At 48.9% G+C, this 104,199-nt stretch overlaps 1 protein-coding gene across 5 annotated transcripts; it reads left to right on the top strand.

Annotated features, from left to right (window-relative positions):
* The first annotated feature begins 324 nt into the window (after positions 1-324).
* Positions 325-100,539, top strand: LOC118221097 (C-terminal-binding protein 2). 5 transcript variants are annotated; one of them, XM_035405799.1, is made up of 11 exons: positions 325-887; positions 42,296-42,479; positions 81,564-81,718; positions 85,586-85,730; positions 86,915-87,121; positions 91,653-91,867; positions 94,832-94,962; positions 95,781-95,908; positions 96,453-96,570; positions 97,068-97,142; positions 98,271-98,405. In XM_035405799.1, the coding sequence occupies exons 2-10, from the start codon at positions 42,422-42,424 to the stop codon at positions 97,129-97,131; spliced, it is 1,221 nt and encodes a 406-aa protein (XP_035261690.1). In that variant the 5' UTR covers positions 325-887; positions 42,296-42,421; the 3' UTR covers positions 97,132-97,142; positions 98,271-98,405. The 5 variants fall into 5 exon arrangements, with proteins under 5 accessions (XP_035261690.1, XP_035261686.1, XP_035261687.1 ...); XM_035405795.1 differs by lacking the exon at positions 97,068-97,142 and having other exon boundaries at positions 326-887; positions 98,271-100,539; XM_035405796.1 differs by lacking the exons at positions 325-887; positions 97,068-97,142 and adding an exon at positions 34,165-34,289 and having other exon boundaries at positions 98,271-100,539.
* Positions 100,540-104,199: the final 3,660 nt, after the last annotated feature.

Here is a 104,199-nt window from a genome sequence, read left to right as displayed (position 1 = left end):
AGTATTGACCATGACCATTAATGGCAATTGCCACGAGGAAAATGTATGCCAGCTTCCGCAAGCTTTTTCAGGTCTCCGTTCAAGCTACCTTCACATCATGAGAAACAGACCACGGCAACGAGGTCATACAGATATTGTAATGCATTTGTAATAATTTTTTTTTTTTGCATTCACTATTTTTGACACAACGGCGCAGAAAAACACATTTCCAGTGTTGCACCTTTTTGTCTTCAGTGTATTTTTCTTGAAATCTAAAATACAAATCGTTTTAACGATTTCAAAATATTTTTCTTTCCAGGAAAAAGTGGCATCGTGTTCGTGCGGCAGGAGTGCAGCCAATGTCGAGTTTATTCCTAGTTGTTCGCTCATACAGCTCCGCTGCCGCTAATCCCAGGAGAATGGCTGTTTCTGAATAAAAGACTGGATATGTCTAGGGGGCGAGGCGGGCTCATGTGGGTTTGTGTCATTGGTTTGTACGACCCAAGACCCCGCCTTGCTAAAAAAGAGAGGAAAAAAAAGAAAAAAGAAAACACACACATACACGCATAACCTGACTCAATCGGCAAAGGATTGAAGAGCATATCTCAAACCCAGCCACTCTCCAGTCATCGGGGACGTATATCACTTAAAAAATAGACCAGCTATTTTCCAGCTGCACATAGTAAAACGTTCTGCTCGATTCAATTGTTTCTGTGCCGGAAATTGTTCTCTAGACTAATAGTTACTCAGTTAGCACTCGGAGGATTAAGTTTTTTGTCATTTTAATTTAAGGTGGATCAATTGTCTTAAATACAAGATTGGTAGGAAGCGATCTTAAAACATCGGATGATGGTGTTCTTGGGTGCATAAGTCGCTTTTTGAGCTTGCGATAAACATCCTATATTGAGGTAAGATCTTATTTTAAATATTTTATAAAGCTGTGATCTTCATGTGGCGAGCTAATGGTTGTATAATTTATTTCGTGTCCGCTCATGTCCATGTGTGTTCGCCTCACTGCGCCAAGAAGAAAAGGAAGGGGCGATGAGTGAATTGTATTCCGAAGACATCTTTGGTCACATATAGCCGAATAGCTAACCTTAGTTCACTGTAAAAAGAAATAAGATTTCTCAAACGGTTTTTCTCACATTTGGGTCAACCCCGCGTCTTCGCAAGTAAACTGAACTGATTACAACAGAGATAGGTAGCTAAAAATGCAAATATCTGAGCAAATATGAAATTAAAACCAATCGCACTGTTTTTGAACCGGCTATACGAGTGTTGGCACGCTGAATTATGCCCCTGTTGGAATCTATTAGCAATTAAATATTGTCATCAGATTATTTGTTTATTTTTATTACATTAATATGAGATTTATTGGGCTAACCACAACCACAGCCTCCTGGCCACGATTGATATGCGAAGTGTTAGCTGTGCCGCGTATATTGTTGCTTGTTATCGAAATAGAATGTATAAAAAATAATGTGTTAGGAGGAAGCCTGTGTGAATAGTTTTGGGCTGGATCGTGGGGGAAAATATTTTGAAAAACAAAACTTAGTTTGATAGACAACCTATATGCGCTCAAAGGAAGCAAGAGGAGTTGAAATTCTGCTTCTGCGTTGTTTACATAAGTGATGGCTATGGGAATACTATGAGTAGCTAAAAGTCGAGTAGTTTAACCACGGGCAGTCTTTTTGCGCTTCCGTTCCCTGAAATTCTGCTTAACCTAGGCTATAAAAGGTAGGCTACTGTAAAATCTAATTAATATCAAAATATATTTTTTAGCTATAGCCTATGGCTGCGCGTTATATAATGACGACTTGCTACAGCAACCTATTTCGATATTTAGCTTATGTTTGCATGCATGCTATCGCAAGGTAAACAATAAACTTTTTTGTAATATGTATCGATATAGTCAACCCTCCGAATTATTTATGTAGCATAGCCTATATAACCTACACTATTTAATCAAGTAACGTTTTTTTGTATTTAAGGACTTCTTTGTGAACTTGTGCAGGAAAAAGTTCGTTCCGTTGTGTACGAGGGCAAAGAATGGGGTATTGCAAATCAGCGGTTTATTGGCCTGAATTGTTCAACCTTGCCCGTGTAATCCTGCTTGGCCTTCCGTTGCTCCTTCAGTGACTTAACAAAATGAATTCAGAGAACAATACGATCGGTTGAACCCCCCACCCCGCGGTTTTTTGGCGGCACTGACAGTCACAACCGACGGCTCTCAATGGGGTACACCACCCCATTACACTCATCTCTATCTCTCTCCCTCTCCCTCTCTGCGTAAATGACAAAGATTACGTTTTTACTTGAACTGCAGTCGAACCTTTTATCCTTTCGGGATGCATTCTCGTGACACAGAATTATAACCGCAGAGAGAGAGAGAGAATGCTTGGCTACATTCAGAATTCTTTTAAGGAATAACTTATTTTAGGTTTTCATGCAATGCAGCCTAATTTATCTGGCTTTATATATAGCCTGTATTACAAAGTTCAATGGGAAATGATCACTACCTTATTCCAATGGTCTGTAATACAATATACTTTGTTTCAATGCGTATTACTCTGCTGGGTACAGTAGGGATGTGCATGAAAAGGGACCTTTGAATTTTGATTGATTGATGTTTGAAAGCTGAATAGAGGACGACCTTGGAAAGAACCCATTGTGTATGAGGGAGAAAGGGCGGGAGTGCTCGCCCGGAGGAATAGGGACTCTACAGATGTGGTCTGCCTGGACATCTGCGCTCTCCTCGGGCATTGTCAAGGAAATATTTAAGATGGTTCACAGCTCAATACAACAAAGACCCCTATCAGAAAACTCAATTAAGCTGGTTCTAGTCAGAAGTGCATGGAAAAAAAAAAAAAAAATCTTGAATTCAAAGGGAGGTCCCCCCCCCCCACCTCCAATTTACCCATGGCTCTTTGCCCTTCGAGTATTTACCTTCTTTCTCTAAGTCAGATTCAGAGGCAGGGTGGTTTCCACATTGTTTGAAGCATGATCAGTGTATCTTTATAAACTGTGTCACTCAACCCGAATGACAAACTTCTGTGAGTGTGTGCATACATTTGCACACTTTTTAAGGTTGTCAGTTAAGTCACACACAGAGGTGTGTCAAAATATCATTCAAGCCAATTGGAATATTTCAGAAGGGACCTCTGTTAGCTTCTTAAATATTTATTGAGATCCATCTTTCTGAAGCTCTCACTCAACCAGCGAATGCCTGCTGCCACCATGTCCACATTTCAAAAGTTCACTCACTGATGATCATTTGGGCAAATTTATTGTGGCTCCTCGGCAAGTGTGAGGGAGATGCTGGCGGTCATGGAGCCCATGAAAACCTTCAGGCCTGTTTGAATCTGGATGTAAATCCTGGAGAGAGGGAGATGTTCTGAAAAACAAGTGCCTTCTCCTCTTTTCTCCCTGTGGGGGGGGGGAGGGGTTCAGCTTGCCTCTCACATTGGCCGGTGTTTTGTATTCATATATGAAAGAAGCATCCCCCCCTCTTCCCGAGGTCGAATGGATGGCCTTCAAAGCTGTGCCAGTTTGTATTAGCAGTTTTGATGCATCATAGGCGGCGTGTAAATGTGAACCAACAGTTTAATATTTATGACACCTCCACACTGCAGGTGTGCTTGCTTGACGATAGACGGAGATCCGTGTCTGTCAGGGAACCCGGGGGCGGGACCTATTCCCCTGCCTGGACAATGGCGGGCCTAACGGTGGTCTGGGTGAACCAGCCTGGACCCAGCGCTCTACCTGAGCGAGCTGACTGAGAATGAGAGAGGCGGAGCTTGCCGAAGAATGGGGCACAGTGACCTGAGAGGCGATCTGTGGCCTTCACGTGAGGGGTCTATTTAAATACAGGTTTTTTTAATTGGTCTCTCTAGACCCGGGCCTCTTTGTTTACTGTTGCTTTAGCTGCTGATGTTCGCTCCAGTGTCCGGCTTTTGCGGACGAGCGATGTGTTGGGGCTCGTTCAAGGCTGGTCGTGAGGGCAGGTTTAATTAAGCTGAGAAGAACAAAGCTAATCTGTGTCGATGCATCTACTAAACAGAGCAACGTGGAACTGTGATCAGCGAAGATATTTGCCCTCAGGTCACGCTTGCTCAGATTGTGCCGCATGCAAAACTGGTAGCAAAGATGGATAGTAGCTAGTCTCTTACCCACCTGAGAAACCTCCTCTCCATGTGTAGTATAGACTTTAATCAGGGCTTAGACACACAGGGGTCTCTTGAAGGGCACACTGCTGTTAGCCTTTAGGAGTAAAAAAAAAAAAAAAAAACTTGTTTGGGAATGAAAATACATTTTCTGTAATTAATTATGCAATAAAAATTATGAAACAAAACTGTCAATAGATGTGGACCAGGTAGCTGAGTTTCAATTTACACCAAGCAGGATATGAGCTGTACAGGTGAACAAACCTAACAAACTGGTTCGGTTTCTTCTGGCTATCCACAACATATCTGACATATCTGGATTTGTAAATTATTTACTCTGGGGATTTGAGACTTCTCTGACAAATGACGTGTGAGTTTTTTGGCAGGTGCTGAATTAACCAATGAATGCTCTTCTCCATGATCCCTTAATACATCCACCGCTCCTCAGCCATAGAGAGTCTGCACTGCTTCTGCTCCTTCAGTGATCGTTTTTTTTCCCTCACTTCTTTTCCCCTGGCGCAGTTTTTTGTTCGCTGTGAAGCGATATGGGGGAAAGGCGTAATTGCCTAGATGTCTCCTTTAGCAGCGAGAGCGAGGAGCATGTAATCAGCCCAAAGAAAAGATTGCTAATCCAAGCCTCTGAGCCGCACAGAGAGAGACAATACCTGGTCCTCATCAGGGTGATTGAGCTGCCTACACACCTATGAAGTTTGCCGCACAATGCGTCTATACATAGGCTCTTTTTTCCGTCGGAGCTAATGCTAGGTGGTCCATGTCTTTTGAGCGACTGTCTTCATACAGTGCTGGGGGGAGTGGAGCCTTAGCGTGCTACCATGCCCCCGTTCCTGCGGTGTGAAGCGGCAAGGCTGGCCTGGCGCAGCGTTGGTCACAAACCCCGTGGGAGGCCGCTAACTTAAAAAGGGTGTCAAATTGATTTTCAAAAAAGGTCAGTTTTTTTTAAAAATGTTTCAAAAGCCAAAGCATGTGCCAGGAAAAAGAGAATATCTCTCATTGTCTTCTGGCGCCAAGGACAATTCTTTTTGCGCGAATGTAGAAACCCTCGAGCTCGCGGCCTGTCATTCATAAGACGAGGTGCGCTTCTTGTATGTTTTAAATCGCTCAGTACAGTCACTTAGCGGCAGCAGATTGTGAGCAGTGTTGCATCGCGACCCATATTAGCGCATGTCAAGCTGGGCCGTGCTTGAACAGAGAATAATGCCGAGTTTATTTGAAGTCAAGCGGTGGAGCAGTGTAGCAATTACAGTTATTAATTATTTTCTTACGCGTTAATACTCCCTTTATTTAATGCATATTAATTGATGTTTTTCTGAATCTGCTCGCGTAATCCGCCAAGTATTTCTGAAAGGCAGACCTCAAAAGCCTTTCTTATCAGAAAGAGGGCGCCTTTTGAAGCTTATGAGGGTCTACTCCATTGTGTCTGGCATTATGTAGAAGACAGAAGTGATATGAAATTGCAACATATCATCTTCCCAGGAAGCGAGTGTATTAAATAATTACATCACCCATGCTTTGGTGATATTGGAGAGTGTCAGAGGGTTTTTATTGGTCTCCTGTTTAAGGAGAAATAAGTCTGAAGTTTAAACGTATGAAACCCAAGCATTTGAGGAGAGATTGCGATATTTAATTTCCTGTTATTTATTTAAATTTTAACAAGGTTTCGAGGATTCTCCTGGGTTGGCGTGGGGTGGGGGGAGGGGGCTGCGATGGATATTCAATCTTAATACTTAATTTCTGAGTGTATAGCAAAAAAAGAAAAAAAAAAAATTTACAGGCGTTGTCCGTGCTTTCAAATCATCGGTTCTAGCGGGGACTTATGTGTGCGGAATACAGATCCGCTGGTTAGCGCACGGGTGCGGCGGCGTAACCTAGCACGCGTCACGTGATAGGTGTGCGCAGTGGTTCTGGAGCGAGGGGGTGGGGGGGTGGGGGGGAAATCATCATTAATTCCGATCCCCCTTCGCCCCTGGGTGCACGGTAATGTATGCTGCAAGGCGGAGGGAGGACCACCTAGTAGCGGTGAGCCTCTGTTTTATTTGTCAGCGCGGGGCTCCGAGCCCCGCCCAGACCCCGGGCCCCCTCTTCCACGCCTCCTCTTGCCAGTTCATCATTTTAATACCCATGTATTTCCATGTATTTATTCCGGAGCGCCTCGTGGAACGCTGCGCGTGCAAGACTCCCCCAGTAATGGAACTGTTTGTTTTCCTGCGTTTTTTTTAAGATTTACCATATTCGCGGAATATTTAATGCGTGAACGAAGGCTACTTGAGGAATACCGTTAAATATTTATGAGCCCGCGCGGGATGCTTGGGAGGAGAGAGAGAGAGAGAGAGAGGCAAAGTCGGAGGCAATATGACGTTGTGTTTAAGGCGATAAGGGAAGGGGGTTGTGCGGAGTTGTGAGTTGGGTTGAGGGTTTGATTGTGCGCCGTTTACTCCTGGGAAGGAAAGGTCATCTCTCCTCTCGGAGAGCGATGATGAAAAGGGAGGCGGGGGGGTGGGGGGGGGGCACCATTGCACACGTCCCGTTCCGCGCGGGAACTTTGGTCCCGTTTCAGAGAATGAATGTGGAGCGAATTTACAGCATGCAAATGAGTCTGCGGGTATCAGTGATGTCATGCCTTCCAGTGCAATCGCACTGGGAGATTTAATGCATGTCGCGCATCACTGATAACACACGCCTATGTGCCGCACCTGGGTGTTTGTGTGCGCTGCAGTCCGCAGTGTTTTTCTTTGCCCGTTGTAACATTCTTGCGCTCAGATTCCCTTTGGTTTATATGGTGGTCTGATTGACAGAGGTGTCTCTGGGCTGTCTTGACTATTTAATGAATTTTGGTCCTCTAAAGCCCATCTTGGCTCCTCCCTCCAGTAACCCTCCCCTTCCCCCCAACACACACACACACACACACACACACACACAGAGCATCCACCCCCAACCAACCACCTCCATCAGCTCGCCATCTCTCAGCGCGAACGGCAGTGCAAACACATACCAGGCTGCAGCCATTCCAGTTTCCATTGGAATCTGGGCCAATCAACAGTAGTAGATTGGGCGGCGTGAGGTTGGGGGGGTGCTGTGGGAGGGGCCTTCCTTACGCTGCTGTTGAGGGCTGGCCCCTCAGGATCGCGCTTTAGAGGTGGGTCCTCCGTCTGCTCCTCTTCCAGCGCCCCCGCCCCGGAGCCGCCGCGCGTCGCGTTAAAAAGCGTTTGCGCGGGATTAGGGGAAGTCGGGCGCGTCGAAGCCGTGCAAAACATCCCCCCGCGCCTCCGCCGGAGAAGGGACAGATGGCGGCCCTCGTTTCCACGCTTGTAAACCGCGCTGAAGGAGCATCGGTCACAGTCGCGACCCAAGCTGTGCAGTCCGGGGCTGCGCAGTCTGCCTGCAGCTCTGGGCATCGCGCGCAGTTTGACGCAGGCGGTCGTCGGGTATCCGAGTATGCTGGCTTTATTTGTGCCTGTGTTTTTTTCTTCACTCTAGAAAACCATTTTTCAAGCCTTAGATGAGTGAGGTTGAGTTTAGTTGAGAGCCACAAGATTGTTGTGAAAATTCAATGACCCTATTTTTTTGCCATCTCACAACAAGCCAAAACGATTACCAGCTGAAAGGTTTAATGCTTCAATGCTTAACTTGAATTGCAGTCCTTGTTAAAAGAAATAGCTGGATGATTGAAGGATCATAATCTCACAGGAGACCAGGCTTATCAACTGAGTTATACGGGTTTCAGCCATCGGCGAAGAGGAGTCCCTTCAAATAGACCGTGAACTGGCTGTCACTGCCGCAGCTGAACAGGTGACGCGGAGCGCACCTGCGTCGTTGTTTTCGTTATTAATCTCCGGCGCGGGGATTCGCTGAATTTCGTGCGACGCCCCCCGGTGGCAGGCGGGAGTTTCATGACCGGCTGAACATTAAGCAGAACATAAAGGAAATAAATGAAGATGGCTGTAGAAAAGCCCAGAGGTGAAATCAGATGGCACAAGACTAATTATGAGAGATGTTTATGGGCCCCGTCTCCATTAAAAGGAGTCTCTCCCCGCTGACGCTTAATGAAAGCCTACCTGGCGGAATGGGTGTACTGTAGATTTAGCTTCCGCTAAATTACAGGTCATTTTCATCAGAAATGAGCGCTAATTGTTCTCTGCGGCGATGGGGGCAGGGCTGGCTGCGGCAGGGACTTTGTTTTGGGGAATTTGGAAAGGTGACTCGAGCGTGTTTGCTCAGGAGTATCCTAAACTGCCGCGTCTGCCGTTCTCCGCGTGTTTGTTCTGAGTCCCTCCTCGCTCAAGTATTTCCACCGCCAACCCTCCCCTCAGTTATCTTCTGCGGAGTGTAGAAAATGTGTCGGCTGGTAGGTATCCGTGTAAACTGAGTATTTTCCCCCCTTCTTCATAAGACAATTAATTTCACGTGCTGTATATTTTACTCACATTTTAACGACGGATCCTCTCGAATTGAAGGTTGAGTTGAGAGAGCTGAGCACCAGCAGCCCCAGAGTGAGGCAGTCTGGATGCAAATGCTTTTTTTGGGGAGGCACAGACAATGTGCCATCTGCACACGGCGGGGGCGCTTGACTGATACTCAGCTACTGCTGGGAGAAACTATTGCATTGTTATTAAATAGCTGCTGCCACGCCGGCAACCATATTAAAACCAAAATGCTGAGAGAATGAGAGAGAGAGAGAATGGGGGAGAGAGAGTGAGAGAGCAGAGAGAGAGAGATAATGTAAAAGAGAGAGAGTGAGAGAGCAGAGAGATAATGAGAGAGAAAGAGAGAATGAGAGAGAGTTGAGCGAACAAGTGAGAGAGAATGTAAGAGAGAGAGTGAGAGCAGAGAGATAATGAGAGAGAGAGTTGAGAGAACAAGTGAGAGAGAATGCAAGTACGTCCTTCTGGTTGTGCTGACGCAGTGTGCAGACGCGATGGAGCAGATCAGATGGTGACACTTAAACTTCTTTCCGAATGAAAAGGAAAAGAGCTCTCTCCTTCCCTCCCTTCCTCCCTCCCTCCCTCCCTCCCCACCCTCTCTACCATTGACTCAGCACCCAAAGAGGAGGAGGCGCTGGAAAGGCAGCTCTTCACCCTCTTTTTTTTTTCTTTTCTCTTTTTTTCTCTCCGTCTTAAGAAAGCCAGATTTCACGGCAATTGATACAAAGCCTGTTGGATCAATTTTACAGAAGAGGCTCAACTGCTTGCTGATGCTAGGAATAATTACCTGAGGGGAGATAAAAGCGTCGTTTTTTTTTTTTCAGAGTTGTTTTTTGAGGCGAAGGTAATGCCTGTAATACCTCCTCAGCAGTGCTATCTTCCAGATCACTCGCTGTGATTGCTCATTTTTGAGAAAAGGGGGAGAGAAAAAAAGAAATCCTAGCTATCAATGCCTTTTTTTATCTGGGGAAAATGGTCTTATTCATTACACTGCAAAGTGCAGTTTTCCTTGTGTTTTTTCTTTTTTGTTTTTTCAATCAAAAGCTTACAACTCTGGAGGGATTGAAGTATCTTGAAGATTTTGTAGAAAATAGCCCACGTACACAAGCACTGCATGAAAAGGAGTCGTTCGTGAATTGATCACCAGAAGTAGCTTGCTTTGCCATGCATTTTTATGCCTATTATTTTAATGAAGCGTTTGAACTATTCTCTTTCAAATTTCGCAGAGTGCTAGGAAGTGGAGCAGAAAGCATGTTTGCTTTGAGCCACGTCGCTGTAGACATGGGTTTTACCGCGCCGTTTGAGGGTCCGGACATATGTGTTTTTAACAGGGTAATTCATGCTGCCATAACTTCCAGTGCGCTGAGCAATCCCAGCATGCCTTCCTGCCCTTCCTCCCTCCCCGCTCGCTCGCGTCTCAGTGGAGACTTCCTCTCGCCGCCTCTGACAGCTGCCCCCCCGCGGCTCTGCCCCTTCCAGCCTGGCCAGAGGCTCGTGGTTGCCGGAGAGAGCGCGGTGGGCGGGGGCTGTGTACGCGTTAGTCTTTCAGCTTCCCGCCGCGGCGCCAGCCTCTCGTGGCGGTGGTTACCGGGGCGGGGTGAAGGGTGTGATGCGGTGTCATACCCGCTGTGGCATATTACCCAGTGGGGCTGTCCAGCGTAGGGGACGAATGATTCATTTTCTGTGCTTCTTTAGTACCTGGGCTGTCTTAAATTAGTTTCACATTCATTTGTTTGCCCATAATATTTGATTTTTTTTCTCTTGACTCTTCATAAGCTACTGAAACTACAAATGAAATGTTTGCATTAGTATTTTCTAAAGATTGGCATTTTATTTGTTCTTGGAATTGATACTGTGCACTGCAATGGTCTCCCATGTTTCTCTATGTCAGAAGCACTGACATAGAGAAACCTAGGCCAGGAGGCCAAAAGATGGCTGTTCTGCAGGTTTATCACCTGATAAAGTGTAACTGTAATTTGTAGTTAGCTTTTCAATTCCTATAATGGCTTTCACTAGAGGTGCTTGTCCATAGGAACAAACAGGCCTATATAAATAGGCTGTATGATTTCCTGTGTGATTAGCACTGGAGGCCTGCGTGAAGAACGAACAGACCACCGCCAGTCGCTGTACAGGGGAACAACGCCCTTTTGCGACACTTAGTCAGGGTTTAGGCACTGTACAACTTAGCCTTTCTTTGGGGTTCCTAGGGAAGAAAGAAGGCTGTCGTAATTGCCTAAAATGGAGTCAAGGTCATGTTTCTGTGTACTTTTGCACCACCCGGCTTTGCTGTGCTAGAGATGTCACTCTGTGGTTTGGCACCCCTCTCAGCCCAACCTCTCGAAAACAAAAGTTGAACAAATTCTCAGTGCTTGAAGTCAGGAGTGAAATGTCATGTTGATATATGGCATCATGCATGATGGACTCCCTCGGTATTTTGAACAAGTTTAAGTAGACCTGCATGGAGGAAACTAGCGAGACAGATCCTGACGTGAGAAAAGTTTTGCGGGATGTTTTCTTGCAAGAGCTATACTTCAAATTATGACAAAAGCAAGGGGAAGAGGGTTGTGAAAAAGGATTGATTGCTGCCTAATAAAAAAACTACTTCAGTAAGGTCAGTAAGCCAACATTTCCTTTTTGAAGACATTAACACGCTAATTTAGACAGCAAATATGTATTTTCCATCAATTCAGTTGTACACAGGGACTAATAAAAGACGACTGAGAGATTTTTGGATAGTTGCCGGTCTCATGAGATCACTTTGTGTTCAGACTGCACTTGAGTAAACTGTGAGAAACCAAGACAAGGCAAGCTAACTGCCCTGCTCTCTGGGTTTGGAAAGCTTTGATGTCTAAAAGTCACTGTGTTTTTTTGTGTGTATGTGTCCCACCCTCCTCTTTACCCAGAAGGAATGCCATCAATATTCAGGAGCTATAGGCCGTCACTGGCTCTTTGTGTATAGCCTGGACCCACCTCTCCCTCTTCAAAGAGCAAATGCTTAAAATAGAATCCAGTGTGTGGCCAGGAATGTGTTTATGTGTGTGTGTGTGTGTGTGTGTAGGGGGGGTGTTATTTATACATAAAGTGTAACAAACTGATGAGCACAATGTTTTTGGAAACCGTCTTTGGTGATTTACTTATCTACCGATAACATTTTCAGCAAAACATGCTTTTTCCTGTCGGCTCTGAAGTATTTTATTTTTTATTACCCATCCTGTCAGGACCTTAGGAGACTAAGGTGTAGGAGGCTGAAAGTGTAAACGAGCTTTTTCTTAGCACTTACACGCTAGCTGTCATTCTTTTCCCGGGGTGCAGAATGCATTCTGCTTTAGTCCGTGTTACGCTCCCCACTGCCGTGTTTGTGGCTACGTGGCTTTCTTTCATTTTGAAAGATCGCCCCCTTCTCGGTGTGATTTCAGTCATTTGCCACGTTCAGCCCTTACGGGGTAAATGGCTCGTCTTGTGGCCCGGCGCTCTTGGCTGAGAACTGCACGAGCCGCGCGATTCAGGTGCAGAAGGACAGTGCAGCTGCCGCAAATTCTTGCGGGTTCTGTCGACCGTTTTACTGTCAGTGACATGTTGGTCCCTAGCTAAGCCATGGAAAATGCATGTTTACTGGAGTGGTCTAAATTAAGCGTTGAATAATGTGAAATAATGAGACCACCACTTCTGTTTTTTTTTTCCTCCAACACTCCCCCTCTTTAAGTTTGTCCACTTTTTATGATCTTTTTTTCCCTGATAAGTCATAATGAGGCGTGTTGTCTCCTCTGGAGAAACGGGCAGGAGTCTAATCCAGGAATAGGCCTAACTGCTGTGAAATGAAGAAAGAGAAGACATCACAGAGCAGATCTGTGTTCCACAGTAAGAGCCTGAGCGTACTCCTTACGCAGCAAGGGAAGAGGCTTTGATTATCCACCCCTGACATTGCGATGACTCGAAGGGGAAGGGAAGGCCATTTATCAGCGGGCCGGTTACGCAACCGTTGAAGCTGCTGAGGTTGGCGGTTGTGGTGACGGAACGTTTGGTTTCACGGTGCTCGGGCAGTGAGTCCGTGTGCGGAACCAAGTTTGGACAGCCAGAAATATCTGCGATGTCGAGTGTCATATTTATCAGAATATACTGGATATGTTCAGTTAGCCTTTTGCTAATTCTAGTAGATGTTTTCTTTTGCTTACTCTTGTAAGGTTAAGACACTTGCTAATGGAAGACACTTTACGATGTCAATCATAACATCTCATGATTTTATCTGTGATCCTGTTCTGCTATTTTATTTTCCTGCTTCTATTTCTCTAATCTTATTTCTTATTTTATTATATCATTATTCTTTTTCGTATTTCTTGGACCTGTATAGCCGGATGTGCCTTTGTCTGTCTGTCGTTGCATTTTGAAGAATGCGAACTAGGCCAAAAGGCATTTAACCCTGCTGTGTATACAACACCTTTTTAAATTCTTTTTCGAATGATTGTTGCGCCTACTTTCTTCAGTTCAGATCCTGATTCCGTTTTTTCCCCAGCCGTGGCGGTTGATGTTGATGTATTTCGGGAAGTCTGTTTCTTATGTAATGGTGGGTAAATAGTTTTCCTGATTGCTCCGCCTCATGGGTTACTCAACAACATGACCATTTAGCCTAAGTGAGAACAGCGAACGGAATCAATTCAGTGCTGGATAGATATTGCGGAGTATAAAATCTTTCATTTAGAGGTGTAAAATCTTTAATACCGTTCAAATGAACAGTTTATAGTAAGATTTGAAACAAAAGGTTTTGCGTAATCTTTGCCTGCAGCACTCTTGTTATTTTATAAACCTGTTCATTACATTAAAGTAGATCAGTGGGCTTAGCAGGAAAAGCAGACATCAAATATTTAACAAAACAACACTATCTGAGTGTATTGTATACTAAAATGTCAAACTGTACGGTAAAGGGTGCATAATCATAGAATCCTTTTTTCGTCGTGAAATTTATCTGGATAATTTTTTTAAATGAATTTTTGCAGAAAAGGCCTGCATGAGATCCATAGACTTATTTTTTTTTTGTTTCAGACCGGTCAGACATTGAGAGATTTGTATGTTTGAAATGTGACTCAAAATGACCTCACTCCCATGCGGTCCAATCACAGAACTATATGGAGCCCAATGAACCAATGGGCATGTACTGTAAATCTACCTTTTATGTTACAAAACTTATGTCAATCCACTGTGCCGTTAAACTGACATGAATATAGGTCACCTGTCCGAGCACCAAATCCGAAAGCTTTGTCTCGTAAAACTCACTGCTGAAATGTAATGAATTCCTACTTTCTGAGAACACTGTAATGATCGTTTCACAGGGAGCGTTCGGTTTAGATTTTTCTGCGGATAACTGAGCTTGCCGGCACAGTCGTGCAGTGGGTAGCGCCGTCACCTCACAGCAAGAAGGCCCTGGGTTTGAATCCGGCATGGGTGTTTCTGTGTGGAGCTTACATGTTCTCCTCAGGTTTTCTGTAACACCACTGAAACACACACACCATTGAAGTGCCCCGGTATAGCTAATTCTCACGTCCATGCTGTTTATATAGCTATATATATATATATATATATATATATATATATATAAATATATATATATATTTTTTTTAAAGCCTAATATCAGAAATAAATAAACGGCATTGGCGTACAGTGCCTCATGACCCATTGCAGTCCGATTCTTGACTGATGCATCCCCGCAGTGCTAGTTCCGAACGCTGATGTCGGTGAATTATTCAAGGGGAGAAATATCACTCACTGGGACACGAGCGAGTCCTCTGGTTTGATGAACCAGTTTGCCGGGGGAGAGATGTTGCCCGTGGCATATTAGCAGACGCACGTGCTCCATTCCCGTATACGGTGCGTTTGAAGATGAGGGCCCTTAGCCTGAGTATTACGCTCCGTGTGCGGCTGTCACATGTCAAATTATGAATGGTGACTTAAGCGCGTTCTCACGGAGCGCGTTGAATAAAGTCTGTTTTGGTAAACATCGCGTTCATTTCAGCAAAGGCATTTTCCGTAATTAAGCAAATATGGCAGAGTATTCCCAAGCAGTTCTTCTGATTAATGGTGCAATTACATAATCCATTACACTAAAATATGAATGTGGTGATAATGAGCTCGTGTTGTGCAGTGATTCTGTGTAGTGCTTGACAGATATTAAGCAAAGTGTGGTTTTACATGACTAGCAAGTTTGAATATTTGTGCTTCTCTGTTTTAAAAGTGCAGCCCTTGCCCTGAGCTGATTCCTGTTCCTCCGGGAAGGCCGTCAGCCGTGTTTTTGCAAACGCGTGTTAACCTTGGGTGCGCTCCTGTTTTCAAATTAAGAGTTGCTATAATCATCTACGCCGGGTTTTGACTGGACATATTTGTATTGTATTTTAATGGCCTTGTTACTCAGAGTGGGGTTTACATGTTTTTCCTCATTGAATAATTATACTGAACAATTGCTTGGAGGGAAAATCAAATTCTGTGTAATCTTGAGTAGATTTTTACTAGATTAATGACTTTTTTTTATTAAGGAAGTGTTACATTGCTTTGAAAAGAGCTTCTCTGTGAAAGGGAAGTGGTCACCACCAAAATGGAAAGGGCATCAAACCACACAGGCAAGACAGGTTGATTCTGTTCTAACTTTAGGCAACACTGTATGGGGCTGCAAGTTCATGTGACCATTGTCAACATATGTATTCTGTGTGGGAATGAGATGATACGTACAGTAGGTCTGATGTAGCACCTGCAGTTCAGCCCTGCTTTTAGCTGATTGGTTCCATGTTTAACTTCCTGCAGCAACAGGGCGGCGTGGACGACTCTGGTTTGCTGCAGCTAAGATGGACCAAGATAAAATAAGCAAAGAAGTAGTGCGGACATCTCTGATATAACTGGCTTGAAAAGAGGACCGCATAGGATGTTTTTGGGAGGCTACATTTATGAAACGATAGCGGTGTGAATTGTTAACAGCTCTGCTTCCCTGGCTGTTCTGAACGATGTGTGTAGGTGCATGCGTGACCTTTTATGTAGGCCTATCTGAAAGTGTTTAAATTTCAGCTGCGGTCACATTTAGAAAATGAGATGACATTGTCTGTGCTATTGGAAGCCATTGGAATGTGACTTAAATGCATGGCTCTCTCCACTGCACGATGCAATCAAAGTCCTCCCACTCAATTGACTATCTGGCTTATGTGGTGTAGTTTAGTGAGTAGATGTGTCCCTGAAGGAGACATGTCAGCGTAGAGGTGATGTTAGTCACTAAATGTCTCCAGCCACTGGCATTTGCTGCTGAGAAAATGCTTTAGATTGCATCTCACTGCGCCTGACTGAGTGCCTTGGTGTGGATTTTCTAACATTTTACCTCATGCAGGTGTCCCTGCCCCCCCCCCCCCACTCCAATGCTTCAATTACTCATTACATTAATAAAATGTTAAAATAATTACCATATTCTGCTACTTTTTATTATTTATAAAGGCATCCATTATATTCTTGTATGCATATGGATATTTACTGTTAAAATATTGTTGTACTCAGTCATGTTGTTATTATTATTATTATTATTATTATTATTATTATGAAATATGTGGTACTATAGAGCACAACTAGCCTATTTGTACTCAGTGTGCTTGGAATACTTAAGACAAACGTGGGAATGTTGCCTAAAATTCATCCAGGTGCCACGCGTTATTCAGAGGTTACGCATCTGTTTTATCCATATTTAGCGCAACTGTTGACTGTGTGTTGTGTTGACCACTTTGGATTACAAAAGTTATTTTGATATGTTTTTATTTTAATTTTCCTGACTTCCAGAGTTTATGATGCCTTATTTCAGCTGTTTGTAGGAGCAACTTGCTTGACTGCGCCTCTGCTGACCGTCATTTGTTTGAGCGCCATTTCTTGTGATGGCTCTTGTGGTTGTTGCTTTTTAGAAAGCACATTCGGCTAATTGATGTTGAACGCTACAGTGTGTTTCCAGTGCACAATGGATTCAGCCCACAGGCGGGTGCCCCTCCCACGCCCCTTCAGACTGACCACTGTAGTGCCCTGCATCAGCCCCCCCCTCCCCCCACCCCCCATGTCAGATGAATGTCAGAGACACAGACACTCCCTACCCCCCCCCCCCCCCCCCCCCCCACTGTCTGTTTGGAGTGATTGCCTCAGGTATAACTGTTGAGTGAGCAGAATGCATGACTGCATGACTGCATCATCATTGCACTATGCACCACAGGAAGTCTGGACAATACACCCATCAGAAACGCGTCAAGAATACCATGTTAACCATTCTGAAACTGATCGTATTCTTCTGCAGTAATAATGTAAATATATATCTGTTGTGACAAAAACACTTCTCTTCTGGGAATTTCTTGAACTGAGATGATTCTTTTTCAACCAAAGAGCTTTGGACAAACCTGTCAGACTTCGACACCTGAAGTTTCTGGGTCTCTGAAGTCTCTGGGTTTCTTCAACTCTGTGCAATAACAAGAAAAAACATTTTGAACAAGTTTTTGCTTTCAGGGATTCCAAAAAAAACTTTTTTTGCAGTTAACACCCTGAGGCACAAGTAAAGCTTTGGATGCATTTCTTATTTTTTTCCAGATCAGAATAGGTCAGAGTTCAGCTGAATGGTTGTGATTCTAAAGGAGACTGAGGTGTTTGTTCGCACCATGGACCCTCTTTATTTTTAGTACTTCAGTATTTTTATTTTTGAACAAGCAGCAACTGCATGAAGTACTGAAGGAGGGTGTTATATAAACAGGATTAATCCAGATTTGTTCCAAAAGTGACTCGAACTATTGTACCTGATGACTGTGACTTGGCTGTGCTTTCAGTTTTTACACGTGGCTTCCAGTGGTGTCCTTTTATGGATAATTTACTTCATTTTAATTTTATTTTTTTTGGCACGCCCATACTGTCTGTGTTGACTGCCCTGCTGAAAATTCCAGCTAAGACCAGTTGGGATTTTAAGCCTGTTGAAGGTACTTTAAGCTGTGTTTTTGACACTTTTGACTGGTGAAATGTGCTCTGCAGCTGGTCAAAGCTGGTCTCTAGCTGGACAAATCTAGTCAAAGCTGGTTAAGCTGGTAGAGTAAGCTGGTGGTCAAATTGGTGGACTAGCTGACTATAGGCCTATAGGCTGGTCAATCAGCTAAAAGTGTCAAAACACAGCTTAAACCAGATTGACCTGCTTAAGAAAAAAATAGCTTTGAATATGTTCAAAGCAATGACTGCATGAGCGCTTTTCAAAGGATTTGTGGCATTTTCCAAAATAAATTAAATCATGAGACTACTTTGCTACATTTTGGAACATTTGTCATGTAGCTAAGCATTGGCAATATCATTGTAATAAATCGGCAACCTGTATTTTTTTACTTGTATATCTGATATGAGATATGAACTTATGTATTATTTACTATTTCTTTTGTACTGTTCATAATGTGCAGACTGTGGCCTTTTTTTAGCAGTTTGAGTGCACTGTGTATTGTTTCAGCTGTGCAGGAATACCATTTACATTTACAACTCCACCTGGCAGACAACATGCTCAGATATATGGATTACAATATGGATTTATGCGAACAGAAGGATGATAGCTTAATGCTTCAAGGGCCCGGATTTTGTAATGTGTCCAAAACAATCTAGTTGTCCTGTGTAAATGATGAATTAAAATAAATTTAATTGGACTGCTTTTCATATAAAGCGTGGCCGAACGTATCATATTAACTGGATAAATATTGCAAGGATAACAGTTTACACATGTTCTTACGCGCTAAAGCCTGCATAGTGTAATTTAGTTGTGTGTGTGCTCCCATGGGTCTGGCAGGCATTACAGCGAGCTCAGGGTTTTAGAGGGGCCTCTGGATTTTGGCTGGCCTGCACTGTTTTGAAATGTGATCAGTCTGCTCCATTAGAGCCAGGATCGGGTGTTGCGGTTCGACCCAGAGGCCAATGCTCTGGAATGGGAGAGATGGTGTAGAGGGAGTTCAGCTGTCCGCAGGTGTATCTCATTCACCAGCCAGTACTCGCCGCACTTACTGTCCTACCGCTTGCTGTACTCACAAACTGGCATAAACTGTGCCAGCCATTCCACTACTTACTGTTACTACTCACCAGCCATATCATTACTCACTTTACCTACTCATTGGCCCTGCAACTACTGTAGCCTTTCACCATTCATTACACTACTCCCTGGACAGCTGCTTGCTGTATCCACTTCACTGCTCCCTGTACTTACCGCTCATTGTATGTACCCACTAGTCACGATACCTATGAACCTCCTTTACCAACTCACCGCAAATATACTGCTCACTGTAGCCATTTAGCTCTCTGACACCCCTGGCCATTCGTTTTAGTGTCCCTTTGCTCAGTATACTTCATTGTACTGTACTCAGCCAGCTCTTAGCCCTCTACTGGCAGTACCATGTTACTGCAGCCTGTATTCCTTCACTAGACCACAACAGTGTTTCATGGGTCCAGTTTCTGCTTACTGCACCTTCATACCATCCAGATTGAGTGCTCTGGAAGCCCACCCGGAAATTTTCTGTTCCCACTTAGAGCTCTGTACTCCCATGCCCACCTCCCAGAAACCCCAGCTGCACATTGTGCGATGGAATCTAATTTAGTTTTGTTGTCAAAGGGGAGCTCTACTGACTGCCATGGTGTATTAAAGAGATGCCTGACCAGAATACTCTCCGATTTTCGTTTCAGTGCCCACTCGCGAGCCGCAATGCAAACCTCGCACACACATGACTTTTAACCACCGCTGGCTGAAATAATCGATTTCCAGCTCTGAACTTCAGAGACGTCAGGCTCTCCGCAGTAGGGAAATGCTTGTGGGGGTATCCGTTCTGACTGTGAAGTAGTCCGCTAACACGGAAGAACGTTAAAGTGCAGCATAGGCCTAGTGAAATAATATTTATCCGTTCACTGTTAAATTGTAGGGAATGGTAAAGCAAAAAAAAAACTGTCTCTGAACAATTGTTTTCCCCCACACATTGTCATGGAGATACCCCCCTCCTAAAAAGGGAACGACTCCAGTAGTGACCAACAGAATTGGTCAGTTTTTACGGATTGGAATGGAGTGTGGGATATTTGGCGCGCTTTTAGTCCTTTATCACTCGCAACACTTTTGACCTCTGAGGGGATTTTTGGCAGCAGTGAATAATTGTTCCCATTTTATATTGTGTGTGTTCATTTTAGAATCTTTGAAACCAGGAGCAGAGATTTGGGCCAAGTTTGTTGCTTCAGTGTAGGCTATGCACGACCCATCTCTCTCAATGTGTCTCTCCTTGATTTGGGGGGGTCTGTGAGGCGCAGAGTAAGTCACAGAGCTATAGGCAGAACGTGGCTCTGCTGTGACCTTTTCAGAGGTCTGCTTTTTGGATTCCTCATTTCAGAGAGCGTGGTTGAAGGCCGGTCCTCGGCATGACTTCCACATTCTCCCCGTATCAGGATTTGGTGACGTAATCGTTCATAAAATGCTTTTTTACCTTTGAATGTTTTTGTTCATTCAGTATTTTCATAACCTTTTTTTTCGTAGCGTTATCCTTACTACGCATTTAAGTCCAGCCTGCAAAAGCTGAATATGTTGTTTAGAGTTGCTGCTAGCTCGGTCTGACCCAGAGGCAGGTACTCCAACTGCAATTAATTCTCACAGCTTCTGAGCCCCATCCCACAGGTCATTATTGTTTCTCTTAAGCAATCTACTGCTGGGAAATTGATTTGTTTGTTCGGTTGTGCTTACAGAAATCACTTCATGAAATATGGATAAATGTCACTGAGTTGGTCCCCTGCAACGAGCAGAACAAAATAAGGAATTGGGGAGTGGGGGTGGGGGTGGTGGTTGTTGGGAGTGGGTGGTGGTGGTGGGGGATGGTGGTGTATGCGAACAGGGGCTTTGCAATCCATATCCGTGCCTGCAAAATGTCCTCATCTCTCACCGTGGACTGTCGGTGCCCTCATCTCTTACTGTGAACTGTCGGTGCCCTCATCTCTTACTGTGGACTGTCAGTGCCCTCATCTCTTACTGTGAACTGTCAGTGCCCTCATCTCTTACCGTGGACTGTCGGTGCCCTCATCTCTTACTGTGGACTGTCAGTGCCCTCATCTCTTACTGTGGACTGTCGGTGCCCTCATCTCTTACTGTGAACTGTCAGTGCCCTCATCTCTTACTGTGGACTGTCAGTGCCCTCATCTCTTACTGTGGACTGTCAGTGCCCTCATCTCTTACTGTGAACTGTCGGTGCCCTCATCTCTTACTGTGAACTGTCGGTGCCCTCATCTCTTACTGTGGACTGTCAGTGCCCTCATCTCTTACTGTGGACTGTCAGTGCCCTCATCTCTTACCGTGGACTGTCGGTGCCCTTATCTCTTACTGTGGACTGTCGGTACCCTCATCTCTTACTGTGGACTGTCGGTACCCTCATCTCTTACTGTGGACTGTCAGTGCCCTCATCTCTTACTGTGAACTGTCGGTGCCCTCATCTCTTACCGTGGACTGTCGGTGCCCTCATCTCTTACTGTGGACTGTCAGTGCCCTCATCTCTTACTGTGGACTGTCAGTGCCCTCATCTCTTACCGTGGACTGTCGGTGCCCTCATCTCTTACTGTGGACTGTCAGTGCCCTCATCTCTTACTGTGGACTGTCAGTGCCCTCATCTCTTACTGTGGACTGTCAGTGCCCTCATCTCTTACTGTGGACTGTCGGTGCCCTCATCTCTTACTGTGGACTGTCGGTGCCCTCATCTCTTACTGTGAACTGTCGGTGCCCTCATCACTCACCGTGGACTGTCGGTGCCCTTATCTCTTACTGTGGACTGTCGGTGCCCTCATCTCTTACTGTGGACTGTCAGTGCCCTCATCTCTTACTGTGAACTGTCAGTGCCCTCATCTCTTACTGTGAACTGTCGGGTGGATCGGTCAGTCCAGCCGCCAGTCTTTGTAAATGACTGCGGTCCCCTTAATGCACCGGCGGTGTAACTATTTTCGGTAATAATGCCCGCTTGTGGAACGGGCAGTGCCACCGCCGAGCGCTCTGATCTCGGTCCACGCCGCGTTTCCGTAGAACCCGCTCACCTGTCAGCCAGGGTGTGCCGTGGTAATTAACCTCGCCGTGCCAAAACGAACGTCCGCGGAGAGCGCCAGAGAGAGGCCTCGACACTGAGCTGACCCACCGACCGGCTGGAGGAAAGAGCGTGTGTGTGTGTGTTTGAGTGTGCATGCGTTTGTGTAGCCTATATAGGCCTATTTATTTCTCTCTCCTGTTTTCAGTACTTTGTACACCCTCCCTTTGCAAACGATGACACTGTTAGGTCATTTTTTATTGTGGTTTGTGACATTGGGCAACATTCAGTACTGGTGGCCATCCAATAAAATTATTTATTTATTTATTCGAAGTAGGCTAATTGTAACACTGTGAAAGAATAGTTTATAATTTCTCTTTTTGTGCATTATCTGTATTGTTTATTATTTTTTTACAGCCTTCTTTGCTCACCGTTATCAAGATTTGCAGAATTTTGGAGAGCACCGTATATACACTTATACACAAGTAATGTGTATATGTGAACTATGATTATAATTACATATGCGCACTTGCATTTACATAGCCTACATAGATGTATTATGCCACCATATTTGAAGAACATGATTAGAAAATTGCAGCGTGATCACAAAATAGAATTTTCTTTTTCGTTGTTGAATTCAGAAACTGGCATATCATCAAAATATAGCAAAGATATTTACATTCACTATGGTCAGCTATACCCCCCACTTCTGACGGTGCAAATGAAAATTTTAATGTAGATTTAATGAAAATGTGAAATACCTGGAGTGGAAGAAACGGACGATCTGTCTTATACACAGTAGCGGCTCATCGGAAGTCTGTCTGTAGTACGACTGCTAATTCTGCCGTGGCCCACTTTTCTTCCATTATACTGACTTTAAGTCAGGGGAGTATTCACTTCTGTGGCGCAGGGGTTCTTGAAGGGATGGGGAGAAAAGCTCTCATTTACACAACCCAACCCCCCCGCCCTCGAGGGGCCCCCTCCCCTGTAGACACCCCCACCCCCCCACAGCTTGGCCTGCTGACAATGAAGGCCTCCACCTCACTGGGCCAATCCCGCGCTCGCGAGTTTCTCACAGCCCACGCAAACCTGGCAGATGGAATCGCTTGACGGACAGGAAGTGGGGGAAAATGGCTCAGATCCTGAAGTCTAGGTACTAATGTAGGTCGAAGAGTGTTCCGCTGAACTTCACCACCATGGTCACCCCCCCCCCTCGTCTTGGACTCGGGCATTTCGGCAAACATCTGAAGGGCGTGTGTGTGTGATTTTCATGATAATTCTGCTGTGGAAAGAAAAACAAAGAGGGCATATGGCACTGCATTCCACTAATCACGCTTGGCACTGGAGGAAAAAAACATAGGTAGTCTGGGCCGTGTTGATATCGCACTCGTATTTCTTGTTTAACGTCCTGCCTCTGACATTAGCATTACGTAGCGACGGACATGTGCATTTTTTTCCCCCTTTGCCAAGTTGGACTGACCTAAGCATGCGTGATGAAATGTAAGCATTTGTCATTTAAGCACGTGCAACACGATGCCACTTTGTAATGAAGAGGAGAGCTCGTTTTGTGGCATCGAGCTTCATGTGTTGCATGCCCTCAGACTCAAGTAAAACCGAATGACATATCGTTGCCAAGAACCTGATGAATGGTGAATCCAGCAACAATGGAGCTGAAATGCAAGGGGTGTTTCTTCTTTGTCACGTAAGTTGTCATTACCAGGGTATTGTATTTGTAGCGCGTCGTTACTAGGTGACGGTTGCCAATCAAGGATATTCGGTTAAAGCTCCACTTCTGCCGCCTTCCTACATACAGTAGCCTAAGTGGCATGAGCCGGTTTGGCTGTGAGAAGATGCCACAGCGAATTGCGGTGGTTTGGTTTAGCTCAGTTGTCGGACAAGAGGTGTGACTGTGCCCTTTGAACGGGATGCCAGGTGGTTCTCTGAATCATTCTTTTATCTTTATCTGTGCCTTAAACTGCTGTCCTGCTGTTGACTTTGGACACCTGGCAATCCCATCTGTACTTGTGTAAGCAGGTGCCAGGTGCTTTCATGTTCTTGTGCTGTTTGAAGAAGACCTGTTTAGCTTTCATTTTGCTCACCCAAATGTGGGTCTGCAAGGGCACTTTTTGTATTCTTAGGCACTTTTGACAATTCTAAGCAATTTTTGGACATTTCACTCTGTACAAAGAAAATGCTTGAAGACCAAGGCTGCTTGTTTTTTGTTCTGTTAGCTTCAATAAAATAAAATTGTAAATACATTTAAAATGGGAAAATATTGAATAGTGAAAGGTTTCTTTCCTGTTATAGTTGTGAGTTTAAAAAAAAAATGTTTACAGTCTGAATGCAGAAACAAATGGGTTTGGACGGCTTAGACAAATGCATGTCATTGGTGCAAGGACAAGCATACAGTTCTAAGAATTGCATTTTTTTGGCCTTATCATTTTCCCAGATAAATAAACTAAATAAACTCAGTTGGCTTAAATGCATTTTTAATCACTTCATATTCTATGATTTTCTACTCTGTGGGCCTTGAGTCTTAAAGGAGTACCATGGTGGTTGAACGTGACACTTCCCAGTTGTCTTCAGGCAACAACAAAACAAATGTGCATAATTTTTTAATTCTTCAGTCATTTCAATGCACTTTAAAACGTATTTTTCTAAGCCTAAATTTCCCACGATAAAAATTCACCCGAACCGTCTGGGCGTGGTAATGAGAACTGTCCGTTAGCTATGATTGACAGACCGTGTCCCGTTTCCATAGCTACCCCCATGATATGCGCTCTCTTTGGGAGACTGAATTTTCACAAGCTAGCTAGCTTAGTAGGGCTAGTATATCAAGTATCGGTAGATAGCTAAGGTAAGGACGTTGACTTATATCCAATTATAATTTTTGATATCTAGCTAGCCAAGTTATGATAAAAGCACAACTATAACGTCCTCATAAAAGCAAACTAGCAAGCTAACGTTATCGATAACATTGTCTTATGAAAGCAAACCTCCTAGCTAGCTAACGTTAGCTAGCTAGCTAAATGAATATAACCAGAAATAATCTAAAGCCACTCTAATATAAGTGAACCTAACGTTAGTCAAATATTTGCATTGTCTGAACAGCAGGACGGTGTGTGCTGTCAGATTTCTTTACGGGGCGTGGAAATGGGAGTAGTTACTGTATTAGTGACGTAGCAAAATGACAACTTTCTCAACCGGTTGAAAATAGGACGATGAATTTAAAATGCATATTTCTCCAAAAATACAGAACGGACATATTTAATACTTTGCTCATTGTGTTTCTTCAATGCCTCTTGTGCAAATAGCACATAAAACCGAGAAAGTGTGAAAATCACCATGGTACTCCTTTAAAATCTAGGCCTATTATTGACACAAATGCTACCAGATGTGTGGCATTAACTGTATGCTGAGGCAGAAGACTATAATAGGAAACTATGCATCTGCACTGAAGAGAAAACTGAATATTTGTTTCCTGGATTATAAGAGTTAGGTAGGCTTTTTAAAAGAATATTTAAACACGATTTAGGTATTTGTTTAAGGCCCTAGTTTTTGTATGATGTTCTTGGATGGCTATATACAGTATCTTTAGGATCTCCAAAGGTTTCGAAGGCAATTACATTTGAGTGATAGGTTCTTTTAATATTCAAATGCATGCACATTAAACACTGTGTGGCTGTGTGGGTACCACGGCACGCTTCTGCCTGTATTGTAGCCTGTGGAAGGTCAATACACGCTCTCTGGCCCTTCCCTACCCATCTGACCACAAGCTTATAGCCTATCCTCGGTGTGTCAAAATGGCGCAAAAGAATGGTGCGAAAACGCACGGCGATCGGTTTTTAAATAAATGATTAGTCAAACACGCCTCGCCCGTCCATTTTCAAAGGGGCCGGCGAGCTTTGATCTGCCGCTCCCTTTGAAATGATCTGAAGCGGGGGAGCGGGAGGCCGGGGCGATGGGCGGGACGCGTAGCGCGGCGGAGGGGAAAGCGCGCAGGTACGCCGGAAGGAAAACGCGGGGCGCTCTTCGTCGTCGTCGTCGTCGTCTTCGGAAGGGGAGAGCAAAGGGGGACGCACGCGACGCCCCCCTGGAAGCGAAGCGATCGGCGGAGCGGCAGGGCCCGACGCCGCGGGCCAGATTAGTCGCATTAACCCCGGAGATCAATAAAAGCGGCAGATGTCTTCTCTTGGAGGAGGAATCTCTCAGCGCGCCGGGCGGAATGGCCGGCTGTAAATCTCACATCTGCCCCCGCGCTCTCCTTTGTGCGGCGGGAGAGCGGCAACAGAACGACCGCGTGTCATTGGGCAGGGAAGGGTGAGCGGTCCCGAAGAGAACAGCTGTTCCTCTCTCAAAATGTCACCCGTGTAGCCGGACGGATATTTTTCTGTTTTCGCTCTGCTACGCCGCTACCTTGCATGTACTTTTTTTTGCTTCCGACATTAGTCCTTTTCAAAAGTGTGAAGTTGGACATTGCGTTTGCATGTATTCTTGCAGTCTCATTAATATGGTGTGTGTGTAGGTGGGCGGGTGGATGGGTGGGTTTGTTTTTGAAGATTTAGTTTCTCTGTAAAGATTTTGAATAAAAAGTAACTTGTGGTTCAGACAGGAACTCTGAATGGGTGAGGTCATGTGGTAGTAATGTATTTTCTTTCCTTGTGAAATAAAAACAGAAATATAAAGCAAATATTCCCAGAGTCTCTGTTCCTCAGCTCTAATGAGTCCCAGTAGCAATGGTTTTATTTTCGCTCCTAATTTGACATGCATCACTTCAGCTGCACCACCCCCACCCCCCTTTACCCTGTAGACCCAAAATCCACACACAACGCCCTAATAAACCAGCAGAAGCGGCCAACGAAGCTTTGTTTGCCTCATGCTTTCTGAGGGGAAATCTTATGTGAGAGGCATCAGTCAGTCATCAAGGCTTGCAGGGAACATCTGCACAGAGACAGCAGTTGGAAACGTGGGTTTCCTGAAGTGGGATGAATTGTGCGCATGCAGGTCTTATGAGGTTTAAGAAATGGCTCCCGCCACAACGCAGTCAGTACAGCATGTGGAGATGTGAACAGGCTATGGGACCAATGGGCACAGCATCCCTAGTGACATCACACCCCCCCCCCCCCCCCCCGACTCTTTTCCTTACCTGACGCCTGGAGCAGTCTCAGAAGTTGGAATGTAGTGTAACTTCAGGTTTCTCGGAACAGGAGAGGCAGCGTCACGCTTTGTTCATTCTCTTCGGTGACTCAGACCGTTGCGGCCATTGTTCCGCACGTAAGCGTGTCACCGGCGCTAACCGCCATTCAGTAAGCTCACCCTTCTGCTTAAAGGGGTGGGGTGGGGGTGGGGCAGATTGATACGAAAAATTTTCCGTTTCTTCCGCTCGTCCTGAGAATGCTTTCCCGCTCTCTCCTGCGAGACGGACGGGCTGGGAAGGACCGGGTTCAAACGGACCCGCTGTAGGGGCCTTTTAATGAGGCGCTGTTAACCGTGCCTGACAGGCCTTACCGCCGCACCGCGCGCCTATCACAGCGCGCTGTTACTCAGATTAAATTGGGTGTGTTTTCCCCTCGTCTCGCTGAAGACTTGCCACGGAGTAAATTGTCTGGGATGGTTTATAAGGGTGATAAAGGCCTTGCGGACCCCTACCTGGCAGCTGCGTTTGAGCAGGGCCGGGGCGTCCGTTTTACCGCCAGAGCAAATCCACACCTGGGCCCTCGTGCTTGGCCGTGAGGGGCCTCTCTCTCTCCCTCTCTCCGATAACAGAACAAACTCTGCTTTCTGAGGGATGAGTAATAAGCAAGAGCACAATTTATGGGGTGTGTAATTCTTTTCTTTCTTTCTTTCTTTCCTTTCTTTTTTTTTTTGTAAGCCCCGCTGCACCTCCAATCTGCAGATTGCCCTCAGAAGGTTATAAACATACACTAATTAAAACTCCACTCAATTAACCTATATCTTTGACCTTTGTTGGCGGTTAAAGGCATTCTTTCTGAACTGGAATGCAATTACCGCCGGCGCGACTCCTATCGGCCTCCTCCATCTATAGTCGTTGGCTGTGGTCACTGTATAGCAAATACACCGCAGCATTTCCCGCTAGGCTTAATTCCTAAGCAAAGTTAAAAAAAAATTAAAAATTATTAGTATTATTTATTTCTTTCTTTTTTACTAAATAACTTTTATTCGGTAATATTGAAAAGCTGTTCTCTCAGGAAAGTTCAGGTAAGCTTTCGTCAGCAGTTAGCTTAAGTGGCGTTCAAGGATTCAGCATAGTACTGGCATTAATTAATATACATTGTGGATGTCTTTGCACGCCTATTCCCTGTCTTCTAAGTGCCGTGAGGCAAGATTATGTGAAATCTGGTGTGATTAATTATATTAATAACGTTAGTGACACAACAGGCTTTATTCAATATAGCCTCATTAACTATGGGGTTTTTTTGTTGTTGGGATATTTTATTTTATTTTATTATTTTTCCACATTTGAGGCCAGCATTTGTATTATCTGAGAATTGCGCATTAGCCGGAGTCAGCAGTTTTGAGTGCCGCAATCTCATTACATTTACAGAGGAGGGATGGAGAGCAACAAAAAAAAAATTAATTGGAGGCATGCAATAGTTAGGACAGGAGCTAGGCAAGGGCGGTATAAATCACTGGCTGGGATGACAGCTTTATGTGCCCGGAGAGGGATAAGTGGTTAACTTTAATGAGAGGAGATAGAAATGTTGAGTTACTTTTTTTTTTTCCTCCTCCCTCCCCCCCCCCCCCACCTCCTCGGCCTCTTGCCTTACGCACGCTAGCGGTACACCCCCCCCCCCTCCCCCCCCCCCATTTCAGCAGACCCAGAAACCCTGAACTATTTAGACTCCGCTTGATATATAGAGTTAATTCCACTCGCCCAGCCGCCGTAATTCATGTGTTTCGCGCATTTAATGTCTGGCGGACAAAGTGCGCCGCGTGGAACTGTTAATTTTCCGCCCGGAGATTGCGGGTCCCCGTCCCTTCCCATCACCTTCCGCTCCCTACCCCCAACTCCCAACCCCCACCCTCCCCTCCACCCGCTCTCCACCCCCCCTCCCCACTCCTGACCCGCCTGCCATATTTTTTTCCATTACTTTGCCAGTTAATTTGGCTAAAAGAAGATGTTTTATGCCATATCGGGTTCCCTGCTTCCTATAAAAAACACCCCGCTTCCCTGGCTCCACCACAATAAACCTTCGTAAGGTTCAGCTCCTTCTCTTCAGGAGGCATGTACCGCCTACACCCCTGTCTTGACAATGGCTTGTAAGACATCCTCACACCCCCTTATGCCTGCCCCCCCCCCACCCCCCACCACATTCCCTCCACCACCATCCCCCTCCTTGCTCTGAAGTTCACCGGGGTCACTTGTGCATTTTTTATTTATTTTTGAAACGGGGAGATAATTTTCTTTTGCAGTGGGCTGGCAAACAGTGTTTTTTTAATTGGTAAGTGCTGCATAATGAAGTCACGTCTCTGTGGAATTTTCCTTTTTTCCCCCCTTTTTTAAAAAAAAAAAGAGAAAAAAAAAGCGTGTTTGATTTCCAAGAGGGGCCCCCAGCGTGCAGTTGCGCAGAGAGGGAAGTGAATGACCTCCAGACACGGGGCAGGGGGAAATCATGTGTTTGCGGGATGACAGGGGGGCGCGGGGAGGGAGGGGGAGGGAGGGGAAGGGGGGGGGGGGGGGGGGGAGGATTTGGAGTGTGTTGCGGAAGGTTTCCAGTTGACTACGGGGGCACGGGCTTTCTGAAGCGTGATGGGTCTCGCACAGTGGGTCAGGACTGGCTAATAAGCAGCTCCACACAGGAGGTGGACCGATCATGCGTTCCGATAAAGGCCGCGACGAACGACGGAGGAGGAGGAGGAGGAGGAGGAGGCCGTCCCTCCAACATGTGCGTTTCACGCAACGAGCTCCCTCGCATTCGCCGCCCGGGGTAAAAAAAAAATAAATAAATAAAATAGGATGTAGAGTAAATATGTGATTAATTAATTGTGAAAACAACAAATTAGCACGAGGCTAAGCGGCCAGGCTAGTCATTATTTCAGTCATGGCCTTTGCAGAAACTAATTGTTGTTCTTGGGTAATCTGAGGAGGAGGTGGGGGGGGGGGTGGGGGGGAGACAACCACAACTAACACACATGGCAGTGCGTTTGAATGCTATTATGAATGTCTGTCAATTTTGCCTTCGGGTCACCGAGAGCGATACAGACCGAGGTGTACTGACGTCCCTGGTGGCACAAGAGTCCTGCAGACTTGTGTTCGGCCAAGCGGCTTAGACAAGCAAGAAAGGGAGCGAAACACCGCAAACGTTCCCCCTCGGGCTTCGAGAACGGCTTTAGATTAGAATGGACTCAGTCACCTAAGCTCCACGCAGATCGCATTTTTGCTGGACTGAGCGAAAAATAGCTTTTGCCGCCTTTGTCTGGCCACATTACTAAGAACGTTATTTCGATTTGCAGCCTAGAGGTGATTTTGGGATTCGTTATGAATGGTGTGTGTTCGGAAAGTGTCGTGGGAGTGGCCTGTTTGTGAAGGCTTTCTGTCAGAGGTCGTAAAACCTGAAAAGCCAAGACAAGGCTTTCGTATTGAGGGGGGGGGGGGGAGACACATGACCTTTTGACCTTACAAGGTGAAATGGGGGTCACTGTCTAGTTCTGTTAATTACTAAAGCAAAAAAAAAAATAATAATTTTAAACTTAAAAAAAAAAAAGAAGCCCAGTGGACAAAGCCAAAATATATATTCTTGTTGTATAGGTCATGGGTCAAAATGAAGTGAAAAGTATCTTTTAAATGCACAGAAATCAGAATTCACTCAAGCCCTTCAGGCAGTCTTGTTTATAACAGCGATACAATCCCATGAGTCATTTCTCTTTCCATTGTTCACCCCCAAGGGACCAAGGCTTGTCAGGTGGTGTCAGTTGGGCATTCTGTGGTTTCCTGAACAAATTTTTGTGTCAAGAGTTAATGGAATTTTTTGTAATTATATATAATATACATATTTTTTAAAGAATATATATATAAATTGATACTATATATATATATATATATATATTATTATTACATATAATTACTATAGTACAATAGAAGCTTTGAAACCTTTTATGGTACACTGTGGGAGTAACACATGTGCGCGCAAACACGCACACACACACACACACACACAAACAAACCATTTCCTTCTGGTCTCCTCCCCACTTGTAAGAGTGCACTGCCAGCAGAATAAATGTTAGTGGTCAAGACGAGCATTCCAGCTCGTACCTCTTTGCGTTCTCTGTTGTGCATTTAATCATGTTCGGAAGGGTGTTCTGCAAGAATGAAAATATATTGCGGTTGCGCGGGGTAAAAATTACCTTTTTTGAAAGGGACAAACAAAAGAGAGAAAAAAAATTTCCCCGGACATAAGTGTTGCTCTTATCTGTTTATCATGTTGCGGTACTCCTGAGCCTTATCCCTTACTAATCAATTTACGGAGGCAGCGGTATCAATATAAGTGCCACCAGCGCCCGACGCCACAATAACTCAAGTTACGCGTTTGAGCCGCGCCTGAGTTTGATCCCGCGCCAGAGTGATGAATAGCGGTCCCCCCCCCCCCCCCCCTTTCCGTTGGTGATCAGCACTTTTATTCCACTGCTAATCCGCGAGGCCATATACAGCAACGCCGCTGTAATTCTTCACCTTGTTTCGGCCGCACTGTAAAAGGGAACGGTGACGGATTCTAAAGCTGTCTCCCGCCCACCGATAAGTGGGGGGTGGGGGGGGGGGGGTGATTTAGTGGTCGCCGTGCCAACCCTCGGCGGTGGCGCGGGGCGACATCCCGTGAAAAGTTGGACGGGGACGGGCGCCGTATTTTACCTGTCACGAGCGTCGGAGGGAGAGTACCGTTAACGGGGGGGGGGGGGGGGGGGTCTGTCAGGTGTTAAAAGGGTTGTCATGTTGCCGGAGATACGGCGCGCCCCCCGCGCATGTTATTTACTGCGCTAACGGCCTGGCGCTGCTCCGGCGACGTTCCCGCCTTGTTATTGTGCTCCGCCCGCTTTTTATTGGGAGTGAGTGGCGAGCGCGCGGCGGCGGCTTCGACGTCGGAGTCCGGCGCGGGGTGCTGACATACGAGGGGGCGCCACCCCAGTGTGATTAGAGGGGAGGGCCGCTGAAATTGCCGGGGTGGGTAAGATGGGCGTGGTCCCGTCGCCGGTGAGGTAATGTGATGGAGCTGACAGGGTGTGGTTTAGTCCCAGTGTGTTAGGGAGGGGGAGAGCAACTCACAGGAAAGTATTTTGAGAGGAATGCTCACTGAAAATTTGTAGGTTTTTCTCTCCCCCTCCCTTTCTCTCGCTCTCTCTTTCCACTATATCAGCCTGGATAAGATGTACTAGGAAACTGTTTTCAGGGGTATCACCCTCTCCCTCTCTCGCCCCCTCCCTCTCCCTCTCTCCCCTGCCCTCTCTCTCTCTCTCTCTCTCTCTCCCTCTCTCACCCCCTCCCTCTCCCTCTCCCCTGCCCTCTCTCTCTCTCTCTCTCTCCCTCTCTCGCCCCCTCCCTCTCCCTCTCCCCTGCCCTCTCTCTCTCTCTCTCTCTCCCTCTCTCGCCCCCTCCCTCTCCTTCTCTCCCCTGCCCTCTCTCTCTTTCCCTCTCTTCCCCCCCCACTCTCTCTCTCTCTCTCTCTCTTCTCCTCTCTCTCTCTCTCCCCTCCTCTCTCTCTCTCTCTCCCTGTTTCTCCCCTTCCTTCTCTCTCTCTCTCTCTCTCTCTCTCTCTTTCTCTCTCCCCCTCTCTTTCTCTCTCTCTCTCTTTCTCTCTCTCTCTCTCCTCCTCTCTCTCCTCTCCCTCTCTCTCTCTCCCTGGGCCGGATCAGAGAGGCCCTCGGCCGGGTCGAGCGAGCACACGTGCGGTATCGGCGGTCTCCGAGCGAGCGGCTCTCCGGGTCGCCCGCGGCGGCGCGCGGGGGGACTCGTAACCGCCCGGCCGCGCGCAGCTCCGGGGCCTCCTGAGATGCGTGCTACATTCGGGGGGTGATGGATGCGCTAATAAAGCGGTACGCTAACGCTCTCCTCCGTTTACGCCGTGGCGGCGCGCCCCTCACCTGGCTAATTAGCCGCGCGCTACCGGCGGTGCCCCGGAGCACCGGGCATTAGTCTCGCTGATGGGGGCGGGGCATGCAGGCCGGGGAGGGGGGTTGCGGACACCCCTCTTCTCTCTAAAGTGCGATGATAGTGTTTCGTTGCTCTTTGGGCCAAGCCCCGCCCCTCCCCTCCCACCTTGGTCTCGACTATTTAACTCCACTTTGGGTCACACTCGCTTAAACTGCTAAGCTGTTCCGTCACAATGAGCTGATGCAATTTGAAAGAGTTCGGTCAGTTACCTCGCCTCAAACTATTAACTAAACCGTTAGAAAGTACCCTCGTCACATGACGTCTGTGAGAGAGTGCGAGCTCCCTGGCTTAACGTCGCGGCGCTCCCCCTGGTGGTCATTTCTATAACGGGTAATCGTGGCAGGCGTAATTGGGTGGGTGCGTGCCTGCTCTGGGTACAGCGGGGGGCTGAGGGCAGGTGGGGGCTTGGGGCCAGCGGTGGAGGCAGTGTTTCCATGACGCTCCTCTGGGCAGTAAACCGCTGCAGCGCCGTGCCATGCGCCAAGCCTCTGAACGTTGGCTTGGTTGCGCTCGAATGTTTTTCCTGTCGGCTTGAAAAGCGAGGCGTAGCTGAGAAACTTCACCGCTGAGCAGCCGTTGGCAAGCAGCGTCTCTACAAGGAATAAAACAAACTTGGCCTCAGCGAAAACTCAGGCAGATAGCTGACCTTCATACTTGGAACGGCTCCGTTCTGCGTTTCTCTTCAAAATAAATATTTTCTTTAGGAGGCTTTGCATCTTGTGTATTTTTTTTCTCGCAGCTGTCATTTTTTAAGTTCGTACGATTGTTTTTATTCTGTAAGCAGTAGGGGTCGGGAGGAGATCGACCTCCCTCTGTTTGTGATGTGTGGATGGTGTGTGGTGTGGATTTGTGTGTGTGTGCGTGCATGTCTGTCTGTCTGTCTGTGTGTTTGTGTGTTTGTGTGTGTGTGTGTGTGTGCGTGCATGTCTGTCTGTCTGTCTGTCTGTCTGTGTGTTTGTGTGTTCAACGTTCCCCAAACATCATATCGCTCAGTTCAAAGTTGAGACCCATTCCATCAGTTGAATTATTGGCAAGGCGGTGAGCACATCTGTGACATGACAGGGTTTGGACATTTGGCCTTTGTGCCAAAACAAACCGCTTTGCCTAAAACAAGAGCTGTGGCTGTGTGACTGTGTGTGTGTGTGTGTGTGTGTGATTGCGTGTGTGCGTGATCGCGTGTGTGTGTGTGTGTTTTCCTGCAGCATGATACACTTGTGTGCTTCCTTTGTGTTACAATCCCTGTCTGTTCTTCTGGACTTTATCAATTCATTGTTTTGCTTGGCCTGCTCTCAGTGTAAACCAAAATACGTAGGGAAGCTGGCTTTCTGAGGCTGGGTCCTGTGGGGGGAGGGGGAGGGGGCGGCGGTGTGGGCATGGCGGGAATGGAGCCACCTTTTACACAGACCAGGAAGCTCTGAATCATATGGGCCTTCCTGTGAGGACCCTCAGGAAGCTGTCTCTGGGCCTCTGGCTGCGGAGTTTGGCCGTTCCCTGGGATCAGGTGGGTGAGCAGATCTTGGACCTCCCAGCCTGCACTGAGCGTGTGTGTGTGCGTGTGCCTGAGTGTATGTGTGTGTGTGTGTGTGTGTGTGTGTGTGTGTGTGTGTGTGTGTGTGTGTGCGCGCGCGCGTGCGTGTGTGCCCGAGTGTATGCGTGTGTGTATGTGTGCCTGTGTGTGGGTGGAATAAGCTCAAAGTACTAAAGTGTTTGAAAACTTGGACATTTTATTTAAGAGCTGGTGTCCAGTAGGACCTGCGGTGGTCTCTTTAACTAACCTATAATTAATAGTACTAGTCCTCCCTACTGGGGTCCCCTAACTCTAACTTTAACCCTGGGGTCCCCTAACCCTAATGTGTGTAATGTATGGTCTTTATTTCAAATATTGCTTCTTAACTAAATGTAGTTAACTGTCGAGTCGTTTCAGTATAAAGCTGTAATCACCGATGTCAAAACAAACGGTTCAATGTGTCGAACAGTACAGCGATGTTTGGATACACGATTAAAAGCCTGACCTGTGCTATTCGATCAAAGGTCAGGGTTGTTATTCACACAGAAAAGTTCTAACCGGACTCCCGGCCTTCCTCTGGGGTTGTGATATGGACTCAGGCGCTGGTCTGTAATGTGATATTTTTAGTACAGTAGCCCCGTTTCGCCTGCTACCTTGACCTTCCTGTTTTCCCTCCCTCTCGGACCTCTTGTTTTGGTTCCGCACTGAAAGATTTACCTGAGGTTAAACAAAAGACAAAAGCTCGGAGGAAAATGTGCCTCGCTGTGCTGTAGGAAAAACATCCATTTTGGTAGTTTGTGGGGGGGGAGGGGAGGGGAGGGGGGGGGGGACATTAAGATACAGGCTGAAATAAAAACAACAGAAACTTTAGGAAAAAAAGGAGGCTTGGAGCTGTAAAGCTTTCGACTGAAAAGGACACTGCCCCGTGCGGCGCAGCTGCGGAGACATCGGCACGGCCTTGCCGACGGGCCAGGAGAGAGACGGGCTAGGGGAGAGAGACGGGCTAGGGGAGAGAGACGGGCTAGGGGAGAGAGACGGGCTAGGGGAGAGAGACGGGCTAGGGGAGAGAGACGGGCTAGGGGAGAGAGACGGGCTAGTGGAGAGAGTCGGGCTAGGGGAGAGAGACGGGCTAGGGGAGAGAGACGGGCTAGCGGAGAGAGACGGGCTAGGGGAGAGAGACGGGCTAGGGGAGAGAGACGGGCTAGGGGAGAGGCTAGGGGAGAGAGACGGGCTAGGGTAGAGAGACGGGCTAGGGGAGAGAGACGGGCTAGGGGAGAGAGACGGGCTAGGGGAGAGAGTCGGGCTAGGGGAGAGAGTCGGGCTAGGGGAGAGAGACGGGCTAGGGGAGAGAGTCGGGCTAGCGGAGAGAGACGGGCTAGGGGAGAGAGACGGGCTAGGGGAGAGAGACGGGCTAGGGGAGAGAGTCGGGCTAGGGGAGAGAGACGGGCTAGGGGAGAGAGACGGGCTAGGGGAGAGAGACGGGCTAGGGGAGAGAGACGGGCTAGGGGAGAGAGACGGGCTAGGGGAGAGAGTCGGGCTAGGGGAGAGAGACGGGCTAGGGGAGAGAGTCGGGCTAGGGGAGAGAGTCGGGCTAGCGGAGAGAGACGGGCTAGGGGAGAGAGACGGGCTAGGGGAGAGAGTCGGGCTAGCGGAGAGAGACGGGCTAGGGGAGAGAGACGGGCTAGGGGAGAGAGTCGGGCTAGGGGAGAGAGACGGGCTAGCGGAGAGAGACGGGCTAGGGGAGAGAGACGGGCTAGCGGAGAGAGACGGGCTAGGGGAGAGAGACGGGCTAGGGGAGAGAGACGGGCTAGGGGAGAGAGTCGGGCTAGGGGAGAGAGACGGGCTAGCGGAGAGAGACGGGCTAGGGGAGAGAGACGGGCTAGGGGAGAGAGTCGGGCTAGCGGAGAGAGACGGGCTAGGGGAGAGAGACGGGCTAGGGGAGAGAGTCGGGCTAGGGGAGAGAGACGGGCTAGCGGAGAGAGACGGGCTAGGGGAGAGAGACGGGCTAGGGGAGAGAGACGGGCTAGGGGAGAGAGACGGGCTAGCGGAGAGAGACGGGCTAGGGGAGAGAGACGGGCTAGGGGAGAGAGTCGGGCTAGGGGAGAGAGTCGGGCTAGGGGAGAGAGACGGGCTAGGGGAGAGAGTCGGGCTAGGGGAGAGAGTCGGGCTAGCGGAGAGAGACGGGCTAGCGGAGAGAGACGGGCTAGGGGAGAGAGACGGGCTAGGGGAGAGAGACGGGCTAGGGGAGAGAGTCGGGCTAGCGGAGAGAGACGGGCTAGGGGAGAGAGACGGGCTAGGGGAGAGAGTCGGGCTAGGGGAGAGAGACGGGCTAGCGGAGAGAGACGGGCTAGCGGAGAGAGACGGGCTAGGGGAGAGAGACGGGCTAGCGGAGAGAGACGGGCTAGGGGAGAGAGACGGGCTAGGGGAGAGACGGGCTAGGGGAGAGAGTCGGGCTAGCGGAGAGAGACGGGCTAGGGGAGAGAGTCGGGCTAGGGGAGAGAGACGGGCTAGGGGAGAGACGGGCTAGGGGAGAGAGACGGGCTAGGGGAGAGAGACGGGCTAGCGGAGAGAGACGGGCTAGCGGAGAGAGACGGGCTAGCGGACGTTGAGCGGAGGCTCTCCGTGTGGTGTGGTCCCGGGGGACTGAAAGCCCGTTAAAGGCTGAGTGTCTTGTGCAGAGGAAAGTCGAGTTAACCTTGAGGCCCATCAATCAGTACAAAGGGGCAGGGAGGTTATGGACTTCAAAACAAAAGTAAACAATGGGGGAAGATAACAGCCATCGGTCTGAATGTCAGTTGGAATTCAGCTGGAATGGCGGACAACAACGACACCCTGGCAAATGTCCAGCACCTGAGCGCTTTGCTGGTTTTTCTTGCGATATGTCACTGAAAATTGTTTTTTTTTTTCTGTCCTTCTTTTAACCTTTTGTGTTGAATTCAGTGGTTTTTCTCCCTCTTAAAAACCCACTTGTATACAAATAGATAAGCACCCACTTCATTCATTTCCTTGCTGCTGGTTGTACTGACGCTTGTATTGCGAGGAGCGGACATTTCGTGCCTACACTGCTCATTGGTTTTTACAATTCCCCGTGTGTACGGTAGCGTCTGCTTTATGGTCTGTTCTTTTAAAGGGCTGCACGGGCGGCAGGCACTCTGACCTTTTAAAGCGAATGAATAATTCAGCCGCATAAACTATTAAATTGACATATTAATCTAACCGAGAACATGGTTTTAATTTTCCGATTCGAAGCCACTTTGTACCGTAGCTTGTACGAAACGCGATAGTGTTTCCTTTGTTGTAAAACTTAATCCGGTGATTAAAGACTCTCACAAACAAAAGTGGGAGTGCGTTGGCCGTCAAAACATTTCCGTAACGTGCAGCTGGTCCCCTCCCCCCGCAGTACATTTCAGGTAGTGCGGAGTTGGAAAGGTTAGTCAAGCCCTTTCGGGTTTATTGCAAATAGCCGAGTCATAATTAGAGCCTACCCCTGGCAGCCAGTTGATGGCTTCGCGAGGCAAGTAATCAGTCCATACCAATTAACTTCTGGGGGAAGATGTCTCTATACCTACTTACGTACCGAACTGCTCCTTCTGTGTTAGCTCAACAAGTTATTAATCACGTCTCCCGCTGCCCAATTTTTTCTTTCTCCTTCGATGGAAATTGATGTTTTTTTTTTGAGATTTATTGTGACATCTTTCGGTACGTAACATGCTTTGCCATTTCAACTCAATTTGAGATTTCAGTAAGAACATTTCAGAGTTGCAGAAGTAAGAGTGAGGTCAGTTATTTCTCTAGGGCAGATCCGCCTTTCACTGTTAAGTAGCTGCAGGCAGTATTTTTTTTACTGAGCTCCTTTATGCGGATAAAATATTGGGATGTGTGTCAGCCTTGTGTTTGTGTTGAGGTTTGTATGGGGGCTCCAGCTACAAAATGGCCTCTGATCCTTTTTCACTGAAGGACCCCAAGGCCGCTCTTCAATTCTGTAAATGAACATGAAGTTTGATTTGACTTTGAAATAATACTAGATTTAATTTTTTTAGGGCCTTTCATCTCATGATCTCCAAGGGCTTCACATTGTTGGGGGAGACTTACCTCAACCACCAGAAATTGTCTGTGGTGGCAGAGAAAGTTCTCTCTTGGTGTTTTTGGTCTTTCTCGCACCCCCCCTTCCTCCCTCCCTCCCTTTCTCTCCCAACCCTGCCACCCTCCCTCCTGTCCATGTGTGGCCCACACAAGGAGATGTTGTTTTGCTGGGACTGGAGCCTGTGTCCTCCTGGCGATCCATCTCTGCCTGCCTCGAAGGCGAGGGGAGCCTGGGGGGCGGAGCGTCCGAGGCCTTGAGGTTTGGGTGTGGAATGGTTGGCGCCCCCGGTGTTTTCCCGCACGCACGTCTCCCGGGACAGCGGCGGCGTTCGGGTCGTGATTGATGCGCCGTTTGGGGTGGACGTTGGCGTGCGAGTGGGCATGCGTCCAGCAGGAGTCTGGGGGGCTGGGCGAGGGGGTGGGAGGATGGGGTGTGACTGAAAGGGTTGTTTACTTCAGCATCAGAGCCAAGGAGACAGGGGCTCCAAAAAAGGACCTCCCCAAATGGGTACTCTTACAAGGGACTGGTCTAAAGTTGCTCTGAAGCACGGTGAGGCTGTTTTCAAAAGCTCTTCTCTTCCAAAAGTGGCATCTCTGTTAGAGAGCAGGGAGGGCTCATTCCAAAGAAGTAAGACCTGTTCTCTCTCCAAATAACTATTATCTACTATTTTTCACTTCAACTTGTGTAATCCCAGTAGGAAAGAAGGTTTTTTTTCTGCAAAATAATTAATGCTTTATGAGTGTTTGACTAATTGGACTGCAATTGTTTAAAAATAAACATGGGGTGTGGGGGGGTCAGTTCTAACAGGCCCTCATAAAATTAGTGACCTGCCAGAGCACATCTCCAGACACGCGGTCCGTCCAGCCTCGCACTTTCCCTGGATTTATGTTCCTCTCAGAAGCACCTAATGGAGTGTACGGGTCAGAGCGGGCCCACGGTCGAGCGTCTCTCTCTCCCTCTCTCTCTCTCTCTCTCTCTCTCTCTCTCTCTCTCTCTCTCTCTCTCTGTCTCTATCTCTCTCTGTCTCTCTCTCTCTCTCTCTCTCTCTCTCTCTCTATCTCTCTCTCCCTCCCTCTCTCCCTCTCTCCCACTCTCTCTCTCTCTCTCTCTCTCTCTCTCTCTCTCCCTCCCTCTCCCTTTCTCTCTCTCTCTCTCTCTCTCTCTCCCCCTCCCTCCCTCCCTCCCTCCCTCCCTCCCTCTCTCTCTCTCTCCAGGACGTTTCCCCGGCCCTCCGTGGTTACCGTGTGCGGAGCCTCGCGTGTGGGGGCGGCGGGGTAGGGTCACGCCTTCCCTCCGCGGGAACAGATTTGTCTCTAGACCGCGGGAGACGCACGCACACGCAAACGCCGCTCGTTACTCACCTCCATCTGTGGGGTGGGGTGGGGTAGGGTGGGGGGACGGGGGGGAGCGCCAGCCAGTAAACAGGTGTAAGTGCTTTTCGGGGGCCGAGGTCAGCCGCCCCGGAGAGAGTGGCCTGCTCCGATACAGTCTGCTGTGAGCTCAGATAAGCGCGTGGGTTCAGGGAGGCCGTTCGCTCTTGATAAATCACCCCGATGAGGAGGGTCATTGTCGGGAGGGGAAATTAATCAGAGCTAATAAACCAAGCTCGGGACCGAGCCATGTTTCTTCCTTTCTTGTTGTTTTTTCCGGCAACCGCACGGACCCCGGCGATCCCCAAACAATTTTGCATTAATGATTTTGCAAAAAAAAAAAAAATGAAAATGACTTTTTTTTTCTTTTCTTTTTTTTTAAATTGAAGATAACGCTGCCACTTTTTGTGGTGTGTTATTGCCATGGTAACACTTCAGGGGGAAGGTTACCCCGTGTCCGGTCTGTTTGGCACTGTCCGGGTGAATGCATTTATTTTAACGATCCAGCCATGCGCTAACGAGCGTTTGAGTCCTGCGCTTTTATCAGGCCCGTTTCTCATCTCACTCTGTTGTGGAAATGCGTCGCCTTTACCGGCTGCTGAGCGCAGGTCTATCGGCCATCCGTTAGCCAGGCTTGACAATGTGGCGGGCTGAAGTATCTCAAAGTGGTGGATTGGACTCCAGTGAATTCTTCAACAGTGGAGTGCTGGGAGTCTCCACTGTCTCCACCCCCCTCCTCCTTCCCTTTAGCTGATTGGCTGCGCATCATAAATGCCTGGTTTCAGAACGGCGTAGGGCACTGTCGACAGGGAGAAAACTGCAGGAGTACGTGTGAGTGGTCATGTGTGGGTTTGTGTTTTGTAGACTGTGTGTGTGTGTGTATATGTGTACGTACTTTACTAGTTGATTGATGGGACAGTACAAGAAAAAATTCAGTCCTTTACAAATAACCGTAAAGGTCCCATTCTAAACCATTGAAAATAATAGTGAAGGTCCGATTGCACCATTGGTTCAGTTAAGAGAGAGACTCATGTTTTATTTTATTGGCCTATATCACTGGTATACGATCCTGTATTAGTAAGTGGTCACTAACCGCTGCACTGTGTGGGAAGTTTTTTTTTTTGTAAGATGCATGCAAAAAACGTTTGACCCCTACTATCTCCACTTCCTCCTCTCTTCTGTGCCAGTGTCAGTTCTTGTACATCTTTATCCCTCAATCACCCACCCACCCTCCCATATGTTCTAGAATGTATTCACAGCTCCTCCTGCATGTGCATTTTACTGCCATTTCCTGTACGCACACATACAGAATGTCCTTCCTGTTTTTTCTTGCCTTTAGCACTTTTTATGTTGCCCCCTGCCTAGAACCCAGCAAACGAGAATCAACTTCCTTGTTCACAATGTTTATGATTGTCAATGAATCCATCACTTTTTTGCTTTCTGAGAAGGTCCTACTTCCCTCTATTGGCGAGAGGTTGTCATTGCAATTTTATTTCCAGCCCACTGGAAATTTCATATAGCCTAATGCCGATTCTTCCCTGTCGCTGGGAGGGTTTTTTCCTATAAGGACCCCTTTATAAATATTTCCCTGACATTTATGAAATGCCATTTATTTCAGTCACTTAAATGCATCTATATAGCCTACTACTTTGAGTGTTACTGGGAGAAATGAAAAAACCCATTCTAGTTTAAATTATTGTGCAGTGGCTCATAAAATTGTTCTCACAAATGCATTGTTTCCTGGAGGAAATGCCATTTGACCTGTGATTAAGTGAAAGTAAATGTTGATTTGTGAACTGAGGTCAGTGATGTGGTGCTGAGCATTGCCCTTTGGAGTCAATGGCTCAACCTGTTGTGGGTGTTTTTCTCTCACTTTGTGACTGTCAAGTCAAGGCATGTTTTTACTGACCACGTGACCTGTTAACTTCACAAATTGCATGAAATGCAAGCCCATGCAATTTGTTGTTGTTGAGGTGAAGCAAGCAGCAAAGATAAACAGAATATATGTGAAAGTGCAAGACTGTGTTTCTTAAGAAATAGCCTACTGCCACGCACCAGGACTGAGATTCTGAAGGTTTTTACTATTATTTTTTAGATTTTTATTTTTCAATCCAGCTTTGTTACTGCTTTGGAAGGTGTTACACCAGAAGGCGCAGAGGGCAGCTGGAGGTTCCTGGATGAATGGGCGAGTTGATCTCCGTCCTGAGTTTTGATGTTCTTTTGGCATAGGGGGAGAGAGAGTCTAGAACAGCCTGGAGCCCTCCTGCACCTTTGCCTAGTGCAGGCCAGAATATTTTGGATTTAATCCCGCATAGAGCGGTCAGTCCCACTGAAAGCTGTCAAGGCCTTTAACAGTTTATCAGAATGTATCATAGAAAATTCTGGCAGCTAGCTATTTAAGTCAGTGGTAATAGGAGATGAATCGGGTGTAGTGTTGATGGGGGTTCTGGTTCTGGTTAAATGCTGCTGTTGGCGCATCTCTTGGCTGGGCCAGGGCACTTGGATGTGCGCGACTCTGACCGGACGCTCTCTGTGCCCCTGTGCAGGTGCGTGGAGGCGTTATGCGCTGGGGCGGACCCCGCGAAGGGCGTTAGGTTACCGAGAATACGCGTTCGTCTCTGGAGGAGGAGGAGGAGGAGGAGGAGAGGAGGAGGAGGGCTTCGGGCGCAAGCATGGCTCTGACCGACAAACACAAAGTGAAGCGGCAGCGACTGGACAGGATCTGCGAAGGTAAGGCCCCTCCCCCCCTGCCCCTCCTTTTAAGGAAATGACCTCACCCACTGACCCCTTCTGAAGGAGGCCCTGCTTCACTGTTCATTTTGCAGTTTTAAACTGTAATGATGTGTGTAGTTCATGTCACAGGGCTGGTCTCCTGGTCCTCTGGTCCTCAGTGTTTAGGTAAGAAATCAGAACTGCGTTAGTCATGTAAGCCGTCTTTGGATATAGTCGGGGAATTGAAGATGATAATGTCTCAATCTTCAGTGTTTGGTGACCCAAAACCACCAGAGAGATATCCTCCAAGGACTTCTGATATCCAGATCTGATGAAAGCGTTTTGAAATGAGCAAGAAAAGCATGAAAAAAAAAAAGTGTCTACCCATAGGTGCTTAAAAATGAGGAGATGAAGCATCCCAAGTGGCCAGCGAGTGTTGGAATTATTGGGGCGGAGCTTGTCCCGGCCTTTAACATTAGCTTTGCGGAGTTGAGTGAATTCCAGGTCTCTGGTGTATGTGTCACAGTCAGCGTCCAACCGCAGTGCGTCTCCGTCCCCTCCCGCTCTGTCTTGGCCAATCGGGTGCCGTGTTGAGTTGGCGCAGAGCCGAACGGGCACGCTGTCCCTCTCAGTGTGTCGGGGGGCGCTGGTGGTGAGTCCTGTGGCCAGCGGAACAGGCCCACAGATGGCAAACCTGGGCTTCTCTGGCTTAACCCAGGTCAGTGGACCCACCGCCACAGGAGCGGGAAACTATCCCAAAACTGGGGCAGCATTGCTGTTGGACAGTCTTTAAAAAAATATTAAAGAAGCCTTCATTGCTTTCTGCCTCCTTCACTTTCAAATATTTCTCATGTAACATTTAAAAAAAATGTTTTTATCAAATAGATGTAATCATGCAATGAGAATGGGAAATCCAATGCTGTGGTAAAACATGTTTCTTTCTTATCATAAGAAATGCTTAAGAAATGAATTTGAGACATTTTTAATTGGAGACAAACATTCTCCAAATGAGACCATCGGGAGAGCAGGAGCAGCTCGCTTTTTAAAATAGAACTGAAACGGTGACGTGGGATTTGTCTCGTTAGTGTGATGTGCTCTGAGAGGAAGACACGCTCTTAAGTTTTCGAGACCGGGGGGGAAAGTTTCTTACGTGGTAAAGTTTGAGTCTGACTGGCTGTTTTGACTTGTCCTTTGGCCCGCCTGCTGTCACGTTGGGTAGGATTATTTCAGGAAGCCTTATGGAATCTCTGGAAGGAGCCGGCGCTCCGCGCGTTCGGGAGCGGACGTCAGCTCGGTGCCGTGTCACACGCCGTGGGTGAGGCTCGTTCCCTAGTCATCGTGCCGGCGGTGTGGGGGGGCGCGTGCTTCCCGGAGAGGAATTTGGGCTTTCGGGGACAGAATTTCGGGAGGCTCTCGAGGAGCTGTGCCCGGCATCCTCTCAGCGGAAGTGGTGCCGTCCATCCGGCCGGCTCGTGAGTCGTCGCGGTGCGATGAAGAGGAGGAGGAGGACGGCTCGCTCTGCGCGGGGTGTCTGAACTGAGACAGGAAGGGTCCACCGGAGTGTGCAAACAGCTTGTCCTAATTATCATACGTGAGCGCTGAAGCTCTCTCGGCTGCCTGGGCTGCTTCCGCAGTGTGGGAGCACAGGAAGTGTCGGAGACACTGCGAGATGTCTGTATCAGCAAGGTGAAGGTGGGACAGGAAAGAGGAGGGGAAGAGGAAAAGAACGATGCTTTATGGTTAATAAACTTTAAATTAACCAGTTTATTATTATTATTATTATTATTATTATTATTACTACAGTTGTTGTAGTCATAATGTTTACCTGCTAATACATTAATATATTGCTGTTACTATATCAATTTTTGTTGTTGTGAATGGGAACCTTTGATCTATGATGCTAATCTAATGGGCCTAGTGATGGTGGCCCTTGTTCAGTATAAAGAGGAGGGAGGCCTGGGTGCTGTGATTACGATGTTTCGCATCCGTTGATGCTGATTTGAGCATGTACTGTGCTCTGTTAGGAAACTACATGCTTGCACGCACACACACACACACACACACGCACACAGGTTAAGAGCTACTAGAATAGCAGTCACGCAAAATATAAAAGTAAAACTCCAAATCCCACTTCTCTCTGAAACCCCTCCCCTCTCTGACCCCTCGCCCCTCTCTGACCACTCCCCCCATCTCTGACCCCACCCCCCCTCCCCTCCCCTCTCTGACCCCACTCCCCCACCCCTCTAGCCCCGCCTCTTACACGCACACACACGCACACGCACACAGGAGCCCCGTGGTTCGCATGCCGTGCCCGTCAGACCCCCCAGTCCCCCCGGTCCCGCCGCACAGACCCGGAGCGTCGGGCATCCAGCCAGCGGTGCTCTCCTACAGCCCTTTAATTGCGTTTGCGCGGGAGCCGTGTGATCACAGGAGCCCTGTTCTGCTGTAGCTCCAAAGCGCCGCTTTGATGGGGGGGGGGGGGGGTGGGGGGGGTGGGGGGGGGGGGGAGCTGGCAGAACCCTGGACAGGAAGGGGATGGGGTGGGGGGGGGAAGCGGGGGGGGCGAGGTGGTCGTGGCTATGGGAGGGTGTTGGGGTGTGCTTGAAAGACTTTAAAAACGGTTTGATGTTTGGGGCAGATTGCGGGGTAGCTCGTCAGAGAGAGAGGAATTCTGGGAGTCTGTAATGAGGTAGAACGCTTTCCCGGCCCTGTGGCTGGTCACGTGGTGGGGGCCTTCCTTTAATCTCTGCACGCTCTTTCTGGGATGGGGGGGGGTGGGTGGTTCAACCCTCTGCGTGGCGGTATTTTTGGGTTAGCTGTGTGGCTGAGGAGAGAGAGAGACGGATAGACTGTGAGAGATGGAGCGAGAGAGAGAGAGAGTGAGAGAGGCACTGGGATGCAGAGTACAGAGTGAACGGCGCATGATGTCACAGAGCGGAGGTGTTTTGGTCGTGACGGCCCATCGCCCAAGCAGCCCGTCGGCTTCAGGGCGGAGAGACTCTGTATGGGCCGTGCTGGGAGGGGGGTGTGTGGAAGGGGGCTGGGGGGGGGGACGGGCGGAGGTGTTCTGGGAATAAGATGCTCCATCCTCTTCGCTGACCTCTAGGGAACCAGGTTAATATGCGCCCCCCCCCCTCGCGCAGTGCTGGGAGAAGCGGACATGACTGCAGTCCTGGAAAATGGGCCATGATGTGGCGGCGCGCCGCGACGCACCGTCGCCCCCGACAGCGTGTTTGCTTTGCCCGGCGATGCGCGTCTTTCGCAGCGCGGCGGCTGGGAAGCGAAGCGAGACGCGCGTGCGGCGGTCGCCCCGGAGACGCACGCGGTTGCCGTGAAACCCGCGACCGCCACGCACACGTCCGGAGACCCGATCCTTACGGACGCTCAGATGGTCTTAAGACAATGATACAGTCTGAAACTGGATATGAGGCACAATTTCAGAAAGGTGCTTACAGTGGCCCGTCATAGAAAACTTGCTAACAAGAATTGGTGTCAATCCATTTTTAATGAAGTTAATTGAGTACGGTAATCGAAATTCAGTGCATTCATTGAAAAATCATTCTTTGCCATTTCTATTTGTTGATATGAACGATTTGAATTTAAACATAATTTAAATTTAAAAGAATTTCCTTCATTGAATGAATTTTGGTGGAATTCACCCTGGTCCTGTCAGTGAACGATTTATTGCGTCGTGTGTGCATGGGGAGATGTGGGTCATGGCTGCAGTTGTTTGAAATCCTTCCTTTCCCCAATGACATAATTCGAATAGGTTATGGAAACGTGCGGGGAGTGGGGGTGGTGAGGTAATAATTGTTAACCATATCAGACTCTACCAAGCCTCATTCTTCATTACCAGTCAGCCAGCGCGCCAGTTTGGGGTACGGAGCACCGAAGCGCGCTGTTTTCCGTTCCGTAGCGCGCCGGGCGCCTGTTCGCCGGCAGGCCTGCGGGACGCTCCTCAGACTGGGGCCGGGAGCGAACAGTCTGATCCCACAGCAGTTTAGCGTAACATGTGTTCTTCTGATAGCGAAGTGGCTGGTAATAAATGAGCTCACCTGTTCATGAATCCACACAGCAATGGACCGGTGGCTCCAGATGGCTGCCATGGCGAATGAGGGAATTAAGCAATGCAAGTCTTTATTATGAGGGAGTGCGAAGCGGCTCTCTTAAATTCCTGATCGCTATCATTTGTTAGCGAGCCGTTATGGCAACAAAGTCACCCTGTCATTTGTGCCACGCACGGTGGTAGACCTGTGTCATTTTCCTAAAAAGAAAGAGGAAAAATAAAAAGCATTTGATAAGATTTAATCTCGGCCCCATGACAATCGTAAAGCAACGTATATTCTGCCTTGGGTGTCAAAATGGAGATTGACTATTGACTGTTGTCTGTTTTATTGTTGGAAGCGGGGTTAACATAAAGGGACAGTCCTGACAGGTGATCGATTGACTCTGTATCGCTCTCTCACACTGTTCTCTATCATCACTAGTTTTCCTCATGTACGTATATCTTCTGGGTGGAAAAAAACATCTTTGCAGAAAGATTATCAACGTTCTTGACTGTTTCAAGGCTTTGGTCTCATTCAAGGAAGTGTATTTGTTTAATTGTTTTATAGTTGATTTAATCTGCGATATCATTTTTTCAAAATCAAGACGCTGTATATTCAAAAATGAAACCGGGGATGTGTCGTTTATGGTTGGTTGGATTAACAGAAGGTGCGGGTTTGCGGACGAAATGACATTCAAATATGAAATATTGCCGTGTCTATGGAAACCGTGTGGCTTCATGACAACCATGATTAGATCTTGAAAGATTCTGCTACGTACTTTGCATAATCTTGCCAGGCCTCACTTGGAATAAGACTTTTATTATTAAGTGCTGTTAGTTGACTTAATCAAATCAGCTCTGTGGAGTAATCATATTTAATTCTTGGGTGTGGGAAAGAAAATTGTCCTACATTTTTATTGCTACTGCCTGTAAACATTTAAGAGTTTTTGCAAATGCAAATAGCCTAGATTGGGAAGTCTCACATATCCCAGTTTGTAGCTAGGGCAGCAGTGTAATACAGGGAGGGGTAAAGAAGTTCTCAGGTCATACTGTGAACAGAGATTGATACTGTGGATATTTTTTTTTGCCAGTTATAAAATATTTGTGCTCGGTAAATCTACAATATAATTAAGTGTTAGAATTTTTTTTTTTACCTCTGCGTACAGAGCTGCGTTGAATCTCACCACGGAGGCGGCTGGCGTAACACATTCGAGCAGGCGTTTGCTTTTAATCGTTCACAACTTAAGTTCGGTGGCCGATAAATTCAGTGCTGTGTGAAGGGAGGCTGCGTCAACGCCAGCCTCATCTTTTCAGTTGTCTAACAAGTGTGTTTACTTGTGCTTTATGTGCCGTTCAGGAGATAAAGTGACTTATTGCTAATAGTACTGGAGTGAGGGGTAACATATCTGCAGTACGAATCCTCCCCCACTTGATGCATAGATGCTTCCCTCAGTTTTAGCTTATGGTTTATATGGCAATGGAAGGCCGATAAAACTGAGATGCAGCTGCCCTTGCGCAACAAAGGTATATTGGCATGTATTTAAAAATACACGGTAATATAATTGAGCAATACATTTGAATATGCTGTATATTATATGGAGGCAATCCAAATATATTTTTCCATACATTGCAATATATTTGTGACTTTTCCTTAATTGTACGTTCTTTCTTATATTTCAATATATCAGACAGAAAAAGGCAAGAATAATGGTTATATATTGCACTTTATTTCTGTTGTTGAATATATTTCTCAATACAAATTCAATACATTTTACATTTCAACTAACGGGTTCCTATTTCACAATGAAGTCTCGTCAACAAGGAGATAGCACCAAGGCCCATTGTAGATCGACTCATTGTTATAAAATGGAAGGCTGTTGCAGTATGGCGGCTTTACAAGGAGAAAAACCAAGATACAGAACTCATCTGAGCCAATGTTGTACGCAGCACTCGAAGGCTTGAACCTGGGGCTCGGCGGCCTGTTTTCAGAGCAGGGGTTCTGGGGTTGGACGCAGAGAAACGCACAGCTAGCTCCGCGCCCTGCTAGCTCCTGGAGCTGCGTGCGCACGCCGCAGCGCTGCAACAGCAGGCCGGGATTGCATCCGGTTTCATAATGCGCTTGGAAGCGAAGGCCCCAGCGCACTTCACAACCTCGCACCCGGGGGGGCTGGGGGGCTGGGGTGCTGGGGGGAGGGGGGCACGGAGGAGGGGGGGGTAGAGCGCATTTTGTTTTTCTTCCCGAGCGCTCGGCCTGCAGGCTAGCGGTGCCCTCTGTGAGCACTTCCCTTCGATCAGCGTCTACGCACTGCCACGCATTGTGTGCCGTGCGGCTCCGGCAGATAGGCAGATAGGCAGCTGGACGAGCTAGCGAACGACCGAGGCGCTGAAGATCTTCGGCTGTCAGTTTTTGGTTCCCAGAAAGCTGAGGCTGACTCAGCGATGTCCCCATTTTGAAAATGGTTTCAGTCATTTGGAATATTCTAGGAATGGTCTATTCTCTTTTGTTGTTTCAATAAGTATAATTCTAAATGTTAATTTGGATTTTAAAAAAAAGCAATTTTCATTCTATGGCCATTCAGATTAATTTTCTCAGGAATAATGCAATGTCCAACGGATCTGGAATTTCAATACTACAATACTAGCATTCATTTTATGATGGTTTTTCTTGACTGAATGATGACCACAAGGGGATGTTCACATAATTTGTATGTGAATTGTCTGGAACGGTTTTCTTCGACAGGAAATGAATACAGTAAATACATTCTGAGACTGGGGAATGCTCTCGTCCTAACGTTATTTCACAACCAAATGGAATTCAAACCAGGAAGGTCCCCAGCCCTCCTGAAACGTTTTGTATTGACTGGCTATGCATTCAGATGCAGAGGAGGAGGAACTCTGCAGAACCGCCTCATTTTTACCTCAGGCTTCCTCCCCCCCCCCTCCCTCCCTCCCTCCCTCCCTCCCTCCCTCCCTCACTCTGCACTGTCTTTTAACCTTTACCGGAGTGCATTTCCACGAGCTGCGGTTTCACCCCATCCCTCCGAATTGTGTCACGCTATCACCTTCCCCTTCTGTCTGGCCCATCTGTGCCCGGGCACGGCTGCGCCGCCGGCTGGGCCTCTGGGCCTCTTCCAGGAGCCGGAGTCATCCTCCATTAAGGTAGTCTAAACGATACTTTGTTACGGTGTTGCGTGTTGGGCAGCGGCCGTATCGCGGTTCACCCGGACGGTCGGGTGTCCTTTAAGGGTCTGTCGCCGCCCCCTGAGTACGCGCCCGGGAAACGCGCCGCGGGTTCGGCCGGAAGCTCTGTGACCGCTCGACTCCGGTCGAAACGGGAGCGCGTCCAAATCTGGGTCACGAGCCTCTCCCTGGTCTCCCCGCCCCATGCGATTGGCCGGGGCCCGGGGAGAAACAACCCGCTCGCAGGGTTTCATGATGAAGAAATGAATTCATCCCCGGCCGATAATGGCATGCAAACAGAGCGAGACAGAAACAAGAAACAAGAAACGGAATAAAATGGAAAAACAAAATGGGGGGGGGGGGGGGAGGGGGGGCTGGCTGGCTCCGGCGCTTTCCATTTTCTTTAATTGAAGAGAAAACGAGCTTGTTTTCGCAGCCCTGCATCCCAGGTGATGAAGAGGTGCAGTGAGTGGCAGTCGGAGCTAGTCAGGAGCTGCATTCCAATATGCTCTCCCCCCCCCAGCCCCCACCCCCTCACCCTCCCTTCCCTGCTCTGCGATCGGCGCTCGGCAACCAGCATGCAGCAGCGCATGCCGAGCGCTGAGCACAGATCAGCGACGCTAGGCCCGGTAGGGAACAGCGCAGTCGGTACGCTGCTCCGGAACGCCTGTCTGACGCGAGCGGGTTGCTGTCTTCAGAGGCAGAATTTCCCTGGACCCGGGTCGGTGGGAAATAGTCAAAAACGATCGGGCCACTTTCTCTCTCTCTCTCTCTCTCCGGGCTCTGGAAAACAGGCCAGCGGCTTGTTAAAAGTTTAATATACTGTACAATCACCGTAATTGACTCGAATTTTCGAGTTCCCGGTCACGGTTGGGAAATTTATTTAGCCCTATGAAAGTTTAATGGCGGAATGGTTCTGCGGTTGATGCTGTCTGAATCGCATTATCTCCTCCCCCCCCGCGCCGCTCGCCAACTTGTGCCAGGAGCGCCGCGGTGCCCCGGAGAGATTAATGCCGAGATGAATTTCATTCATCATTCCTGCTGGATTCGGGGCTGGCCGCGTTAATGCAGTGCCCGGTCCATACATCACCCGCTTGCGTGTTGCGGAGAACGCGGCCTTTCTCGTTCTCGTCCACGCGACGTGGGCTGGGTTAGCGGGAAAAAACGCGAAACGTTCCCGGGCTTTCTCCTCTCCGCGTTCTGAACGATCGATTTGTTCATCCAGCGCGGAGCCCGAATCTGGCCCTGAAGCTCGAATCTGGCCCTGAAGCTCGAATCTGGCCCTGAAGCTCGAATCTGGCCCTGAAGCCCGAATCTGGCCCTGAAGCCCGAATCTGGCCCTCAAGCCCGAATCTGGCCCTGAAGCTCGAATCCGGCCCTTAAGCCCGAATCTGGCCCTGAAGCTCGAATCTGGCCCTGAAGCTCGAATCCGGCCCCCAAGCCATCCACGGAACGCAACAGAACACGACCTGTTCGGTTAATTGTAGGATGGGTCGAGAGTCACATGTCGAGGATCGAGCGCGGCTGACCTGGACATGGCAGCGCTGTTAAAAATGCGAGGTCTCGTGCGTGAGCGCTGGGCGCTCTCCGCTCACGGACTCTGCCTGAGCGAGCCCAGGCGGGCCCCGAAATGCATCGTTAATATTTTGGCAGGAAGCGTGGAAATGAACGACACGCGATATGCGGGGGCTTATTAAAAATAGTTATCTATGCCGGTTGCCTTGGAGAGATGCAGCGCTCTGATTAATATTGCATTTTAATGCCGACAAACTCGCGGTAGGAATAAACCAATGAGGACTTCGTATTGAATAATAAGTGCCTCCCTGTGCTGATGTACAGTTTTTTGTATATTTTTTGGTGGGAATTTTGGGTTTTTGGACATGGTGAAAATCCACTCTTCCCCCCCCCCTCAGACATAATAAATGTGCAACATGCGTCTGTGTTGGGCCCTTTTGTTTTGCTGAAGGGTTGTGTTCCCCCTGAACAGTGGAGGAGAAGCTGAGCGGAGAGAGCTCCAGGCCTCAGCCATGCTGCACGTGACGACCCTGACCCGGAATGCTGATGTTTTATTGATATCGCGATATCATTACGGACTTGCCCGGTGCAGGTTTTTTTTTTTAAATAATTGGTATTCCGGGCGTGAGCTTTGCGGAGGGGCTGCGGGATGCTAACAGACACGGCGCGACCGCGGCTGATTTCCGAGCGGCGAGCGCGAGCTCCGGCTCGACCGTCGCGCCGCGCGTCTGCGAAACGTCGGAGCCGCGGAACCCCGTGAGCCGATTCCGCCGTGCCTCTGCGCATCGCGGCGAGCGAGAGCGCTGATGTGGAAGAGAGGAGCCTCAGAGGAGCAGTGGGGAGGGGGGGGGGGGGGGAGAAATGAGAAATGAGAGGAGGAACACGAGTCGGGGATGTTGTTGTGATCCGGAGGTTCCCCCGCGAGGCGTTGCGCTAACCACGGGCTGCGCTAACGGCGGCGCTCCTCGGCGGCCTCCTCTGGGAGCCGCGCTCGGGTGACGTACGCGGCTCCCTGCTCGGCGGCTCCTCGGGCTCAGTCTCTGCGCCGCCTCCCTCTCTCCCCCTTTCTCCATCCTCCAGCCCCCTGCTCTGCTTCTGCCATGGCTGACCCAGTGACCTGTAGAAATGCTGTGTTTCCGGTGCATTCCGAGCCAGTTCACATGAGCGGGGAGAATGAATGGATACGCCAGCGTCATCGTCGGAGCTCACTGAAAGGCAGTCCTTTCTCTGTGGCTCTGTGGTGGAGTCAGGGGCAGGGGGTGGGGGTGGAGGACACTGCACACCTAGACAGGCTACAGCCTTTAGTGGCCAGAGACCTCCAGTGCTGGAAGATGGTGCTGGAAGCTCAACCTAGACCGCTCCCTTCTGTTACACGACACTGTTCAACATTATCACATTTCAGATAGATTCCAGGCATTTCTGACAGGAGGTACAGAACACCAAAACATCTGTGCTCCGGTAGACACATACCCAGTTACCAGGCTCTGAGGCGACGGTGGTCTTAGCTTTTGTAAGCTGTAGTCTTTCACGCCATTGGCTCCCAGCATCAGTCATTTGTGTTTTTAGCTGAAGCCCACACTCTTGCACCCTTACAGGTACAGTTCTGCAAGAACACTAACTGAGTGCCTGGCTAAGTTCAGGAACCTCCACAAATAGGAATATGGTATGCATGTTACAGGGCCCTTTAGTTAAAGTGCCTCACCTGACTATGGAAGGATAGGTTCCAAACATCATACCAAATGCATAAATTGGTACCTACTACCTCTGTGTTTGGTAATCAAACAAGATAAGTTTCAAACGGTTCTCGTCAAGGCACATTAAGTTATAGCAATCAGAATAAACCATGAAAGGAACGTGGCATCCATCATACCACTCTCCTCGTCTGTGGCATATTCATTATGAAAGTGCAATGAAAATCTTTTTCATGTGTTACAAATGCTGTGTGTTGCTTGTATCGACTCAGGTATGTAGGCTTGCATCTGTTGAGTTCATACCCGAGAGCCGAGTATATCAAAATGGCTGACGTGAGACCCGCGAAGCACGTTTAAGCCGAGGGCGAAAGTAAATCTTTTCCATTGCGTTTCCCGTTCATTTGGCCAACTACTAGCACGAAACTGGAAACAACGAGAGGCAGGAGCAGAAAGCAGGCGGCCCGTTTGGCTGTCGCCGAATAAAGACGGCATTGCGCTTGATAACCTGCTGTAAAATGAGCGGTATTGATTCGGTCGCTCCATACACGGCTGTAGTTTATAAGTGAATCTTTGCTGTGTGGAATGGCAATATTGTTTGATTGATTTGGTTTGATGCATGCAATGTGGATCAAAATGGAACCCTTAATAGGAAATCTATTTTGTTGGGAGAGTGAATGCGGCTGCTGGACAAAAGAGCTGTTCTCCTGGAACCAATTCCAAAGTTATCCATAAGCCCTTAAGCCCGCAGAGGGTGATCACACCATGTGATGTGGCAAGGTACCGCCGAACCGTTCCTGGGCCCGAGAGGGAGAGCGAGAGATTGCAAAAGGTTATTAAAAAGCACCTGCTTGGTATAAAAATAGGCATCTTTCAGCACTAATACCTTCATTTTCTGTCTGTACTTTGTGCCAGAGAATGAATTCATTTACATTCCCTTTGACGTTGACGGACACTTGATCTGGTGATCCTATAAACACTGTCTGCAGAAAAGCAATTATTTATACTGTTTGGTCACGGTGTGTTCTTTGCCATTAACATACACTGGAACAATAATAAATGGGCTGTAAATGTGTGGTCAGAAAACAGAATGATAAAGCTGAAAAAAAATCCACTGGAATTTGATATTTATGGGCTAAACTGTGTGGCTTTATCTATTGCCATCCTTACTTCTGTTTATGTTTATTTCTGTTGATGTGCCAGATCGAATTGGCAGTTAGGGGCACAGGAGATCCATCTGAAATGGTTCCTCGGTGGTTTGTGGGATGTTATTCCTGTGATCCCTTCCTCAAGCACCTATTGCTTTTCCCTTCATCTGGGGCTTATTTGAGAGCTTGTTTTCTAGCCTTCCTGCCCCTGCGGCTTTGGATCGGGATGGCCTTTTAATGCTGGCGGTGTGTCACGTCTGACTTCCAAAATGAGCAACCGAGGGCGTGAGAGATGGCCGAAGAGTGTTGTCTTGGCTGAGGAGGAAGACGGAAGGCCCGTAACGGCTTGTTGATACTGCAGGACCCACTTTAGGAGCACTTTAAACGCTAGTTGTCAGTTGTTGTCGTGTTTTGTCGGTTAGTGCTATTGACAGCTCCCCGCGATGGTAACACAGTGATGTTTATCACTTCCTGTGGTTATTGCTGCAGTGCTGTATGCCGTCTCTTCCGTGGAAGTTCACTTCCCCCAAGGCTTTTTAAAGTCATTTTTATGATCTGCTAAGCTGATGAAAACGAGAGGCTGCTGCTCTCTGTTGTCAAAATCTCCTTCCTCTTTTGTGCCTTAATGGCAGGTTCTTGAAGTTTTTCCCACTTCTAATTTAACAAAATAAAGGAACCCGTCTTGACGTACGTATCTAAAAGCTAGCGCGCGAGCGTACACAAATCAATCTAGGTTTGTATATCTGCAGGCTCCAAATGCTAGCTATACGAAGATGATGGGATCCACGCGCTTAAATCACAATCTTTTCATTTTAAGTCCGTGAACGCTGGTTACAAGCCTGCCAAACACAGTTTTGGCAGCGTTTTGCCCAGAGGGCCTCGTCGCATCTTTCTCCTGCTCAGAGAAAGTGCAAATAGCAGAGAGTTTTCCGAATCGGAAGCGATGATCTCCTTAATCCCGCTGCCTGCGACTCCGTGACTACGGCAGAATTTATCAGCTGATGTTCTGCCCACTGCACCGATCCAGCCTCACCCCGTTAGGCCTGCGCAAAAGGTGATTCACCTGCCAGCGTCAGATGCCCCCCACCCCACCCCCCCATTCCTTTGTCGAGTGCGGCTGCACGCTGTTCGTCTGTAGTCTGTAGGGCCAAATATTTGCCGGATATTTGAAAATCAGAATTGGCAACTTCCTCGTCTGGGATTCGGGCCTATAACATTATGGCAGCAAGTCTAAATACCTTTAGCGGCTGTGGCAATCCCTATTAATGCACCCGTTACAGCAGCAGGAGGGGGGCGTCTGGGGCCAGCTCACCGTCACTAAATTCACAGTGTCCTTCCCGAACGAGGAAGGGCACGCTGTGAATTTCAGCGGGCGCTGTTGTGCACCGTCCGCGTAGTATAAAAACTCTCGGCGTATAAAAAGTCCCTGCCCATCTGCAGAGACCCTGAGAGGTGCGTTTCCTTTGTCGTGTTTACTCGGCGCAGAGGCGACGCGGAAGGGGGAGCTTTTCAGCCGAACCCCAGCCACAGTGTGGCTGGGAAATGAACAAGTCTTTCATCTGAGGTGGAAGCCCATCGGGTAGCCGCGGCTAAGAAAGCCGGAGCTCCAGAAGAGAACGGCTGCGTTAGGCACAAAGGCGGAGCGCGTCGTCTCCTCGCGGTACCTCCCATTGTGGAGCGTTCGCGTCGCGGCGCACAGCCTCCTCTGCTAGGGGCCTGGAGAGAGGGTGCTTTGGGAGGTGTTTGCTGAAAAGAACCGTGTCTGTTGTTCATTTAACATGCGATGCTCTGTTGCCTTTCCCGCTCACGTTCCCTCCGAAAACATACGTGCGGTTTGAAGCCTTCGGGGGGGGGGGGGGGGGGGGGGGCGGAGCCATCTCGTGCACGCGGAGCGGGACCGGCGAAGGCTACGTCTGGGGAAGGGAGTAGCGGCTAGCGGTGCCTGCCTGGCATTAGTGTCGTTGCCTTTATTAACTGATGTGAGCGCAATAACAGGGGATTTAACGTGTTCTGATTCCACATAAGCCTCGTATAAATTTCACTAGCTGCCTAAATGCCTCTGGCCAACGGAGGGCTGTTGCTCAACGAACAGGACTCGGGTGAATTGCGTTGTTTCAGTTGGCCTGGATGAAAATGCACTTTCCATAAATGGAGCGGAGGGGCGGGTCTGTTATCGGAGGTGCGGCGACTTGAGTGATGCGCTTCATCTGGCTTGAATGATGTCACAGGAGGCAGCGGAATTAAATGGGTTTTATTTAGCCTCTAATCCTTTATAGCAATTGCTGGGGCGAGTAAAACGTGCCACCCATAGTAGGAAAGGATAAATCCTCTGGATTAGGACAACCCCTAACTCGCTTCACCTCCCCCTCCTCCCACCCCACTCCGCCCCAGTTTCCCCCAATCCAGTTCAGGCTTGATCCTGACACAAGTGGAGACCCTGTTGTATAGGCAGCTATGGAGTAGTACAACTGTCTTCATAAGGTGCGTTGTGTTTGTGTGTGTGCATATGTGTGCGTGCGTGCGCGTGTGTGGTGTTCTGTTTCCCTTATCCCCGCCTGATAGTGTTTCCACAGTTGAATTATTCAGGGTTTGCCCACTAACATGGAGCCACATGATAGCACCACCTCCAGGGAGGAAAAAACTGCGGCTGGAGATCGGGTGAAGCGATACCTCGCGCTTCGTCTTCTTTTCTCCCTCCCTCTCTCTCTCTCCTCTTTCCTGTCCTTTTGATGTAAGTGTAACTGAAGACTTGAAAGGGAACACTGCACCGTTTCTTCCCCTCTTTATAGCCGCCCTCTTTGTTTTCTCCGGCGACAGCCGTCTCCAGCGAGCGGGCGAGTGGCGGTGGGTCTGGTGAGTCGTTGGGTGGGACGTTCTGGGATGGTGTGTGGGCCCCGGCGACGGGGTTAGTCGGCTGCCGTCACCACGGACACGATTGCGGGCAGGAGGAGCGCGGCGGCGCTGGGGGGCGACGGCGGCGGCTGGTACGAGCCGCCCGGCACCTTACCCCCCGAGCCCGGCCAGAAAGGGGAGCCCTACCCGTACCAGGACTGCGTGTACGAGCAGAGCTACATGGAGCAGCGCCTGGTGAGGAAGACCGTCCCCGAGGCGGGCGGCCTCTACCACAGGCCGCCGATGGCCGCCAGGGCCTCCCTGCCCCCTCAGGAGTACTACCTTCAGGACCCGGGGCTGGCCGAGCGGCTGCCCGAAGACCCGCACGGCTTTTATACCGCCGAGCAGCACCCGCTCAGCCGATCAGCCGCGCTTTACGGGGTGGCGGGGGGCCGGGTCACGTGGGATCAAGGACAAGCCAGGACGGCTCCCACCGCAGCTACACCTGCTCCTCTCCCCCTCCACCCTCCTCCTCCTCCTCCTCCGCCTCCTCCCCCCCCTCCTCCCTCGGCTCAGGAGCTTAGCCGCTTGTACAGGGATCCTGTCGCCGCGAAGATGATGCCAGACGGCCATCGCATTAGCAATAGGGACCTCTCTCCGGCGCGCTACGGGGTCCAGCCACCTGTCCCACGGTACGGCGCCGAGCCGCCCCCTCTCTCGGGCCGGCCCATCTACAGCGACGTCAACGGCCAGCCCCTGGACCCGCGCCAGACAGCGGCCACCTGCCTGGTGGTGGACCCAGCCTCCCAGGGACTCGACGGGACCGTCGGGCGCGGGATCATGCTGCGTCAGGAGAACCCGTCCGCGTACGGAGCCTCGGCGGCCGCCGCCCAGCGGCTGCCCTACGACCCCGCCTACGACCCCGGCCTGGCCCCCGCGGCGCAGGGCTCCGCCGCCCTCCCCCCGCACCACCCCCAGGCGACCATGGCGGCGGCGGGCGACCCCAAGCGGACGGTGGACCCCGAGTTCCTGGCCCTCCTCCGGGCCGAGGGCCTGGCGGAGAGCACCATAACGCTGCTGCTCCAGCAGGGCTTCGACTCGGCCGCCATGCTGGCCATGATGGAGGAGCACGACGTGCGCTCGGTGGCGCCCAACCTGGGCCAGGCGCGGGCGCTCTCCCGCGTGGTCCTCAACTGCAGGATGGACCTGCAGCGGGCGGTGGGGGGCCACCCCCCCGCGCGGGGGCGCTCCAACAGCTTCAGCCACCGCAACGACGTGTACCTGCAGCAGCAGCAGGCCCTGGACCCCCACCTCATGCAGCAGCCCCCCCTCACGTCCCTCTCCCCCAGGATGGGAGAGTTTTTGGGCCGGAGGCCCAGCAGCGCCCCCTCCCAGCACCTCCTGGAGACGGCCACCTACCCCGCGGCCCGGTCCGCCCTGGCGGGGTACCCCGTCAGCCCCGGGGGGTACGGCGCCGTGTCGCCCCTCGCCCGCCCCCCGTACGGGGCCCACACCGGGCTCCCCACGTCCGGCCTGCAGCACCAGCCGGGCCCGGGGCCCGGCGCGGCCCCCAAGACCTTCTCCACTAACTACACGGTGCCCATGGAGCTGATGAAGAGGGCCCCCAGCCTGCCGCCGGCGTCCCCCCTGCAGAGCCCCCACCTCAGCCCCCAGCTCCTGCGCAAGGGGGCCGCGCCCGAGAGCGCCCTCCTGCCCGCCGCCTCCTCCACCCTCCAGGTGCAGAGCGCCCAAAATGTCGCCAACCAGAAGCTGACCCGCCGAACCGGCCCGCCCGTCATCGTCTCCACCATGCCGTCCCCCGACTCAAGTAACCTTCCTCCCTCTCATTTCATCATCATCCTCCCTCTTTTCCCCGCACCTATCCTCCTTGGCACGTGTGTGTGTGTGTGTGTGTGTGTTTCATTGCTTTGCATTGCTTTTATGCAGAAGCGTACCAAACGTTTCCTTATTTGTCCTGTCAGCATGTGTCAGGTTGAGGTAGAGCTTTTTTCCCCATTGGGGAACCTTTCAGTATTTATTTCCATAATGTTCTTCTGTTTGCCACAGTATGCTATGCACTTTACGTACATCTGTAAGCATTTAAAGTGTATGATGTACATTTTTTTTAAATATCCTGAGTGTTCGTTTCCTTTTTCCCCAAGCACATTTTATAGATTTAAAAAAGAATTCCTTCTTACCTAGACTGTCACAGTTGCAGGAGATATATATTCAGTCCCAAAGCAGCTTCCACTAAGAGCTCTTTTTTTAAATATGTATATTTAGCACAGTACAGTTAAGCCAGGTGCCTGAGAGATCCTGTTCTTTTGATCCCTATTGAAGTGCTTACATAGGCTCACCTACCGAGGTTATGTCTTTACAACTTTTTCCACAAACTCTGCAATGAGTGCGTCTTTTCAGACAACTGTCACAATAACGTCACAATGGCACCGCATTTTATGCAATTAGAAGTTAGCAGTAGCTCCGTTTGCATGTGTGTGCTCGTGCATGCGATGTGTGCGTGTTAAGTGAGTATATGAGCCTTTAGCTAACACTGTAAGTGATATTTGAATTTACCTGTGCGTGTTTCGGTGTGAATACCTTGGTGTTCAACCATGGTTGGTTTTGGTTATTCTAATGCAGCTTGGAAACGGACGGATGGTTTTTCATTGTTTTTCTTGTTTTATTTGGTGAATCATATCACAGGCACTTATGTCAACTTATTACAGCTTAATACTTGAATAATAATAACTTTATTGCTTTCAATGTTTAGACTTGCATTGTTAGCGCTGTGCTCTTGTAGCAGACATTGTTTGGTCTATGTGAGTCTATGATAGACATGTTGTGAGCGTTGCCAGGCAGCTGAGAGTTGACATTTTGTATTCTTCCTAACCAGGATGTCAGAAGGTCCACTAGATGTGCATATATGAAATATGGGGTAGCCAATGGCTTAAATCGAATGTAGGCTTCTGCTGTACTGCATAGCCAAAATGACGTGTATGATTTCATAACAGACAGTTTTTATACTGCACAATTAAAGCATTTTTAGAAGGCTGGCTCAGTGATGCTTATTACATCTTAGTGAATTTATTTGATGGCTTTGGGAGGTTTTGTTGGTAATTTTTCAGAAACACTTCTCTTAAGCTTCAACTGCTTTCTTCAAAGAAAACAAAACCATAACAAAATCAAAATGGCACCACTTGTTTTAAAACAGTTTTCTCTGCGTGTCCACTCTTTGTGTATTTGAGATTATAAATATCACAGTACAAGTGGGGGTTGACTGGGCACTAAGATTGTTTTCTGTGAGTTCCGAAAAGAATTTTAAGCAAAGGAAGCAGAACTCACATTTGCAGAACAAGTGAATTTTACCTTGTTAAATTAGAGCTTTTCCGCCTTCCTCTGCACGCTGCTTATTTCTCAAAGCATGCTTTCAGCGTGGGCCCTAATATCTGCATAACCACAGATAACAAAGTGACCTGGCCGCCTGAGCGAGATTCATTTTACCCAGCATGCATACCGGCCAGTCCGCCTCTACGTTGTGTTCAAGCTCGCCTTTTTCTTCTGGTACCGAATCCTTCTTTTCAATGGCCCTCTTCACTCCAGTATGTCAGAGCTGGCTCTCCGGCTCGATATACTGCTGATTGTTCAGCCTTGCACAGAGGATCTTGTTTTATGTCTTCATTTTGTCGAGCACAATGAATGCGATGTTGGGATGGGGGGGGGTAATGGGGGGGTGGGGGGGGGGGTCGTGTTGGAGGGAGCGGATTCAGAATCCCGCCGCTCTGGGCAGCAGCAGGGGTGAATGACGGCGCACTAGATTACTGTCATCATCCATCAGAGATTTCTCCCCGCTCTCAGTGCACATATTTACACTTGGAAGACAGACTGGTAGCTGCGGCCCTTGCCTTGGGAATGCGTATTGATGTTTTGTGTTTTATAATGATTGTGTGGAAAAAGGGGGCGGGGAGCCATTTGTGTGGGGGAACAGAAGGGTCGGATTCCTTTTAGGAGCTGAGGGAGCAGTACTCTGTCTGTTTGGACTGGTCCACATATGTACGTACAGTAGCAAGTTGCTGTGACCAGTCTGCAGAGATACACACTGAGGAAAACAGTCCGCACAGAAATAGAATCTACACACACACACACACACACACACACACACACACACACACAGACAGCATCAGTTCACACACAACATGTAGGTCTCATGACGGTGGATTCACTTCTCATGGCATGTTTGATGGTAAAGATTTTGATGCCAGGCTGTTATTTCTTGTGTGTTGAGGTTTGAACCCCGAAGTCAGTGTGGTTACTGCCCATTTTGCACTTGTTCTGCAGTAAACATGAGCATAAAGTATTCATCAAGGGCTAGGTATTATCACAGTCGCTAGGTCTATGTGCAGTGACTATAGAACTGCCTTCTGGAAGTGGTTCCATTGCATGTAGGGCAGGAATTCCAATCAAGTCAGAATTAAAGGCTAACGGTACCCTTTGGTTCAAGGCACACATGTTCTTCTGGAGTATCTGGAACGTGACTCAAATGTAACAGACTCCAACAATCTCATTAATCAGCTTATTGAAAGTGAACACCAAGGGCACCCCCATAATCCTCAGCTTTACCGACACAGACCTCTGAGGAGAATTCCAGAGAAAATGAAATCATCCGCAGACAACGTTGTGGGGAACATTGCCTTGTGTAGTCGCAGATTTCAAGATTTCGACATCCTTTGCCCAGACACAAATAGTCTGTTTTTGAAAGAACCCCTTTGGAATCCTGAGTGATTAGTCTGTTTTCAAATTTGCATATTTTATCTTGGATGTACTTCATTAGGGGGATTGCTGGTACAATTCAGGGGGTTGAAGCGAGGGTAATGCTAGATTTCTATTACCGTTAGGGGAGAGTCGCTAGTGACATATTAACACGCAACGTTTTAAATTGAAACAAAGGCTTGGCCGTTAAATTATGCTTCTCCTTTGTTCGTTTGCAATTGATTTCTTTTTGGGGTGCCAGTCATGAGAGGGGAAAACTGGGGAAGGTCTTAATTCCCAAACTTTTCCTGCTACGACATGCGTTAGTCCAGAGACTCAACGCTGGTGTGTAACGGGTTCAGGCGTTGTTTCCGTCTTCTGGTAGACCGATAATCTATTTAATTTAATTATGTTTAATCCTAAGTTTTTTGTTTTTTTTTGCCCTCTACTCCCTTTTCCTCCTCGCCGTGCATGGGTAATCAGCGAAGCCCCGTTGATTTCGAGAGAGGGAACTGTAAAGGTGCCTTTGTGTTTCGGCGTTGTTGCGTTTTTTTCGCCCCGCTCTAAATCTGTGGAGAATCTCGAGCCGCCTCCAAGGTCGCGCGCGCCGATTTCCTCAAGTTAAACATTCTTTGAGCACAACAAACTCATTTGCATGTGGCTGACATTTGTTGCTTCAGTAATTTCATCTGATAATGGGCGGCCCGCGAAGCCCATCTGAAAGCATATTCCTTAATTGTGTGTTGCTAGGCAACCCGGGTTTTGGCCGTAATCACAGAAAGATTATCTTCTCATTTAAGTAACAGGAAGGTTTAGGGGTGGGGAGGAGGGAGGGAGGGAGGGAGGGGGGTGCCTGTGGAAATTGCTTTAAAATTTGCATTGTGCTCATGTTTTGCAAAAAGAACTTATGAAGCTTTGCAGGAGCCATATTTTATTAGTGTTGCTCCAAATAAAAACATGCTTGTTCCCGTAACCAGGTCATCAAATGAATGCGTTTCTGAAAAAGACTGCACGCGCTGAAGCCGCTCTGATTAAATCTATTGTATTACGGTTAAACATTCATGTGGATGAAAAGATAAAAGCACGCGCACATAAACAAGGTGATTTGGATACAGCCCAGTAAACCTCCGTGGGGGGTTCCGAATTTGTTTTCTGGTGGGAGAGAACCAAGGTTGTTTTTTTTTTTGTTTTTTTTTACATTTTATCTTTCAGTGAGGTTGTTTGGAGGGAATTATAGCCGTCTCTCTTAAAGGGAGATGGGGACGTTCTGCTTGCCGTATCTAACCACGTATAGGAAGATAAGTGGCGTGGATACGGCGGTATCAACAGCGGGGGTGGGAGGGACCGAGAACGACTCCCTCTCGTTGGCTAACGCCATAAGCAGCTCATTAATAATGTTGTTAAATGGCTGAGCCGGGCGCCTTGGCGGCAGTTCCTGCCCGTCCAATGTACAGTCGGGGAGAGCTCTCGCATTGGCCATGGAATTGTCAGTCAGCCGCACGGACAGCAGCGCAGGTCAGTGTCATGTGATGCGGTAGCCGCTTATAGTTGACGTGCCTCGCGGTGTCACGCCCGCATAAATAGACGGTAGCTTAGACGGATTGTCGCGTGCGTGTGCGTGCCGCCGTCCGCCACACGTGGCCCCGTGGGGGGGGGGGGGGCGGGGGGGGGGATTAGATGACATGCCCCCGGGAGGCCTTTCTGGAACCCGAAAGGGAATATCTGTAGCCGCGCGCTCCTCCGCGGAAGGGGAATGAGAGTCATTAGGAGGTGTCGGGGCGTGGTGGGGGTTCTGCTCACGCTGTACTACCGGGGTCAGTGTGGAGGAGGGTGGGAGGGGCTCGAGGTTGGTGTCAAAGGGCCTGTGGGCGGTGCTGGGACCTGACATACGTGTGTTTAAGCCTCCTGGGTGGGGCTGGTCAGCTAATCTGCTTATTTCTTTAGAGAGAGAGAGTTGGAGTGTGTTGGGTGGGGGGAGGGGAAGATCGCAGTCTTGCGCAGGAAGTTTTCTCTGGCAGTTATGTAACCTTCAGGCATCTCGAACCCACGGAGGCATTCGATGAGATTTTCGTTTTCGGTCCTTCTGTTTCTGAGGATACACACCCGGGGACACATTCCCAGCGCGTGCTCCGATGCCCTTGGTTGAAATATGCGGTCGCGTGTTCATTTTCTACTTGGGAATGAAACAATTTTCTTTGAGCGAAACACATTTGAATAATTTAGAAGTTAACAAAGGGCTCTCATTACGGAGAGCTGGAGTAGTTAAAAGTCGCACTAGACCTGAGCTTTCACAAATCACCTCAAGAAAATGAAAATACACGCCGCGTATTCAGTAGAGAGGAAATGCGTGCGTGGATCGAGTGCGGGGTCATATTTTACACCATACGCAGAGTTAAGGCTTCCTCATCATTAAACGCGTTAGTGATTAGTGCTTCTTGGTCTTGGAGCATAATCGCCCAATTGAGGTATTATGAGAAGGGCCGGCTGGTTCCTTTTTTAAAAATGGTCCTTTAGTGTCGTGCCCTCAAAAACATGAGGTAAGAAGGACCGGCGTCCTCTCTCCGCGGTCCGGTCGGTTTCTCTTGCTGCCGCGGCGGCCGGCTCTCCCTCTTCCCGCGCGCAGCAGCAGCAGTTCCGCATGCACGGCGTGTACCCGGCGTCTGTGCGGAGGTGGCGGGCTAGCAGAGGGTTGGCATTTGGGGAGGGAGGGAGGGCGTGCGTGTTCCGTTTGGAAACGGGAGCCGGTTCCCTCCCAGCCAGATGTCCCTTTCTGAGAAGCGGGGGGGAAAAGGGCTCGGCTCCAAAACGGGGCGGGCGGGATGTGTCAGCGGAGCGGGCTCTCGGCGCCCGGAGACGAAGACGTGGGAAGACCGCGGCGAGCGTTCTCCACGTCCTCGCCGCTCGTCGCTCGCCGCTAACTTTGCTCGTCTTCGCTATGCCCACTTGCAGGAAGTACTGTGTCATACTAGCACAATAAAGTATAGCTTTTCTGAACGCTTGGAAATAATAGTGGCGACATCACAGATGTATTATCTTATTGGCTAAAGTGTAGACTAGCCTAATCGATGAATAGCTTGCTGAGGGCGTCCTCCTGAAAAGGTGTCGTTTCAGTGCAGGTGAAGCATTGTGCGCATTCGTGTCAGTGCAGTTGCGTGTGCTAATGTGGTTAAAGGGGGAAGCGCAGGCAGGGCGGGGAGGGAATCTCTCTGGGAATTTGTCCGTTTCACCTGACCGCAAAGAGGGATTAATGGGGGAAAATCCCAGCGGCCATCTGCAGCGTTTCAGGTGGCCCTCGTAAACATCTCTGCTGGATGTCCTGTGTCGGCTGTGTCCCTGTGTCGTTGTGTAATCCAGCAGAACTAACTCAGGGTGCTGTAATTGGTTTTCTGCATTTTCCTGTAATGTCATTGTTTTTGACCTACACTTTTCTTATGTCAAAATAAACCTACAGTATACCAATCAGTGGACTAAGCATCAAATGCAGCCATGTTTCAGATACATTCCTCATTGTTGTTTATGTCAGCATATAGGTCAAAATGTGTGTCAGGATGGACCCTTAAATGTATTTTTTCCACGAGATAAGAATTAGACATAGTTTTAATTTTGCCCCAGAACAAGAGATTTTCCTTCTTCGTTGCGTCCTCCTTCTCTCTAGTCTGTAATGATTAACTGCTGTGAAAAGCTAGCCAGCTGAAATGGGGGTGGGGTGAATGAATATAAGCCTGTAGGAATTGCTTAAGCATGGCTGCCGGTCAAGAGGCCGTTGACCTCGCTTAAGGGTCACCCCACGAGCTCCAGACCGCCCTCCCTTGCCCTCAGCAGCAGGTCTGTAATTGGGGCTGATGACACTTCTCAGCCCCGGTACCTGAGAATCTGTCACGTTGGGACCAAGTTATCCTCTACCCAAGTTTCTGTTTGTTGGGGGCATTAAGAGACCGCTGTTACCCTGTGGTCTCCTGAGGCTCAATATGTTGGGACCAATGGGATGTGATCCTGCTGTATTTCAACATACAAACTTGGGGAGCACAAGTCTTTGTATGAGGTCACCTCTGCTGTTTTTTTTCAGTCTTTGCTTCCTTGATACAATCTTTTTTTAAAATATGAGACAAAGAAATGGAATAACTTGCTTAAATTAGCGAAGTACATCTTGGTTCTGTCTTCAGAGGAACATCTGCAGGGATTCCAAAAAAGGGACTTTTTTTGGGGTGGGGGTGGGGGCGGGGGTGTGGTGGTGATTGAGGGGGGTGCCCGAATGCAGATTGAAGTGGGGGAGGCTGCACGGACCTGAAATGAGAGAAAGAGCCGGAACAGCTGCGCCTGAGTGTCTTTCTTCCCTTCCCTCGCTCTGCGAAATGGGGGGGGGGGGGAGAGGAGAGACGTCTGCCCTCGCACATCCCCTCCCTCCCTTTGTCCCCCCACCCCCCGCACCCCCGCCCCCCGCCCCTCATGCCAGGCAGGTCACCCTGAATTATTCATGCGCTGAAAACGGAGCCCTTGCGGGTGCATTACCATGCTGGAGTGGCCGGGCCCGCCGCTGCTTTGTCCCGCAGAACAGAGGTGCCGTTTTTGGCGGGAGGCGTCTTCTCCGGGTCGTTGGCGGGTTTGAGGATTTATTTATTTGTCCCCTCGACTCTCCCCCCCCCCCCCCCCCCCCCCACGTTTTCGAGTCCTCCCGCATTTTGAAGGGCGGGAGCCGTAGATGGAGACGCTGAACGGAAAGAAGAAGAAGAAGACGAACGGAGGGGCGGTGTTGCTTCTCGGGAGAAATGGCACGGTTGTTTTCTCTGCCCGTCTGATCTGTGCCCATCCCTTCCTCGCGCCTTTCGGATGCGCAGGTTTCCGCGGCGACCCCGGAGGCCCGCCCGCCCGCCTGCGTGTGTGTTCTTGATCCGGCTGCTTTTTGAATTCATTACGTCTGATTGAGCCGTTAGCCGCACCTGGCCTTTAGCGCTGTGCCTTGCGAAAGAAATTAATTATTGCTTTTGATTTTTGTAATAATAAATGAAGGGTCTTAATGCGTTCCTTGTTAATATCTGACTGAAGCCAGAACCCGGTGCAGCTGCCTCGGTGGAGCGCCGCGCGAGGTTAGATTAATTGTTCGAGGGAGGTTATTTGAACGAGCTAATCTAAAATACAAAAAAAAAGAAGAAGAAAAAAAAAACGTGTGAAAAGACCAGAAGCTGAAGAAAGATGGTTTGCCCTTGTGAATCTCGCTCTGAACGCACGCAACCACTCCAAAAAAAAAAAGAAAAGCGTTTGTTTCGCAAAAAGGAGTGGAAGCAGATATCTGTTCGGCGATGACAAGCGCTGATATGCATATTCATTCGACAGCTCCTTCAGACCTCAGCTCAACCGTTCCAGAGCCCGAATGGAATGGGAACCAGCAGTAATTGTGCTCCCCCCCTCCTCCCCCCCAGGTTGAGCAATGCCGGTTTAAAAAACGAGGTCTGATTTTTGAAGCTCGTGTCAAACGCCACCCTGCAGAAGCACAGAAATGGCTGCTGCAGGTCGCTTGCCGCTACAGTGCTACGGTGAAAAGCAAAGCTGAATAGGTGGCGGCGAGGAGTGATTGATAGGTTATTATATTCCGTGTTACGGCGCCCCATTACTTCCTGGCGTGTGGCCTTGGCGCTGTAAGCCTTCGCCGACGGGGCGAGCAGGTGACGGCACGCCGCTTGATCACCTCCGCGCGCAGCGAAAACGAGCGCGGCCGCGATATTAAACGTCTCGCGGCGTCTTAAATCGAGCAAAAACGAAGTGCAAACACAGCGGCGTCATGTCTCCCCCTGCGCGCGCTGTGTCTGCGGTACGTTCGCGGTTATTATTTCATTAATATAAATATTATATTCCCCAGTGCGTGTCTGGGCTCCTCTTAATGAGGAAATTGGAATGCTGTTTTTTTCCTGGAGAGGACAGTTAAATAGTCCCTTTTTTTCTCCCCCTCCACACAAAGGCAAGAAGTAAATTAAGGGAAACATTTTGCGTATTATGTAGCGCATTTATAAACAGCCACGTTGAAGTCACCGTGTTTTCTTTTTTATTCCACTGATTCATTATTATGTTGTTTGCGCGCCAGGCTGTTTTATTCATTACGCACACTGCCAGTTCACTCTCTTAGAGAACGGCTAAGGCTTGTTTTTTTCTGCCTTCCAAAAAATGTCTGTGCGGCTTGGCCAATTACACAGGAACTCCTTTTCAACGGCTCTTGAAGATATTGTGAGTAGAATGTTTGTGGAAGGCTACGCAGAGAAAGTTATGATTGTAGCGCGTGCTCGTCTTGTGTCTTACCCTGCCAAGCGGCTTTTTCGTATTGATTTGTGAAAATTTTGTGGTGATTTAAAAAATAAATAAATAAAAAGAAGAAAACAATAGTCTGTCGATTACCCCAGAAGTTCTGCCCGTTTTTCTTTCCTTAAAACGCGCGATAAACAAATAGCTTTCGCAGTGCCTTCGCTCGTTTCGCTCCCTCAGACGAAACGCGTTCTTCGCCAGGAAGTAGCGAGAAGTCGGTTTTTGCGGGAGAGGATCGGGTTGTTCCAGGTGCGGATCGTGTGGCCCGTCTTCCCCCTCCGATTACCGCGGGGGGGGGGGGGAGGAGGAGCGTCTGTTGACCGGGGAAGTCTGTAATATCATCTGCGGAGTTTGTTATTATGGTGATGAATCGGCAGCGGCTAGCAGGTCTGGGAAGAGCTGGAAAACGCAGTAACTCTACGCTGAGCGCCCCGCTCGAGGCCTGCCCCCCCCCTTTGTCAGCAGAACCGGGAGACCTCGTGTATTTATGGTAATAGAACCCAGCTGTGTCGTGTGATGTGACAGTTCGGAGGGGGAGGTGTGGCGTGGGGGGAGGAGGCGGGTTTGGAAGAGGGTTAGGCTGGCGGGCGGGCGGGCGGGGGGGGGGGGGGGGGGGGGGGGGGGGATCGCGGGATCGCGCGGTCTGTAATTCTGCACTCTGCCATGTGTAGGGCGCACCGTCACCCCATGAGGGGGGCACTGCTGCCATGTTCCTCTCCCTCTGCCAGGCCAGATGGTCCCTGTCATGGAGGTGGGTGGGGTGGGGATGTGTGGGGAGGGGGGAGCGGGGTGTCTGGGGGAGGGGCCAGGATGAATAACTGCGCCAGAGTCGCCCTCCCTGTGCGACCCCACATCTGGGGCCCACCTGCAGCTGTGCTCTCTCTCTCTCTCTCTCTCTTCCTTCCTTCTCCCCTCCCTTCTGGTCCTGGCTCCCTCTGTCTCTCTCTCTCTCTCTCTCTCTCTTCCTTCTCCCCTCCCTTCTGGTCCTGGCTCCCTCTGTCTCTCTCTTTCTCTCTCTCTCTCCCCCCCTTCCTTCCTTCTCCTCTCTTCTGTCCCTGGCTCTCTCTCTCTCCCATCCTTCTCCCCTCTCTTCTGTCCCTGGCTCTCTCTCTCTCTCTCTCTCTCTCTCTCTGTCTCTCTCTCTCTCTGTATTTTTCCGGAGGGAAAGTGGAAGGGGTGATTACAGCAGGCCTGTATTTGGCCAAGCTGTGATCCGCGGTGGCGGTGCCCACATCACTTCTCGATGCATTTACCGCACCTCTGGGATGGGCGGTGCCTCACGCGGGGGGGGGGGGGGGTTGGGTCAGTGCGGTGGGGGGGGATGGGGGTCTGGGCGGGCGGAGGGCGTGTAGGGATGTGGGTAGGGCTGGGCGGGAGGGGTGTGAGAGGGGTGCGACAGGCGTCCTGAAACGCCATTTCATTTTGTCACCTCCCCGGCCCGGTTTTCTTTTCTTCCCCTTTTTTTCGATGATGACAGGCCGTGACGCTCTCCCTGGCGCCGGAGCGCTTCCTGCGGCGCGGCGCGGAGCCGCGGAGCCGCGGCGCCCCGTAGCGAACGCAGCGCGCGGCGGAGGGGTCTCTGGCGGCGCTCTTATTTACATTAGCTCCCTGTGCTAATCTGCGCCGCCGCCGCCGCCGCTGAGGATGCGAGAGCAGAGGAGCTACGGGAAACAGCCGCGCCACGCCGCGCCGCTCCGGTATCCATGGCTAGTTTTTTTAGCGAAGGCGGCCGTGTAAACACGCCCCGGGTTTGTTTGTGCCGCCCGCGCCGGTGCGTCCCCCGGGAGCCCGGAGCGGGGGCTCTGCACCTCGCGGATAAACATTCTTTTTCGGGGGGGAGTCGCAGCGGGGGGGGGGGAAGAGAAGCAATCTCTTTTCTCGGCTCCGTCCAGCTCTGTCCCCTCTGAGGTGCGGGCTTTCATATCTGACTGGATCCCGGTGAGCCGGAGTGGGGGTTGGGGGGGTGGGAGGGTGGGGGGGGGGGGGAAGGGACCGTGGGCCTGATATAAAAGTATACCGCCCCCGCTGCTGCTGTTTCAGAAAGTGTCCAGTCTGTTTCCCCCCCCCGTCCCCGTCCCCTCAACACCCACGTCTTACTGAAGAGGTCAAACCTGTGGCCTGGAAAAGGGCACGATAAAAGGGGGGGGGGGGGGGGGAGCAAGGTCATTAGCTGCAGAATGTTAAATCGGTTATCCTCCCCCCCGTGAGCACGACTGACTCGGCTGTTTTCTGTCAAGGAAGGCCGTGAAGTGTTAAATAAGCCAGCTTTCCTGGCTCGCCTGGGTTTCGCCCAATCGCCCCTTTTCGGTTCCCTTTGATGTCTGAGCCCTGCTTTCCAAATGACGGGGGCGGCCAAAAAAAAATGACCCGGTACAGCAGTGGCTTGCTTTCCGTGCAGCCCGTTACGTCATTCTGTGTCCTGCGTCGCTCTCGGCCTGTTAAAGCAAGCCAAGCGCTTGTTTGCGTTCGACAGCTCTCTCTAACATGGGCTTTGAAGCTGTATGGCTCTCAGTAATAATCTGAACCTCAAGATGTTTCATTTGAATTTTTATTGCAGTGTAAAGTCAGTTTCAAAGCCCTAGTGATGGTAAAACTAATTTGATGGTAAAAAAATTAGGCTAAGCGAAGCTGAAAAAGAGCCAGTTCAACCAGCCAGGGCTGCAGGTTTGAGTCCTGGGTGAGACACAGCGATTGTACCTTTCAATTGAGTTCTTTCAGTATCCAGCAGTATAAACGATAACTTGTGAAAAATTCAGCATAGTAACTTAAGGTAGGTAAATAAGAGAATATAATGTACCAACCAATGGAGATTATAAAGATGCTGCTATCTGTTTTATATTTGCACAATACTTGCAGTTTTTGAAAAGTTATTTTCAGGAATTTGATATTAATTATCTTTGAATAAGACTTAGTTACTAGGATCGGTATTGCATTATTTCCAGTTGCCTGAAAATGCTATTTAATTCTTTTTCAGTAATAGCTATTTTACAATCTGTGTATTTCACTATCTTTGAAATAATAGTTACTTTCAGAAAGATATTTTAAACCGTATTTATGGCACGACCGCTGGGCATGTCGTCTTGAAGTTGAAGTTAAGCCGCTGTACGAGCCGAACCGTGTTCCTCGTAGCGTAGCGTGTAGTGAGGACCAGAACCGCGTTCCCGCCAACCGGCCGGTCGCATGTGTGCGTGGTTTCCTGACCGTGCGATCGAAGCCCCGGGCTTCTGTTCAGCGGAGGTGCAGCGTGACCGCTAAAGACACGGCTGTACTTACCGCTCCTCTTTAAAATCCCTTTAAGCGCTTTGGGGGGATAAGGGCGCATGGCGTCCAATGAGGGGCGTCTGGGGGCCCGCTCAAACTGGCTTACGGCGCTTCTGGAGGAGCCGACCGGCACGTGACCGCCAGACGGGGATAGCGGGTTTAAGCCGTTTGGAACTTTCCCCTCCCCGACGGCGGTTTACTTCTTTGTGGGCGGGGCTACGGGAGCTTGGTTGGTGACTGATTGATTGACGCAGGGCGTAGCGAGTTAAACAAATAGTGACCTTTTGGAGGGAGTGGACTTTGAAGCGGGTTGTAAATGGCACGGAATCACAAACAGTACGTTATTGAGGTGGTGATGTTTTGTTAGGCACCGGTCACTTTCCCCATGCCAGTCACTGGAAGGGTGTGTTGACTGCGATGTTTGTCTGTAGTTGTTAGCAGACCGTGCGGTGAGTGTGTGAGAGGTCGTCCCACACACACTCTGAAATGGGGACGCTCCTTTTAAACCGTGGAGGTGGTGAACAGTCAAAAAGACTGTAATCTGCATTAAGGCCTTGGGGACTGTGTGGGGATTATGCCTGTTCTCATGGCCAAAGCGTGAAGGAGTGAGCTGTGTGTGTGTGTGTGTGTGCAGTTGTGCATGTGTGTACATATGTGTTGTATGTGTGTGCATATGCATGTATGTGTGTACATGTTTGTTTCTGTGTTAGTGGGTGCGCGTGCGTGTGCATTTGTGTGTGATTCGTCTGTGTGTGTATGTGCGTGCACTTGTGCATGTGTATGTATGTCTGTATCGTACGTGTGTGTGCATACAGTATGTATGTCTGTGTGTGCGCTTGTGTGTGTGTTGTATGTGTGTGCGTATACATTCGCGCGTGCGCATACAGTATGTATGTATGTCTGTGTATGAGCGTCTGTGTGTGTTTGTGTGTCTGTGTGTGTGTGTTTGTGTGTCTGTGTGTGGGTGGGGAGCTGTGGGGGGTCGGAGGCGTAGAACAGATGTGTCCATGTCTGCTTGCGAAAGGCCGTGTTTTGATATTCGTCACAGCGGATCCGCCGCGCCGGTCTGTTTATATTGATGTTTATTAGCCGCTCGGGGTGCGCTGACCTGCGAGGGCACGGATATCACAGGCAAGCGACTCTGACAACACAGTCTGTTATCTGTGCTGCGCGGAGCGCTGGGCGCCGAGCGGCTCACGCTGGGACGCGCTGTTGTTTGCGTTCAGCGAACCGCGGATTTTCTCCTTAACGTGAGCGTTTTCGTCGCGGGCCGTTTTGGCGGCCGCCGGGGCGGAGCTTGTGCAGCGGGGGCTCGTGGCCGCGGGTCCGTCGGTCCGCGCCGCGCGGGTTTCCCGAACTCCCGAGTTTCCCGAGCCTGACGCTGCGCGCGAGGAAGAGCGCGTTGTCTGCGGGGCGCGTGAGTGCGTTCGTGCGTGTCCGTGTGTCCGTCTGTCTGTGTCTGGGAGGAAGGCCGCTGTCCTTTCCCGTAGTGTGCCCTTCTGAAACTCGTGTTTCTTTTTGGCGGGGGGCGCTGTCTCTTCCTCCTTCGCTCCTTCCTCCCCACCTCCCCTCCCACACCTCCTAACACATCGCTCTCGGTTTTTGCTTGGAAGTGGAACGCAGAGCCGTTCTGAACACAACCTCTTTGTGCCAGTGTTCTGCGTGGCGCGGTTTCCACCTCTGACGGCGCCTACACTGTGGGCGGTTAATCACAGCGTGTCTGTAGCCCCTCTGTTCCTGGGTGAATTTGGGGAGGTCCTGGCACGACTTTTCTCTGAGGTTAGCGCGTAAGCGAGCGTCGAGCTTAAGGCAGCGATCGATAGCGATAGGCGGCAGAGCTCGGGGCGCGAGGGCCAGGGCGAGGCGCGGTCGTCACGGTGACACCCTGGGTTCGGAAACGCGACACCACTACGCTGTCATCGAGAGCAGGGCGAACTCCGCCGTGGCCGATTGACCCGGGGGGGGGGGGGTCGTCGCGGGCGGAAACGTCGTGCCCGCCGAGCCTGGCCTGCCTGGAGCACCCCCCCCTCCCCCCACCTCACGCCACCTCACCGCTTCGGCGCTTGCCCACGGCTAGCCGCGGCGCGTTGCGGCCGCACCCTTTGTCTGTCCGTCGCGTTGGGCGGGGAGAGAAGCCGGTTGGGCGGGACGGCGGAGAGGCGGGGCTTTCCGGCGACATTGTTATTTTAAACGGCCTGTTTATCGGACCCCTCTCACCGTATCGGGGCAAGCTGCCAATCCGCCGTACTTCTCAGGGCGAACGGAGCTGCGAGGTAAACACGTCTGAGTCGCCGTGACACGCAGGAATCTCTGCGCTGACGTCCGCTGCAGCCGCGGCGTGCGATTGCTGTCAGCGATCGCTCCATTGTGATGTTATACGTGTGCGCTTGCCTGCGTGTGTGTGTGCGCGTGTGTGTTTGTGCACACTTCAGTATTCAAAGGAACACTGCTCAAAATGCCAGCGGAGGGGGGTGGAGGGGGGGGGGGGGGCGGTGGTGTTTAGTTTGGAGATAGAGACAGCAAATGGAAAGAGTTATTGGGGGAGAACGAGAGTGCGGGTGGTGGGGGGGGTTAGAGAGAGAGAGAGAGGATAGAGAGAGAGGTGGGGGAGCGAGCGAGCGAGTGAGTTGAAGAGGAAAAAAAAGGGGCAGGCTTTCTTAAAAAAAGGCAGCGGAGGCCAGATCACAAATAAAAAATAAAAGAGAGAGAGAGAGAGAGGGAGGGAGGGAAAAAGAGAGAGAGGAAAAAAAAGAGCGGGAGGGGGAAAAATGTGCGGAACCCGTGAAGCGGACGGGAGAGGGAGCCGCACCAGCCCGGAGCGCAGCGCCGCACACTAGCGCTGGCACTCTTTACCGGAATCTTTTTCCCGCCTCCTTTTTTTTCTTCCTCGCTCTTTTTTTTTTTTTTTTTTTTCCAGGCATCTCTGTTTTCCTTTCCTTGTTTAATAGAAACAAAGGCAGGAGGCGAGGAGAGGAGAGGAGTGGAGAGAGGGAGCGATGGTTTGAAAGGCGGGAGCGCCGCGAGGAAGGAGTGACTGAGTTTTTTTTTTTTTTTTTTTGGTTAGCGACTGCGACGGAGAAGGGGGGGAGAGCGCCTCGCGCCGAGCCCGGTCCGTTCTTCCCGGAGATAGGAGGGACGAAAAAAAAAAAAAAAACCTCTTCCTGACCCTCTTCTGCCCCGTCCCGCCGCTCCGCACGCACGCACGCCCGTGTGTGTGTGTGTGTGTGTGCGTGTGGCGCTGTTCTCCTCCTCATCAAAGGGGCATTCTGTTTGAAAGATGGGGCAGCCGAGGGCACAGAGTGGCTTTGCTCTGAGCCACCTTCCCTAGCTGAGGAGAGACGGACTGAGGGCGAAAGAGGAGTAGGGAAGGGGAGGGTTAGGGTGGGTGGGGGGGGCACAGAGGGGTGAAGGAGGAGGAGGAGAAGGAGGAGGGGGGGGACCCCCAGGGCAATCTCTGAGAATCTTCTTCTTTTTTTTTTTCTTTTTCTTTTTTCCCTTTTGTTATGTGACTACCATGTGTAGCTCTTAATCAGAAGAATGTGGAGACAACATTTTCCAGGCAAGCGGCACGTTTCCTGTTTCTCTTTTCTGCTTGTCTAATAAAGTGTGGCATGGTCGGAGGGATGGGGGGGGGGGGCGCGGTGTGAGGGGGGGGGTGGGTGCGTGTTAGGGTGTGCTTCCACCGCGGGTGTGTGTTTGCGTGTGCGTGCGCGCACATGCGTGTGTGTGTGTCCGTGCGCGTGTGTATGTGTACACGCATGCATGTAGTTGCGCGTGTGCCTGTGTGTGTGTCTCTGGGTTGCCAGTTGATACACCTTTAAACATTCAGCCGTACTGCAGTGTGGGGTTCTTTTTTTCCCCCTGTTTCTCAGCGTCCGTTCAGTTTTATTTTTATATCTCTTCCGCTCTCTGGCAGCAGTGCAGCGCACAGGCGAGGGAGATTAGCGGGGATTGAGTCCGGTGTTTTTGCCACGGCTGCTGGTGACGCCCGCTTTTGTCTCCCCGGCCGCTGGAGTAAGCGGCCCCCTCGGACCGCACAAAGGGGGCCTTTTAGGAGGGAGCTCTCTAATTTTCTTGGCAGGGGTGCGATTGGCGTGGCGGGCAGCTGGGTGGTGACAGGGGCGGAGCCCACTCGGGGAGGACAAGGGGCCTTTGTGTGATGTGGGGGGGGGGTGGGGTGATGTGTTTGGAGGCTGCCAACAAAAGGGGCTTATGTTCCCCCCGCTGGTCCCGTGTCATGACCTCACACCGTAACACGCAGCGTGCATGTGTTTGTGTTTGGGGTTTTTGGGAATGTGTGTGGGATTGTGTGTGTGTGTGCATACATGTGCACATATGTCCATTCTGTGTGTTTGTGTGTATCCGTGTGTGTGTGTGTGTGCGCACGAAGAAGGAATTCTTTGCCTCCAGGACAGTTAAATGTTCCAGAAAGTGCTGGCTGTACTCCAGCAGAGACGGGGGGAAACTCTAGAAAGAAAAACAGTGTTGTTTGACCCATCTGCACAACTGTGTGTTGCGCCGTGGGTTCAGATTACTCAAAAGTTATCACCGCTGGCAGGCTGCCACGCTGCGTGAGTGTGTGAGAACGTGTGTGTGTGTGTGTCTGTCTGTCTGTGTGTGCGTGTTTGTGTTTGTGCCTGCCGGAGGGAATTGTGTGCGTGTGTGTGTGTACATATTCACACATAACATTTGCACACAAACATGTATTTTGTGAATTCACTCAGAGACATGTACACATACACATACGCAGTTGCTCCCTGTTTGTCTTGTCGGCCATAGTCCATAACATTGTTGACTGCATAGCTCAGCCTGTTGTCAGGAGAGAGCCACCCGCAACTGCAGCCAGGCAGCTTGCTTGGGGTTGCTAGGTAACCAGAAGCAGCTGTTGATCAGAAGGTAGAGGCAGTTCCACGACCCGGGCTTCCAGACAGCTGGAGAAGGAGGAACCTGCTTCCATCTTCCATAAAGCCTCCCTATCGGCTCTGACAGGGGCTTTCATTAGGGCATTGTGGGAAATGATCACGTCCTGTTTGTTTTCGGAGTTTTACTGCTCGCCTGGGCGGCCAGACTCCCATTTAACAAGGCCCAAGGTCAGGATTGTGGTGCTGTTTGAGTGACTAAATTGGTTGCTTGTGTTCAGAAAATGCGTTTAGAGCAAATGAGTGCGGTCTTCAAACCTGTGGGCCTTTTCTCTGTTTCTAACGGCACTTCTTCGGTGCGAGGTTCCGCTAGGAAGTCTGAATGTCAGATGTACCGCTGCCAGACCCTGCGTTTTATAAGACAGGTCTTCGGTTTGTTTAATGTCCAACATGATACTTTCCAGGTTCCCAGTAACCTATAAACTCTTCAGTAACCGATGAAGTTGTAAAGGGTATTTTGGTGTGTGAACAGACACTGGAAAACCTTCTTGCAGATGAAAATTGCTTTGTTGAGCATTTTCCTTATACGGATGACAGAATAAGCCAGCCAGGGCTCTAATTCCTTCTGCTCTGATTTAACGATCTAAAAACTTCTCACTCTTTTTAAAAAAAATGTCTTTTAATATTAGATGATGCAACATTGAAATGAAGAAACAAGAGATTTTTTTTCTCTTGCAGTAAGGAAGCAGTTAACACAATAAAGTTTTATTTTTAATTAAATGAAATTACATTTTTTGTCCTGTGAATGACTTTTTTGTGGTGGTTTTGTGATCTTAAGTGTCCTGATGGAGGGGAACAAGTAGGCCTAGTTCTAGATGCATTACCCATTCAGTCTGTTCAATGTTATTAATTACAGCATTCACAAGATCATTCCCCGCAGGTGTAATTGCTAGCATATCAAATTATTTTGAACATCAAGAGATTGCATTATGACTATTATATAATAGCGTTGTTTATTATATTTAATTGTGAGCAAAATTTATTTTCGCTTTGAAGTTCTGCCAATAAAGCCCCTTGAAATGGGAATGTAATTGATTCAACATCACAACGCGATTGGTACTGATTTTGAGCCAGAATTTGTCATGCTTTCTTGTTTTTGTATGGTTAGATATTAATGGAAAGCAAATAACACAAATTGTTTATTACACGCCTGCCAAACCCCAACATAACATTGGTTTATACCAGGGAGAAGAAAAAAAATCAATTTGTTAGACATGTTCTGTACCGATATTAAACTTTTTGTCCTTAACAGTTATAATTATGTTTCTGCCATTGTTGACTCGAAAATGTTTTATTTCTCATTATCGTCATTTATGAAGAGCCATGGTGGGCTATGTAATGTCCATAGCGGCAGAACCTTTGCCTCAGTACTTGATGCTTGCAGGCACAGACGTGCACAGTAGAAGGAGCGTGGAGTTGGATATCTGTTGGACACATAGAGTGTCTGTGGCTGTGTCTTCCCTTCACATTCCAGTGATGATGCTGCAGCCAGCTGCAGAGTTAAGGAGCATGGAGTTGGATATCTGTTGGACACATAGAGTGTCTGTGGCTGTGGCTGTGTCTTCCCTTCACATTCCAGTGATGATGCTGTAGCCAGCTGCAGAGCCAAGGTGCATGGAGTTGGATATCTGTTCAGCACATAGTGCATCTGTGGCTGTGTCTTCCCTTCACGTTCCAGTGAGGATGCTGCAGCCAGCTGCGGAGCTGAGGCTGCTGAATTCTCGGGGGAGCACATCATGGTGCTGATGGAGGGTCCCTCGGGGGAGGGGAGCCAGGTAGCGAGCAGCAGCTGCCTCCAGTCCTCTCCAGTGCCGCTGTCTGTTGACCGCAGTGGCAGGAAGGAAGGGATTCATTAAACGGGGGTCGAATTAGAAAGGGGCTCCATCTATCACCGCTTTTATTCTGAAAAGAATTTCCCCCAACTGTTTAGGAAAAGTTTGTCAGAATTTGTTCATTTGCTTGCTAAGCCTTAATCTCAGACTTGTGTACTTTGGTTTGCGGGTACTTGCACTTGCTTGTGATTGGTTAGCCGCAGTTCGTGGTTTGGGGTCGAGGGGGGGGGGGGGGGGGGGGGGGGGGGGCAGGGAGGTTTAGAGAGCTGGAAGCTACTGCGGGGCCTAAGGGAAGCGTCTTCGGGGACAGGACACTCATGTAGAGGTCGATCGGTGTCAGTGAAGAGAGCTGTTCGGTCCAAAGAGCGCGTATTCGTTTCAGCAAAAACAAGAGCGTGAAAGTGAATGTGTCTCTAGAGAGACGCAGTCCTCTGCTGCTAATGAGAGAGAGAGAGAGGGAGAGAGAGAGAGAGAGAGAGAGGAAGTTAATAAAGGACTCGCTGGAAGGTAGCAGGACGGACTCTGCGCGGAGTATCGGAAAGGTTAGCCTACAGGATGCGGCCGGCGAGTTTGCCGTGTTCACTGGCCGTGGTCCTTCTCTCTCCGTCTCCCGCTGCCTTTGTCGCGTCCTTTACCCCGTCCGCTGCAGAGCCTCGACACCCCCCCCCCCCCCATTTCTCTTCCTCCGAGCAGACTCTGGGTAAGCGCTTGTGTCATCGTGCTTACAGTAATCTGTGTCTCACGGGGGCAGAGGTGCGGGCGTAGGGGGCGGGGGGGGTCAAGGCCCCCTTTTCGACGGCGGGGTGTCCCAGGCCGTGGAACGGCCGGCCCATCGTATTCGCGCGGACGCTCGCCCGCTCCCCCCATTTGTGGCGGAGGGAAAGACCCCCGAGACGAGCCGTCACCGGCGGGCGGCGCTAACTCTCCGTGCGGCGGGAGGCGCGGACGGCGGCGGCTCTTCGCTCGAAGCCCGGCGGGTTTTTTACGCGCCGCCGCGGTTTAACAAGACGCCCGCGAGCGCGGGAAGCCTGCCTCCCTCGCTCTGGAAAGGGGGGGGGGGGGAGGCGGGGAAGAGCGCGGCTCTAATCTCCAACAGCGGCACAGATGTCACTGCCTAAAATAAAGTGCATTATAAACCAGCCAAAGCCAGTTAAGTTATCACCATGACAACAGGCAGCAGGCGGATGGAGGGCCACGGTGGCGGCTCCACAGCCCCGTGAGTGCAGCGCATCTCCTTTTCAAGTGCTGCCTCTCCGCTTCTTCTTTTTTCTCTTTCTTTCCAACCGCAGTATCTTTCCATCCCAATTGCCTCTTCATGTCTCCCTTCGGTCACTCTGAAGTGGGCATTGCTCGCTAGCGGCCTCTGTTGGTGAGGCTCGCGCACCACACGCTCAGGGCCGTCGTCCGTCAGCGTGGTGTTTTCCCTCCTCCCTCTATGCTTCTCCACCCTCTCTCCTGACTTTTTCAACCTGTTCCTTGGCATCTCTCAGCTGCTCCCCCTCCCCTCTCATCCGCCTGTCCTCCCACTCCTGTCTGTCTGTCTGTCTGTATGTTCTGTGCCCACTGTAGCACTGCTTCTGACTCTCCATGTTCGGTTGTCTGGCTGCCAGTATTTTACCCGTTTGCCTTTTTGTTTTGCCCTTCTGTCCATCCTCTTATCTTTCTGTCTGTATGTCTGTCTATCTGTACCACTGTCCTTCTGCCGTACCTTTGTGTCTATGCCCTGTGTCTGTCTTCCTGTCTCCTTGTGCCCCCCCCCATCTCTAGGTGTGAGCAGGTGAGGTTATTTCCAAATTTCCCTTCTTAATTCCCTCCCCCCACCCCCTCCCACACTGATCTCCATCAGGTGATGACGAGAGCTTTTCTCAGCTCATCTGCCCCTCCCACTCAGCAGGGGGTGGGGGGTGCAGAATGAACTCATCCACCGCGGGACCCGAACCTCGGGGGAACTGCCCCAGCGATGCCGCTGGCTCCCGTTCGGTTTTTTTTTTTCGGCGACCCTAGCGTGGTGCTGACTGGCGCGTCGGCGGGGGAGTTTGGCAGGCCCGTCCAGCGTGGATGTGCCAGGAACATGAATATTGATGCTCCTCTTATTAATATTGTATGAAATGGGTGTTAAAATGCTGGATGGTCCGGGATGGGCAGTTTCTGCTGAGTGGTGTTAAGTGGTTGGTCAGAAGCAGAGGGGGGGTGGGGAGCGGAGTGCATCCGAGGTCCAATCAAACTTTTGATCCGGGCCTGATCTCTGCATTACTCAGTGACAGAGGGACGGTTAGCCAGGCACTGGCTGGCAGCACTGGTATTCAGTCTTTCTGAAAGCTTTTTGAAAACCGCGTAGTTTCACACACACACACACACACACACACACACACGCGCACGCACACACACACACACACCTACCTACACACACACTTCTCCCCGTGTGTGTTGTCTCCGAGGTGGCATTTAGAGCTCGCAGTAATGCAGCCGGGATGAAGGAAGCAGTGAGGTCCCGACACAGACAGGAAGTGAACGATCCGATGGTGGAGTAATCGCGACGGCTTGTCTGCCTGTGATTGGCCCGGAGGCACCGATAGCGCACAGATAGGAGTCTGACTCAGATTTGTCTGACTTCTGCTCCTCCTCAGGCTGACGTGTGTGTGTGTGTGTGTGTATGTGTATGTGATAGAGAGCACACGGCTGAACTTTGTGGGGTAATTGATCGCTATTTGAGGAAGTGCTAGCTGAGACAGATGTTGCCAGCGAGGTTGTTAGCTAATCCAGTCTGAGTCGGCCCATTGATTTATTGAGCACCATTTGTTTGCTCAGCCAGCGAGTGACTGTGGCTACATATTCTAATCTCCAAATGTAAAACAGCACACCAGTGCATTCTGGGATGCAGAGCACTCTGGGTAACTCATTGGTAACAGGTGCTGAGCATGGTTCTATGATGGCTGCTCAGAACAGAAGAGCCTTATTTACAGGTAGCCAGTGACACGGTCGCTTCTCTGTGGAAATTCTGTTTTATTTATGCAGTTGCTTTCCAGTTGCTCAATGTTATAAGTCTGTATGTTCCATAATCTATTCTTTAAATTAAATTTATAAAATGACTTGAATCGTTTAGCCCACGGCTACAAAAGCACTGTCCAACCAGGGTTTGAAATCCACAGTACAATGCTCTAACCACTACACCACATACGTCACGATGGACATGGACATGGTATGTTGATGGATTTTCTTTAGGACGGTACAATTAATGCAGTTAGACTATGGCACCAACACTGATCCTGGATTAATTGCTTTTTACTCTTTCTTTTAAATGATAATCTTTTATTATGTGAGAGGTTGGGATCGAGAACAGGTTGGCTGATTTTCGATCAGTGCTAGACGACATAGCAGTGAAATTATATTTGTCACATTCAATAAAGCTGGTGTGAGGCCACAGAGACACATCTGGAATATGAATCGTTTCCTCCCACACAGTTCATGAGACCACCCGGCGTCAAGGAGAAGAGCGGATCTGTCTCTACACTGGTCATGGTCTTAACAGGTCTTATTGTGTGCAGGTGCTTTTGAGCCAGCAGTCCTGGCAATGTGATTAATAATCTCTCTTTCTCTCTTTTTCCTCTCTCTCTCCCTCTCTCGCTCGCTCGCTCTCGTGTCCAGGTATCCGGCCCCAGATCATGAACGGGCCCATGCACCCGCGCCCCCTGGTGGCGCTGCTGGACGGGCGCGACTGCACGGTGGAGATGCCCATCCTCAAAGACCTGGCCACCGTGGCGTTCTGCGACGCCCAGTCCACCCAGGAGATCCACGAGAAGGTACTGCTCCCCCACACGAGCTCCAGGACACGCACACATGCCCCCGTACTCATTTGAATATGCACACATGCAAACACACACAGGTGTATCCACAGACACTCAAAGAATCGCACAGATATGCATACACACACACAGCTACACATGTACATTCACACATGCATGTGGATGCACACAGACTTGCAGTGTATAAGACATTTAGCCGCCTGGGCTAGGTCCAGTCCAGTGACCTGTAAGCTAGTCAGTCCGGAGGTTGTCTGATGAAGGAGTGTATATCCTAATTGCTTGGAAACAGAGGAGGAGGGTGGGCGTGTCCGCCCTGAGAGTGACGGCCAGCAGTCCTCAGAGCTCGGCTTGTCGGCACATGGGCGGAGCAAGCAGCACACCCCGGCTTTAATTCACGTCCCGTCTCCCGCCCCCCTCCCCCCTTCCCCCCTCCCCGCTTCCCCATCCCTTGCGCGAAGCTAATATATGCAGTACTGTATATTGGCTTTTATATTCTTCCCAGTTAAAATAAAGTGGGTTCATTATGATTTAATGTCACTCGCTGCCAAAGTGTGATGTGTCTGTATCACCCGTATTGTTCGAAGGGAGAGGCTCATAATGTGAGTGGAATGTAATTACGTTGCGCTGGCTTGTATCGGTCCTTTATTGCTTTTTCATGCAGCATTGGGGCTCCGCCTGAATATATGGCCAGGAAGATCGCTATCCGAGAGCGATGCTATCAGGAGCTGGAGAGGGCTGAACCCTTCCCTCTCTCCTCTCCTTTATAAAGCCCGGAGTATGGGGGAGGAGGAGGGGGGAGAAAGCTACATTTGCATAAAAAACATTTGATCTCGCGCCCGGCACCTCGACGTCGCGTTTACCGTTCGTTTCATCGGTGACATATTAAAAAAAATACGGCCAGAGTGTTTGCTTTCGAGTTCGTTCCGCGCTTTGCGCTAATGGTTTGTTGTTTGGAGGCCGCCATCTTGGGGAGACGTTTTTTGGGGAGAAAAATCTAATCTAATTTAATGTCGAATTGACTGCAGTCAAAGGCGCCATGTTAAATTGGCCTCTGACTTTTTCCTTCTAGATCATTCCAATGTACTGTAAATCAGCGGAGTCTATTGCTGTATTCTTTAGCCGCAGCTCCCCCCGCTAATGCAGTCCTGTGGCTGCTTTCTGTCGGAGAACATGAGGAAATATGATGAGAAGGGCGGGCTGTTCTGCTCAGGCTGTGTTACTGCGCTTGTGATGTGGAGCAGTTCACTGTTCCAGCGTAACCTGCAAACTCCTACACGTTGTAGCTCGCATGAATAACTGAGAAAGTTCTTTGTGGAACTTAGCTTTGAGCTATTGTCCACATATGCCCGACGGTTGCCCAGCTTGAAACGGCCTGGGTGTAGTGAAGTTCCTGGCTACCACAGGGAGCTTTGGTATGGGAGCCTTTCCATTCGTGTTGCTTTGAGCTGGTTTGTATGGGAAGACAGAGGCCTCGATGCGGACCCTCACAATGAGACAACTGGGCCTACTCATCATCATCAGCTAACACCACCCGTGCTGAAGTTGAAACGTGAGGAGATAAAGGTCTGAGTCTGCTGGTCTCAGTCTACATGGGGAGCAGGAGGCAGATTGCTGTGATTTTTGCAGGCCCAATGTTAACATTTCACTTATTATGTATATATTAGCTCAGCGGATTCACCAGGCTAACGGCGCTATTCATCCTCACAGTTGGTTTTTCAATGGATTGATGAAGGCAGGAAGCTTACCGCTGTAGGGCATGACACTGGCTCCCTACTGGGGAATTCGAACCCTCGACCTGGACCTCTCGGGGCCGGGGCGCGCTGCTCTGCCTGCTTCATCACGGCCGGTCGACGGACAGCCCGGGGCTCGCGATTAACGCGCCCGCCCCCGGCGTTCCCGCAGGCTAGCGACCGCCGGTGGAGACGGCGAACGAGACCTGCACAGATAAGGGCGGGATAGCAAGACCCTCGCGTCCGGGCGAAACATCTGTCCTCTCAGATAGATGTAATCAGCGCGCAAAGTCGGTGTCCACAGGCAAAAAGAGGGGAAAATCCGTTCGTCGTTACAAGCGCGCGTGTTGTGTGGAAAACCAACGGTAACGTTATAGCGCAGGGCTGCCCAACACTGTTCCTGGAGATCTACCGTCCTGTAGGTTTTCACTCCGACCCTAACAAAGCACACCTCATTCAACAGCTAGTGATCTCATCGAGCTGCTAATTAGTGGAATCAAACATGCTAAATTAGGGTTGAAAGCAAAACCAACAGGACTGTAGATCTCCATGAACAGGGTTGGGCAGCCCTGCTATAGTGGAATGACACAATACTCTTGATATAGAGTAGGTGGAGCGTTTTCTGTCAGACAGGGTGGGGTGTGCGTTGGGTAGAGGAAGGCCTCTGGTCCTCCCTCCCTCCATCCCCTCCCCTACCCCCACCTCCTGCCCGGTACTGAGGGAGAAAGCCTGGCTTTGGCTCCAGCCCTCTGTACTGGATCAAATGAGCACACCAGAGGAATGACTTCATGGCCATAAAATCTCGCCCCTGCCAGAAATTCTTTGGAAATGCGGGGTGGTGGGAAATCGGGGAGGGGTAAATAAACGGGGAGGGGTTCTCTCTAACCCTCTCCTGAAAGCTGCCGGGTGGGGCCCCTTCGGCCCTGTGCCACGCCTCCAGGCCGACCTGCCAGAGATAACATCCTAAACGTCCACGTATCCGGGATATTTACAGAAGAAGAAAGGAACGTCCCCAAAAAAACGATTCGTTCAGATTTTCCATTGAAGTAGACGCGGCAGTGAGAAATAATTTCTCTCTGCACAACATTTTACTGCGTTAGTCAGAATTCACACTGGGGTGCTTTGTCTCCGGCAGTTCTTGCCTTTGGCGAATAATGGAAGAAATGAAGTGATGTGTAAGGAGAGGTTTAACCTTGAATTAGCATCTAGCTGGGATTCCTGGGACACTGTTCTAATAAAAGCTTTATGGAAATGTGGAGCTAATCTGGCAGTGTACGCAGGGGTAATGTGGTTAGCTGGAGGTGAATTTAAACTGTTATTTACTCAGAGTGCTTGATGGCACTTTGTTGATATCCGCACATCTGGATTTACATCTTTCTACAGCTCTGTCTTTGGCTACGCTGGAATGTGATTCGAATGCAGGATGTTCAGAATCCCTTTGCTCAAGGGCTCAGACCAGCCTTTTGAAACGCCCCATTTCTACATCACACGTTCTTGTCCTCCTGTTAGTCAATGTGACATCACCCTGCAGGTCTAGTCAGTAAAGCAGGGCATATTATTAGTCATCCGGTCTCACCTCTGCCAGTCTGGTCAGTAATGCTGGTCATGTGACCAGTCATGTGGTCTTTCTTCTCCAGGGCCATGTCCAAAACAGTCTCCTAACCATGTCCTCCACTGTTTAGTGCGTATTTTTAGTATGTGATGGGCAGTAAAAATATCCTCCATATTATATTCTAGCGGTACTGCGGAAGTACCATAAGACGTCTTGCCCTTGTGTTAAAAAGCCCTGTCTCTTCCTCTCCAATTTATGGGAACTTCTCTTTAAAAGTATGGTTTATTTTCTGAAAAATGCGCTCCTGAATACACTCAACGAAACCCTGGAAATAAGTACATCATCCAGGTATTTTAAGTACACTAAATTTAGAGAAAATTTAGGAGTACTTAACAACTACTTTTAACAACTTTCTCAACCAGTGTACTGAACTTATATGCTCAATAGGCAGGTACGCCATTTCGGACACAGCACAAGTCTTGTAAAACAGGTTGGCCATATGCCCGGTCATGTGGTTTCTCCTCTGCGTAGCTGGTCGGCGAGTCTGGTCATGTGACCGGTCATGTGATCCCTCCTCCGCAGGTTCTGAACGAGGCCGTGGGAGCCATGATGTACCACACAATCACGCTGACCCGCGAGGACCTGGAGAAGTTCAAGGCCCTGAGGATCATCATCCGCATCGGCAGCGGCTACGACAACATCGACATCAAGGCCGCCGGCGAGCTGGGTATGACATCAGCTTCCCCCCGCACGGGTCAAAGGGCACGTAGGCCTGCTGTCCAGAAAATTACCTCCATTTTGCTAAGCAAAATACCATTTAGCATGTAGATTTTCATAAGGGCGTGAGACTTGACTTCACGTTTTCTCTCCGAAAGGTCAACGAGCCTTTTGTAATTAACCGCAGGCAGTGTTTGTGTTTATTTGGATTGTACCGAGCAAACAGAGAGCTGGTGACCCTCGGAAAGCTAGTTTACATACGCCCAGCTTTACATACGCTCAGCTTTACATACGCTCAGCTTTACACACGCGCGATACGCCCAGCTAAACTCTCTCTCTGGGTTACGTCTTCCCAAGGAGCCACTCTTTACCTGGGCCCTGTTCCTTCACGCGAGAACTGCTGGCGCTAGGAGTTTTTTTTTTTTTTCACCATTGATCTTTTAAACATCGGCGTCTCCAGCGGCTAGGCTCGCGCGTTTGTTCCCCCGCCGCGTCGTGTGAGGGATGACAGATAGACGTTGCGTCGAATCCCCGGGCGAGCCGACGCCCCCCCCCACAGGAACCCCCTCCCCCGCGCCTGACGCTCCGTGGGGACCCTCTCTGATGTCTTACTCGCGTGACGAAACAAAGCTGTCAGTGGGGGGGGGGGGGGGGGGGGGGGTGGAGGGGAGGGGGGAACAGCGAAGCCTGTCGCAGATCCCTTCACGCGCACGCACGGGGGGAAAGGAATCAGATCAATCACGCTCCCGAGCCCGATCTTGATTCTCCTTTCGACTCGTGACAGGAAACTATAACATCGCCCCCCCTCCTCTCCAAACCTCAGATCAGAGAGCCCAGTTCCTGTCAGCTGACAGCGTCGAAGGCGGCGTCTGTCAGAGTCGGAAAGTTTCTTCTTTTTTTTTTTCACGAAAAGAAAAATTGAAAGATAAAAATGTTGTCATCTTGAGGGAGCCGCGATTATGCTGCGGGGGAGCAAATATGGAGATTCGGGGCGTGATGCAATCCTAGGACAGGCAGCTCTCGGAATTGTGCAATGGCGACTGTATCCATGGCGATAAGGCGCTAGGTGAAGAAGGCTTTTATTGGACATGCCGCCTGGTTGGTGCACCGTGTATGTGAAGGGGAGGGGTTACGGGGGGGGCTGGTACTGGGCTAAACGGCAGGCCTCTGACCGCGCTCGCTTCTGCCCCCTAGGGATCGCCGTGTGCAACATCCCGTCGGCGGCGGTGGAGGAGACGGCCGACTCCACCCTCTGCCACATCCTGAACCTGTACCGGCGGAACACCTGGCTGTACCAGGCCCTGCGGGAGGGCACGCGCGTGCAGAGCGTGGAGCAGATCCGCGAGGTGGCGTCCGGCGCCGCCCGCATCCGGGGAGAGACCCTGGGCCTCATCGGCTTCGGTGAGGAGCGCCGCCGCCCACCTCCGCCCTCGAGCACCCCGCCCTCGAGCACCCCGCCCTCTGAGCACGCCCGGAGATAACCCATGGGGGCGTGAGCACAGTCTTTATCTCAACACAGTCACGCCGCTTCTCTCTTTCTCTCTCTCTGGCTCTGCGGCCTTCTCTTCTCTCTTTCCATTTGCGCATTCCCTCACTCTGAATGTTCGCTAGTTCATTCGCTGCCTTGAGTAACTCATTCACTCTCTCGCTCATTCTTTGATTTATTTTCACACAAACTCGCTCGCGAGTTCTCTCATGCAGTCTCACTCACACACACACATACAGTACACACACTCACTCACACTGTGCACTTCGGTATCTCATTCACACATTCTTCTACTGCCACTACCCTCCCTTCCCTTGCCTCTCTGTTGTTCTCTCGTACTTTTTCATGGTTTCCCTCCGTCTCTCTCTCCCTCTGTCTCTCAGCCCGTGTTCTGTGATAGCGGCTCTGTCTGTAGCTCTCCCCATACAGCGCGTGTCTAACACCCTCTCCCCTCTCCTCGCCGCTCGCCGCACTGTTCAAACCGCCGCTCCTCACCTGAGCCCCACACGCGCACCTACACGGATTCATGGGGTGGGGTGGGGGGGGGGGGCTCCTCCCGGCTCCTCCCGCCAGCCGCTTATCTGCACCTCCGCACACGTCTCCCATCGGCCCTCCGGCGGGGCCGCGCGGCGGAGCGGCCATTGTGCTCCACCGTCCCTGCGGTTCCCGGCGGCGGCCCGGGGGTCGGGCCGATGCTAAGCCCGCCTGATTGCAGACGCCGCCGCCGCGTCCCCCCGCGCCGGGCCCGCCTCGCTCGTCTCGGTCACGCCCGATTAAAAGCACGCTTAATACTCGCGTGGCGAGGAGAATGACTCTGGCGGGCGCGAGAGAGGAACAATAGAGCGCAGGTCTGGCTAGAGCGGCGGCGCTGTGATGTCATGACTAGACACTGAAAGCCTCTCTCCAGGGGTGGGGCATGACTACAGGGAGGTTAGGAGAATAGTACACACACACACACACACACACACACACACAGACCTATATATACATGCATTCAGTCTCATAAACGCTCAGACACATTCCCAAACACGTGCACACACGCACACACACACAAACCCATGTATATATGTACATACATTCAGTCTCATAAACTTTTAGACGCACTTCCAAATACATGCACGCGCAGGTGCACACACAGATGCACACACACAAACCCATGTATATATATATATATATATATATATATATATACATACATTCAATCTCATAAACGTTTAGACGCACTTCCAAATACATGCAAGTGCACACACAGATGCACGCACACAAACCCATGCATATGCATATATTCACAGTCTCATAAATGCACACACACACATGCACACAAACTCATATATATACGTACATTCAGTCTCATAAATGCAGAGATGCATGTACGCATGCACACACACACGCACACACAGTACATGCTCACATCCAAAGAGGAGCTTAAAGGCATTGCTTCCTATAAAGTATGATTTTTCAAAAGCTGATTTTCTTTGTTCAGCTACATGAAGTGCAACATCTAGATCAAAGCCCACCAGAACTTTCTTTTTTGTTGTTGTTGTTGTCTCGTGACCAGAGGTTACTCTCGGTCACAAATTCATGTGATCTGGGAAGCTGAGGTTTGCATCTACAGGAAAAGGCTGCAAGGGTTTAAAAAATGTCAGTTGCACTCTCCCACAATTCCTCGCCTGATCTTTAAAAATGCATCCCTTCCACCTAGTCATAACCTCGAGACTTTTGTTATTTATCATGCGGAAAGGAAGGATATGAACTTCACTGTGGGGATGGAGGAAAAATAAAGAGTAGACAGCTGTAGCTTCAGGACAGCTAACCGCGATCTCTCTCAGCCCACGAGAGGTGACTGGCTGTCCATTTCAGAAGTACATTTCAGAAAAAAATTATTGATCGCATAGTCGCATAGGAAGAAAAAAAAGCCTGTGTCTCCGGCTTTGATAGGGTTCATTTTTCAGGTTTCTGCCACGGCTGAGATTCGAGAGTACAGAGGAATGGCTTAGGTATGCTCTCTCTCTCTCTGTTTCTCTCTCTCTCTCTCTCTCTCTCCCTCCCTCTCTCTCTCTCTGTTTCTCTCTCTCTCTCTCTCTCTCTCTCTCTCTCTCTCTCTCTCTCTGTTTCTCTCTCTCTCTCTCTCTCTCTCTCTCTCTCTGTTTCTCTCTCAATTTCAATTTCAATTTCAAAGTGCTTTATTGGCATGACAAATATAGGCACTTGTGTTGCCAAAGCAGTGGTTATAACATACAACTATATACAGTTAATCCGTTATATTAAAAAAAAATAAAAATAAAAATAAAAAAATATATACAAAAATATCAGTAAGTGATGTTAGGTGTGTGTGTGTGTGTGTCTGATTATCTGTGTGTTATGTGCATGAGTGAATGTTATGTGTCTGCTTGTACGTGTGTATGCTGTGTGTAAATGTGTGCATGAGGTGGTCACACATTGTCCCTCAGAGTATGGCAAGAGAACACAAATTGTGCTGCTAATATGCAGCAGCCTTTTTCTTCTCCTAATAGGTAGGGTAATCTATCGTCATTGGGTATATCATTGAATTGGGGACATTTCTGGATTATTTTTTGGTAGAATCTTTGGCGAATTTGGTCAAATTTTGTGCATTCCATTAGGAAGTGTTTTTCCGTTTCAATTTGGTTGCCTTTGCATTGTTGGCACAATCTATTTTCTTCTGGCAACCATGATTGTCTGTGCCTGCCAGTTTCTCTCTCTCTCTCTCTCTCTCTCTCTGTTTCTCTCTGTTTCTCTCTCTCCCTTTTTTTTTTGTCTGTCTCCCTCTCTCCCTCGCTCCCATTATCTCTTTCTCATTTTCTGTCTCTCACATTCTCGCACATGCTCGCGCCTTCCAGACGACGCGGGCTTTTCTTGCGGTTATTAATGCGGTGTGAGACCGGGGCCGTCCGCGGCTGGACTCGATGAGGACGTTAGCAGCGTGATGGGTTATTGATTCCTCGCGGGGGTAGCTGCTCGGGAGAGCGCCTTCGCCCCCCAAAACAGTCTCTCTCGTTGCCCTTCGGTGCGGGCAGCGGGGTCCCCGAGACAAACCTCACCTGGTCCTCAGCAAGCGTCAATAAGTGTTGACAAGCTTTCTCTTCGCGGCCGCATTGATTTAATTTACAACGGGGGCTCAACACCGGCCAAACACGACCGCCACCGCGCACCGGCGGTCGGCACGGCAGGTGTTGCCAGGCAACTCGCCGGGTCTCTCTCTCTCTCTCTCTCTCTCTCCCGAGAGCCGGGGGCCGCGGCTCTGCCGGTAAAGAGGAAGCGCCGGCCATTTCTGTGCCGTGAACGCTCGCACCGGGTTCTAAAAACCCCTGGGGGGGGGCGAGGACTAGCGGGCTATCGAGCGCGCCCCCGTGAGAACCCGCGAGGGAGGGGCCGTGGGTCGCGGGGAAGGGCGTTCGGATCCCGACCCCGCCCCGTCTCGGAGCGCGGGCGGTCGAGCCGGCGGGATTCGCGTATCCACCGGTCCCCCCCCCCCCCTCCCCCTCCCCCCCCCAGAGTGTGGCGTTAATTAAATCGGAGGCTCTGTAAAAGCAGAGCTTCATTAACCTTTATCACAGCGTGAGACACCCTGGAAACCCACTGATGAGTGCCGTACTGCGCAGCATCTGGAACAGAGGTGTCAAACTCACTTCCTTTTTTTTTTAGCTTCTCTTACCCTCCCACCCCTGCGCTTAATTACTTAATCAGCCTGATAATATATTCGCTTTGACACAAATTTGCTCCCTGCGCCGCGCGCTACCTGTGCAGGTGATGGGCTTTAAAGACCGAGGGATTCTCCCGCTTAACGTATTAAGCCCCTAGGTAGAGTTTTATGCTTGTTTTTAAAAAAAAAATTATTTATGAACATAAATGTTATGCGATTCCCATTTCACGTAAAGCGTGTCGTTTCTGAACCGGAGAGCTGGAGGTCTGACACGGCATGTCCGATCTGTATGGATATTGGCCTCAAGTTCACTCCCATTGGCCGCCAACTAAACAGACTCATCGCTGATTGCTTAATGTAAAATGGCAGTGGTAATGACCGTGTTAGTTGTGAAATGAAGGCCAAATGTCCAATACAAAGTCATCATATAGCGGGCTGAAAAATAGTGGGCTTTCCTGCTTATTTCAGTTAAACAAAGAACTAATTTAAAATCGTATTTAAAATCTAAAATCTCATTAAAAATTAATATGGTATTAGTTGGTCTGGTTCTTTATGCATTGTATAACTTCTAAAGATTTTGATTGGGCATGGTCTTAATTCCCAGGCAGGGCACTGCTTGCTGTGTCCTTGAGAAAGGCTCTGACCCTGCATTGCTTCTGTAAATATGCATCTAAAATGGAATGATGTGTAAAATGGGATGATGTGTGAAATCTGTGTGAATGGGCGGGGTGGGGGGTCGAAGGTCAGCAGATAAACGAGCCAACGGGCGTGTCTCCTCCGCACAGGCCGGTCCGGGCAGGCGGTGGCGGTGCGGGCCAAGGTGTTCGGCTTCAACGTGATCTTCTACGACCCGTACCTGCAGGACGGGCTGGAGCGCTCGCTGGGGGTGCAGCGCGTCTACACCCTCCAGGACCTGCTCTACCAGAGCGACTGCGTGTCCCTGCACTGCAACCTCAACGAGCACAACCACCACCTGATCAACGACTTCACCATCAAACAGGTGAGGAGCCCCGCCCGCCTGTGACCGGGGACGACGTCCAGAGCAGTCAACTCACACTGAATGTTTAAATGAACTGTATATAAATATTACACTCGCCAAACCTGGATGCAGTCCATTCTTTCCCACGTCAGTGGTCACAACCTTGTGCTGGTTGTGCTGAGATAAGTTCTAATAAGGCAAGTTTCTCAGTGGTTTCAATACCAGTTTTCTAACATTCTGTGTACTCTGTAGTAATTTCTATGTAATAACTTCTATGTGCAGAAAATTAATATTTTTATTCATTTTTTCCCAAATCAATTTTTTACCACATTTACATAATGTTATGAATAGAATGTCTTAATACATATGATATATTATCCTTCTATCCCCACCTCTTCCCTTAGACTGTGGGAGTGTAGAAAAATGACAATAAGCGATAAACAATTACAAATAATTATAATTCATACCAATTTGTGCAATAACTATCCACCTGTATATAAAAACATTTTGCCTTCCATACTCATATTGAACATACATACGCATGACATAACATGTGTCCATATACTGTATTTACCCATCTGCATGCATATTGCACTGTATGCAATGCAACTAAATTAGGAATAATAGTAATGTTGATGGCTATAGGATATATTGTGTTTGCAAGTCTCGCAAGTGTACTTGGGTATACAACTGTAGCCGTTTAACTATATACAATAAATAGCCAGGTTTTGCAAAGAAAGATAATAATTACAACAATAATGCCTTGTGTAGCACACATTATATTAGGGTTACTTAAATAAATGAGACTTCAGAGTCTACTGCATCGCCATTCTTTAATTCCAATTAGTTCCCCTGTATCTGTATTCAATTTCATAGTACTTGTAGTATTGGAGGCTTTAGGCTTCACAACAGATTCTTGTCTAGATTGTAGCAAATGTCTTATTTGTAAAAATAAAAAAAATCAGTAGTAGTAGGAAGAGGTGATATCACAATCTTTTTTGAATTCTTTAAAAAGGAGGAAAGCTCTTGTATGTAAAGATGGCATTAAAAAGTATCCCTTAATTGATGTCCTTGATACCCAGGACTTAAATGTACTGCTTTACTTTAAATACTGGGAGATGGGAGGGACACATTGTTCCAAATGGATATATGTGGGGATGGAGGGCAGTTCAATTTGAAACATTCATGAACAGTATCTCATGTTTCAAAAGAGTTTAGTATTATTGGAGTGTCCATAACAGTTAAGTAATTTCAAAATAGACAATATATTTCATTCATATTGGGCATACATCCGACCACTCAATTTTAGGCCAAGCACTTAAATGCCCATTTAGTGATCGTAATTGAGCCTCCCTGTGATATAATTTAATGTGACCTCCTGCCATGTAGGGCGGGTGTAATAAACTCATTCTCATGCTGGGTCATTTATCATTCTGGAGAAATTGCATAAGCAGACCTTTCATTGCATTTAAAAAATATATTGCAACGGATATAGACAGAGTCCGGAATTAATACGCAACTGACTTAAATGGGCAATCTGTTTATTTATGTTTGAGTCCACTTAAATCTGAAAGTATTTTCTAGAGTGACTGAATTAAAATTAGAGAGGGGCCCTGATGTCCTGCACTGTGTGGGTGCTCCTGAAGTTTTAGCACAGATTATATTTACTAACCTAACGTTTAGCTTTGTACAGGTGAATCTCAATAAGATTACTTTCTAGGTTACTTCAGCACATATATATCACAGCTGTATATCTGATTTGAATGTATGTGAATGTGAACAAATATGATTGCTGGATACTCCAGGAGACCGAGCTCATCTTGGTTCAACATATACGCATATATGTCTTTGGCTACCCTGCAGTATAACAAAGCGATACACAGGTAGCATTGAAGCTCTCTTGCTCTGCCACCGTCCCTTTTCCGCTACTGCCACCTGCAGGCGAGTTGCAGAACAAGTCACCCCCATGTCTCAGTTCAAGGCTTTATGCCTTCAACTTTTATGCCTCCGAGATATTAAGTGCAGTTACAATAAGGAGAAAGCGACTCGGCCTAGTTCATTAGCTGTTTATCGACGCTGCACTCAGAAATAAACGGTCTTTTAGGTTTGAAGTGAAAGAGTGTGTGATTTTTATTTCTTTTCCTGGAGTGTATCTGGCAGCTCTGTGCTGTAAAGTGGAGCAATTTAGAAGACTAATGAAAGAATGTTTGGGAGCATAAAGGCTTTATGTGCCCTGGGTCTCACCTTCTTTGAGATGAAGGGATTGGTTCTCTTCCATGAGCTTTTCTTATTTTTGGTGAGCTGTATTTGTTGTTACATGCAGCCGGTTAGTTTAGTCCATTGATTTGTTCTTGTCTTGAACACAAACACATTTTTGTGTTGAATCCAGAAGCTCCTGTCCGTGCACGAGGCTGAAAAACATCCTGGCGTGAGGGCTGTGACCAACACAGTGTGGCGCAGTTTCCAGCAGGGCATAGGCCCTGTGAGTGGCTGCGCTAACTACAGCACAGTGCTATCCTCCCCTTTCATATGCGTGTATTAGTGGTCACCTGTAAAGAACATGAAGCTGCTCGTCCTCATTTGTCTCCTCCTCGCCCTCCTCCCCCCTGCTCCTCCTCCTCTTTATGCTGCTTGTCCTAGAATTTCCAGCGGTCCTGCTGAGACATCCTGTATTTCGGCTAAAAATGGTTTGTCTCGTACGCAGCATCCTTCGTCCCATATTTTCCCCATGTCCTGCAAATTTTACCTGCTGATGAATTACTGTGACAAAAAGAAAAAAAACTACTGAAAATCACAACAGGTGAACAAAAAAAACCAAACCAGTGGGCAGTGCTCTAGTGAACCACCTATGGAAGTTGAGTCGCGGTGCTGTAAATGCATTTGACAAGTGAAGTGCCATTTTGTGAGTGCGCTTCGTCTCGTATTCCAGCAGGGCGTAGTTGACGGTCATTAGCTCCTCCTCATGCTGCTCTTTCTCCACCCCAGATGCGGCAGGGGGCTTTCCTGGTGAACGCGGCGCGGGGGGGCCTGGTGGATGAAAAGGCCCTGGCCCAGGCTCTGAAGGAGGGGAGGATACGCGGGGCTGCCCTGGACGTCCACGAGTCGGAGCCCTTCAGGTGAGAGGGCGGGCGGTTGATGCCCGTACAGGAAGTCCCCTGAGCTGCAAGTGGAGCCAGGCGCATCAGTGGAGCGCTAGGGATCACAGTACCCTACATTCATTCTCTCTCTCTCTCTCTCTCTCTGTCTCTGTCTCTTACACTCACTATCTCTCTCTCTCTGCGTCTCTGTCTCTTTCTCTCTCTCACTATCTCTCTCTCTGCCTCTTACACTCTCTCACTATCTCTCTCTCTGCCTTGGCTGTTTGCCTGTGAGTCATCAACACACCAGCAGAAGCATCTATGACTTTGTTTGCATTTATTGCTCGTGACAGCGTAGTCACTAAGTGAAAGCATATCATTTATGCAAGGCTCATGCATTACTTACACTTAATTAACATTACACAGTAATAACTGATGTCTGCATAGCCTTTCTACTACACAGTCTACCACGTAGTTTCTTACTTTCAACAGTTCCGTTTTTCACTGAACATAAAAGCAAGGTGTCTTTTTGTCACTATTTTGAGGTGAGCAGAAGACATGAGGGAGAACCCTCGGCAGGACAGACCTGGTCGTTTCAATGCAGGCCTAACAAGTTCTAGTGATGCCTAGACCTTCACAGGCTCTGCCTTTTACAGTTGAGCCAACGGGGGGAGGCTAGCTTGCCCTTTACGTGAACTCGTATCACACTGTCGCAGGTGTGTGAGACACCGCTCGGAGTTAGAGAGCAGTGTTCACGGCGGCTACGGTCCAGGCTGCAGCCGCGAGACAACCGATGCTAGTTGTGCTCGCTAGCTGAGTGGCTGACGCTCGCACCTCTCCCTCCCCCCCTCGCCCAGCTTCGCCCAGGGCCCTCTGAAGGACGCGCCGAACCTGATATGCACCCCGCACACGGCCTGGTACAGCGAGCAGGCCTCCCTGGAGATGAGAGAGGCGGCGGCCACGGAGATCCGCCGTGCCATCACCGGTAGGCCCCGGGGCCCCGCCGCGGTTTGGGGCAGGGGGGGTGGGGGGCGGGGGCAGGGGCGGGGCTGGGTCAGGCCTACTGTTTTACAGAATGCTGTATGACTGGAAGTGACTCATTTGTGACCCCCCCCACCCCCACCCCCAGACACACACTCTTTTTCCCAGCATGCAATTTTCTCCCTTACCCAGATGTCACATTTACACTTCAATAGGTCCCACGCAGCCATGATTAAATCGCTATCTCTTAATAGATGTCATCGTTAGCCTTACGATGCGGGTGGAGGGAAGCGGGGGTGGAGGGGGGGGGTCTGGAGGCTGGCAGTGGCCAGAAAGCCCAGGGGTTGGCCTGGACAATAATATCTTGTTTGTTGAAAGATGTTAATTGATGATTATCCTCAGTAGATATGTTTTTTTCTGGTCTAAGGCTAATTAATAAAGCCCTGCGCTCATCTTTCAGACATAACGACTGTGTGTTTTTGTACCAATCCTCGTGTCCATCATTTTAATAATCTTCGTTTGGTTGTCCTCTGCGCTCTTCGGAATAGGTCGTATCCCTGACAGCCTAAGAAACTGTGTCAACAAGGAGTTCTTCGTCACCACGGCACCCTGGGGAGTGGTGGACCAGCAAGCCGTTCATCCTGAGCTCAATGGCGCCGCCTACAGGTGGGTGACCGAAGCGTCACTAAAAAGCGTGCCCTGTCTGTGCCTTTCGTCATGTTAACATCATTTGTCTCTGCTCTTTGTCTTACAACATGTGCCAAAGAATTTTAACATTTCAAAATAATTTATTTTAAAAAAGTAATAGAATGTGCTGCAAACCCCAATATATTTGTACCAACAAACACAGTTTTAAAAATTAGTGCAGTTTAACAACTAGTTGGAAAAAAAATATTTTTTGAAAAAAATTTAATTAATTAAAAACATCACTGCGACATTACTATACAAATTCACAGATGTTGTCTTTGCTCTAAGAAGTTTTATTATAAGCAGTGCAAGAGTATTTTTTCGGGCAGTACTTTGTGGTGGGTTTGTGTTTTGATGACTGACCCATCCTGCTGGTAGGAGATGTCAGGGTGGATTTTACCCATCGCTGTAGCTGCTAAGCATCTCAAAATATCAGCCTTGATGTCGTAAAAGGACTGACTGCTTCTCTCACACAGCCGAGTGAACCAAACGCTACAGGCCGTAGCGACCGGTGGTGTCCAAGACAAATTATATACCTAAATCAGAACCAGGTAAATACTCGGACCCAAGCCTGTCTGGGCTGGGGAGGGATAGATGCCTTTTTTCCCCTATTTTATTTTACTTTTTTGTTACTGCCATATGTTTTAATGCTGCATTACCAACCCAAACACCTCCCTTCTTCCTTCTCCTCCTCCTCCTTACCACAAGAGATAAAAAAAAAAAAAGTCAGAATACACAAACAGGAATTTCTCTATTTTAGGTTCGGCTTAGCCTCTTTCCTGAAGTTGCATCATTTCGATGCGCCGCGAGATCGTAGCGATCCTACTGTAAAACCGCTAGCTCTCTGATTCAGATTCATGTCTGCAGTTGCACATTCACGACATGGCGGCACCACGTTTCCGGGGCCTTCCGAGCACTGCGGTCGTGCGTCAGACATCCCCGTCTGTAGCTGCATTTGAGAAAGGGAGGGAGCATCTGTCTGCATACCTGTCTTCACGCCCGCTCATGCGTTTGTTTATCTCCCACTTCATTCTTCATCTTCATCTTCAACTTCATACGCACTTGCGTTCATACTGTGCTGTGTGCAATTTGCTGAAATCTTACACATAATAAGCTTCTGTGGAGCTTTTTATAAGGGGTTTCAGCAAACAGCGCTACCGCTAACAAATGCCTGAGCTCCCATTAGCAGCTCTGGTAGAACAAGTCCTCCAGTTTTTTTTTCACCATGGAACAACATTCAGTGTAGTTGTTCCAGGGTGAAAATAGTTTTTAGCTGTTATTAACACCTGTTTACCAGTGCGAGCAATAATGAGAGGGTTTGTCATTGAGGCTGCAGCACTGTAAATAGTTTCTTTTGCAGCAAAGTACAGCAGCTGGCAGCTAATGCTAATGTTTTTTTTTTTTGTTTTTTTAGCATTCTGACAGTGTGTGTTTTAGAATGCATTTAGACAGCATTCAGTCACTTTGACAGACCCTTTCGGGTGAAAATGAAGGGGGTCAGGAGAGGGGTGTATAAAATGCCCCCCCAGAAGCCGCCCCAACCAGAAGGGGAGCTCTGCTAGCCCCATGTAGCATGGGCAGTCATACACAAGATAATCTGTGTTTGGTGTGAATATAGAGTGATGCTCTTGAGCGGCGCGCGGCATTGGCGCTCACCCTCGTCTTCTCTCGCCCGCCAGGTACCCGCCGGGCGTGGTGGGCGTGGCTCCAGGTGGGATCCCCGGAACGATGGAGGGCATGGTGCCAGGGGGAGTGCCGGTGGCCCACACCTTGCCCTCCGGTACACACCCCTCACAGGCCCCATCGCCCAACCAGCCCTCCAAACATGGCGACACCAGAGAGCACCTAACCGAGCAATAGCAGTAGACCAGGAGCGTTCACAACCAACACTCAACCCGGGACCAAGAGACAGTGAACACACCCACTGCCCTGCACTGGGAACAGCCACACGTTCCACGGATTTGTACTTTTCATTTTTAGTTTAGGTGTTTTTTTTTTTCTTTCTTTTTTTGGTTTAGTACAATTTTTTTTTTTTTTGGAAATGCCAGTTTTTATTGGACGTTCCAGTGTTAATACAGTGCAGGTGGGGCGGGGCTAGCGTGTGAGCCAGGAGACTCAGCCACGCCTACCCACTCGTCGTCTCGTGGGGAAAGCCTGCTTCCTGACGTACAGATCAGAGCTCAGAGAAACCACGACATCACGTGTTACTGGACCCCGCCCCCACCCCCCCCCTCTCTCCGCCCCGTGACCCATTTCCCCGTATTCCCTCCCACTCTAACCCCCCTTCCATGTCAGTTAATGTGCGTCTGAAGGTTATTCTCGGTTTATTCCGTTTATTCAAGCCCCAGAAAGCAAATATGCTTTTCTTTTATTCTTTAATGTGAGAAATAAGAAAATAAAAAAAGATTATAAAAAATATATATATTTATCAGACAACAGCAAAAGGAAGGAAAAAGATTGCCCACTGCAGCAGCAATCTACTTAGTGAACTTTAACCCTTTCCTGGCCATGGCCTTTCACTGATGTACCATGATAGGTAGTTCTCAGAATGGGCTTTGACCACCCAGAGAATGCTTCCACACAGCAGACCCATAGCAGAGTCTGCTTCTGGCCACGGAGTATTTAAATAAATAAAAATCTATTATCTATTTACATCAAATTGTAGCACAATAGTCTTAATGCCGATAATTCAAGGTCACACAGCACTCACAGATTGCATTTGTATGATTCGGCTAATACGCTTCATGAAATAGCTCCGGCATTAGTAAGTGTAACAATTACTTATTTATTTGCTTAGCCTTAGCATAAGCCCTTACGAAGAGTAACTTGCATAGCTTGCATTTTTATATATTTGCCATTCATGCATAAGGATGATTACTTTAGCAGTTCAGGTCCATTACTTTGCTCAAAGGTATAGCAGGAGCACTCTAAACAAGATTCATGCCTCTGACCTTCTGGTTACCAACCCACTTCTCTACCCACCACCCTAGCAAAAAAAAAAAGCTGCCGAAACAAAGCTGTCCTGCAATTCATTTTAAACAAAATGTGTCTGATTCATAAATGTTACATACAGAATATTTTCAGACAGAACTTACAGCTATTTATATTAATATTGGAATCAGAATTCTTGGAAGTACCCAGTAGCATGTACTTGAGTTACCTTATTTCTGGCAGTGAAGTGTATACCTGGGTATTGTTTGAACAGTCTTGCTCAGATGAGAGGATGTTTGTGTGTGAGGCAGCAAACTACACAGCAAATTCAGAATTTTCAGCTAACATCTGACTGATCATGCTTTTGATGTCCTATTTCTCAGCAAAAGCAAGAAGATATTGTGTATGACTTTTTCTCTCCAACCGCATCTCCTGATGGTTTTGATAAGACTGGTTCCTTTTTTTTTTATAAATTCATGCCCTTTCATCAGAAGTAAGATTACATTCCCTTGATCAGGAAAGGGTTAAAGCAAACATTAGTTGTGGATTAAAGTAAACCACACATTTCTTACTGACTCAGGAAACCACCTTTTTGCAGATATTTTTCCCCAAGATATTGTCTGAGAAAGAAAAAAAAAGCTGTCTGGATATTTCTCTCTTCCTACTCCCTCTCTCTTCTCCATTGTGATATTTTTATATAACAGACACATCCCGTGTGTTTGGTGTTTAAAAGTTTTGCAGAGTCCTGTTAGATTTGTATTGCCTAGTTAAATGTTCTTATAACCATAGTCTTTTTGTGAACCACCTCTCTCTCTTTTTTTGTTCTAATGAAGGCCAGTTGGAGCTCTTGAGGGCGTTGTACTCTGAGAGCAATAGCAAACTCTTACTAGTGTCCCAACAATAGCAGACGATGGCTGCCAGAGAAATGTTTTGTTTTAGTGTGAGTATTTGTATTGTTTCTTGTACAAGGTGAACATTTAGCATTCAGTGCAGTTCAAATAAAAAGAAAAACAACTCGGAAGTCCTGTTGTTTGTACCTCAATGCTTAGTTAGGGGGCCAAGCGTGAAGGGTGTGTAGGGCCCCAATTGTTTTTGCTAAGATTCTTCTTCTTCCTCTCCTTTTCTTCCTCCTCATCTGGGCCTGTCACTACGCTTTCAACCCTTTCCCATGCTCAAAAACTCCAAAATTGCGCATGCATGCCTGGTATGGCTGCCAATTTATTAACTGACTCACTAGGGGGCACTGCAGCACCACCTGCAACATTGAAAAAATGATCCCGTTTCACTTACATGCACCAAATTTATCTCATGTCTATCTCATCATACTGGCCAAATAATTTCATACAACCCATAAAGTCAACCATATTTTGCCTGTGGCCCAAAATTTCAGTTGAATGCGACGATACTTCAGGGAATGATAGGAACCCATATTGTGGAACAGCATGCACAGGCATGCGGTCTTATAGTGTAATATGGCCTGTAGAGGCCACCGTTTTTAAAATATGCATTTGCATTGGCTCCATAGCCCAAATTGTTTGAAATTTGACAGGATCCCTCAGACTGTTTCACTGCAACAGTCCTGAGAAGTATGTCCCCCTCAGTCCAAGATATTTAAAAAAATTAAGTGAGTAAGCATATATTGTGGAAAACATATTTAATCGCACCTCCTTTAAATTGAGCCACTACTCTAATTGACGTACAAATTTAAGAGTCTCCCATGTAGGTCATGTGTATGAAATTTTCTGTCAGTACCACCCTAGGTGATGCAACAGCATTTCAAGATAGCAATTTTCAAAAAATTATAATTACAGATGTTACCCTTACATCCAATGCACACCAAAGTTGATATGGATTGTATTTGAGTTAGGTTTGCAGTCCATGACAAAGTACCCCCAAATGCACTATGGCTCACACTTGATGCTTGCCCCCCAACATCACTGCTTGCAGCTATATTATTTTTATTTTGCTTTTTATTATTATTATTATTATTATTATTATTGTTTATGCATTTTTATTGCATGGCAGGAGGTCTGATCATGTAGTAGAATTAGTCTGATCACATGCAGAGCTCAAAGTTACTACACACAATTTAAAGGCTGATATACTGCCATCTTGATGCATTTCATTACACTGCATCATAAACTTCAGTCCCTTATGACATTTGTGTAATGATTTTTTTCTGACAAATGACCATCTGCAGGGCCTGCTTTCTCAATCTTGACTGAGGATTTGAGCGTGTGTTTTTACCACAGGGGGGCACTATTAAACAAATATTAAAAGGATAGTTTACTTTCTGGGTGCTGGGTGTTTTTTAAATTTTTATTTCAATTTGTCTTTGAATTGACTCAAACAATTTTGAATGTGATGAAGGATATTTTATATGTTTACAGAATTTTCTGTCTCCCTGCCAAACTATCCTTCATGTCAGAAAAGTTGGGTCAATCAACAAAATGTACTCAAATGTACTCACCAAAAACCTCAGAAAGTGGACTTTCCTTTTAATGTAAAGTTGAATAACTATCCCTTTTCTCTGCTTTGTGTAATCAAAGTGTTTGCTAAATCACTGAGTCATTTTCTTTCCAAACCAATAAAACACAGGACAGGAATAGACTTAATAGTGACAGTTATTATTCAGGGCATGGGTCTTGAGAACTGAGGTCACATGGTTTCCACATTGAGGTGAAAGAGGACTGAAGGCCATAACACATATTTATACACTTCAAAATTAGATAATAAAGTAGGATCTAGATTGAAAGATTGAAGCATACAGATTGTCAAAGTTAGTTCAGGAATATGTCAATGTAACCAGATGTCATAAAGCGTTGTTTTTTTTTGTTTGTTTGGTTTTTTTTTTAACAATTAAATTAGCTGAGCTGGGAAGTACTGAACAAAGGATGTCTCATTGAAGTGTTTTCAAGATGGCGAATAGACCATTTTAACAAAACATTTTGCATTGGGACACTGTAGTCCATCTGTTAGGTCTGCTAAATTTTCCATGGCTGACTGGGACTTGTTTGTGCATCAAACATGATTTGTTTAGGAGGTAGTATGCGCGATGTTCGCTGGATAAAAGACTGTCATCAAGTGTTTGCAGGTCCCAAAGGACCTGTTCCCATTACAATCTGAACATTTGTGCCTGTTATGATGGACACAAAAAGAGTCAACCTGCTTGATACCAGCTAATCACCAATTAAACCATAATATGAACAAAGCAGAAAATGATGACAGAGAAGCCAATATTGCACGTTTCAACTTGTGGTTGATCTCTGACTGCAGTTCAAACTCAGGGGTTAAGAAACTACTTCCAGAATTTCATATGCGTGGTTCAGTAACAAAATAATAATACATTTTTTTGTTCCCCTGCTTAATGATATCTTGCTTCTGGAATCTTGTTACTACTGATGGGCTCTTTGCCATTCTGCTGCTGAGGAGGCTGGATAGCTCCCAGGTTTACACTCTTCCTGCTGTTGTGGAAGATCAGCCGTGAGGCTGCTGCAGGTGAGGAAACAAAGGGGAAGAATCGGACAAAGGGACTGCACTGTAATGGAAATGCATACATATATTGTACATCCTTGGTTCACATAGAAATAAAACACAAAATGTCCTGTTGCATTGGAAAGGTCTGTTTAAATGAAGGGGATAGGCACCATGAGAGGATGAGAGGGGCATATTTCAGACGACAAAAACGATAGAAAATGAGATAAATATAGACTACTCGCACACCTCCATTGTCCTGGTTTTTTTCTCCTGACTTTCAGGCAGGGTAAGGTGAGAAACTGCCGCTCTAGATTCCCGCTGTGTCAGGTTTCACGGAGTCCAGTGGAGAGGTTGTGTTTCAAGTTTGCAGCTGCTGCAAGGTGTGAATTATCCCCAAGGTGAATACCAGAAACAGAAAAGATGACAAAACAGAGGCCATGTGTTGGCTTCAATTTTCACCCCCCAGGTGCAGGTGCTTACTCTGTAGTGTTGTATTTGCAAATGAAACAATGAATATGATGTGAGAGTGCATACTGCTTTAATTTGAGCAAATTTGCATCCATATCGGATGATCCGTGTAGGAATAGCAGCCCTTTTTATACATAGTCCTCATCATTTTACGGGGGCAAAGGTAATTGGACAAATTAACATAATCTGAAATAAAGCACTCATATTTGTTCTTGATTACAAATCCTTTGCATTCGATGGCTGCTTAAAGTCTCCTAGACGCTGGTTATCTTCCCTGGTGATGTCTTGTTTTCAGCAAGTGATACGCATGTTCAGTTGTATTCAGGACAGGTGATTGACTTGACTTGAAGTGATTGGCTAGTCAAGAACATTCCATTTTTGGCCCTGAGCAACTCCTTGGTTGCTTTAGCAGCAGGTCCTGCTGCATGGTGAAGTGCCATCCAATGAGTTTTGAGGCATTTGTTTGAATCTGAGCAGATTCTCCAGATTTTTTCCATTTTGGTACAGGTTAATGCTCATCTCATCTGTCCATAAAACTTTGTTCCAGAATCCTATAGTTTTTTACTGTACTTTCTTTTTTTAGCAAACTAACTTGGCCGGTCCGTTCCTGATGCTTACTATTGGCTTGCATCTTGCGGTGAACCTTTTGAGGTTATGCTGGTATAGTCTTCTCTTTACAGGAGACTTTGACACATCTATGCCTACATTCTGGAGAGTGTTCTTGATCTATTC

Source organism: Anguilla anguilla, chromosome 2 (assembly GCF_013347855.1).
Source record: "Anguilla anguilla isolate fAngAng1 chromosome 2, fAngAng1.pri, whole genome shotgun sequence".
Lineage (NCBI taxonomy): Eukaryota > Metazoa > Chordata > Actinopteri > Anguilliformes > Anguillidae > Anguilla > Anguilla anguilla.
Note: the sequence above shows the minus strand (reverse complement) of the source record. Positions and strands in the feature narration are given on the sequence as shown.

Bases quoted from the DNA above. Each gene is read 5' to 3' on its own strand.
- LOC118221097 (XM_035405795.1), top strand. From the start codon at position 42,422: ATGGCTCTGACCGACAAACACAAAGTGAAGCGGCAGCGACTGGACAGG. The intron at 81,719-85,585 runs GTACTGCTCCCC...CCTCCTCCGCAG, and splicing joins CCCAGGAGATCCACGAGAAG to GTTCTGAACGAGGCCGTGGG. The intron at 96,571-98,270 runs GTGGGTGACCGA...CTCGCCCGCCAG, and splicing joins CTCAATGGCGCCGCCTACAG to GTACCCGCCGGGCGTGGTGG.